This window comes from Haliotis cracherodii, unplaced genomic scaffold, assembly GCF_022045235.1.
Source record: "Haliotis cracherodii isolate W230 unplaced genomic scaffold, xgHalCrac1.p SCAF_10, whole genome shotgun sequence".
In the NCBI taxonomy this organism is placed as follows: Eukaryota; Metazoa; Mollusca; class Gastropoda; order Lepetellida; family Haliotidae; genus Haliotis; species Haliotis cracherodii.
This window is the reverse complement of record NW_027266265.1, coordinates 5,577,247-5,690,603: the sequence shown is the minus strand read 5'-3', so window position 1 is coordinate 5,690,603 and position 113,357 is coordinate 5,577,247. Positions and strand designations below refer to the sequence as shown.

The 113,357-nt window shown below is 42.8% G+C and overlaps 2 protein-coding genes across 2 annotated transcripts; both read right to left on the bottom strand.

Annotated features, from left to right (window-relative positions):
* Window positions 1-8,305: 8,305 nt before the first annotated feature.
* Window positions 8,306-95,529, bottom strand: LOC139445657 (serine-rich adhesin for platelets-like). The gene is made up of 18 exons (XM_071226850.1): window positions 95,465-95,529; window positions 75,228-75,292; window positions 48,214-48,284; window positions 46,807-46,983; window positions 45,391-45,564; window positions 43,799-44,983; window positions 40,994-41,206; window positions 39,895-40,068; window positions 36,492-36,653; window positions 36,100-36,315; window positions 34,924-35,163; window positions 33,856-34,098; window positions 29,161-29,418; window positions 28,409-28,582; window positions 15,122-15,289; window positions 14,832-15,008; window positions 11,039-11,212; window positions 8,306-9,553 (listed from the first exon to the last, which is right to left on the bottom strand). The coding sequence occupies exons 3-18, from the start codon at window positions 48,278-48,280 to the stop codon at window positions 8,811-8,813; spliced, it is 4,545 nt and encodes a 1,514-aa protein (XP_071082951.1). The 5' UTR covers window positions 48,281-48,284; window positions 75,228-75,292; window positions 95,465-95,529; the 3' UTR covers window positions 8,306-8,810.
* Window positions 49,952-52,962, bottom strand: LOC139446190 (uncharacterized). The gene is made up of 3 exons (XM_071227502.1): window positions 52,924-52,962; window positions 51,111-51,746; window positions 49,952-50,971 (listed from the first exon to the last, which is right to left on the bottom strand). The coding sequence occupies exons 1-3, from the start codon at window positions 52,960-52,962 to the stop codon at window positions 49,952-49,954; spliced, it is 1,695 nt and encodes a 564-aa protein (XP_071083603.1).
* Window positions 95,530-113,357: the final 17,828 nt, after the last annotated feature.

Below are 113,357 nucleotides of genomic sequence, written 5' to 3'. Positions count from 1 at the left end.
TACAAAAAGGAAAAATCATTAATCAAGGATGTGTTTTTACATCATGTATAAACCCTAAATATATATATGGACCGTGAAGATCCGGGTTAGAATAGGTCTTCAGCAACCCATGCCCGCCATAACAGGCGACTATGCTTGTCGTAAGAGACGACTAACGGGGTCGGTGGTCAGGCTCGCTGACTTGGTTGATGCATGTCACCGTATCCCAATTGTGTGGACCGATTATTTACCAGCCGCCGTCATATGGCTGGAGAGAGAGGGTCACTGGACGATAATACAATGACCAGCCATGAGTCCTGACCTTTCCCACATAGAGCACGTCTGGGACACGATTGGGATACGTGTACGCCGACATCAAATACCACCCGCTCAGACTCCCACAAATTGCCACTGGGAGTTTTTTAACCAAGCCACGCCGTATAAATGAATGTTTGATCAGTCGTAGGGGCACCTCCCATTGTTGATCAACTCCTCTTTAACTGAGCACCTCCACCGTCTTTCTTGGTTGTTTTCACCCTTACAATACGCCGCCAACATGTTCTGTTGATTGTCAGGTTACACCACGTCCTTCATTTTCCTTAGCCATCCATTTCCATCACTCGATACCGCCTTGTATTTCTGTAAACATCTGTTATTTTCAAATATCCTTTACTTGATTTTGGAGAGGTGTATCTGAACTCAATATCCTAATCAGTATTCACCCGATGAACGGGTTAGAAACGTCGTTGTAAGCAACAAAGACGTTGTTATCTCTGTAAGTTGTGTGTCGTCATAGTTAGCTTCCGAAGTCTCATCTGTATTAGCCATACATACACAGTTGCCATGGAATAATACCTTCCCATACGTCGTGGAAGATGAAAAGCAGGTTTTATTGGAATGTCCTGTATACAGTTCAATAAGCCATGACTTGTTTGCTGTTTGTAACAGTGACATCCGCGGTTTTTAGGCTAACAAAATGACGACCAGTTCCTTACTATTTTGTCCAGCCCATTACTGACGCTTCCAAAGCCTGTCACAGCATTTTAACTTTAAGACCGGGTATTTTATATAAATAATGTATAGACCTATATTTTATATGGACTTATATTGTTTTAGTGTCTCTCATAAATCGCTAGGCGATTGGTTGAAAATTTTGGTTACAAGTGAGAATAAATATATCTGTCTGTCTGCGTGTCTGTCTGTCTGTCCATCAGTAATAGTGTTCAAGCGACGGGGGAAGTGTGATTGAACTTCCTGTAATCTTATTCCACATGCAAGTCAGGAATTGAGGATTTGGGGATTAACATCGCTTTAGAGACCTGTGAAGATCCGGGGTAGAAAGGTCTAACGACTAAGATGCGACTAACGGGATCGGGTGGTCAGGCTCGCTGACTTGGTAGATGCATGTCATCGTATCCCAAATGCTAGGATCGATGCTCATGCCATCAATCACTGCATTGTCTGGTCCAGAGTATTTACAAACCGCCGTCATGTAACTGGAATATTGGAGTGCGGTGTTAAACAACAAACAAACAATCATCGCTTTATGTTTCTATCGAATCAATGTCCATTGAATCATATATCGAAGTGAAGCGCCGTCATGCTGATAACGGCAAATCACGTATTATTGTCTACTTCATTGACACATTCGGCGGGCACGGGTGGCTCAGTCGTCTAAGGCGCCGCGATTCGCTGTGCCGAGTTGCGTCCCTTGGGCACGCCAGAAACCTATGATTGTGGGTTCAAATCCCGGTTCGCCCCAATTATGTTTCTAGGTTTGTCAGCACCATACCCGTACTCGTGGGTTTCACCGTGGGTGCATCACTTCGGGCTTTCCTCCCACATTAAGCTGACACGCCGTGATATAACTGGAATACTGTTAAAAGCGGCGTTAAACCCAACTCACTCACTCACTCATTGACACATTCAGTGTCAACCTAGAGTGATGCATTACATCTCTATACCCCCACCCCATCCTATGCTGGTTGTAAGAGGGGACCAAATGGGCCAGGAGGTAAGGCTCGCTGACTTGATTGATGATGTCGACGTACCCCCACGGCGCGGATCGGGGCCATTAATCACTGGATTGTCATGTCCATGTTTGAGTATTTACAGGCCGCCATCATGTTGGTACGTTGGTCAGCGAGCCTCACCACCCGATCCCGTTTTACGACTCCTACGACAAGCATAGTCGCCTTTTACGGCAAGCATGGGTTGCTGGAGACCTATTCTACCTTCGATATAGCTGTAATATTGCTGAGTGCGGTGTTAAACAACAAACATACATAAGCGGTTATGGCATCAGTGTAAAATAGTGACAGAATGGTACCCAAACAATATATTTATTAGTCGATAAAAATATGACAAACATGAACATTCTTTTGTCAGTGGAGCTTTGACAAGGTTTTACTGTAACACGCCAAGAATATGTTAATAGTTGGACATCACCCTGATTGACAAAACAAAGACTTCATTCCGTCAAAACATGCACGTATGAGTGAGTGAGTGAGTTATGTTTTACACTGCTTACACAATTATTTCGGTTATACAATGGCGTCTCACCTTCATGTGAGAGGAGTCCCGTGACGATCCGGGGTAGAAAAGTTCTCAGCCATGCTTGCCGTAAAAGGCGACTATGCTTGTCGTAAAAGGCGACTATGCTTGTCGGAAGAGGCGACAATGCTTGTCGTAAAAGGCGACTATGCTTGTCGTAAAAGGCGACTATGCTTGTCGCAAGAGGTGACTATGCTTGTCGTAAAAGGCGACTATGCTTGTCGTAAAAGGCGACTATGCTTGTCGCAAGAGATGACTATGCTTGAAGTAAGAGATGACTATGCTTGTCGTAAAAGGCGACTATGCTTGTCGTAAAAGGCGACTATGTTTGTCGTAAAAGGCGACTATGCTTGTCGTAAAAAGCGACTATGCTTGTCGCAAGAGGCGACTATGCTTGTCGCAAGAGGCGACTATGCTTGTCGCAAGAGGTGACTATGCTTGTCGTAAAAGGCGACTGTGCTTGTCGCAAGAGGCGACTATGCTTGTCGCAAGAGGTGACTATGCTTGTCTTTAAAGGCGACTATGCTTGTCGTAAAAGAAAAGGCGACTATGCTTGTCGTAAGAGGTGACTAACGGTATCGGGTGGTCAGGATCGCTGACTTGGTTGATGCATGTCATCGATCCCATTTGCATGAATCGATGATCATGATATTGATCACTGGATTGTCTGGTCCCGACTATTTAAAGACCGCCGTCATATTGCTGAGTGCGGCGTTAAACAAGAAACCAAATCAAACCACTCTGTCAGTGTTATACCCATGCTCGTGAGTGTCACCGCCTCCTTGGTATAGTGGATAGAGCGTCAGCTCGGAGAGTAGAAGTTTGGTGGTTCGATCACGTCATACCAAAAGACGTTTAAAATGGAACCTGTTGTTACGCTGACGGCACTCGGCATTAAAGACTAGTCAGTTTACTATGTCGGGGTGGGGTATCCACCTCAAACTGAGGCATGGTATCCCAGTCGACCAGCATTTTAAAAGTGCCATATGTTCGCTATACAAGAGCAGTAATCTTAAGCGAAATGCGTTAAACTCTATTTCACCGTCTCGCTAAAGTAATAAACCTCGAACACTTATAACTGAAACACTGATCATATGCATTGAACCGGCGCTAAACCTGATACATTCACTCCGTGTATCGTACACAATGAAAGACGGACATTCGTCATCTGCAGCATAATAATTATAGTCAACGCACTCGTTAATGGATAGGCCCATTGTCCCCATCTCGAGACAATCGATAACACCAACCTCTAACTTGTATAAAGGTCTTTGCAAGTTGTTTTGTTGTGGGTTAGATACGATTCAATGATGCTCAGAACCATCATCATTTTTTAATCAGTCTTCCCTGGATGGCTGAGCACATCTCAATGTGAACTGTGTTCAACAGAACAGCTTCTTAAGTAACAACCTATGTGTACAAATTTAACTTGTCCATCAACATTTATTAGTTAGTCTTGACAATTACAATTTGAAGAAAAAAATACCGTTGTTTAAATATACTTTTCAAAAGAAGTTAAAGAAAAGCCGATACCCCCACGGGGCTGTCATGGATGGTGGGTATTGCAACACACAAATTGTATTATTTGTTTGTTTGTTGTTTGACGCCGCACTCCAGCTATATGTTGTCCGTAAATAATCGAATCTGAACCAGACAATCCAGTGACTGACATTATGAGCATCGATCCAAACAGTTTGGATACGATGGCATGCATCAACCAAGTCAGCGAGCCTGACCACCCTTTGTCGTTAGTCGCCTCTCACAACTAGGGTTGCTGAAGCTGAAGACCAATTCTAACCTCGTGTGTGAGTGAGTGAGTGAGTTGGGTTTAACGCCGCTTTTTAACAGTATTCCAGTTATATCACGGCGTGTCAGCTTAAAGTGGGAGGAAAGCCCGAAGTGATGCAGGTCTTAGACGTTTACCATTTCGGTAAAACCCACGAACACGGGTATGGTGCTGACAAACCGAGAAACATAATCGGGGCGAACCGGGATTCGAACCCATAGGTTTCTGGCGTGCCCAAGGGACGCAACTCTGCACAGCGAATCGCGGCGCCTTAGACGACTGGGCCACCCGTGCCCCAATTTTAACCTCGATCTTGACGGGTCGGCTACATGTTAAGACGGTGCGTCTCTGGGGCTTGCATTTTTCTGTAGGGTGAAGGAATTGAGGGGGGGGGGGGGGGGGGAGAGGGGGGGGTGGGGGGGCGGCTGGGACTGCAGGCGGGGATATCGTGACTGGATGACATTTAACTAGAAGGTACATTATGTGAGGGAGCAGCAATTTACATCAACCTGTCGCATACATCGACTCATCCGATTTCGACTTACGCGAGGCCACGTTATATATTGTAGCAGTAACACGAGGGGCATATGTGGTTATCTTCCCCCGTTAGGTTTGATACAACGAGCCGGACTCATTAAACCTAACGCGGGACGCGTACCAAAAAAAATACCCCGACTGAAACTGATACACAGCATTTGTCTTGCGAAATGTTTCACTCTGTCATTGTAAAAGAATTCAAATAATCTGAAAATTGATAGAAAACAGATGATCGAATGAGCTGGGGGTTAACTGGTCACGTGACTTTCATAGAGTCGTAAACAACATGCAGTATTTTGCTTCGTGGCGGGGTACAATGTTGTTACCCGATTAGAAATCCACATGCAGTCTGTTTTCTTCGTGGTGGTGTATATGGAATATATTCTCCCGTTCAGAAATGTATTTTATCACGATAACGCAAACCAATCATATCGCAACATGGAGGTAAGATAAAATAATATATCAAAGCTTCCCTAAATGAAGTTAAATCTTTTTAATTGATATACACGATGCATGACGAATAAACGAGGCGTCAGTATATATAATATGTACATATCACCCATAAGGCTACGTTTATAAGCAAAATATCCAAGAAAATACATTGATTAATTTATTAAAAACATATACATAAATATAATATAATTCGGTATAATTCGACTGTAGTTGATTCAGCTGATTCAAACAAAAACACCATGGCTAGATGGCTAGACGGACGGAGACGCCGTAGATATGTAGACAATGGAATAATATACAGTGTAACTTGGTTATATACAACCCAAGGATGCTATGGATAAAGCAGTTCAGCTTTCCGGATCAACAAAGGGAGAGTGTTTTACGTAATGGGAGGACTTTACGCCCGCTTCACGGAATGACACGATCCCACCGTATTAAATCAAGGACACTAGGAGACACCTAACGGTATCATATCTGTACAATTTGGCACAATATTTATACTATCTAACACTCCTACACTGTTCGTCAATATTTATGATATGGACACACAGTAAAATCATCTTGAAGCAGTATTCAATGTTTGGTAGGGTGCACAGTGGACTAGGAGATTTGTTAGTTGACAAAGTATTATTTTTAAATTTAAATTAATAAACATAAGAGTCAATTAGCATTCGATATTTTAACGGACAATTAGCCTGATGAGTGAGTGAGTTTATGTATTAAAGCCGCTTTGAAAAGTATAATATTTATATCACGGCTTGACTGCGTGAAGTCCCAAAGTACTGCAAGTGTGGACGTTAACCACTTCGCTGAGCACAGGTAACAATGCAGCTTTAATTACAATTAATTCACGAAACAATCAGCCACTTGCCCTTCAATAAAAACACATAACATATAATTTAATCTGTTTGTAATGTCAAGCTTTATATCAAATCGAATGTTGTTTCTAAAACATCAGTGAATGAATTTTTAATTAAAGTTTTACATTTTTTATCTAGGCGTAAATTAGGAGATAATCATACCACCTTTTCATTGTAGAGCTAGGTTACCTGTAGGTCTTACCGCGTTACATTGAATTTGGATCCGAAAGCACAGCGTGAGGTTTCAAAATAGGAGATAAACATACTGTGTTTTCAATGGAGAGCTAGGTTACCTGTAGGTGTTACCGCGATACATTGAATTTGTAACCGAAAGCACAGCGTGAGGTTTCAAAATAGGAGATAAACATACTGTGTTTTCAATGGAGAGCTAGGTTACCTGTAGGTCTTACCGCGCTACATTGAATTTGTAACCGAAAGCGCAGCGTGAGGTTTCACTATAGGAGATAAACATACTGTGTTTTCAATGGAGAGTTAGGTTATCTGTGGATTTAACCTTGCTAATTTGAATTTGCAAACGAACGCGCAGCGTGAGGTTTCATATGTTAAATTTAGCTTGGTGGGTACATATAAACATACAAATATACAATGATTGTAAAAGAAGTACTATTATAACATCATTAGCTTCCGCAGTGTTGCCACTGTCAAATCTGCTGTTTTCCAAATGGGATATATATGTTGGCTTGCTATTTCTCACAGTACGTGTTTTAGTACACTTAGATACTCAACCAATCATCAACTGTTCTTTAATTTGAGAAGTTGTCTTCAGATAATGATGAAACCTTAACAACTTTAAGACTATTGAACTATTTTACCAGATCCTATAAAGTTTCCATTAACCTTCGTGTAGCAGAACGTGGAGTCAACCCACAGATGACATGAATACATTGTCAGTGACGGGGTTAACCTCTTTGATCACGTGGCCAAGCAGTCCGACCTCTGATCAGAAGATCCGTGGTTCGAATCCCATCACGGGACTCGGAATATTTAAGTCGCAATATATGCATTCAGTATGCTCATTAAACAAATTTAATCGCGTATGCATGTGAAGTGAAATCACACGATACCTACGACTTGTTAATCCGGACGTTTTATCATACTGGGAACGTTGCCGTCCGGATTTCTGGGGGGTCACTCTACACATACCAATAGTGTACCTGTTTTAACAGACCTGGGCCCACTTGCACAAAGCGATCTTAGCGCTAAGATGATCGTAACTCCCAAACTTTAACATAGGCTAACAATAGTCGTAGCGCTAAGATCGCTTTGTGCAAATGGGCCCTGGAAGGCAGAAAACCCAACAAACCTTCTAAAACACAATGAATAAAACATCATCTACTCTGCCCAAGAAGTACAGATTATTATAATCATTATCAGACATTATCACAGATTTCTTTGTAGGAAAATACATGTATTATGTACAACATCCGTAGCTCGGATTCGTGCCGATGAAAATATATCTGAATAAATGACCTTTCTCGCAACGGCAGTGTTGACAACATCTAGACATGTGATCAACGTGGACATTTCACGTCAAACAACCTTGGAATGTGATGATATGGCATCATATAATTATATGTGCGACTAAATCAATCTAGGTAACAATTTGTGGAAACAAACGTGCCGACTCATGAAGTCTTCGTTCTGTGATTTTAAACATGTCAATATAACTTTCAGATGATAATAACTTTAATAATACATGTAAATAAATCCATAATAATAAATTTAAAAATGTGAATTATAAACCTCAAAACGCAATTAGTAAAACAATTCTTGAACGGTTTATACACTAAAGTCCGATATCATATATTTCAGTTGCACGGCCATCTTGGAAGAGTGCGCAAGCGCTTCGAACTATTGCAGACCCTTGGATTAATTTGTTACAAAATACGATTTGAGGCTTATAACGCGCCCTAACCAGCTTCAGTGGCAGCGATTACTGATGTCATTTGATTGTAACGTCAAAGTAACCGATGACATGGCAATGGTCTGCAAAGCGATATCTTCTAGCAGATATTGTTTGATCTCATTCAAGCCATATCTCCTGTGGAAGCCAGTTTGGATGATAAAATGAGGTAACTACTATACTTCAATAGTCACTAGAAATCTATCCGTTGGTACTCGTATAAGATTTATTATGTTACATCTATCACGTCAACCTTTCGTTGCTATAGGTAAAGCACTGAACATTTATCAGGCATATGGACCCTGTGGAGATGCTAACAAGTGGTTGCTTCTGGTTTCTGTCTGTCGTATAACAGAAGCTCTCTGATTATGTAAATGGTCTTCACTGATGGCCCTGCGCCAGGATGATGGACAGCGTGATGTGGCACGTGCATGACGGCCGGGTTGTTCCAGTTCGCAGGGTGTGCCGCAGGATCAGAGACATCACTCTACCCAACTCGTCACCACTCTACCCAACTCGTCACCACTCTACCCAACTCGTCACCATTCTACCCAACTCGTCACTCACTCGGACAGTCAGATCAAAGACCACACGGGTGTGACAGAGATCTATGGTGACATTAGACTGACGGATTCAAAGACACACAGAGGTGGAATGGTCTTGCAACAATTTGTGAGAAGAAGAAACCAACAAAAGAACGGCATAAGGCGTGATATGCCTAAAACCGTGCTGCGAACTTTCCCCTTTTGACCCTGCGTACAATTCGGACCACGCCCCTCACCAAGCTTATCATGTCGTTAAAGAATAGCACGCCAAACAAAATGACCAACAGGATCCAAGCAGAGTGACCAATCGCCTGAGAGGACGGTCTGACGTCCGACGCACTTACTAACTTCCGCCTCTCTTTTGAAAGTGTGTTCTTGTCCAATAAAAGCTGTGCTCTGATGCTTTTTTTAATTTCCTCTAATTGCAAGGAATCCAGGTTGTTGGCACCACAGAAACACAATGGTAGGCAGGTGGACGTTATCACTCGTGATGCGGAGGAAGGACTGATGCTGCTAGATGACGAGCCTGATGATAAGGGGTACAGAGGGGTGGATGCTTCCGAGGTTGAAAGTTGAGACGAAATTGAAGATGAGTATGTTGCTGGTGAGGATGATGACGATGAAAGTAAATATGGAGAGGATGAGGACGGTGATGCTGCTACTTCAGATGCTGAGGAGGAGGGGAGGGGTGATAATGGAGAATATGAAGAAGAAGAAGATGTAGAAGAAGAGTAAGATGAAGTCAGCAATGACAGTGAAGATGAAGATGTTGGTGATGGTACGACTGCTGTATTTGGTGACAGTACAGATGACGAAGGAGATGAATATACAGAGGGGGAAGGGGATAAAGATGGTGACGATGTTCCTGCATCAGAAGTTGCAGTCAGAAGAGGGACTGATGGCGTATCGCTCATTTCTGAAAGAAAACCAGAGGCCATGTATTATTACAATACCTTCCTGATATTGAAACATCTTAGTTGCATCTTTATTCATAAGTCATTTAACGCAACAGCCAGCAATATTACAGCTCTGTCAAATGGGTTTGTAAATAATCGAGTCTGGACATTACAACCAGTGATTCTTTTATAAATAAAAGCGACAAGAAACATTTCCATAATCATACGAAATATCCACAATAAGTAGAGTTCATTCCACTATCTCGATCCTATGTCATAAGCCCGTGTTAATGAATCACTATCAGACAGTGATGATACCAGGTGTTCAAGAACAGGTGTGCGTATCCTGCCAAACAGGTGGCACCCGTCACAAACAAATGCAAAGGCAAGTCAATTGTTCAAATGCAGAAACACGGGAACATATGGTTCACGAAAATAAAGTGAATTCCATCGGACATATTTTTGGTCGATGATGAGTCAAATTTGGAAATGTCCTCCACGCGTCTACCATGAAAGCCGAGGCCCTGCATGCTGTATAGCGGATCAAACAACTCCTGAACAAGAGTCGTATGATACACTTGAAATGAGCGATTGTGCCAGAAAGTGTGAAATGTAGACACCAAAGGCTGGAGCTTCTGGAATGATACTATTGCTCGACATCATCCTTACTGACCTCGCTTTCACCAGTTCAATGGCATACAAACTCAATTACTTAAGTAACTTAAACACATGGATCCCCTCTAAAGTATTAAATAGTGTCGTGAAATACTAACTGGAAACAAAAGAAATTGGTCCAGAAAGAAATCACGGTCGCACTGTTAATCGGAAAGTATTTCTCTTGTTGTGTCCGAGGGTATGTGTACCGACTTGCCCTTTGTGCGGCCAATCTTAACATTATAATATTTACCGACAGGTGTCAGTATTGTTTTGAACAAATACGTAAAGTTTCAGCTTCATTGGTTTACATCTTCCCGAGGTAAGAGAGTTAACTGACTTTAAAAGTCAAGTTTCCAGTGGACTTTTGTAGTCAGTTAGCTCCATTGCCTCGGGAAGATGTTGGTTTAATGCTTCTGAGAAGATGATGCAATGACGCAATGCAGGCCATAGCATACATGTTTGTTCACTTGTCTGTCAATCATGTGAGCTAAAAATCAAGATAACATAAACAAAACTACCGAAAATGTATTCCACCGCCTTGACATGCCATTTGATAGTTTTTCTTTGCATTTTGAGCTTTCATTTTTTTGTGATTCTCAGTTGATTTTACTGCTTTTCAACATACGTTTTTTCTGTGTTTTATGTTTGTTTTTCAGAGGCTTTGGGCAATATTAATGGCTTTTCTTTTATTAAATGTACCCCTTTCCAGTTTCCGTTTCGAAGGGGTGTTTAATAGTTCGACTTGAAAACATGGTATTCGTAATATTCTAACCATGTCAAGAACGCTTCCATGGGCCACCGTGCATCGCACAGTTGTGTAATGTCTGCATGTTAGATAAAATTCTTACCAACACAGTTCAGAGTGGTACTTGTCCAGTGGCCGCTGTCCTGGCAAATAACGTTCCGTGAGCCGCTTGCAGTGGCGTAGCCATCAATACATGCGTACACGGCAGTGCTTCCGCTCACCGTCGAGGTATACGTCACATTCATGTTGGTCTGTGTAGCCGGGCTGCCGCAGTCAACTGTAATAATAACAATAATAATATCAATAACACCATAAGAACAACAACAATAATAATAATAACAATAATAATAACAACAATAGCAATAATAATAACAACAACAACAATAATAATAACAATAATAATAACAATAACAATTAAAGCTGCAAGCAGCAATGGCGGGCTCCAAGTAACACTGTGCCCAAACGTCCATGTTCGAATCCTCAAAGGGTTTCCTTGAACCAACTCCGTCAAATGTAGGCACCACTTGCAGGGTATCGTCGCAAGGAAATTGGCGTGTGTCAGGGTGTCCAGGTCTGTTCTAAAACCATTCCCGACCTCGAACATGTTCGAATCCATAAAGGGTTTGCTTGTACCAGCTCTGTCAAAAGATGTCAACGGAAATCGCCGCTACGAAATTGGCGTGTTCCAGGGGTGTCCAAAGTATTGATCAAATATTACCACCAAGCGGTGTTACTTTTAGCATACAACCAATAACAATAAATGAGATGCATATGGCACACTAACTTCATGTAAACTTGCAATAGTTTCTGTGGAGAACCTTACAAGATATGATCTTCAAAGCAAAATTTCGTTGAAAAATATGATCAAAATCAAAATTCAATACGACCGTAACTAAAAAAGATATCCACAATCGGCTATTAACGTTTGATGCGTTATGTATGGAGACAATTATCAGAAAGTTTGAAAGCATTTCATGCAGTGGACTCAAAGTTGTTTGCATTTGAAGACAGGTACCCTAAAAACACTGTGAAAACCTTGAATCCAATATGGCTGCCAAACCATGTGACCAATGACCAAAGTCAAAGAACAAAAAATGTCAAGCCGCTCAAGCAGCAGATACATGCTAGGTTTCAAAGTAATCGGATAAGCGGTTGTGGAGCAATAGGGCGAAATACATCTTCAAAATATTCTGTTCTTTTAGTTATCTGCCCTTGGTCTTTGGGCCTACGGCCTTCGGATTTTGGCGGGCACCAGCACCCACCGGTCCACATACACACACAAAATGTGAACATAATCGAGCCAGTAGTTATTTTTCTAGCTCTGGTACAAAAATCGGCGGAATAATAATAATATTAAATCAAACGCTAACACTGGGACTCTTCAGCCTTTCGGGTTGGTGACTCTTCAACAGGCCGTAACTTCTATGTCAGCTGGGCTCCAGTCAAATGGATTATCGTTCTGCGTTCCTCGGGCCCCGGGTTCCTGTCGCATTGTTGAGATAAAGTGCTAAAACCTGTTTCCCACCTCGTTCATATATTCGAATCCTCAAAGGGTTTACCTGTACCAACGCCGTCAAATGTAAAAAACCTCTTGTGAGACATCACCACTACTAAGTTGACATGTGCCTGGGTGTCCCGGGATGTTTAAACCAATTTCCAACTTCGACCCTGTTCGAATCCTTAAATGGTTTGTTTGTACCAACGCCATCAAATGTAAGGAACCGCTTGCGAGACATCACCCCATGTGTCCCAGTGTGTTCTTAACCCATGTTTGACTACTACCATGTTCGAATCCGCATATGGTTTGCTTGTACCAACTCCGTCAAAAGATAGTCACCGTTTTCAGGACATTACCGCTACCAAATTGGCGTGTGCCACAGTTTCCCAGAGTGTACTTAACCCATTTCCGACCTCCATATTCTAATCCGCAAATGGTTTGCTTTTAACAACGCTGTCAAAAATAAGGTACCATAGCAATTGGCAATTGAAAAATGGAGAACCAAGTCAGCGAGTCTGACCACCTGATCCGATTAGTCGCCTCCTGTGACAAGCATAGTTGCCTCTTGAGACAAGCATCGGTGTAAAAAGGCCAATTCTAATCCTGATCGTCAAGGGTAGTACACATAATAATGAAGAAGACTGTGGAGAACGTTTGGGTATCTGCAAAGCCAGTGAATGGGGGTTTATGGTAGATTTATGAGGCGCTTCCTTTAGTATTTGTACTCAAGTCTCACATTTTACTAAAATCAAATAATACCACCAAGCGGTGGTGCTTTCAGTATGCAACCCAGAAAAAAATTAGGTACATATAGTATCAAAACTTTATGCAAACTTTCCATAGTTTCTGTTAAGAACCTTATAAGATATGATCTTTAAAGTAAAATTTGGGTGAAAAAAATGATCAAAATCAAAATCCAATATGGCCGCAACTAAAAAGGATATCCAAAATCGGCTATTAACGTTTGATGTGTTCTGTATGGCGACCATTCTCAGAAAATTTGAAAGCATTTCATGCAGTGGACTCAAAGTTGTTTGCATTTGAAAACAGGTACCCAAAAGACACTGTAAAAACCTTGAATCCAATATGGCTGCCAAACCACGTGACCAATGACCAAAGTCAAAGAACAAAAAATGTCAAGCAGCTCAAGCAGCAGATACATGCTAGGTTTCAAAGTAATCGGATAAGCCATTGCGGAGCATTAGGGCGAAATACATCTTCAAAAAATTCTGTTCTTTTAGTTATCTGCTCTTGGCCTTTGGGCCTACGGCCTTGGGTTTTTGGCGGGCACTAGTACCCAACGGTCCACATACACACACAAAATTAGAACATAATCGACCCCATGGTTATTTTGCCAGGTGTGGTACAAAAATCGGCGGAATAATAAATAATAATAAATAATAATAATAATAATAAATCGAACGATTACAATAGGGCTCTACAGCCTTTCGGCTTGGAGCCCTAATAATAATGTCGGTGTTGATTTTGTTGATGGTTATGTACTGCTGGACGGTACTGAAATGAGTGTCAACCATGTGAGAAGCCATATCAAATCGACCCAGACTCAGTTTTTCAAGGAGAGGCTATCTAAACGACCACTGCATCGAGTTTATGTGCAGTGTGTTGAGAAGATCAGCAACCCTACCGAGTCCTTCGCGTGGATGAGGTCGGTTGGCCTGAAATGTGAAACAGAAGGTTTTCTGTTTGCTGCTCAGGGCCATTCACTTCCCACTCTAAACCGTCAATGTGTGACTTTGCATCAAAATGTAAATATGAAATGTTGATTATGTAATGAACTTAATGAGACTGTCCAACACATTGTCAGTGGATGCCCAGCTTTATCACAAACACAGTATCTTAAGCGACATGATGGAGTAGCTCGACCATTTTATTACCGTCTTCGCCATGCTTTTGGTTTTGACACAGGCCCATCCATGGTACGATCCGGAATATGTAGAGGGCGTTATGGAAAATGATAAATACTAAATTCTTTGGAATTACTACTGCATCGAGTTAATGTTGAAAACACCAGCAACCCTGATCAAGTGGCTATCGTCTTTGACCTGCACCAGACGTTAACCACTCTCCACCTTGCCTTAACCTCCTACATGACTACAAAACGTCAACGCCAGTGAATAATCAGTCTCGTATATCTGCCGAAACAGATTCCATAGGGCTGAAAAAGCACCAGTGATTAACGCTTTATGAACGGACCACTGAAAATCAGTAATGACATCAGTTTTTGGCGATTAGTGTAAGCATGCTCTGCTCCACTGGCAGAAACCGCGACTCAAAAACGTCAGTTAGACATTACTGAACTATTACAACGTGGCGTGTAAGTAAACACACTCACCCATTCATTGGAAGCATTTACTGGTGTGGTAAACGATGTACTTACTTTTACAAATAAGGGTGGGTTTGGTCCATGTGGCTGTGGCGTGTCGACATTCTGCGTCCCCAGAGCCCGCTGTCGCTACATATCTGTCAATGCAGTCGTACACTGCGGTGCTGCCGCTCAGTGTTGACGTATACGAGACGTTCATGTTGGTCTCGTTTTGGGGGAGGCCACAGTCAACTGAAAGATTAATAAGTATAAACTGAAACAATGTTGTTACAAATGCGGCCAAATGCAAACGAAAAATCCGACATATATATAGATGAATATCTCCACACGTGACAAATACGTACCCAAACAATCGGCAAGCCATACGGGAGATCCCCAGTTGCCCGAGGATGTACAGGTCACGTTTGTGGTCTCGTTTGTCACGAGACAGTGGTGGTAGGCTGTGCTGTCCAGGAACGTTTGGTTGTACTCTAGACTGGCACCAATTACTTTGTCAGGAGGCCCGCAGTCAACTGAAGGAAAAAACCTCCCTATTAAGCTTGTACTGCACAGACTGGATTTCAAATCTTAAAATATTTTGTGAAGTTTTGTAAAATCAGAAAATGGCCAACAAAAGTTCCAAAATAAAAGCTGTCGTCTTGATACGTATAAACTCTGTTTTAGATTGGCTATTTCTGATGAGATGTCATTTGGTTAATCGCAGAGAGTCAATATATTTTGATTTTTTTTCAAACGTTGTTTACAAAATTGCGAAACACATAGATGTACATCAGTAGATACACCATTCATATCATGAGTACCCGAATCCTATGCCCGACACGGACAGATGACACGAACAACCAGACCTAACTACACGCACAGCACCCCGATGTGTACCGATGACATCACACACCAATATTCCGACATGAACCGACGACACCACACACAGACACCCGACATGAACCGACAACACCACACATAGACACCCGACATGAACCGACGACACCACTAACAGACACCCGACATGAACCGACGACACCACGCACAGACACCCGACATGAACCGATGACACCCTGCACAGACACCTGACATGAACCGACGACACCACACACAGACATTCCGACATGAACCGACGACACCACACACAGACACCCGACATGAACCGATGACACCCTGAACAGACACCTGACATGAACCGACGACACCACACACAGACATTCCGACATGAACCGACGACATCACACACATACACCCGACATGAAACGACATCACGCGCAGACATTCCGAAATGAACCGACGACACCATACACCGACACCCGACATGAACTGACGACACCACACACAGACACCCGACATGAACCGACGACACCACACACAGACACCCGACATGAACCAACGACACCACACACAGACACCCGACATGAACCGACGACACCACGCACAGACACCTGACATGAACCGACGACACCCTGCACAGACACCTGACATGAACCGACGACACCACACACAGACATTCCGACATGATCCGACGACATCACACACATACACCCGACATGAAACGACATCACGCGCAGACATTCCGAAATGAACCGACGACACCACACACCGACACCCGACATGAACCGACGACACCAAACACAGACACCCGACATGAACCGACAACATCACACACAAACACCCGACATGAACCGACGACACCACACACAGACACCCGACATGAACCGACGACACCACACATAGACACCCGACATGAACCGATGACACCCTGCACAGACACCCGACATGAACCGACGACACCACACACAAACACCCGACATGAACCGATGACACCCTGCACAGACACCCGACATGAACCGACGACACCACACACAGACATTCCGACATGAACCGACGACATCACACACATACACCCGACATGAAACGACATCACGCGCAGACATTCCGACATGAACCGACGACACCGCACACCGACACCCGACATGAACCGACAACATCACACACAGACACCCGACATGAACCGACGACACCACACATAGACACCCGACATGAACCGACATCACGCACAGACACCCGACATGAACCGACGACACCACACATAGACACCCGACATGAACCGACGACACCACACACAGACACCCGACATGAACCGACGACACCACACACAGACACCCGACATGAACCGACGACATCACACACAGACACCCGACATGAACCGACGACATCATACACAGACACCCGACATGAACCGATGACACCACACACAAACACCCGACATGAACCGACGACACCACACACAGACACCCGACATGAACCGACGACATCACACACATACACCCGACATGAAACGACATCACGCGCAGACATTCCGAAATGAACCGACGACACCATACACCGACACCCGACATGAACTGACGACACCACACACAGACACCCGACATGAACCGACGACACCACGCACAGACACCCGACATGAACCAACGACACCACACACAGACACCCGACATGAACCGACGACACCACGCACAGACACCTGACATGAACCGACGACACCCTGCACAGACACCTGACATGAACCGACGACACCACACACAGACATTCCGACATGATCCGACGACATCACACACATACACCCGACATGAAACGACATCACGCGCAGACATTCCGAAATGAACCGACGACACCACACACCGACACCCGACATGAACCGACGACACCAAACACAGACACCCGACATGAACCGACAACATCACACACAAACACCCGACATGAACCGACGACACCACACACAGACACCCGACATGAACCGACGACACCACACATAGACACCCGACATGAACCGATGACACCCTGCACAGACACCCGACATGAACCGACGACACCACACACAAACACCCGACATGAACCGATGACACCCTGCACAGACACCCGACATGAACCGACGACACCACACACAGACATTCCGACATGAACCGACGACATCACACACATACACCCGACATGAAACGACATCACGCGCAGACATTCCGACATGAACCGACGACACCGCACACCGACACCCGACATGAACCGACAACATCACACACAGACACCCGACATGAACCGACGACACCACACATAGACACCCGACATGAACCGACATCACGCACAGACACCCGACATGAACCGACGACACCACACATAGACACCCGACATGAACCGACGACACCACACACAGACACCCGACATGAACCGACGACACCACACACAGACACCCGACATGAACCGACGACATCACACACAGACACCCGACATGAACCGACGACATCATACACAGACACCCGACATGAACCGATGACACCACACACAAACACCCGACATGAACCGACGACACCACACACAGACACCCGACATGAACCGACGACACCACACACAGACACCCGACATGAACCGACGACACCACACACAAACACCCGACATGAACCGACAACACCACACACAGACACCCGACATGAACCGACGACACAACACATAGACACCCGACATGAACCGACGGCACCACACATAGACACCCGACATGAACCGACGACACCACACATAGACACCCGACATGAACCGATGACACCCTGCACAGACACCCGACATGAACCGACGACACCACATATAGACACCCAACATGAACCGATCACACCCTGCACAGACACCCAACATGAACCGACGACACCACACACAAACACCCGACATGAACCGATGACACCACACACAGACACCTGACATGAACCGACGTCACCACACACAGACATTCCGACATGAACCGACGACATCACACACAGACACCCGACATGAAACGACATCACGCGCAGACATTCCGACATGAACCGACGACACCACACGCCGACACCCGACATGAACCGACGACACCACACATAGACACCCGACATGAACCGACGACACCACGCACTGACACCCGACATGAACCGACGACACCACACAAAGACACCCCGATATTTACCGATGACATCACACACAGACACCCGACATGAAACGACATCACGCACAGACACCCGACATGAACCGACGACATCACACAAAGACACCCCGATATTTACCGATGACATCACACACAGACACCCGACAGGAACCGACGACATCACGCACAGACACCCGACATGAAACGACATCACGCACAGACACCCGACATGAACCGACGACATCACACAAAGACACCCCGATATTTACCGATGACATCACGCACAAACAGCCGACATGAAACGACATCACGCACAGACACCCGACATGAACCGACGACATCACACAAAGACACCCCGATATTTACCGATGACATCACACACAGACACCCGACAGGAACCGACGACATCACGCACAGACACCCGACATGAAACGACATCACGCGCAGACATTCCGACATGAACTGACGACACCACACACATACACCCGACATGAACCGACGACACCACACACATACACCCGACATGAACCGACAACATCACACACAGACACCCAACATGAACCGACGACACCACACATAGACACCCGACATGAACCGACGGCACCACACATAGACACCCGACATGAACCGACGACACCACACATAGACACCCGACATGAACCGATGACACCCTGCACAGACACCTGACATGAACCGACGACACCACACACAGACACCCAACATGAACCGACGACACCACACACAGACACCCGACATGAACCGATGACACCCTGCACAGACACCTGACATGAACCGACGACACCACACACAGACATTCCGACATGAACCGACGACATCACACACATACACCCGACATGAAACGACATCACGCGCAGACATTCCGACATGAACCGACGACACCACACACCGACACCCGACATGAACCGACGACACCACACATAGACACCCGACATGAACCGACGACACCACACACCGACACCCGACATGAACCGACGACACCACACACCGACACCCGACATGAACCGACGACACCACACACAGACACCCGACATGAACCGACGACACCACACACCGACACCCGACATGAACCGACGACACCACACACCGACACCCGACATGAACCGACGACACCACACATAGACACCCGACATGAACCGACGACACCACACATAGACACCCGACATGAACCGACGACACCACACATAGACACCCGACATGAACCGACGACACCACACACCGACACCCGACATGAACCGACGACACCACACATAGACACCCGACATGAACCGACATCACGCACAGACACCCGACATGAACCGACGACATCACACACAGACACCCGACATGAACCGACATCACGCACAGACACCCGACATGAACCGACGACACCACACATAGACACCCGACATGAACCGACGACACCACACACAGACACCCGACATGAACCGACGACACCACACACAGACACCCGACATGAACCGACGACATCACACACAGACACCCGACATGAACCGACGACATCATACACAGACACCCGACATGAACCGATGACACCACACACAAACACCCGACATGAACCGACGACACCACACACAGACACCCGACATGAACCGACGACACCACACACAGACACCCGACATGAACCGACGACACCACACACAAACACCCGACATGAACCGACAACACCACACACAGACACCCGACATGAACCGACGACACCACACATAGACACCCGACATGAACCGACGGCACCACACATAGACACCCGACATGAACCGACGACACCACACATAGACACCCGACATGAACCGATGACACCCTGCACAGACACCCGACATGAACCGACGACACCACATATAGACACCCAACATGAACCGATCACACCCTGCACAGACACCCAACATGAACCGACGACACCACACACAAACACCCGACATGAACCGATGACACCACACACAGACACCTGACATGAACCGACGTCACCACACACAGACATTCCGACATGAACCGACGACATCACACACAGACACCCGACATGAAACGACATCACGCGCAGACATTCCGACATGAACCGACGACACCACACGCCGACACCCGACATGAACCGACGACACCACACATAGACACCCGACATGAACCGACGACACCACGCACTGACACCCGACATGAACCGACGACACCACACAAAGACACCCCGATATTTACCGATGACATCACACACAGACACCCGACATGAAACGACATCACGCACAGACACCCGACATGAACCGACGACATCACACAAAGACACCCCGATATTTACCGATGACATCACACACAGACACCCGACAGGAACCGACGACATCACGCACAGACACCCGACATGAAACGACATCACGCACAGACACCCGACATGAACCGACGACATCACACAAAGACACCCCGATATTTACCGATGACATCACGCACAAACAGCCGACATGAAACGACATCACGCACAGACACCCGACATGAACCGACGACATCACACAAAGACACCCCGATATTTACCGATGACATCACACACAGACACCCGACAGGAACCGACGACATCACGCACAGACACCCGACATGAAACGACATCACGCGCAGACATTCCGACATGAACTGACGACACCACACACATACACCCGACATGAACCGACGACACCACACACATACACCCGACATGAACCGACAACATCACACACAGACACCCAACATGAACCGACGACACCACACATAGACACCCGACATGAACCGACGGCACCACACATAGACACCCGACATGAACCGACGACACCACACATAGACACCCGACATGAACCGATGACACCCTGCACAGACACCTGACATGAACCGACGACACCACACACAGACACCCAACATGAACCGACGACACCACACACAGACACCCGACATGAACCGATGACACCCTGCACAGACACCTGACATGAACCGACGACACCACACACAGACATTCCGACATGAACCGACGACATCACACACATACACCCGACATGAAACGACATCACGCGCAGACATTCCGACATGAACCGACGACACCACACACCGACACCCGACATGAACCGACGACACCACACATAGACACCCGACATGAACCGACGACACCACACACCGACACCCGACATGAACCGACGACACCACACACCGACACCCGACATGAACCGACGACACCACACACAGACACCCGACATGAACCGACGACACCACACACCGACACCCGACATGAACCGACGACACCACACACCGACACCCGACATGAACCGACGACACCACACATAGACACCCGACATGAACCGACGACACCACACATAGACACCCGACATGAACCGACGACACCACACATAGACACCCGACATGAACCGACGACACCACACACCGACACCCGACATGAACCGACGACACCACACATAGACACCCGACATGAACCGACATCACGCACAGACACCCGACATGAACCGACGACATCACACACAGACACCCGACATGAACCGACGACATCACACACAGACACCCCGATATTTACCGATGACATCACACACAGACACCCGACAGGAACCGACGACATCACGCACAGACACCCGACATGAACCGACGACATCACACACAGACCTCCGACATGAACCGACGACACCACACACAGACACCCGACATGAACCGACGACACCCCACATAGACCACCGACATGAACCGATGACACCCTGCACAGACACCCGACATGAACCGACGACACCACACACAGACACCCGACATGAACCGACGACACCACACACAGACACCCGACATGAACCGACGACACCACACACAAACACCCGACATGAACCGACAACACCACACACAGACACCCGACATGAACCGACGACACCACACATAGACACCCGACATGAACCGACGGCACCACACATAGACACCCGACATGAACCGACGACACCACACATAGACACCCGACATGAACCGATGACACCCTGCACAGACACCCGACATGAACCGACGACACCACATATAGACACCCAACATGAACCGATCACACCCTGCACAGACACCCAACATGAACCGACGACACCACACACAAACACCCGACATGAACCGATGACACCACACACAGACACCTGACATGAACCGACGTCACCACACACAGACATTCCGACATGAACCGACGACATCACACACAGACACCCGACATGAAACGACATCACGCGCAGACATTCCGACATGAACCGACGACACCACACGCCGACACCCGACATGAACCGACGACACCACACATAGACACCCGACATGAACCGACGACACCACGCACTGACACCCGACATGAACCGACGACACCACACAAAGACACCCCGATATTTACCGATGACATCACACACAGACACCCGACATGAAACGACATCACGCACAGACACCCGACATGAACCGACGACATCACACAAAGACACCCCGATATTTACCGATGACATCACACACAGACACCCGACAGGAACCGACGACATCACGCACAGACACCCGACATGAAACGACATCACGCACAGACACCCGACATGAACCGACGACATCACACAAAGACACCCCGATATTTACCGATGACATCACGCACAAACAGCCGACATGAAACGACATCACGCACAGACACCCGACATGAACCGACGACATCACACAAAGACACCCCGATATTTACCGATGACATCACACACAGACACCCGACAGGAACCGACGACATCACGCACAGACACCCGACATGAAACGACATCACGCGCAGACATTCCGACATGAACTGACGACACCACACACATACACCCGACATGAACCGACGACACCACACACATACACCCGACATGAACCGACAACATCACACACAGACACCCAACATGAACCGACGACACCACACATAGACACCCGACATGAACCGACGGCACCACACATAGACACCCGACATGAACCGACGACACCACACATAGACACCCGACATGAACCGATGACACCCTGCACAGACACCTGACATGAACCGACGACACCACACACAGACACCCAACATGAACCGACGACACCACACACAGACACCCGACATGAACCGATGACACCCTGCACAGACACCTGACATGAACCGACGACACCACACACAGACATTCCGACATGAACCGACGACATCACACACATACACCCGACATGAAACGACATCACGCGCAGACATTCCGACATGAACCGACGACACCACACACCGACACCCGACATGAACCGACGACACCACACATAGACACCCGACATGAACCGACGACACCACACACCGACACCCGACATGAACCGACGACACCACACACCGACACCCGACATGAACCGACGACACCACACACAGACACCCGACATGAACCGACGACACCACACACCGACACCCGACATGAACCGACGACACCACACACCGACACCCGACATGAACCGACGACACCACACATAGACACCCGACATGAACCGACGACACCACACATAGACACCCGACATGAACCGACGACACCACACATAGACACCCGACATGAACCGACGACACCACACACCGACACCCGACATGAACCGACGACACCACACATAGACACCCGACATGAACCGACATCACGCACAGACACCCGACATGAACCGACGACATCACACACAGACACCCGACATGAACCGACGACATCACACACAGACACCCCGATATTTACCGATGACATCACACACAGACACCCGACAGGAACCGACGACATCACGCACAGACACCCGACATGAACCGACGACATCACACACAGACCTCCGACATGAACCGACGACACCACACACAGACACCCGACATGAACCGACGACACCCCACATAGACCACCGACATGAACCGATGACACCCTGCACAGACACCCGACATGAACCGACGACACCACACACAGACACCCGACATGAACCGATGACACCCTGCACAGACACCTGACATGAACCGACGACACCACACACAGACATTCCGACATGAACCGACGACATCACACACATACACCCGACATGAAACGACATCACGCGCAGACATTCCGACATGAACCGACGACACCACACACCGACACCCGACATGAACCGACGACACCACACATAGACACCCGACATGAACCGACGACACCACACATAGACACCCGACATGAACCGACGACACCACACACCGACACCCGACATGAACCGACGACACCACACATAGACACCCGACATGAACCGACATCACGCACAGACACCCGACATGAACCGACGACATCACACACAGACACCCGACATGAACCGACGACATCACACACAGACACCCCGATATTTACCGATGACATCACACACAGACACCCGACAGGAACCGACGACATCACGCACAGACACCCGACATGAACCGACGACATCACACACAGACCTCCGACATGAACCGACGACACCACACACAGACACCCGACATGAACCGACGACACCCCACATAGACCACCGACATGAACCGATGACACCCTGCACAGACACCCGACATGAACCGACGACACCACACACAGACACCCGACATGAACCGATGACACCCTGCACAGACACCTGACATGAACCGACGACACCACACACAGACATTCCGACATGAACCGACGACATCACACACATACACCCGACATGAAACGACATCACGCGCAGACATTCCGACATGAACCGACGACACCACACACCGACACCCGACATGAACCGACGACACCACACATAGACACCCGACATGAACCGACAACATCACACACAGACACCCGACATGAACCGACGACACCACACATAGACACCCGACATGAACCGACGACACCACACACAGACACTCGACATGAACCGACGACACCACACACCGACACCCGACATGAACCGACGACACCACACACCGACACCCGACATGAACCGACGACACCACACATAGACACCCGACATGAACCGACATCACGCACAGACACCCGACATGAACCGACGACATCACACACAGACACCCCGATATTTACCGATGACATCACACACAGACACCCGACAGGAACCGACGACATCACGCACAGACACCCGACATGAACCGACGACATCACACACAGACCTCCGACATGAACCGACGACACCACACACAGACACCCGACATGAACCGACGACACCACACATAGACACCCAACATGAACCGACGACACCACACACAGACACCCGACATGAACCGACAACATCACATACAGACACCCGACATGAACCGACGACACCACACATAGACACCCGACATGAACCGACGACACCACACACAGACACCCCGATATTTACCGATGACATCACACACAGACACCCGACAGGAACCGACGACATCACGCACAGACACCCGACATGAACCGACGACATCACACACAGACCTCCGACATGAACCGACGACACCACACACAGACACCCGACATGAACCGACGACACCACACATAGACACCCGACATGAACCGACATCACGCACAGACACCCGACATGAACCGACGACATCACACACAGACACCCCGATATTTACCGATGACATCACACACAGACACCCGACAGGAACCGACGACATCACGCACAGACACCCGACATGAACCGACGACATCACACACAGACCTCCGACATGAACCGACGACACCACACACATACACCCGACATGAACCGACGACACCACACATAGACACCCGACATGAACCGACGACACCACACACAGACACCCGACATGAACCGACAGCATCACATACAGACACCCGACATGAACCGACGACACCACACATAGACACCCGACATGAACCGACGACACCACACACCGACACCCGACATGAACCGACAACATCACATACAGACACCCGACATGAACCGACGACACCACACACAGACACCCGACATGAACCGACGACACCACTAACAGACACCCGACATGAACCGACGACACCACACACAGACACCCGACATGAACCGACGACACCACACACCGACACCCGACATGAACCGACGACACCACACATAGACACCCGACATGAACCGACATCACGCACAGACACCCGACATGAACCGACGACATCACACACAGACACCCCGATATTTACCGATGACATCACACACAGACACCCGACAGGAACCGACGACATCACGCACAGACACCCGACATGAACCGACGACATCACACACAGACCTCCGACATGAACCGACGACACCACACACAGACACCCGACATGAACCGACGACACCACACATAGACACCCAACATGAACCGACGACACCACACACAGACACCCGACATGAACCGACAACATCACATACAGACACCCGACATGAACCGACGACACCACACATAGACACCCGACATGAACCGACGACACCACACACAGACACCCCGATATTTACCGATGACATCACACACAGACACCCGACAGGAACCGACGACATCACGCACAGACACCCGACATGAACCGACGACATCACACACAGACCTCCGACATGAACCGACGACACCACACACAGACACCCGACATGAACCGACGACACCACACATAGACACCCGACATGAACCGACATCACGCACAGACACCCGACATGAACCGACGACATCACACACAGACACCCCGATATTTACCGATGACATCACACACAGACACCCGACAGGAACCGACGACATCACGCACAGACACCCGACATGAACCGACGACATCACACACAGACCTCCGACATGAACCGACGACACCACACACATACACCCGACATGAACCGACGACACCACACATAGACACCCGACATGAACCGACGACACCACACACAGACACCCGACATGAACCGACAACATCACATACAGACACCCGACATGAACCGACGACACCACACATAGACACCCGACATGAACCGACGACACCACACACCGACACCCGACATGAACCGACAACATCACATACAGACACCCGACATGAACCGACGACACCACACACAGACACCCGACATGAACCGACGACACCACTAACAGACACCCGACATGAACCGACGACACCACACACAGACACCCGACATGAACCGACGACACCACACACAGACACCCGACATGAACCGACGACATTACGCGCAGACACCCGACATGAACCGACGACACCACACACAGACACCCGACATGAACCGACGACACCACACACACACACCCGACATGAACTGACGACAACACACACACACACACCCGACAGAACCGACGACACCACACACAGACACCCGACATGAACCGACGACATTACGCGCAGACACCCGACATGAACCGACGACACCACGCACAGACCTCCGACATGAACCGACGACACCACACACACACACCCGACATGAACCGACGACACCATACAGACACCCGACAGAACCGACGACACTACACACAGACACCCGACAGAACCGACGACACTACACACAGACACCCGACAGAACTGACGACATCTTGCACGAACCCCACACCTGTTGACTACAGCACTACAGCGGCCCCCACTCCGTCACCATACCCGACCTTGTTTCAATGACAAGTCCAGTCTTTACCTTCAGACGCCATTTCGAGCCCAGACTTGACTAATAGCAACCATGCTATAGGTACGCCGTGGCAGCCTACTACTCGATAGCGACCTAATGTAAATACTCTATGGCGACCCTGCCGGCCCGGGACAAGGAATCTACTTACCGATACAAAAGAGGGTGGCGTTATCCCAATGCCCCGTCCCCAGGCAGGAGAAGTTGCCGGTGCCGCTGTCTCGGACGTATCCCGAGGCGCAGGAGTAGGTGGCAACGGCGGGGAAGTAGGTTGAAACATAGCTGACTACCATTCCTGGAGGCTTGGAAGGATGGCCGCAGTTAACTGCCATTCAAATGATACAGTGTCAGCTCGTGCGTAATGCTGCTATGCCTGTGCTTCATTGTTTAATTTTTTTCATTTAGAAATATTTACCTAAAAAGTCTAACCTCATTCATTGACCTCATTTTGGTATGTACTTTGTTTTCTTTTTCTCAAAGAGGAATATTTGCATAAAAAGTCTAACCTCAGTCATTGCCGTGCGCCATGAGTCATTACGTCATTTTTGGTGATTCATTAACGCGCGCCATGAGTCATGACGTCATTTTTGGAAGTTCATTTACGCGCGCAATGAGTCATGACGTCATTTGTGGTAATTCATTAACGCGCGCCATGAGTCATATATGTATATGTACATTCCTATGCTCTAAGCTGCAATATTGTGTAGGCTAAAGCGTTCTAAACAGCTGAAAAATATATTAAACCATAATTCTACCATTAGTTTATATTAAGTATATATTAAAGTATATATGCTACAATCCTCTCAGCGCAGTTGCTCCTTCTGTGAGTTGATCTGCTACACTTTAGAATGACATAAACTAAATACGTTGTGACACTGTAGGAACACATATCTGACTGCTTACCGCACTCTAATATTGAGTAGACCCATCTTGTACCGTTATCAGTCGCTACGGAGCACATCATCGTCATATTTGAAGTGTAGGTTTTGCCACACGATTCTATAACGTGACTCTCAAGGTCACTGCCCTTCGGTAACCGTTGTGCAGAGTTTTGCTTCTTTATCCAATGGAAACATTCCGTGAAGTTAGATTTGTTCAAATCCAGAAGGACTCCGTGGTGGTCGAGGAGGTGGTATTCTGTCACGTACTCACTCGCCTTCGCTGGAATACAATGAGTGAGTGAGTATGGTTTTACGCCGCTTTTAGCAATAGTCCAGCAATATCACGGCGGGGGACACAAGAAATGGGCTTCACACATTGTACCCATGTCGGGAATCGAACCCGGGTCTTCGGCGTGGTGAGCGAACGCTTTAACCACTAGGCTACCCGACCGCCCCGCTGGAGTGAGTGAGTGAGTGAGGATTTACGCCGCTTTTAGCAATATTCCAGCAATATCACGGCGGGGGACACCACAAATGGGCTTCACACATTGTACCCATGTCGGCAATCGAACCCGGGTCTTTGGCGTGACGAGCGAACGCTTTAACCACTAGGCTACCCGACCGCCCCCCGCCCCGCTGGAATACAACATTCAGATAGTACCACCTTACCAGCATTCCTAAACATTCAAGGTGTATCACCAAATACACCCACCGAGGAAAGGACAGGGGTGTGTATACTGCCTGTACGCTACGAGTTAGCGAATTAACACTTATTTTCCTGTTTCATATGTCGTTTACGTATAGTCAGGCTGAACTGTAACCGACCCGGACAATATTCACACTTCAGTAGACTACGGTTATATCGAACTCAAAGGGACCACTAATTATAGTTCGCAATAATCGTTGTTCGTTATAAACATATATACAGCATATGTACAACACATGTCTGGGACTAAAAAATAAGTTCGTTATATCAGTCAGTTCGTTATAAGCGTGTTCGTTATAAACGTAGTTTCCTGTACGTCCTTACAATATACGTAGTTTAACATGATTATTTCAGTGATGACAGAACTGTACTATCGGCGGCTAGCCGAGTTTTTAGCAGTGTTCCAGTTATATGTCAGCATTCGTGAAAAACTCGGGTTATTTCGGGACAAGTGCCCCTCTCGTGGCCATTTTTGCGACAGTTCGTTGCATAATGATTCCCGTATGTTCCCCATTTATCGTATATATTCCAGATGTTATTAAAAACACATGGAAACTTTCAGTATTATACAGTATGATTGAACACTTTTAACTGTATCTTGGGTATAGTTTTAGATGCAATACGTATATAAAATAAAAAAATATTTGTAAAGGATTCTTTGACTGAAGTTCTTGAAGTTATACGCGCATTCCGATTGGTTTGTCGTATTTTCGTCACCACTCGCCCCTTTCCGTAACCTGCAAGAAGACTCGTCCCCCAGTCGGTGAATTTTATGCGCGAAAATACAACAAACCAATCGGTTTGCGCGTATGATTTCAAGTTCTTCATCAAAGAATCACTCAGGAATAACGTTTGATGTTACATATGTCCTGCATCTAAAAATATACCCAAGACACAGTTAAGTGTTTTCAATCATACTGTATAATTCCGCATGTCCAGATGTGCTTTAAATTACAACTGAAATATATGTAATACATGGGAAAATGTATGTGAATCATGACGCAACGAGTTGACAATTGTTTTAGGTGTGCCCGTTTGCGCTAAGACGGAACCCGGTCGCAAAAATGGCCACGAGAGCGGCACGAGTCGCTATTCGGCTTGTTCTGGAAAAACACGAGTTGGTCACGAATGTTCTTGCAGGTTACGGAAAGGGACGAGTGATGACGAATGGGGTGTCAGCTTGATGTGGGAGGAAGACCATCGCCTCTGATGTTTACCACATGGTGGCGAAAACATGACCACGGATATAGTACTCACAAGATTGTGTATACACTTGCTGGTAAACAACCTTCGAAGGGTTATGGAGCTATTCGGACATAATCATCGATTATACAGTTAGGGAAAAGGGCCAGCACCGTCTTTCAATGTACAGTAAACTACGTTAATAACGAACTCAAAGGGACCAATAATTTTAGTTCGTTATAACCGTAGTTCGTTATAAGCATATATACAGCATAACTACAGCGAATAGTCGGGACCAAAAAAGTAAGTTCGTTTTTCCGTCAGTTCGTTATAAGCGTGTTCGTTATAACCGTAGTTTACTGTATTTCCATATAAAATAGGCAGTGTTTAAACATCGAATCCTGTATTATATTTTTGAAGGAACTCATTCGGAAAATAATATCTAACAGTTCCATGGCGATATGTGTTTAACTACCCTTTCAGTTGTACTCTCGGCTTCTTAATATCACAATATAAATCTGTACCCCGGTCCATCAAGAAACTGTACCTAGGTTTATCACCATACCCGTGCTCGTGGCTTTCACCGAGGTGGTAAACGTCTGAAACCTGCATCACTTCGGGCTTTACTCCACATGAAGTTGACACGCCGTGATATAACTGGAATACTGCTAAAAGCGGCGTTAAACCCAACTCACTCAAGCACCTAACAAGAAACGTCCCACGTATTAGCACTAATTGGTGCTGATTCATAAACACATGCTCAGACTTGAGTACAATGGACTCTACTTTTCGTTAGCATTATGGAAATTATGTTTTCGTTTCTATTTACCATTTTTCTATAAGGTATCGGTCCATCATAGAAATGTATTAAAATGAGTCCAAAGTTATATGTACATATTTCCAAACGTTACAGCGTGCAAGGGTGACCAAGTCGTCTAAGCCGCCGCAGATTGTTATACCGAGTTGCCTCCCTTGGGCACGCCAAAACAACCCGATTGAGTTTCTAGATTTATCAGCATCATACCCGGGTTTCACAACAGAGGGTAACGCCTGAGACCTGAACCACTTCGGTCCTTCCTCCCATATTAAGCTGACAAGTTGTGATATATCTGGAACACTGTTCAAAGCGGGGTATAACCAACTCACTCAGTCCAAACGTTACACAGAAACGCAGGATACATAAACGTGAAGCTAAAGTGGTGCTTGGTTTTTCTCAGGTGTATATATTGACTGGTTGACAGTGCTGGAATATTTACTTGATCATTGAAGGCCAATATTAAATATTGACGAGCTTTAATATAATCAGAAAAGACTTTGTAGTTCCACTGCTTTTTTTGGTACCACTGGCTGTTTTTGTTGGCAAAGACAAGCATGTTTACTTTGTTCTCAGTTCCCGTACACAAGCAGTGTTTGATTTGATTACAGTGTACAGGGCATTCACTTTTCTATAACAGTTACTAAGTAGCGGCGGGCAATACACAAATAACGGTAGTATACATTGTTTAGTTGTATTATTCGATAACATGGACGTTCGTTTACTCAAAGAAAGCGACGCTCTGATAAGCACCTGGCACTCCAGTCTCCTAGAAGTGAGAGCAACGCAGAAGGAAACAGGTACCTCTCTTAAGTGGCAAGGAGTTTAAACTCAGTTTTCCTTATAAAAAGTTGCATATTATATCATACATATTTAACAGAATGTAATCTGCTTTTAAAGAATTTATACGGATTAGATGTTGATATATAACTAAAGCTAAACGCAATATGAATAATAAAAGCGTGTACTGAATGGGTTTTTCGTGATGGCCTCAGATAAATATTCCAACAATCTGAGACAGATATACTGTATTTCATTAAAATGACAATCATAGCGTGACAGCTAAGTGGGAGAGGAAGGTACGAAGTGACCCATAACGTCAATTATTTTCAGGGGCGGTCGGGTAGCCTAGTGGTTTAAGCGTTCGCTCGTCACGCGGAAGACCCGGGTTCGATTCCCGATATGGGTTCAGTGTGTGAAGGCCATTTCTGGTGTCCTCCGCCGTGTTATTGATGGACTATCTACCGCCGTGATATTGCTGGACTATTGCTAAAAGCGGCGTAAATCTATACTCACTCAATCAATTATTTTCACATGTGTGGTTCGGACAACACAAGGGACATAATCTGGGCGAAAGTAGCATTCGAACCCATTTCCAGTGGATCCAAGCACGCCTCGAAATGAATTATCACATATACTTGGTATACTTGAACTGAAAAAAACCCAATATGGACAAAAAACAAATATCCACATTATAGGATATCAACAATAGGAAACTCCGCCAAACAAAATTGCGCAATGACGTACAGAGACAAAATGTAACAGTGGTTAATATTGGTTTGTTAATCATATTTTGAGATTTTTAAAGGCACATATCCAAAAACTACCTTAGATATCGTTATTGTGGGCCCACTTGCACGAAACAATCTTAGCGCTTAGATGATCGTAACTAACATACTTTAATACAGGCTTACGCTTGTCGTAGCGCTAAGATCGCTTTGTGCATGTGGGCCCTGATGCTTGTGGTTCCATGATTGATCTCTTTGGAATTGTTGACTGTTTTAATATAAAATAATGTTAAGTATGGTTCTGAAAAACCTAGAAACATAATTGGGGCGAACCGGGATTCGAACCCACAATCATAGGTTTCTGGCGTGCCCAAGGGACGCAACTCTGCACAGCAAATCCCGGCGCCTTAGACGACTGGGCCACCCGTGCCCCCAGCATGGTTTATAACAATGTAAGCTACAGAAACGTATGTCTAGCAGGATGACTGCAATTTGAAATTCCCTCACGACAGCCAGGGATGTTGCAGTAGCCATAAGTCTGGGTGTTGGTGTTGGTGTAGCACCATGGTCGCGTCATCGACGATATGGGGTTGCGGCAGCTGTCCTGAGCAGCCTGCCCTCCGGGGTACATCGCCGTCCTCTTGAAGGGGACGCTATCTTTGTTCCAGCCAATACAAGGACTACCATCTTCCGTCGTGTCGACACTTCCGGAGTACGTTGATCCATCCGCATAACGTCGGCAGATCGTGTCTGTGTGTTTGGATGAATAGATGACTTTTTAGTACGTGCATTCATTCGCCCCAAAACAAGAAAATAAACCTCAGTAAAAGTTATGTGTGTAGTGAAATGTGACTACACCTTTTAAAGTTTAAATGACCACAACGTCAAGTCTTAGCGACCACAATCATCATAACATTACGAAATGTTAGATACGTAATATGTTGTCGATCAATCTTTATCACCGTTCAACACATTTTCAAGACATCTAACATGTCCAGGAAACATTTTTCTAAAACCTGAAAACATATTATTCACTTTTTATTGGACAAATTATTAAAGTGATATATTCCAAAAATGCTATCAACTCTCACTCGAGTGGTGGCTAAAAGACATCAGGATAACAATTTGGGTTGGACACACATCGATCAACAAAGCGTTCGCAGTGCTACGACAGTTGCAAGCCAATAGTAAGCTACAGCGTGACTATAGGTCGCAGTGCTACGCCCGTCGCAAGCCAGTGATAAGTTACAGCGTGACTATAGGTCGCAGTGCTACGCCAGTCGCATGCCAATGGTAAGTTACAGCGTGACTATAGGTTGCAGTGCTACGCCTGTCGCAAGCCAATGATAAGCTATGTACAGCGTGACTATAGGCCGCAGTGCTACGCCAGTCGCAAGCCAATGATAAGTTACAGCGTGACTATAGGTTGCAGTGCTACGCCAGTCGCAAGCCAATGATAAGTTACAGCGTGACTATAGGTCGCAGTGCTACGCCAGTCGCAAGCCACACATTTACATGGAATATGAAGAGGTCAACTGTTTCAACGAATACATATGTCTAAAATTGCCTACATACCACAATGAACGACTGGACATTCCTCCCAGTTTTTCGACAGGTCAATATAGCACCATGGACTGTTCTGACCGTTCGGGTTGCGGCAGTTGTTGGCCGCTTCCTCCCACGTCATATCCGGGAAGTCTTCCAGTTGAAGCGAGGCGGCCGTGACCCAGGGCAGACATGGGCGACCGTTGACGGTCATGTTGACACTTCCCTTGAACTCCTGACCCTTGGAGGACTGTCGGCATTCCACGCCCTCTGGTGGAGAAAGAAAACAGGTGATTTATTGGTTTGTTTCGAATGTTTGTTAGTTTGTTGTTTAACGCCGCACTCAGTAGTATTCCAGCCATATGACGGCGGTCTGTATATAATCGAGTCTGAACCAGACAATCCAGTGATTGACATCATGAGCATCGATGCACGCAATAGGGATACGATGGCATGCATCACCTAAGTAAGAGAGCCTGACCACCCGATCCCGTTAGTTGCCTCTTACGACAAGCATTGTCGCCCTTTACGTCATGCATGGGTTGCTGAAGACCTATTCTACCCCGGATTGCTATTTTTAGTAGATTAAGGACTACTTGACTGTTACTTTTGGTGAATGCCTCGGAACCATTACCTGATACATATGAAGATGATATTACCAGCGGGATAATTAACGCGCCTCACGACATTGTCAACGATATTTGAGTCATCAGGACGGCTTGTGATAGAGTAAAGTTAGATACACAAGCAGTCGGCCGTGGTGGAGACAGTCACGTGATCGCAGTACGACTCTACCAAGTCCAGCTAATAGTCTTGGGAATCGGTATTTGTTGAATGAAAACAGAGGTATGCTGAGGAACCGATTTTGGTTCAAAGAAAAATCCCACTTTATAAGTTATAGCTAACGTTAGGATAATTTTCTTTAAAGCGATCGTAAATGTTGACCGATTATTAGGCATTGGTTTACTTTAGCAATGTGTGCGTATGTGTGTGCGTGTGCGTGTGCGTGTGCGTGTGCGTGTGTGTTGTTTACTGCCGTTCCACCGCCCTAATAACTCGGTGTATCTCCATTACCCAAGGAAAGGAAACCCCCTTCCGAAAGCCCCCCAAAATGAAAATAGTTTACATAAGTGCACGCACGCACGCACGCACGCGCACACGGGCACACGCGCACACGCATACAGTGATGTGGGGGATTGGACTTACCGCCCGTGTGGAGTCTCCCGAATACTTTCACCTCACACAAGCCTCCAGTGAGTCCAGTGATGGCCAGATCTAGATGGTCACCAACAGGAGCAGTGCTGCAGCCTATAGCCACAGTTATCTCCCCTGTCTGGTGGACGTAGTCGGGCGGGCTTGACACGGTGCAGGTTTTGTTCAAGCCGTCCCTGCTGATGACAATAGTCAGAGACGCAGCGGAGGCTGTAAGTACAATAGGCTTAAGTCTACAATCAAATAAATATAACACTAAAATAAATGCCCTTGATACATAAATGCGCCCATGTAGAGACAGAACTATTTTTGTATCTAATTACTAACGGCAATGCAAGTTTCACGTTGATTGGTCTTCTAAACTTCCAATTTTTTTCTCCATCTACCTGGGGTTGTGATGGTCACCATTTTAATCTCGTATTTCCCACCAAGTTCAAACGAGAGATCGAGCGTAGTCCCATTTACGGGGGAACATGTTCCGATGTCGTTGTCAGTCCACTCCGACGCAGCGGCTATTGTTGTTACAGTCGGATCAATCTTCTCCTTGTCTGAAACATTCAATTATTGTAAACTCTTGAATAAACGCCCGTCGTTTATTTATTCAGAAGGGCCCGAGGTCAAGGCAGGCATATATTTTTTCAAAGGGGGATTTTTTTCATCAATCCGTGTGTTTGTTTCCCACGTTCTATACGGACATCTAAAATACGACCCGGTGTTTATCCAAGGCAGGCGTTTATTCAAGACGGGCGTTTATACAAAGATTTGCGGCATATGTTTGATTTTTGTTAGAGACAGAATATGTTTTCTATCACGACTTACTTTCATACACTATGTTTTTCTCTGTGTAAGAAGGAGCCGTTCTGGTTTGTTCGGGACATCCAGTATATCCATCTTCTCGAAGCAAGGGAGTTAACTGACTTTAAAAGTCCAGTTTCCAACCTTATCGAACAGGGTTACATTTTTGGTTGGACAAACGAGTATATGCATTGTCCATTCGAAATCGCGAAACGTACTCGACATCCGATTCGTAAACATATTGGATTTCAACCTGCAGATTTAGGGTAAATGCAGGATTTGCAAAGCACGTGCACCGTCAACTGTGTGTCAACAGATATTTTGCCATAATCTGTTGTTAATCAAGATGCTCAAGTGATTTGATGCATTTCACGGGGTAAGACCCGTATAATTACAATATAAATATTGATTATCGATCATATCGTCTTGACTGGGCGCCGCTCTTTTGTCTGAAGCAAAATGGAGGAGAAGGGAGAAACGGAATCTGACTGGTCAATGGGAGAGACAAAGAAGGGACGTAACTCGTGATAGCCACTGGTAGCGCTGCGATCGAGCCCAGAAATTGCCGTGTATCGTGTTGACATTTGATAGACTATTCCCTATTTTGAGTTGTTTTGCAATTCATCCTTTGGAGCCAAACGCGCTGTAGCCAGTGATTATTTGTTTCAATAATGAGTGAGTGAGTATGGTTTTACTCCGCTTTTAGCAATAGTCCAGCAGGGGGACACCAGAAATGGGCTTCACACATTGAACCCATGTCGGGAATCTAACCCGGGTCTTCGGCGTGACGAGCGAACGCTTTAACCACTAGGCTACCAGACCGCCCCGTTTCAATAATGTATCCCAGTTGATAGATTTTGTACCTGATGAATAAAGACCTCGTAAGCGTCGTGCATTCTGAAAACATTTAATACGTCATTTGGGAAAACCTCTGAGATTATTGTGAATAATTTACACGGATGATGTTTATTTTATGACGATGTCAATGGTTCCACTTGGGTGACCTGCATCACATCAGTGTGTTGTCCATCATCTTGTTTATCACGATTACTATCGTAAAAGCGACATACAAAGAGAAATATTTAGATTATATAGATTAATGCCGTACTCAACAATATCCAGTAATTGTAAGTCGCCCCTTGCGATAGATAAGCCGTTCTCGCTGGGAGCCAATTCTAACAAGGAATCCACGGGGGTCCGAGGGGCGGTCGGGTAGCCTACTGGTTTAAGCGTTAGCTCGTCACGCCGACGACCCGGGTTCGATTCCCGACGTGGGTACAATGTGTGAAGCCCATTTCTTGTGTCCCCCGCCGTGATATTGCTGGAATATTGCTTAAAGGGGCGTAAAACCAAACTCGCTCACTCACTCACTCACTCACTCACTCGGGTCCCATCACTGACACCGCTGACTTTGAGGCTGGTGGAGTAGATCAGTGATGCTTTGCTAAGGCTGTTAATCACTTGTGTTAGTGACAGTTAATGGTTCCCCCCGGGTCAGATCCGGATTGTAAACATAGGCAGGGTTAAATGCGGGACAAGCCGGAATCGGCAGTTATGTAAGCTGAGGTTGACTGTAGCACGGCGGTGCATCACAAAATTCACAGTATTTGTGGCTAAAGGGGACAAGAGATTTTGTGAGTATATACACAATATGTGTCATTAAATTGTCTTACTGCTGTTAGAGATAGGTTTGTATGGTTACGACTTCTTCATTCTAAAGCTATTGTTTATTTGATATAACTGTAGAGCACGTGCGTTAGTGTCACCTATTTTCGTGACATACTGGTAAAATAAGTTAGTACTTTGCTAACATGAATATTTAATGTAATCAGTAAATATGTCATTGAATAGGCAGTTTGAGATATTGGGAAAACTATCTTAAGGTTGCTTTATTTTATATTCAGCTTGAGCGGTTTCAACGTTTCAAAGTACAACGAATATGATGATGTGTTCAAGTGTAACACCAAGGACAAGAGAATAAACGAGTGCAAGATGAACCCCCATTTGTCAACTTTACAACCATTCGTGACCAACTCGTGTTATTCCGGGACAAGCCGAATGGCGACTCGTGCCCCTCTCATGGCCATTTTTGCGACCGGGTTCCGTCTTAGCGCAAACGGGCATACCTAAAACAATTGTCAACTCGTCGCGTTATGGTTCACATACATTTCCCCATATATTATATATATTTCAGATGCAGTTTAAAGCACATCTGGACATGCGGACTTATACAGTATGGTTGAAAACATTTAACTGGGCCTTGGGTATATATTTAGATATATATATATATATATATATTTATATATGCTTACGAATGCTTTACAACAATAACTTGTTTATATTGCCCAGCCTTTATACCATTCGTCACCACTCGCCTCTTTCCGTAACCTGCAAGAAGACTCGTCCCCCTATCGATGAATGTTATGTGCGAAAATACGACAAAACAATCAGAATGCGCGTATGATTTCAAGTTCTTCGTCAAAGAATCCCTCAGAATTTATTTTTGATTTTACATATGTCTTGCATCTAAACATATACTAAAGACACAGTTAAATGTGTTCAGTCATACTGTATAATTTCGCACGTCCCAATATTGCATCTGAAATATATATAATACATGGGGAAATAATATGTGAACCATTACGCAACGAGTTGACAATTGTTTTAGGTATGCCCGTTTGCGTTAAGACGGAACCCGGTCACAAAAATGGCCATGAGAGGGGCACGAGTCGCTATTCGGCTTGTCCCGGAATAACACGAGTTGGACACGAATGCCTTTATCCAAGCCACCATGAATAATACTAACTAAAGACCATCCCTTCTAAGTTTGGTGAGTGAGTGAGTTAACATCGCTTTAAACGGTAGTGTCAGTCCAAAGTAACGCAGATCGATGACGTGTTCCACAGTGTTAATCCTGGCATCAGGATCGGGAACATGTGGGTTCGAACTGAAAACGAAGTGATGTATGGCTGAAAGATCAATTGGCTATTTTACCTGAGCAGTAGAGTCCATATGACTCCCAGTAACCTGTCACCTTGCACTGGACCTGCTGTTGCCCGCCTCTATAGTGGTAGCCGTGGTCGCAGTAGTAGATGGCGGTACTGTAGAGAGACGCTGTCGTGAACACCACACGCCTCCCCGGGAACGGCCTGGGAACGCCACAGTCCACTGGTAGGGACAGAGATCAGAAGCTATATAGTAGTCTGTAGAGCGGTGGTTCATTTGTGTATGATAGGGAATCGACCCCGGACAAAACTCCGCAACATGGTGCGACCTAAGCATTCAGCTAACACAGACCTTCAGGTCATAATCTGCATTGTTCTTGCGGTGTAGTTTTGTGTGAATACATGTTAAGTTCACAAAATAGTAATAATTAAATATTGTATCAGTAATAATCGTATCCCATGGGGATTCCGAGCCCAATGATCGTCGATAAATGGGAATCAGAGGGACAAAATGACAAAATTGAAGATAATACTTGGATGATGAGGTGAAATCTGACGGTTTATATTCACCAAATGGCAGCCATTACACTTGTTCCTTGGCCATCTTACAAACAGCAACGGGACATTTCATTGATGAATATTTTCTATTACCATGACAGTCATGCAGTGTGTTTGTTGTTTAACGCCTCACTCATCATGAGCATCGATCCACGCAATTCGGATCGATGTCATGCATCAACCAAGTCAGTGAGCCTGACCACCCGATCCCATTAGTCGTCTCTTACGACAAGCATAGCCTCCTTTTACGGCAATCATGGGTTGCTGAAGACCTATTCTACCCCGGTTCTTCACGGGTCGACAGTCATGACATAATGAAAGGGCACATATTCCAATATCGTTGCGCGTCTTTTCAGTTGCATTCATATGACCCAACCTGCACTTTTTCATGTGTTTTATCAACGATTTGCTTCACTTGTGTTTGGTTTAACCTGCTAATAAACTTATGATAATAATATTGGTGACTCTGAATTCACATGGAAAGCAAAGAGAGTTCTTCAAACGGATGACGTCAGACGCACCGACGTTGAAGCTCCACGTTTTTTTTATTACACACGTCGTAAAATATCTGTTTGTTGTGCATTTCTTACCTGATGGTATTCGGCCATACACTTGAACATCGCATATTTTGATTGTTCCTACGTCAGGGGTCGAACCCCGTATGATCAAACTTTTTCCAATAGGAAACAATCTCTCTGCTGTGCAATCGACAAGTGTACGATTCTCCCAAGGGAGTCTCGAAGCTGTATCGCAAGTCTGCATTGGGCTATGTACCTCCAAGCGGAAGTTATACAGATCTTCCTCTGAAAAAGACAAATCACTGGTACAGTCTCCATTATGATAGTGAGTAAGTGAGTGAGTGGGTGACTGTATCGTTGGGCACACCCTGCATATCCTCTTTTTAAATCTATTCCTCCGCGTCGTCCTTTTCCGATTAAACGCTTGTGAGAACCATGTCTGAACTGGACTTATGCAACACAACGTTTATGCAAACTCATGTCTGTGAGGTGGGGTTCAGTACAGACATGAGATTTATATTGGAAATAAAAGCGGCGGTTCCTTGAAATGGGACTGTCCGTTATTGGAAGTATATTTCTTTTAATGTTTGCGGTATTATTGACATTAAATATTTGGATTTGATGAGCACTTATCATTTAGTAATTGTTCTGTTCATATTTTGATGTGTCGGAGTTCGATATACTTGTTTCCTTCTTCAACTTTCAATGTTATTTATTCGCTGAAACGAAATATGAAAACGTTGACACTTTAAAAGAACTTTCGAAGAGTAGTGGCGAAAATGTCACTATGTCCGCTAAGGGTCGCACTATTGTGTTGTGTTGATGTTTTAGCCAATGAAGGTGGAGGGAAAGGAAGGGTAATGAAAAGTGTTCCAATTCGATCGTCAAAAGTACCCCGGTTTGAATGTTGAAGACCCGGAGATATCATCATGTAAGACTCTATTGAATTCCCAAAATAAAATATTTACCAGAAAACATGTGATAAATAGTCAACTTCCTATACTTGAGTCAATGGCATTTCGAATCTCGTGTAGTGCTCTTAGGTGCTGCTTTTCGCTGTACGGTGTGACGAGCGAATGCTTTAACTACTGGACTATCATAAAATGAGGACAAGTTGTATCGGAAATTGTCAAACCACGTAGTAAACGTCGTGAAATGAAATCGAATTCATACTCTGATATTTCGAAAAAAACGTTCGATCATGATAATCTTTCTTTGCTTAAACGTCTGTTGTTGGCATAAATTAAAATGGTCAAAGTGCTATAATTCAGCAATTTTAAAACAAAATTGATTAATTTAGCATAATTCTATTCTTTAATTATGTATTGTATGTATAAGATTAAATTAGTTTTGGTACAAAACATATGTTCACTTATGACTTTAGGTTTTGCATAGTACTCATATCCCTCCAGGCAAACTGGTTAGAGCTATATCGCTCCCATGTCAGCACATGGAACATATATGTGTGCATAACTGTCTACATATTCCACAGAAACAGTTCAAACAATGGCGCCTTTTATTATATACTTCACCGTGAAAGATTGAGTTTTCTGAAGTTGGGAAAAGTGATATTTGCATTGCAGTGAACACAACACTTGCTATTTCACTGCAGTGAACATTACAATTTGACGGAACTATTTTCATTCATGAGTTACTTCCCCGTTAATTGTCTCCCTTTGTCGTAAGTGACTAGCCCGTTCACAATTGTTGACGTTCTTTTTACGTTAGTTCCACATTGACGAGTCAAAATACTGACAGATGGTCATTTTTGGAGTTAATATCACTTCTAGGCGTTTATTCTTCTCTGGAAAATGTTTCGTTATAAACTGTAAATCTTTCATTTAATTCGTCAATCGAGACTGTTCGTTTCGAAAACGCCATTTTTGTTACTTGACCAGAGTGAATTCTTTCGCTTCGCTCACCGGTCTTCTAGTATTCAAGACTATTTTTGTTAAAGTTGAATTTATATATAATCATACAAAAATCTATGATAAGGAATTATTGCGACCGACACATGAAATATCCTGTACATATTGTATGGTGTTAACCGGCCATTTGGAATGGAAACTAAACTGGCACTTGATGACAAATAGCTGTGTTCCATGTTTAAGGGGGGACACGCACAAGTCCTTACTATGACTTGCGCTCTATCAATAAACGGAATCACGTCAAAACACTGTACTCATGGACGCCCTTTCTTGCCAGGGTTCCCCAAGTATACAGTTTCCCGATACCAAGTGAAGTTTCTACTTATCATGATAAGAACAGGCTGCAAAACTTTTCACGAAGTCGTGAAAAGCAACAAAGGACGTCACGATTTTAATATGACGTCTTTTACGTTAAATAATCGATTGGGCGTTTATTTACAAGGCGATAAACATGATTGTGTTTTCATGTAACAAATACATAACACTTTCTTAGTAAAGAACATATTCTCGTACATTTTGGGGGTTGAGTCCCGTCCGGGATTCGAACCCACACTGCCAGAGTAAGGCATCTGATCGCCAGCACACAAAGTCAGCGATCTAGCCAACTCAGCCACCGATGCTTCCACAAAAAATGAAAGTCCGACAAATCGTTGTCTAGATAACGTACTTTGTGTACCCCTCTGACACGTGTAAATAGGTACGGCTCCCGTGACCGAAAGCTATAAATAACAAATGTTAGATTTGGGATTACACTTTCTTACTAAGGGACTTAACTCAAAAAAGTATGAGAATTTGTATTTTACTGAGAAAGTGTTATCCCAAATATAACATTTGATACATTTGACCACTTTCTAAATCGCATTGTGTATTCATGTGTTTCCATATTTACTCTTGTATCCCCTCGTTGGAATTGCGGCTTTGTGGAGGATGTTGTATATGACAAACGTACCTGAGGGTCGTATGATGGCGACTTGGAGAATCTCATACGGGCCGCCATCGAGACTGACAACAAGTCGATTCTGTCTCTGGCACGTTTCGGAGCTGATGGACACGCCGAGCGTTGACGCTGACGAGACGTTGACGTTGGTGTGTATTCCGGTACTACTGTCTACTGTGAGTAGGTTCGAGGGCGTCGAATTGATATCTGTCGTCAATGACGTCATGGGTATTGCGATATCCGTCATTGAAGGTTGCAGCGACAGGTGTTCGGTGGAAGGGGTGCTTGTGCTCTCTGGGAAAGAACTTGAGTCACGTGATGTGAGATGGACAGAGTTAGAGTCACTAGATGAAAGATAAACATCGCTGACTTCACCAGAAGTGGAATATACAGAGTTAACGTCACTTGAATCGGGATTAAGAGAACTGAGGTCACTTGAAGTTTGGACACTCGAAGGGAAGAAGTCAGAATTGTAATTGTTGTCATTAGACGCGGAATAAACAGAACTGGGGTCACTTGACAAGGAATAAACAGAACTGAAGTCAGTAGACGGGGGAGAAAAAGAAGTGGGATCACTGGACGAGGAATAAACAGAATTGGAATCACTTGAGGAGGAAAGATCAGAACTGGGATCACTTGACGAGGAATAAACAGAATTGGAATCACTTGAGGAGGAAACATCAGGACTGGGATCACTTGACGAGGAATAAACAGAGCTGGTACCACTCCACAGTGAATAAACAGGACTGACCTCATTAGACAAAGAATAAACAGAACTGAAGTCAATGAACGAAGAATAAACAGAACTGACGTCACTAAGGGTGTCATAAACAGACCTGACATGACTAGAGCTGCCATCATTCACTTCTGTGGAAGCAGTGTGAGGAGAATCCGTGTGAAATGTCCCTACAGAGAGGAGGGTGCTGTGCTGAGAAACAACGACCGTGGATGCCAAAGCGCCCGCTGTGGACGCCATGGCAACGTCATTGCTGCCCGTCAGCTCCACGGACGACGGTGCGGTATATGCGATAGTCGCTGCGTCACTGGTCGTCATGATGACGTTGTTGGTTGTGACGCTTATGTGGTTGGTGGCGTCATCGGAGGATGCTGTATCACTGCCAGCTGTCGAGTCGGAGCTGATGCTATTTCCCGTCGATGGAAGGAGATATTGTATACTGTCTACTATTGTTTCCTTCTCTGAAATTAAAATCGCAATCAACGTCATCATCAAATAGATCTACAGGTCGAAAATCGTATCTGATATGATTGGCAACTGTAAGAAAGTAAACTTGCTTCAGCGTGGCATTGCCGTCAACAATTGAAAGTGTCACATTTTGAACTCGACAAAATAATGTTTGTTTTAATTTGCCTTTGATTTTGGATCCTTAATCAATTATGTTAAGTTCAACACACTGGGGGTAACGTTAGTTAACTTTTTGTTGACTGGCACACCCTTCTCACTTCAAATTGTTTTGAGCTTGTCGATGTGAAATATTATATAAGAGAGAGTTGAATGATTGCTAGGATTTAGAGATCATATATGATCATGTTTGTATAAACTTAGAGACTTTTAAATACTTGGAATGAAAAAAAACCCACAATACCTGCGCAGTAGACGGGGCTCTCCCACCTCCCTATAGCGGGGTCGCAGTATAGCCGGTTTATAGGTGCGGTTTGATTGGTTGTCCCCATGCACGTGTAGCTGACATACACGCCCGACAACGAGTTCGCGCTGTTTGCTTTTGAATGCGTGTAGTTCAATGGTGGCCCGCAGTTCACTGAAATAAACACCGGTGTGGTGACTGATTTTGCCTCTGTTAAACGTTGTGTGCATAAGTTTGAAACAGTACTTCATAGCACTTAAAAGACGGTCAGGGATGTAAGAATGAATATTCACACCTGCACTTGTTACAAGTGAAATTTTCTAAAATCACTAAATAGCTACGCATTTAATGATGGTGAATTCTCAGCCTAAAAGATTCACCCAAAACATATGTCTTATGAGCATTGACAAAATGTCTTAAGGGAACAAACGTTGCTTATTCTGGCAAGGATCTGAGATTTTTGTTAGCGAGATCATATACTGTATTCAATTCTATATAACGAGGAGCCAAATAACCTGTTGTTCACAACACATGTGTTCAGATCTTCTAGTATATGCGGCGAACAAATATGTTTCTTAAGATTTGAGGCAAAATAAACTTTTTCCAGTCTTTCCTGGTTCAAATTATGTTTAGATAATATCATGACATGGCATGAAAAGAATACCAGCTTGAGATTAACCGGACTTGACATGACAGAATTCGCATGAGCAGCGTCAGAATTTTCTCACCACCTCATTTTGAAAGGTCTTCTATTGGTGTTTAAGGCTGCGTGTAGAGCTGGGCATGCTTACTCGTCGCTGATTTACATTTAACCATTCATTCAACATTGATCTCCAATTTGCCTTTTACGACAAATGTAATTGTTTCGGCATATAATCATGATCAAACACTGGCATTGAAATTTATTATTCGCAAGACACCGAGATTTTGATATCACACAATTATCATTTGTGTCCAACTCGTGTTATTCCGGGACAAGCCGAATAGCGACTCGTGCCCCTATCATGGCCATTTTTGTGACCGGGTTCCGTCTTAGCGTAAACGGGCATACCTAAAACAATTGTCAACTCGTTGCGTAATGGTTTACATATTATTTCCCCATGTATTATATATATATCAGATGCAATTTAAAGCACATTGGGACGTGCGAAATTATACAGTATGACTGAACACATTTAACTGTGTCTTTGGTATATTTTTAGATGCAAGACATATGTAAAATCAAAAATTATTTCTGAGGGATTCTTTGACGAAGAACTTGAAATCATACGCCCGTTCTGATTGGTTTGTCGTATTTTCGCACATAACATTCATCGATAGGGGGACGAGTCTTCTTGCAGGTTACGGAAAGGGGCGAGTGTTGACGAATGACACAATTACATTCCCCTGTTGAGGCGAATTCTGCTGCATCCTTACACAGGCAAGTGGGCGCATTCCCCGAGTAGGCTCCCCCTTGGCACTGTCGGTGTAAGTCTCCTCCAGTGAGATCGTAGCCTGCTAGACATGTGTAGTTCGCCCACGTCGTGTCAGCTCCGCCCTCCCACTTCCGGTACGCATTGGCAACGGGAAAAGGTTCAGTGCAATCGCTGCCAGCTTTTGATGTAAGGAAGAAAATTAATGTTATGTATATTGTTTATTGTATATTTCCTCGTAAATATGATCACCAAAATCCTTTTCAGGGACACGTAACGAAGAATAGATTATATAATTAGTAATTGTATTCAAATATATAAGTTCACCAGTGTCTGAATGAAGCCAGGATTAATCACGTAGTGGACCTTTAAAAATAAAAATTTAACCAGAATATGATCGGTGACTACTTGTAAACTCGCAGCGGTGTTTTTAAACAAGCCAATAGCATGAATGCATTTGCGTTTACATCCAAGAGATATGCCCCTGGGTAATTCCATAAATCTCTGTAGATGTAAATAGCGAGACAAAACGAACATTTAGGCTAGGCTTTATTCACAAACCGAATTAATTAGATTGTTTTCAGAATAAGCGATGTTTTGACAGTCTCATTAGACGTAACAATGCCATGATTTTTACACATATTCTAAAGCATTAACGTCGCACACTATTTTATGATAGATAAGAGAATTCCTTTTCCCTTTGTGGGGTGGTGAAATGAGGTTTACCGTCGCGATCAAGATTATTGCACTTATATAGCGACGTACATGCGCGTATGTGAGGCTGCCTTGAAAACAAAGACAAATGCCGGTTTTATAGTGCTAGCACACGGAGATACCATGCGACAGTTTCACATGAATAGACACTCAAGCACAGTTTATTCCGAGCCGAGAGTTCCTTGGCATATCTCTCAATGCATGGTAACAAGAAGAAGTAGTAGAAGAAGAAGTAGAAGAAGTAGAAGAAGAAGTAGAAGAGGAAGTAGAAGAAGTAGAAGAAGAAGTAGAAGAAGAAGAAGAAGTAGAAGAGGAAGTAGAAGAAGAAGTAGTAGAAGAAGAAGAAGTAGAAGAAGAAGTAGAAGTAGAAGAAGAAGAAGAAGTAGAAGAAGAAGTAGAAGTAGAAGAAGAAGTAGAAGAAGAAGTAGAAGAAGAAGTAGAAGAAGAAGTAGAAGAGGAAGTAGAAGAAGTAGAAGAGGAAGAAGTAGAAAAGGAAGAAGTAGACGAGGAAGAAGTAGAAGAAGAAGATGTAGAAGAAGAAGAAAAAGAAGAAGTAGAGGATGTAGAAGAAAAAGAAAAAGAAGAAGTAGAAGAAGAAAAACAAGAAAAAGAAGAAGATGAAGAAGAAGAAGAGAAAGAACCTTTTTTTATTAAAGTGTCACAAATGCAAGTAGGACAAGACTTTGATGAAACTTACAAACAGCTGTTGGTTTCCACGTGAGCAGCCAGCACAGCAGGAGAGAGCGGGGAAGGTCAACAGCCATCTGCCTGGAACATTACAGCCGTCGCGTTAGAGTGAGTGAGTGAAGTTTGTTTAACACTGCAGTCAGAATATTACACTTGGACTAATGACGGAAACCATGATCAGAGCCCTCGAGGCTTGATGGCATCACACGATCCAATTTAGTCTCCGTTATCGGCAGTACGGTGATTGGGACCGATTATAACGGGGTGTATATCCTAAGACAACACGCAGTGGTCGGGCGGTGGGTAAGATCAGGTTTAACATGTGACCTTCGCCTGGGTTTGCTTCATGGTAAATGTGCGTAGCTCAGTTGAGGACATAAGAACGGTCCTGGTAAAATTACTTGCATTTTGCGTAAAAAAACAGCGTAAATTCATGCACATCTGACATGAAGTCTCAACTTAATTAGAGGTGTAAGAGCGGGTGGTGGTGGTGGTGGGACTCTGATTCCATCTTACAATGATAACACCATGTTCAAACTTCTGAAACATACAATTAGAGCATCCTTTATGTCACTGATGCGTAACATTTGGAAATGTCCTCCACGTGTCTATTAACAACGGGCGATGCACGTGCATTGCAAGCAGACGTGACGTTGCATATGATTATTTGCATGTTCCTTATGCAAGGAGTCGGTTTAAAAAATTTACGTGTACAAAGAATGGCAATTAGAATACTAGACAGATACGGTTTGTGGCCATAGGGTAATTTGCCTTTGTTCATTTAGACAAAGGTTGTCCTAAATTGGTCGCTATGACACTATCATCAAACCATTTGAAATCTTTACTGAGACCTTGTATGTAACCCAAATAAAAATTACTTTGAGCAAGAGTCGCATGACGCTCTTTATAGTCTGAGGCGAACACAAAGAACGTGATCTAGACTACCAGTTGTCGGACTTTCATTTTGTGGAAGCCTCGGTGGCTGAGGAGGTAAGATCGCTGATTCTGTTTGCAAGCGATTAGGTGCCTCTCTCTGGTAGTGTGGGTTCGAATCCCGGATGGAACTTATCATAAAAAAACACTGAACTTTAATAAGGAAGTGTTATCCCAAATACAACATTTGTTATAAAGGTAGACATGTTTGGTAACAAAAAAAACATAACAAATTTCAGTCGATACTTTTTGTCAATGTTTCGAAAAAAGTTAATTGAGCCAGCTCATAAGGCTGGGTTATTGGATCACTAACTGTATATTTTATATGATAAAGATTGCAATGAGTTCAACCATTCCTTGTATTGATAGCTTTCTTTACCATTCACTTTACCGCGGCTCTGTCTGGGAGCTGTTGTCACTGAAATAATATTCAGTGCATGGAAGAAGAAGAACTACTGGCATATTCCTAGAGTATCGATGTGCTTGTGTTTGATCGATTTAACTAGTAGTCTGATGTTATAGATGAATAACCACACTGCTAGACATCATACTTCACACTTCATCCCCGGGATATGGACAATGGAAACCTATAGCTCAATGCTTTACCCAAGAGAAGCACACCTGCACTGTCCACTTGGGCTGGTCAAGTAGCTCCTACGCAACCTACTAGTTGTATACGAATCATGCTTGATCAGCATTACCTGAAAACACGGTTCACTGGACATGAATAATGAACTGAAACATCTACTATTGAGCTGTTACATCTACTAATGACCTGATACATCTACTAATGAGATGATGACATTATTTGTGTCTCAAGAAAAGCGTATTTTCTTCACTTCGAGTGGGTCCTCAAAACAGTTGAGGGACGGAGAATGAAGAACGGACGTCGCAGGATCCCTGAGGGTGAGGGTGAGTAGAATGTACGGTACAAGATCCCTGAGGGTGAGGGTGGGAAGAACAGACGATGCAAGATCCCTGAGGGGGTGGGTGGGAAAAACGGATGTCGAAAGATCCCTGAGGATGAGGGTGTGTAGAACGGACGGTACAAGCTCCCTGAGGGTGTGGGTGGGAAGAACGGACGATACAAGCTCCCAGAGTGTGAGGGTGGGACGAACGGACGATGCAAGCTCCCTGAGGGTGGGGGTGGGACGAACGGACGATGCAAGCTCCCTGAGGGTGAGGGTGGGAAGAACAGACGTCGCAAGCTCCCTGAGGGTGAGGGTGGGAAAAATGGACGGTGCAAGCTCCCTGAGGGTGAGGGTGGGAAGAACGGACGTCGCAAGATCCCTGAGGGTGAAGGTGGGAAGAACAGACGTGTCAGCATCCCTGAGGGTGAGGGTTAGTAGAACGGACGGTACAAGCTCCCTGAAGTTTAGGGTGGGAAGAACGGACGTCGCAGGATCCCTGATGGTGAGGGTTAGTAGAACGGACGGTACAAGCTCCCTGAGGGTGAGGGTGGGAAGAACGGACGGTACAAGCTCCCAGAGTGTGAGTGTGAGTAGAACGGACGTTGCAAGATCTTTGAGGGTGAGGGTGGGAACAACAGACGGTGTAAGATCCCCGCGGGTCTCGATGGGTAGAACAGACGGTGCAAGATCCCTGCGGGTGAGTGTGAGTAGAACGGACGTCGCAAGATCCCTTAAGGTGAGGGTAAGTAGAACAGAAGGTGCAATCCCCCTGAGGGTGAGGGTGAGTAGAACGGACGGTGCAAGCTCCCTGAGGGTGAGGGTGGGAAGAACGGACGGTACAAGCTCCCTGAGGATGAGGGTTAGTAGAACGGACGGTGCAAGCTCCTTGAGGGTGAGGTCGGGTAGAGCGGACGGTAAAGCTCCCTGAGGGTGAGGGTGAGTAGAACAAACGTCGCAAGCTCCCTGAGGGTGAGGGTGGGAAGAACGGACGGTACAAGCTCCCTGAGGATGAGGGTTAGTAGAACGGACGGTAAAGCTCCCTGAGGGTGAGGGTGAGTAGAACGGACGGTGCAAGCTCCCTGAGGGTGAGGGTGAGTAGAACGGACGGTGCAAGCTCCCTGAGGGTGAGGGTGGGAAGAACGGACGGTACAAGCTCCCTGAGGATGAGGGTTAGTAGAACGGACGGTGCAAGCTCCCTGAGGGTGAGGGTGGGTAGAACGGACGATGCAAGCTCCCTGTGTGTGAGGATGGGAAGAACGGACGGTGCAAGCTCCCTGAGGGTGAGGGTGAGTAGAACGGACGGTGCAAGCTCCCTGAGGGTGAGGGTGAGTAGAACGGACGGTGCAAGCTCCCTGAGGGTGAGGGTGAGTAGAACGGGCGGTGCAAGATCCTTGAGGGTGAGGGTGGGTAGAACAGACGGTGCAAACTCCCTGAGGGTGAGGGTGCGTAGAACGGACGGTACAAGCTCCCTGAGGGTGAGGGTGAGTAGAACGGACGATGCAAGCTCCCTGAGGGTGAGGGTGAGTAGAACGGACGGAGCAAGCTCCCTCAGGGTGAGGGTGGTTAGAACGTACGATGCAAGATCCCTTAAGGTGAGGGTGGGTAGATCTGATGGTGCGAGATCCCTGAGGATGAGGGTGAGTAGAACGGACGGGGCAAGGTCGCTGACGTCAGGTGGGATTGGCGGTATGCAGTGTGACTGAACACAGCAAGTAGTCAGCCACCTCTACATCGGCTGTTGTACGAGAAAAGGCCGGATACAAAAATTATATATGTAATTTTTCAAATTATAAAATACCTACTCAAACAGACATTGTGTATCATGTATTTGAATTATGTCAAATATTTTAACTCTCCATATGTAAAACATACACCTGAAGCAATAACAGCCATGAACATAACACGCGTGCTGCAGAGTGTGATTGCGTTCGCAAAGTCGATTTCGGCTAGTCTAGTAAGCTACAAAGATATATAATTATTTATATCTCACAGATACTACAGTTATTACTGTTGGGGGGGCGGGGGGGGGGGCGGGGGGGGCACGGGGGGTGGCCCAGTCGTCTAAGGTGCCGCGATTCGCTGTGCAGAGTTGCGTCCCTTGGGCACGCCAGAAACCTATGATTGTGGGTTCGAATCTCAGTTCGCCCCGATTATGTTTCTAGGTTTGTCAGCACCATACCCGTGCTCATGGGTTTCACCGAAGTGATAAACGTCTGAGACCTGCATCACTTCGGGCTTTCCTCCCACATCAAGCTGACACGCCGCGATATAACTTGAATACGGTTAAAAGCGGCTTTAAACCCAACTCACTCACTATTACTGTTGTGGTTTGTTGTACTGCAGACGAAACGATTTAGTTCATTCAACAAAGAATGACAATTTTAGCACTCTTCCTTGTTACGAAAATCCATCAGAATATGCCAGTATTTGTCTTGTATCAGCGGGCGGTCGTATGCATACTTATTTTTGTTAAGAACATATTGACCTTCTATGCAAGACTTTTGTACTGCCGATCTTGTTTTGAACCATTATGGTTTCTTTTATTGAATTTGTTTGAAATATTAATGCACATATGGGGTTTTTTCTAAACCATTTTAATATCTAATCAATGCTGCACTGGGAATTTGGTGAGTAATTGAGTAATTGATCGAGTAATTGAATTGGTTTACCTTCGCTCAGAACAGTATTCCAGTTATATCACGGCGTGTCAGCTAAAATTGGGAGGAAAGCCCGAAGTGATGCAGGTCGCGGACGTTTACCTCTTTGGCGAAACCCACGGTGCTAACATACCAAGGGTCACAACGTGGGACTCGAAACATTCATAGGATCCTGGTACTCATAAGAAATGCAACTCTACACAATGATTGTTGCCTCACCGACTGACCATGCATCAAGATGGAAGCAATTGCCTGCATTCTGCCGGAACAGCCAATCCTTAGATTAGAGACGATCAGTCATTGTAGCTAACACAGCACTTGGCATGGCTGTCACAGCCTCACAATGCACTCAGTAATCCAGGCCCATATCAAACTGTAGACAAGTAATTAAGCCCTAGGACCTCCCACCAACGCTGTATATTTTATTGGACCATTAATAATTTACCGTAGGAATTGAATATTTGTTTATACTAGGTACCAAGGGTATTTTTCTGGTTATAGTGTCACATGAAAACAATTTGACAAGAAAAAACAGCAAAGTGTTTCACAGTCGTGCATGACAGCGCCTAATTACCGCATACAAATATCCAGATGTAGGAAGCCATATATGTCGTGAGATACATCCAGACGTGACTGTCGTGTGAGTTCACCCGGTCCATATTGATCTCATGTAACCGGAGGTCACTTATAAATGCTTTCATTTTCAACAGCGTTTATTTTCACATGAAAAATACCACAACGCACGATGCTTAACAATAGCGCCTGGATGTGGTGTGGGAATCGTTTGGGTCCTTGTAAAACAGAGGTTTTTAGAAAAATACCAATAACGTTTGTAAGAACGTTCTTGATATTTTCAGATATGGATGATATTGAGATACCGATGACCTTAAATAATAACACTTATTTTCTAAAATGTTCACTAAATGAAGCCAGACTAAATGTATAAAACTCTTGGCTTGGCTTTCCTATTAATTACATTATTTACGGTAAAATACTGTTTACAGTGATATAATCGTTATATAGTGATGTGGAACAATTGAACAATGCAAGCATCATATGAATAATTGTCGTATAAAAACATGTTTCTTATGGTAGAAACAATACATTTAATGTGCTCGGGATCATTGTTAAATAACAATTTAACGAATAGGTCTTTAGGCTCTGTAGAATAGTAACAATATAAAATAACGGTACATCTCACAATGTAGGTCTTCATAAAAATTACACTTTGAAAGGAAATGGACTTCTGTTTCCATTTTGTTACAAAAATAACAGGTTATGTGCACAAAAGGGATGGGGATGGGGGTGGGGATGGGGGGTTGGGCTGTTTGTGCCGACCTGTCTCTCCACATGAAGGGAGAGGCTTCCACAACGTATTCTGAGAGATATTTTCTGAGATTCCTGGATATAATGGTTTGCAAGTAAAGTTCCTGGACAAGATCTTTTTTCAAAAGACGTTAGTTGCGTAGCTAATTTCCATGCTGAAGATTCGACATTTCGTTACAGAGTTCTTCAAACCAAGTATATTAATCGTTTCTTCTTTAACAACGCTGCAAGCAATCTGTTTGAATCGTTCTGCGATCTTCAACTCTTACGGATTTCAAGATCACTGATTCGCATAGTTAGTAGAACGTTTCGTTTCTCGCATTTCGTTGGTCCAAGTAGATACTGCGTCAAACATTATGTTCATAGTTACAGCAACAAAATGTCAACCTATGTGGTATATGTCTCAGCCGTGATGCAACATGATCTTGAAGTCGAGTTCACTGCGTTCATCGTTGTGGGCGCCATTACTCTGGCCACTTAGCAAGCCGCTTCTACAAGGCTTTCTTTTGACAGCTTATGGACGGTTTGTTCTGAAATGTATTCGTTTTTCCTCTTAAGTGAATCTGATTGATACATTAATTTGTCGGTCCCTTAGTCGTAATCATCTTTGTGTCCTAAAGTGATTATGATATATTTAGTGTAGGTGTATTGCCTACATCGCACACCGTAGATATACACAGCAAAACAGTTAATATCATCAAAGTATGATTCTTATTAACTATCAAAAACAATATTGACAGCAGTCGTTGTCATATTGCCACAATTATTCTTATAAAGCACAAAATATAGTTCCAGCAGTAAATAACCAAACTGTTGTCATTCTAGACGCGTCTTCCACACTCCACACTCACAGCTATGTATTGTTACATTGTCAGCATACATAACCTCTTGCCGATAGGGGGCGGTCGGGTAGCCCAGTGGTTAAAGCGTTAGCTCGTCACGCCGACGACCCGGGTTCGATTCCCGACGTGGGTACAATGTGTGAAGCCCATTTCTGGTGTCCCCCGCCGTGATATTGCTGGAATATTGCTAAAAGCGGCGTAAAACCATACTCACTCACTCACTCATCTAAGTGTTAATGACTCCAAGAGTCGATTAAGTTAAAAATTCTTTATCAATAAAAAAAAGAAAACTGCACGAAGTTTTTGCGATATCACAAAATGTATAGATGTTTGGTCGAAGACCTTCCAACTCCGAGACAGTGGCGTATTTATGCCGTCAAGTCCAAATGTACGTGGGTGGTATAGGGCGCTGTAATCAGCTGTGCAGAGTTGCCTTCCTTAGGCACGCCAGGATATCAGATTCGCCCTAGTGATCCCTGGTTTTTATGCACTAAACCCTTGCTTTGTGACCCGGGCGTCCTTTTATGTGGAAGCCTCAGTGGCTGAATGGAGTAGGTCGTTGACTTTTTGTGACTGAAAGTGTTGGTTCGAATCCCGAATTGAACTCCATCCAAACCGTACTAGAATGTGTACTTTACTAAGAAAGCGTACCCAAAATATAACACAAATATATTACCCTTGTGAATTTACCAAAGCGAAAAACGTCTCTCGTCAGCGGCACTTGCAGGATCTCGTCCGCACTGAGGGACCGCATGTGACTGGAACGCCGTGATATAACTGGAATACTGTTAAAAGCGGCGATAAACTCAACTCAACTCACTCACTCATGCATGTTACTCGAATCCCCATCTAAATTCATTTCATCCTACTCAATCACCAAGGTAAATGACCTTCATGGTGAGGTCGTCTAAATGTGACGTTATTAGTTGGTCGTGTTACAGAACACTGACACGCCTTACATTGTAGACAACGTTGTCTGTAGGGAGTCGTCATTGCAGTTATCAAAAACTGAGTCAAATATCAAAAGTTCGGCAGGTGCTGGCGCTGGGTTGTATAGAAATTAGAACAATACAGGTATAGAACAATACTGGTATAGAACAATACTGGTATAGAACAATACTGGTAAGAATGAAGCATTCAACGTCAGGGATCGTCAACAGTATCTGATAATTAATTAAGGCTCCATTTTAAATCTATTTGCGTCGCCATTTATTTGACGAGGGCATTAAACTTTCATTAATGAAAGTGGAGATACGAGCCCACTACAGGAACATCTCACCGTGACGGGCAAAAGTCGTAAAGAACAAACACGGACGCCTTATTTAGTCAGCTTTCTGTTAGCTGATACTTATTCAGATGACATCTACACACGGGGGACATGGTGAAATGTGCACCGATGCGGACTGTACGCGAGTCACATTTACAGAAAGAACACGTGATGTGACTTCACGGCGAACCACCAAGCACAACGCCTCTAACACCACCGGAGAGCGGAAGGTCGGTGGTTCAATCCCCGGCAACGTCATACCAAAAGGCGCTTAAAGATGGTACTTGTTATTACCCTGCCTGGCATTTAGGGGTCGGACCGGAGTCAGTATAGTGAGTTTGGTATCCATGTTGAACTGCGGCATGGTATCTCAATGGGCTAGTACTATACAGCGGCATTCGTCCGGACTATTACAAACAGTCACACACTAACACACACGTGCATGCAAGGTGCTTTAGAAGTGCAATAATCTTGGACGAGATGTTAAAGCTCATTTCGAGCCCCTCCATGACAGTCAAGTTGAAAAATAGATTCACAACATGATCAGTCACTTGACATTATAGACAGGAAGTTTACAAACAGCTGCCGATCTATCATTGGTGTATACGATTGTTCGGATGCAAAATTATCAGCAGATCAGTTTGATTTAAATGTGCATATGGGAAAAAGTTTTGAAGTATGTTTTTATTACTTATTGATTATCTTCCCTCGTGTAGCTTAATTTGTAACATAGTTTCAGCGACAAGTGGCGAACACCTTGAGTGAGTGAGTATGGTTTTACGCCGCTTTTAGCAGTATTCCAGCAATATCGCGGCGGGGGACACCTGAAATGGGCTTCACACAATGTACCCATGTCGGGAATCGAACCCGGGTCTTCGGCGTGACGAGCGAACGCTTTAACCGCTAGGCTACCCGACCGACCCCTAGGCTACCCGACCGACCCCTAGGCTACCCGACCGCCCCCGAACACCTTGATGTCTTCAGTGCTCTTTGAAGCGCCTACCTTGATGACGACATTCAGCGCATGGTCCCGTATTGTTTAGGTGCTCGAAAAGAGGGGATAGGATAATGAAGTCGAAAAGATGTGGACGATACTTCTTTTCGAGAATGAGTACGATAGCTATAATAAACAGGCAGTTTGTTGGTTGGTTGGTTTGTTGTTTGACGCCGCACTCAGCAATATTCCAGCTATATGACGGCGGTCTGTAAATAATCGAGCCTGGACCAGACAATCCAGTGATTGACATCATGAGGCATCGATGCACGCAATTGGGATACGATGACATGCAATGAACCAAGTCAGCGAGTCTAACCACCCGATCCCCTGAGTCGCCTCTTACGACAAACATAGTCGCTTTTTACTGTGAGCATGGGTTGCTGAAAACCTATTCTACCCCGGATCTTGACAGGTTTCATGTGTGGTGATAATTAGTTACGTACTGAAGGTGCACTTTCCAGGAATGGACCAATAAAAACGCTTCATCCAAACAGAGAAACCTCAATATGATTATCTTCAAACCTTTGGAATATCAGATCGTTGATATAATCAAAGGTTTACAAAAGCATTATCAGCTGTTGGTATAAATGTTTACATGAATATATGAAACACAAATTCGTTAAAAGCGATGTCATTCATAGCGTTATCCGAATATATTTAACAAATGTTACTTACACGAGCGTATAGCTACAGTCCATCAAGCCATATCTTCACCACTGCAAGCGGGACTGTTCGCGCATGCCAGCTATGCTTTTTATTCATCTGCTTTGTTCTCGAAGCCAGGCGGAAATTAATTCAGCGATTGAGATGAAATAATCTCGCCTCATACATCCATCACATCTTCATTGACAACTAATGGCGGCCATGCCTTGACCAGTCAGTCGTCTCCCAACTCTCCAGTTTGCGATATAATGGCTTGATTGACTCTCTGGTATCACATCTGATAAATGAACATTCGTCTTTTGTAAGGACCGCCGTTAATCCACTAAATAATGAAACAGACTCAATATTGGCGGCTTAATATCTGCTGATTGAATGAATAGACTCAGAGGCTGGCTTCACGAAGTGACGCTAAGTAATTCTGCTAATATTGTGTTCAATTAAAACCAAGTGAATCGAAAGTATTTTTATCTTTATTTTCAATGCAAGTGTATTCTAATGTGTGACGTTAATACAAGTATGTTTTGATGTGTGACGTTAATACAAGTGTGTTGTGTTGTGTGACGTTAGTACAAGTATGTTTTCATGTGTGACGTTAATACAAGTATCTTGTGATGTGTGACGTTAATACAAGTATGTTTTGATATGTGACGTTAATACAAGTGTGTTGTGTTGTGTGATGTTGATACAAGTGTCTTGTGATGTGTGACGTTAATACAAGTGTGTTGTGCTGTGTGACGTTAATACAAGTGTGTTGTGCTGTGTGATGTTGATACAAATATCTTGTGATGTGTTGCGTTATTGCAAGTGTCTTCTGATGTGTGACGTTCATGCAAGTGTCTTCTGGTGCGTGACGTTAATACAAGTGTCTTCTTATGTCTGACGTTAATACAAGTGTCTCCTAAAGTGTGATGTTGACACAAGTATCTTGTGATGTGTGACGTTAATACAAATATCTTGTGATGTGTGACGTGAATGCAAGTGTCTTCTAATGTTTGACGTTAATACAAGTGTCTTCTGATGTTTGACGTTAATACAAGTGTCTTCTAAAGTCTTGCGTTATTGCAAGTGTGTTATGACGTGTGACGTTCATACAAGCGTGTACAATGACACGTGTGATGATGTGTGAAGGTACAACAACACATGAAGTGATGTTTGACGGTAACGGAAGACACGTAGTGATGTGTTACAAACACTCTAGGTAAATTCAGAAATCAGATGGTCAGCATTACACAGAAAACACCAGGATACACCATTTAAACAAACTGTCAGTTCCATGACTTCGGTGGATGGTATACAGAAAAACCTACACACAGATGCCGTGTGAGGATGCAGAATTAGATTTATGATGGAGACTGGTGTTTCTCCGGCGCTGACGTTATATTCATATCAAATAATGCCTCAGTAGAAGAGTAAACAAAGCTTCTGGATGAATCAGAAAAAAAGCTAAATAATAAGCTCTTTGTGATGTTCTTTTTTATCTTAAGGACGTGTTCGATGTATAAAGATCAATTGTATTGATGTATTGACCCAAGGATCTACTTACTGCCACCACGCTGGAACTTGCTTCATATTATGTTTTGAAAAACTGCCTCAACTTAAATATTAAACACCAGATGAGGATGTTGCAATACATACACCGTCACGTAAACTGAGGGGCAAAAGAAAGTATACCGACTTTGTCTTTTTATGTTATTGAAAAATTTAAGAACAGTTATTAAATTTGATTATATCTATTTAACCTTCACTCCTGTAAAAGGGTAATTTTGTGTAACACAAACTGGTTAAATGGAGACTGGGGGTAAGAAATTAATTTGCAACCACATGACTCCTACCATGTTTAAAATGTAAGTTTGTGCCGACAAAAAGGCAAATTTATTGTTTTTCAAAGATTAGATGTTAAACATACACATCAGCGGTTGTGTATCATGTCTGTTTTGTTTGCAATGTTTTCAAGGTTTAAATCAAAAGACTATTTGAAAAAATAAACCAGGTAGAAGTATCCTTAGTGGTGACTGGGAACTACTACAGTTCTCTATTTGTTTCTTGGTTTGAGAAGGTTACACTAGGATGAGTAATAGTTGGAGCTTTTAAAAGGAAGTTTATCATTGTCTCAGATATGTAAAATGATCTGCATACATACGAAATACATAACAATATAGGAACATATTTTAAAAGCATTTCTAACTGTAAATTATTACACCAAACATGTCTATGTCTATGTACAATCATCAGAGGGAGCCACGCTCTGTCTGGTTAGACCGGTTTACCTGGCCTAGACCGCTTGCGCTCCTCGCCTGCAGCCCGTCATGGGGCGAAGGGTAGGGTACTAGTCTAGCTCTATCTCACCTATTCCCCCATACAACATTTCGCTGCGGTGAAACGTTCACCCATTTCCCTGAAGCGGTTCTGTCTGCCGAGAGGGTCGGAGACAGGCCTAAAGCATATCGCAATGCGGGAAATGTTGACCCATTTACACTACTGCCTAGACGTTCATTCCCCTTACACGCAAGGGCACCGCGTTACGCAACGAGTGTGCACCCCGTTGGTCACTCGTGTGGAACCCGTCCGCCATGCGTGTGATACCCGTGTGCAACGCGTTGAACACTCGTGTGCACCCCGTTCGTCACTCGTGTGCAACGCGTGTCACACTCATTAGAGGGGCAACAAACTTTTGACCAAAGAAGGACCCGTGTTAAGCTGAACTTGGTGGGGGTAACAAGGAGAGACATTTTTTATATCCTGACGAAAAATGCTAATACACATGTTATTTTTTGTACTTGCTGATGTCTCATTTTTTAGATGTGTGATTTTGTAGGAAAATATGAGTACTGGTGTGGCTTCTACATGATGTTTTGCGATGGTGTCATGAGAATACACGATCCTAGTAAATGTTATTGCCATTCAAATGGGTTTTTTTCTGATTTGACATTAAATGTCTGTAGTACGACTTTCAGTGATTATGTTTATGAGGTTTAGCGGGGCATTGTTTTTATTGGACCCTAATTACTTTAAGATGGTTGGGTCTCTTTGTCTCAGCTCCATAGGCGTGACGCGGGAAAAGAGCAGCATTTAATTAATAAGAGTAGGAAGATACATTTTAGGGAGAGGGTTCTACTAATTATCGTACCACAGGATGAGACCTGTTGACGTGAGCACGGGGTTGTGTATAAGATGGACGTTGCATAACGGCCGGCAGGAGATATAAACATTGAGCTAAAGCACTTTTGTTTTCACGGGCTTGTTGAATAGTTTCTCAGCGCTACTGTCAATATATCTTCTACTTGATCCTTGATAAATCATTTTGGCATTAACAATATATTATTTTCAACGAACATTAATAGTTCACTAGTCATTTGTTTTTGAGTATTTGTCAATTGTGTTTAGATAACAAGCAAAAATGGTAATATATGGTGACATGTAAATATGAAACGTCTCACGTAAAACGTAGTAAGTACAATGGTAAATATAAATATTCAAATCGCATAAAAATACAATTATAACAAGATACATATGTAATTCTAAAACCTGTGTTACACATTCAGAGCCAGGCGGGAAACTGATTAAATAAAGGGAAGAAGCTTGCCCTTACACATATGTAGATACATCGACTGAATATGACTATATACGTAAATGTTAACATACTGTACCTATCTACACGAATTGTAAAAAGTGGGCATAAGGTCACGGAGACGAAGGCTATAGATATGATACCTTATTCGATTTTTTAGATGATAAAGTACAGTATTTCATAAATTCTGTTATTTATATCTAGAAAAATCGATTTGCGGTATCAATAAACATATCATGGTATAATAAAATCATATTTGTGATATGAATTCATTCTTTGGTACCCATAAATGAATTATTGATATAAAATATGGAATAAATATTTAAAAAGGCGCCCTCTTTGTGGAATTATATTGAGTAACGCGATTGCATCACGGTTATAGTGCTAGTCTTTTTTCTGCACCATCGTTTCTTTCATCTTTTCAAAAACTGTTAACTAAATGGCAACTTATAATCAACTAAGGAAATTATACTGACCCGACCTGCGTTTATTCATCTCTCTGTCATTATTATCGTTAAAGGGGCACTGATCTAAAGCAATTCCCCGAGACTGGTTGTTGCCTTTGTTAGTGTTTTTCCCCGTGAGTACCCGGATGATACGCAACGCAACTGAGCGTAACAAGAGACTGGGCTACCGTCTGCAAGGACAGCAAAATAAACTTGGGACAATATTTGTTTTACCAATTTTTGTGATACCATCGATACATCCGGGAACATGAACACTGTATGTTCCTCCAGATGGTCGTAAGTACTGTGACACATGATGTGATACCATCGATACATTCGGGAACAGGAACACTGTATGTTAATCCAGATGGTCGTAAGTACTGTGACACATGATGTGATACCATCGATACATCCGGGAACAGGAGCACTGTATGTTCCTCCAGATGGTCGTAAGTACTGTGACACATGATGTGATACCATCGATACATCCGGGAACAGGAACACTGTATGTTCCTCCAGATGGTCGTAAGTACTACCCCGAGCACCAGCGCAGCAAACCCAGGTAACCATACTGCGCATTTAGCTGTGCAGAGTTGCGTCCCTTGGTACGCCAGGAACCTATGATTGTAGGTTCGAATCATGTTTCTAGTTTTGTCGGCGCCATACCAGTGTTCGTGGTATGGTCTGAGACCTGCGACTGAGAATTGTTTCACTTCGGGAATTCCTCACTTCTCAAGCTGACACGCCGTGCGAGGTAGCACTGGGATACTGTAAGATGGGCGTTAAACCCTCTGACTCACATTATATGTTGTGAACAACGTGATTTGTATAATCAGTTTGAGTGAAAGCGTAAATAATGGACACTTTAAAGGGAGCTAAAGCTTTAACCACTAGGCCCAATACAACTCGACATGCTATCATTGTACATCTACCAGACATGCTATCATTGTACATCTACCAGACATGCCATCATTGTACATCTACCAGACGTGCTATCATTGTACATCTACGAAACATGTTGTCATTGTACATCTACCAGACATGCTATCATTGTACATCTACCAGACATGCTATCATTTTACATCTACAAGACGTGCTATCATTGTACATCTACGAAACATGTTGTCATTGTACATCTACCAGACATGTTATCATTGTCCATCTACCAGACATGCTATCATTTTACATCTACAAGACATGCTATCATTGAACATCTACCAGACATACTATCATTGTACATCTACCAGACATGATACCATTGTACATCTACGAAACATGCTGTCATTGTACATCTACCAGACATGATATCATTGTACATCTACGAAACATGCTGTCATTGTACATCTACGAGACATGATATCATTGTACATCTACCAGACATGTTATCATTGTACATCTACGAAACATACTGTCATTGTACATCTACCAGACATGATATCATTGTACATCTACCAGACATGATATCATTGTACATCTACGAAACATGCTGTCATTGTACATCTACCAGACATGCTATCATTGTACATCTACCAGACATGCTATCACTGTACATCTACCAGACATGCTATCATTATACATGCTACCAGACATGCTATCTTTGTAAATATACTATTCATTTGAAAAAGGATAAACTACGATTGATTATGTATGAATGTGGTAACGTATTGCATATGTCACCACTCACATTCTGTAAACTGTTATTTGATGCACACAGTGGCCTCGGGCCTTTGTACGACAGACAACGCACTATGACGCAAGCTCACGGAAACATATACTACACGTCAGTACAAATGGATCTGACCTAACTCGGACGGAGTGACTGCCTCCGTGGTCTAGTGGTAGAGCGTCCGCCCGGAGAGGGGAAGGTCCGAGGTTCGATCCCCGGCCGCGTCATACCAAAAGACGTTAAAAGATGGTACTTGTTGTTACCCAGTCTGGCGCTCGGCATTAAGGGGCTAAAACAAGGACTGGTCGGCTCGGAGTCAGTATACTGTGTCTGAGTGGGGTATTCATGTTAAACTGCGGCATGGTATCTCAGTGAGCTAACACTATACATAGGCATCAGACACACACACACACACACACACACACACACACACACACGTGCATGCACATCGCTATACAAGTGCAATAATCTTGGACGCGACGTTATTTAAAGGGGCACTGATCTAAAGCAATTCCCCGAGACAGGAACACTGTATGTTCCTCCAGATGGTCGTAAGTACTGTGACACATGATGTGATACCATCGATACATTCGGGAACAGGAACACTGTATGTTCCTCCAGATGGTCGTAAGTACTGTGACACATGATGTGATACCATCGATACATCCGGGAACAGGAACACTGTATGTTCCTCCAGATGGTCGTAAGTACTGTGACACATGATGTGATACCATCGATACATCCGGGAACAGGAACACTGTATGTTCCTCCAGATGGTCGTAAGTACTACCCCGAGCACCAGCGCAGCAAACCCAGGTAACCATACTGCGCATTTAGCTGTGCAGAGTTGCGTCCCTTGGTACGCCAGGAACCTATGATTCTGGGTTCGAATCATGTTTCTAGTTTTGTCGGCGCCATACCAGTGTTCGTGGTATGGTCTGAGACCTGCGACTGAGAATTGTTTCACTTCGGGAATTCCTCACTTCTCAAGCTGACACGCCGTGCGAGGTAGCACTGGGATACTGTAAGATGGGCGTTAAACCCTCTGACTCACATTATATGTTGTGAACAACGTGATTTGTATAATCAGTTTGAGTGAAAGCGTAAATAATGGACACTTTAAAGGGAGCTAAAGCTTTAACCACTAGGCCCAATACAACTCGACATGCTATCATTGTACATCTACCAGACATGCTATCATTGTACATCTACCAGACATGCCATCATTGTACATCTACCAGACGTGCTATCATTGTACATCTACGAAACATGCTGTCATTGTACAACTACCAGACATGCTATCATTGTACATCTACCAGACATGTTATCATTGTCCATCTACCAGACATGCTATCATTGTACATCTACAAGACATGCTATCATTGAACATCTACCAGACATACTATCATTGTACATCTACCAGACATGATACCATTGTACATCTACGAAACATGCTGTCATTGTACATCTACCAGACATGATATCATTGTACATCTACGAAACATGCTGTCATTGTACATCTACCAGACATGTTATCATTGTACATCTACGAAACATGCTGTCATTGTACATCTACGAGACATGATATCATTGTACATCTACCAGACATGTTATCATTGTACATCTACGAAACATACTGTCATTGTACATCTACCAGACATGATATCATTGTACATCTACCAGACATGATATCATTGTACATCTACGAAACATGCTGTCATTGTACATCTACCAGACATGCTATCATTGTACATCTACCAGACATGATATCATTGTACATCTACCAGACATGCTATCATTATACATGCTACCAGACATGCTATCTTTGTAAATATACTATTCATTTGAAAAAGGATAAACTACGATTGATTATGTATGAATGTGGTAACGTATTGCATATGTCACCACTCACATTCTGTAAACTGTTATTTGATGCACACAGTGGCCTCGGGCCTTTGTACGACAGACAACGCACTATGACGCAAGCTCACGGAAACATATACTACACGTCAGTACAAATGGATCTGACCTAACTCGGACGGAGTGACTGCCTCCGTGGTCTAGTGGTAGAGCGTCCGCCCGGAGAGGGGAAGGTCCGAGGTTCGATCCCCGGCCGCGTCATACCAAAAGACGTTAAAAGATGGTACTTGTTGTTACCCAGTCTGGCGCTCGGCATTAAGGGGCTAAAACAAGGACTGGTCGGCTCGGAGTCAGTATACTGTGTCTGAGTGGGGTATTCATGTTAAACTGCGGCATGGTATCTCAGTGAGCTAACACTATACATAGGCATCAGACACACACACACACACACACACACACACACACACACACGTGCATGCACATCGCTATACAAGTGCAATAATCTTGGACGCGACGTTATTTAAAGGGGCACTGATCTAAAGCAATTCCCCGAGACTGGTTGTTGCCTTTGTTAGTGTTTTTCCCCGTGAGTACCCGGATGATACGCAATGCAACTGAGCGTGACAAGAGACTGGGCTACCGTCTGCAAGGACAGCAAAATAAACTTGGGACAATATTTGTTTTACCAATTTTTTAACACTGATTGGTTAACTGTGATCTATAAAGATTTCGACAAAGGGCGCATGTTAATAAATTTCTTCAGCCTAAACAAACAAACAAAAAGAACGGCGGAGCTCATCTATTGTCGTCATTTGGAAATACCCCTGATTGTTATAGTTTAAAAAAAAACACCCCTGCAGTGAAAGCATTTTCGGATTGGGTCGATAATACGATTACTACTCCCTTGTTGTCATACACGTTTTCTGGTATAACCTACACTTGTGTATTTGTCGTGATTCACTTGATGCTCAATTAATGAATTTATTACAGGTATAATTAGTGGTAGCACCGCTCAGAATACCTGACAAAGGTTCCCATTTGGCATTTATTGTGTCTGGGGTAATTATTCAATCTAAATCCAGGTTTGAATTGAGGTTTGATTTACTTTTTTTGTAAATCAGCTGATCGTTCGTAGTCATCAAAGGATTAACAGAAAATACATTGATTGGTTAATCACTGTTATCTTGCACGGTGGATATCTCAAAAGTGAGTGTTTACATGTCTAGGTTTACTAAAACAAAGGGAATACACTCATATCCTTGCGTGAAGTGCCGATGTAAAAACAACATACTTTGTTCAAAGGGTTAACCGATAATACGTTGATTAATTGCTCATTGTTATCTAACTCAATGGATTCTTTTAGGTACCGTGGACGTTATGAAAATAGTTGTCACGTGGGCTTTCTCAGCCGACGTTTGAGACTTGACACCTATGTGAAACACCTGAAACAATCTAAGTGATCAGTTGAGAAACGAACACGGGTTATAATATCCCGAAACGATATATATTTTAAAATATTTGATTGTTACAGAGACAAGCTACATCGAATACGTTTCTTTGTACAGCTGCAGACGTTTGGGATATTGTTCCTTTGTGTGGATATTTACGGATACATTCCTCGAACAAGGAAGCTGTCTAAAATTATACACATAATTTTGGTAGGTTGTAATAATGATATTCGCATTTTGTTTTCCTTCATTTGCAGTAGCATTGGACCGATTCTTGTTCCTCTACGTCTTGGTTGGGAAATTCTTCGATGCGCGATATACGTTGTTATCATAAGTATTTTCCTCTGTATATTACAGTCAATTTGTAAAATGTGATTCTCTCGGGCAATTTATAAAATGTGTAAATATTTCAGTCATTTTGACTGAAAAATCTGTCCATTTCTTTAACAGATTGACCAAAATTGATTACGACGATCAAGAGGGCCTAAAAACATCACAAGAGACTATTATGTAGGATTAGAAGCCAAACAATATAGAAATGTACTTTTCATTGTAACATTTTCAGTCTCTAGGTGATGATATTAAACATAAATATGTTTCAAATTCGTTGTCATAATAATACAGATGGACATATTTTTCAGTCAATTTGTAATATAACAAAATATTCAGGCGTTTAATATTTTTTTTAAGTGACAATTTTGCACATTTTGACTGTAAAAATATAAACAGGATAAAATAAGCAATGCTCAGGAGAAATATTTACTTTGTGTTGCAAGTCAAAATAGTGTAAACGAAAATCGCACAATTACCCAGCAAGTGACTTATCAAAACTTCGTCACCATTACCGATGCTACCCACAAAGATACCTACATTTCCTTATCATTTCCAAAACTGTATTTCATTTTGTTGATCAATGTGACCATACGCCCCTATACTATCAATAATAGTGGCAAATGCGCTTACGAATTGCGCAGCACAGGTTGCGAACTAGTCTAGGTTTCTGCTTTATCATCCGGTTACTCACGGGAAAAAACGATAACAAACGCAACAACCAGTCCCGGGGAATTGCTTTAGATCAGTGTCAATGTGTCTAGTTTTAAGTGTATATACTTATGCTATACATCGTACTGATTAAGGAATGACACTTCATCGTAACGTCTAATATATACACGTAGCACAACGGTTCTTTGATTCTGTAGCACACAAAAAAACATCACCCCGAATTACTGTGTAACGGTTAACCCGTTGTTTTGTTCCATTCAGACAAATAAATCAGGTGTGACAGTTACCGGTTATAAAGAGTTGATACATAATGACTTCCTACCTATTCAGTATGATTACGTATGATTACATGGCTGTGTGTGTGGACAAAATACAAGACTGTTAAGTCGACGTAAAAGCTATACTTGCTAATATAATATGCTAATATATGAATGTTATTGTAACACGGTAGCGTGTGGAGATAGATTTAAATACGTTGGACACAGTAACATGTTTCAACACCTTTGGAAACGGTAAAATTAGATACATTTAAACGTTAGTAGTATATAATCACTTGAATTAAAAGGTCTACAAAAAGATATACTTCTTATAATAGAAGGTCCGCAAGGGTATTCAGAAAAGAACCGTAACTTTTACGACAAAAATAGTTCTCTTGACATTCAATAATGGACATTTCCCCACACCCAACTTTTTGTTGTTGTTTTTGGGGAAAAGTTAACGATAGGATGTTTGGTGGGGGGCATGACGGATCTTTTCAGAGGGTGTTACTCTGACATTACCCACTATTTATTGGAGGTTACTGGAAATGAATATAGACTTTCATGTTGTCTGACTGTAGCTAGAAATTGTTATCTTAACAATCACTGGGTGCTACCTTGTGGACAGTTTCACATTAGGGGTTGTGATTTTAACAATTGCCCAAATGATCCTGCTGATTATTGGAGGTAAACTTTTATTATTAGAGGAAACTGATAGTAAATACTCAATACCATGTATACAGGATAAAGTCAGGAATTTTAGCCCTTTTCTTCCCCTGTGTGTAATTCTGATGGAAAGAAGCCGCTCATGCATTCTATGTAAAAGAAGATCAGATTTGGTTAGAATCTGTGTTTATCTGTAACAACTTCCAACTGGTGACATTTCAGTGAACTTGGCAAGTGGTAGTGAATTTTGATATTCATATTATTATAACCTGTCAAATTGTACATAAATTTGTGTTCATATCATAAATATTCAAAGGGACTGTCCCCTACACCAGCCCATATTTTAATTAATAAATATTATTTATTCTATGGATTATATAAAGATTTTATCTAAGTATATATTTGACATTTTGCGTGCATGAAAGATGGGATTAAGGGAGAAAGGAAATATTTTCCTAAAGGTTTCCAATAACTAATGGAGGAAATTGGAAATGGCTGAACCTGTAGAAAGCATCAAATCCGTAACAGATGTGACAGATCTCACAGGGTGACATTCATCAGGCCTATTACCTTGTGATTGTGAAGATCCTTGTTGCTATTCCGTGTCAGTACAAGTATAAATGTTAATGGTGTACCAATGGACCCTACAAAGGCTATGGCGTACCAATACAAGTATAAATATTAATTGTGTACCAATGGACCCTATAAAGCCTATAGTGTACCAATATACACGTATAAATGTTAATGATGTACCAATGGACCCTATAAAGGGTATGGTGTACCAATATACAAGTATAAATGTTAATGATGTACCAATGGACCCTATAAAGGCTATGGTGTACCAATATACAAGTATAACTGTTAATGGTGTACCAATGGACCCTAAAAAGGTTATGTTGTACCAATATACAAGTATAAATGTTAATGGTGTACCAATGGACCCCATGGAGGCTATGGTGTACCAATATACACGTATAAATGTTAATGGTGTACCAATGGACCCCATGAAGGCAATGGTGTACCAATATACAAGTATAAATGTTAATGGTGTACCAATGGACCCCATGAAGGCTATTGTGTACCAATATACATGTATAAATGTTAATGGTGTACCAATGGACCTTATAAAGCCTATAGTGTACCAATATACAAGTATAAATGTTAATGATGTACCAATGGACCCTATAAAGTCTATGGAGTATCAATATACAAGTATAAATGTTAATGGTGTACCAATGGACCTTATAAAGGCTATGGTGTACCAATATACAAGTATAACTGTTAATGGTGTACCAATGGGCCCTAAAAAGGTTATATTATACCAATATACAAGTATAAATGTTAATGGTGGACCAATGGACCCCATGAAGATTATGGTGTACCAATATACAAGTATAAATGTTAATGGTGTACCAATGGACCCCATGAAGGCTATGGTGTACCAATATACATGTATAAATGTTAATGGTGTACCAATGGACCCAATGAAGGCCTTGATGTTACAATGAACACGTGTAAAGATGTGTGTGATGTAGCCATGGAGATGTACTAAGATGTGTGTGTGTGTGTGTGTGTGTGTGTGTGTGTCTGTGTCTCTGTGTGTGTGTGTGTGTGCATGCGCCTGCGTGCGTGCGTGCGTGCGTGCGTGGGCGTGCGTGCGTGTGTGTGTGTGTGTGTGTGTGACACTTATAGACAGAGTGTTGTAGACTATTTAAGAACAAACAAATTTGATTGGTGAAGACTGTTGTCGGTTTCACAGATGTGAGTGGCTGTAATGAAAATTGTTTTGCGAGTGCTTTGAATGAAAATTGAAAAATAATGTAGTTGAGATACCTCGTCTGTTCGACCGTAATGCCGTGAGGCCATTACTTTGCCTAATTGATGCCTTGTTGTTCCTTACTTTGCCTAATTGATGCCTTGTTGTTCCTTACTTTGCCTAATTGATGCCTTGTTGTTCCTTAGTACGGTATGATCACAAGACCTGACATGTCTAGGACAATTAACTAATGACCATACGGAGGAAATCATCTTGATATAAATTCTGGACAGTTTGTGTGCTCCACTTCTTGCTGCGCCGGGAAAAGTACACAAATAATCAATATTGGACATACACATTCATGGTTCTTTCTTTAAACCTCAAGAGAACCAGCAGAAAACTGGCTGACGTGTGTTTTGAAACCCGCTAGAGTGAGTGAGTGAGTGAGTTTGGTTTAACGCCGCTTTTAACAGTATTCCAGTTATATCACGGCGTGTCAGCTTAATGTGGGAGGAAAGCCCGAAGTGATGCAGGTCTCAGACGTTTACCACTTCGGTGAAACCCACGAGCACGGGTATGGTGCTGACAAACCTAGAAACATAATCGGGGCGAACCGGGATTCGAACCCACAATCATAGGTTTCTGGCGTGCCCAAGGGACGCAACTCTGCACAGCGAATCGCGGCGCCTTAGACGACTGGGCCACCCATGCCCCCGAAACCCGCTAGAAATGCATGAAATATGATCAGTATGATCAATGTATGATATATTTACACATGTACTGTTGTCTGGTATTCAAGATTATCTGCAAGATTCATTTGTTTACCGGAACATGGATTGTTGTCTCAAACAGGGGACGTATGATGTAAAAAATGTCCTAGTAATAGTAATTTGTTTTCACAACAATGACTTCCTGAAACATGTGTTATTGTTTTCAAGGAACAAGGGGTATTAAGTTGAAACATTCATAGTGGTAAACATACTACTGTTGACATCAATATATCTGCAGTGGTAAAGTTATTAATATGCTGTCGTAATTAATCTTTTCAAAGCAATAGCTACCATGAAGCATACTAATGCTAATGGGGGGCACGGATGGCCCAGTCGTCTAAGGCGCCGCGATTCGCTGTGCAGAGTTGTGGCCCTTAGGCACGCCAGAAACCTATGATTGTGGGTTCGAATCCCGGTTCGCCCCAATTATGTTTCTAGGTTTGTCAGCACCATACCCGTGCTCGTGGGTTTCACCGAAGTGGTAAACGTATGAGACCTGCATCACTTCGAGCTTTCCCCCCACATTAAGCTGACACGCCGTTATATAACTGGAATACTGTTAAAAGCGGCGTTAAATCCAACTCACTCACTCACTAATGCTAATGCTAATATGTTTGCTCCTGTAAGTTATTCACACTGTCCAAAAGTGCTAATATCTCGCCACACTGACACTGGGTAAACTTTTCCCGCAAAGCGAGATGCTGTAGGCCTGTCCCCATCACTCCCGGCAGACAGTCGTTACTACACCTACACTACTGCCTAGAAGTTCATTCCCCTAACACGCGCTGAGAACGCGGGTAACACGCATGGGACACGGGTGGACAATGGGTTGCACATGGGCTGAGCACCCGTTGAACACGCGTGTGCAACGCGTGTGCAGCGCGTGTGGAACCCGTTGAGCACGCGTGGGTCACTCGTTGCACACGTGTGTGCCATGCATGTAACACGGGACCAGGTTTCAGTTGAATTTGACAAATGTTTCAAATGAATAGTGACATAAAACAAAACAGTGAGATGTGAATCTTGAGGAGCCATTGACCTGTGTTCACCAGACCATAAACAAAAGGTCGACCCGTCTTTATTAGTGTTCGGTTGCTGGACTTTTATGGCATGGCCCATTCCACGAGGGTCCAGTCTAGCCATTAGGACTAGCCGACAGGAGAACAGTAGTGAATTTAGATGCGAGTTTATTGCTTGGGGAACACCGAGTTGACACGATTGTCGCGGTTTGTACATGTTCGCCATTTATGAAGTCATTGTTTGTGGATTGCGGACAAATTCGTTTTAAGTTTTGCCAACATGAATCATTCCAGGTGACTGCAAATATTACGCTTTTCGTACGCGAAAATTTATGCTTTAGATAGCACAATTATGATAGAGATGTCACCACTGCTAATGTCGTATTTTTTCTCGTAGGGATATGTCCCATTTCCCCATTCCTCACTTTCTGTTTTGTATTTGGTAAGAATTAATAAGATAAAGTATTGTGTGGGATTCTAATATGTATCACTAATTCTAGGAGAAGATTGGTAATGAATATGAACAGCCATGTTGTCTGACTTTGATGGAATTTGAGATCTTCACAATCACCGGTTCTGACCATGTACACATAATCTCGTCAGGGTTTGAGATGTTAACATTTGCCCAATGACCATTATGAGTATTGCAAGGGATACCAAAGGTAACAGTTTATTATTAGAGGAAATTGGTTGTGGGTAATCCTTTCACTTTGATGGAAGGAAGCCACTTAACCAGGTGGTGACAATGGATTATGCGCAAGGCTCGGAATCGCGAAAAGATCACTATTGATGGTGGCTGGACATGCAGCTTACATCATTTCCAGTGTATGCAGGGACCTCGTCTGCAGTTGTTTGGCGGTCCCAGTATTTATATACCATCTCACTGATTACTTGTTAACTGGTCACTGCAAGCGCTTTAATTATTTAAATTTCAGTGAACTGAGTTTATTCACATGCTAGCTTTCATAAATTCAAGCTTAGTTAGAATCCTTGTTTATCTGTGAACTGGTCTTCCAACTGGTGACATTTTAGTGATGGATGAAATTTAATACTTTTGGACTACATGTAACATGGCTGCTTTTACATTGCTTATACAGGTGTTTGACTGCCTCAGTAGTTCTTGATCAATTACATTTCGTACTGTGTAAACAAATCAGTCACGTTTGCAACAATAGATTAATAAGTTGATAAATTTGGACTGCAATATAAACAACCTATAAACAACTTAAGACATAGAGACAGGGAGTTGATATATAATCAAATGTATGGTCCTGTTGAGACGCTTGACGTTGGAGCAAATGACAGCAAATAAGTTGAACATTCCCAAGTAATATTATACAATATGTCATTTCCCATAACCATGCGAGAGACATTTCCCAGCTATATATTGTAAGGTCAATCGCTTTTGGCATGTTTAAGAATAAACTCACTTTAAAGCACTTGGCAAGTCAAAACTGGCCGCCCTGATTATGTTTTTAGGTTTGACAACAATTATGCTCGTGAATTTCAGAGCCTTTATAGGGTCCATTGGTACACCATTAGCATTTATACTTGTATATTGGTATACCATAGCCTTTATAGGATCCATTGGTACATCATTTACATTTATACGTGTATATTGGTATACCATAGCCTTTATAGGATCCATTGGTACACCATTAACATTTATACTTGTATATTGGTATACCATAGCCATTATAGGGTCCATTGGTACATCATTAACATTTATACTTGTATATTGGTATACCATAGCCATTATAGGATCCATTGGTACACCATTAACATTTATACGTGTATATTGGTATACCATAGCCCCTATAGGGTCCATTGTTATACCCCAATAGTAGGAAGAAGTCGACGTCCACACCGCGGAACATGCTTGCTGCCCATATGAAGCTGACACGACATGTACTGAGGTCAGCATGACTTTATCATACCTCCATGTCAGAATGATCCACGTGATCTTGAGAAAATACTTTTTCTTACCTCCTTGTCAGAACGATGAGATCTGATTGTAACACGTGATCTCGATAACATACTTTAAACCAACTACCCAGGTATAAGGTGGGCGTCATAACGGGGTCAAACCAATTACCCTGGCAGAGGTCTGATGGTACCTAGCCTCATAAGTTGTTCTCTGAACTTTTGTAGGCATATTTATACAACCATTGTTTGGACGAAAGGACGGGGTTGTATTAAAATCCAATTTGGAAAGGCCCATTTTAAACTTTGAAATACTAAAAGGAAAATTTTGAGATGCGATGTTGAGATGTCTGACAAATAGCCTGTCTCCTTACTTACACTTGCGAACCCTGAAGATCCGGGGGAGAATAGGTCTTCAGCAACCCATGCTTGCTGTAGGCGACTATGCTTGTCGTAAGAGGCGACTAACGGGATCGGGTGGTCAGGCTCGCTTACTTGGTTGATGTATGTCATCGTGTCCCAATTGCGTGGATCGATGTTCATGATATCAATCACTGGATTGTCTGGTCCAGACTCGATTATTTACACAGATCGCCGTTATCTAGCTTGAATATTGCTGAGTGTGGCGTTAAACAACAAACAAACAAAAACAAACAAAAACTTACACTTTGCAGTTTTGGATGTCTGGCGTGACCAAATTATATACGCATATGCATACGATCATGAGAAAAGTACAAGTAAGTCCCTGGCCCATTAACCAGCCTGGGTCAACACTTGGACATGTTCAAATGTTAGAAACACGCATCATGAACCTCAAAATTCAGTCTGTGTGGCACAGTGTAGCATTATGTATTTAGTGCTGTATAAGTCAACATAAGCAATAGTTGAAATGAACATTGTAAAATAAATACTTCAAATGCATTCTTTCAAGAATATGTCGACATTAAAACAATGCAAATACACTGACCTGTCCAACATCAGGATGACCTTTCAAAAAAGGTCGTGTCCATGTACAGCAAACCTGTTTCTACTATTAACATGACGTACCTGTTCTGAGATTGCTGAATTTCTCACAACTGGTTGGGGCCACTCTTGGTATGTGTATCCATCTTCTGGAACAGTAACATTTACATACAGTTTTTCTTAACTATCGGTGGGCACGGGTGGCCCAGTTGTCTAAGGCCTTGCAATTTGTAGTGCAGAGTTGCGTCCCTTGAGCACACCGACACTTATGATATAGTGGCTCGAATCCCGGTTCGCCCCGATTATGTTTCTAGGTTTGTCAGAATCCGTGTTCGTAGGTTTCACCAGAGTGGTTAACGTCTGAGACATACATCACTTCTTGCTTTCCTCCCACACCAAACTTATACGCCGTGATACAACTGGAATAGTATTCAAACCGGCGTTAAACCCAGCTCACTCACTCACTCACACTTAATTATCGAGATTCCGACTACACGTTTCGATGACATCAAACGTAATATGCCATTGTTATTCCGAAATCCAGATGTCATTGTTAATTGAACAAACCTCCAAACGTATCGCGAAACTGCATGGTAAGGGATCAAACATTTGATATTCAAGGGATAGAGGTGTGGTTTACGTTTAAGGCAGAATATGGCTTCAGTCAGCGCTTTAATAAAACAATAGTGAGAAAAAATAATTTCCAGAATCAAGAGAAGTCTTTGCTAACAGACCATTATACGATTCCGGCTATATCGGGGGCATGTGTTTATGAATCACTATCAAATAGTGATGACACCAGGTGTTCGCGACAATGTGAGCGTATCCAGTGAGTGGCATCCGTCACAGACATCTTAACTAAATGTCCTATCCGCAAATTTCACATAGATGTTATCTATGAGGAAGTCCAGCATTTCACATATTGTTTTCTTTGTAAACGTCATGCTTTCCTGAACCTGCGAGAACACAGATCTAGCTACATCTTTGGTCACATCTATTAGTGAAGATTTCCCTTACATTGGTATAAAATTGTGTATGAAGTTGTGCATAAAGTTGTGCATAAAGTTGTGCATAAAGTTGGGTATAAAGTTGGGTATATTATGTTGTGTATAAAGTTGAAAATTAAATCGAACGTTTTGACCTAAACTGAGAGCCAAAAGAAAGTATAGCGAGTTTGATATTTATGTACATGTACTTGAAAGAACTGTTGTTACATTTGATCGTGTCCATCTATCCATCACTCATTCCTGGAACAGTTTGTAAAAACTGATTAGTGACTGAAATTTTGTGTAAAAATAAATTTGTTTATGAAGGCTGGAGTAAGAAATGAATTTGCAGCCACACTACCCCTACCATGTCACACTACCCCTACCATGTCACACAACCCCTACCATGTTTCAAATGATATACTTTGTGTCGAAAAAAGAAAGTTTATAGAATTTTAAAGATAAGATGCCTAGGATAACCATCAGCAGTTGTGTATTATGCAGATATATTTTAAAATCGAATTTTGTTTTAAAGAATAATACCATGTCGCAGTATGTTTGAGTGCAGACTGAGCCCCAGTTCAGTTCATTTTTTTGGATAAAATAATCGCTAACTTAAGATGTGTTCAACTGAAAATCGAACATGTGACAAAATCTGAGAGGTTTATCATTTTTTGCTCCTTAGCTGCATTGAGCCTGGCTTTTGGGTTATTGATAGTCCACATGGTAGTAATGCCGGTTGTTTAAAATACTTTCTATGAATATGAAGACATACGTAATTTGGTTGCGTGACTGGAGACGCTAAACAAGTTTGTTGGAATCTGCAACATATTATTTTTCAGAATACGTCTATGTCCAGTGAACGATTATAGCTGTGGTTGTAAAACCTTATGTCAAATAATGTTTTTAACATTTAATGGAAGCAAACACGTGTCAGACTGTTATTTACATGTAAATACAAGTACACAGCTGTTTCACTCGCAACCCATGCAGTAGTCCTGGTATATCAGTCAGTCAGTGTTTACTGTTTCAAGGTGAACTGACCAATTATCCGGACAATCATGATACAAATGTGTTAAACATGCTAATATACATCTTTTCACTACGGATTTTTAAGACTATATAAAAATTGAATAATCTGTCAATATGTTTGTAAAATTGACCCTTTCCATACTCATGTGACGTTTCTTCCGAAAGAAGAGTCGATTGTACGATTCCGACTAAATCATAAGCATATGTTTATGAATCACTATCTAATAGTGATGATACCAGGTGTTCGGGAAAAGGTGAGCGTATCCTGACCCATCGGTGCAGTTACAAATAATAACAATAAGTTACGAATAGCTTTAGAGGCGGCATGGTTAGAAAACATTTTATGCTAACAATGTAACATAACAATATGAATATTTCATACATGTTTGAATCGTTGTCTGTCGCGTAGTCCGATTTTCGATCACGAAAGTTGATACTGCTTAATTTCATTTATCCAACATACTCGTTAATCCGACATATTCATATGAAACCAAACATGTTGAATTCACGGGATTTGGCTGTTATATATCCTTTGATGGACAATGTAACATATGTGTTCACATATTCTCTTTTTATGACGTAACAAATGTTATACTAGTATTTGGGAAAGTACAGGTTCTCGTACTTTGTTTGGTTGAGTCCCGTCCGGGATTCGAACCCACACTGCCTGAGTGAGACACCTAATCGCCAGCACACAAAGTCAGCGATCTCACCCACTCAGCCATCGATGCTTCCTCAAAAATGAAAGTCCGACAACTGGTAGTCTAGATCACATACTTTGTGTACCCCTCTGAAAAATGTACACTCTTCCAAAAAAGAAACGCACATGTAGATTTTTAGTAAATTTGTTGTACCTAATAAGTCGATATATTTCATTTAATATCATAGATACAAACATGAAATTTTGGAGCTCGATAGTCACATGTTGTCGTTGTACAAAGCATTGACAACAGTTCATTGTCATGTCACATAAGGCCACAAGGTTGCGCTGAACTAAGTATCTCGTGTGACCGCCCTGGGCAGCAATCACGGCTCTGCATCTCCTCGGTACTGACTGGATAAGTGTATGAATTCTGTCCTGCGGAATTCTGCGCTGTTCTGCTTGTAATGCGTTGGCCAGTTGTGGGAGTGTCTGCGGAGTGTTCTAACGTTGACGTACACGTCGATCGAGTTCACCCCAGAGGTGTTCGATTGGGTTGAGATCTGGAGATCTCGATGGCCAGGGCAAGTCGTAGATGTTGACATTATGAAGGTAGTCTACCGTGACGAGAGCTGTGTGCGGCGGAGCTTTGTCCTGTTGAAACAGCTCTCAATGAATGGAAGAAGGTGAAGTTGAAGAATTTGTTTCATGTAGCGATTTGCTGTCAAATTTCCCTTAACAACAACCAAATCAGATCTTGTGGTGTAGGATATGCCCCCCCACACTATGACACTACCGTCAACGAAATTGTCGAATTGACGTACACAATGTGGAACAAAACGCTCATTTCAACAGCGATAAATACGTTGTCTTCCATCTCGCCAGTAAAGAAGAAATCGTGATTCATCGCTTAACCACACTCGTTCTCAAATTCCAAGGATGTAAGGTATGGCACCAACGTAAGCGTCGCTGTCGACGGATCTGTTACACAACAGGGACGATAACTGGTCTTCTGGGTCGGATTCTAACAGTCTGGTCCGATATCCTCCTCAAACCAGGGATGCGTCCTGCAGTCTCCGTAGCTGTGGCATTGAGATGACGTAGGTAGAACAGCCGAATGTAGCGATCCTGTGCAGGGGTGGTAACTCTTAGTCGGCCGGTTCACGGACGGTCTGCAGTGGAATTGAACTGTGTGTATCGGTCCCAAAGGCGGCAAATGGTGCTGTGGTGGACGTTGAAATGGCGTGCAACAGAAGACTGCGATTCTCCTCTTTGGATACGTCCTATGGCGCTGTTCCGATCGACAGCGCTGAGTCTCGGCATTTTCACATTTGAACGATGTTGATAAATGAATGACAAATTATTGGCTTTTGCTTGCCTTTTTACAGCCACTACCACCAGTTCCATAACTTGCACGTGCATTTTGCTTCACAGTTTTGCTCCATGACATTTTTGAACAAATGTGGTTTGACGCACCGTTTGTCGAATATCAGACCACCAACATTTTCCAATCACATATATCCAATTGATATACCGGATTTTTTGTGTAGTCAGGTTCAGTGAACTACACACTACCTGTGCGTTTCTTTTTCTGAAGAGTGTAAATTGGCACGGTTCCCATGGCCGAAAGCTATGAACACACAATGCCATTTAGAAAGGGGTCAAACGTAACAAATGTTATATTTGGGATAACACTTTCTTTGTAAAGTACAGATTCTTTTCTTTTTTGGTTGAGTCCCGTCCGGGATTCGACCCCACACTGCCAGAGTGTTATCCCACATATAACATTTCTGACATTTGACCACTTTCTAAATGGCATAGTGTGTTCATACACTTTTTATGACCTTACGTAGTGAATATTTTTCTCAGTACTTCAGTTTACCTCTGTATCTTCCATATCACACACACTTTTTCCAACAGTTTGTATCTACAGATAGTAGAACGAGCTTCTAAACAAGTTTACTGCATAAACTCACAATGCTATTTAGGAAGTGGTCAAATGTAATGACTGTTATATTTGAGATAACACATTCTTAGTAAAGTATAGATTCTCGTATTTTTTTGGTTTGAGTCCCGTCCGGGATTTGGACGAGAGTCTATACCTTACTAAGAAAGTGTTAACCCAAATATACCATCTGTTAGTATAACATTAGTAAAGTATAGATTCTCGTACTTTTTTGGGTTGAATCCCGTCCAAGATTTGAACGAGAATCTATACTTTACTAAGAAAGTATACCAAATATACCATTTGTTGTAAGCATCATTCATGGTTTAAACTACAGCTGTAACATAAATCTTGGCTGAACATACCTAGCGCCTGAAATAAATGGTCTGATGCTGTGACTGCTAAACACTAATGCGCGTCTTTTCTCGGATACACGAAACGGCACTGAAATGGCTAATTTAGATTTAGATCCGGTTGTCATGGGCACAGGACATGCCTGTGAAGATATCGCCTTGTCCAAGGCTGCTATACCTGTAATCAACTTAATCAGTCAGAGCTACCTCTATTGTCCCCACCCCGGGGTATCCGTCCTTGTTGAAATGGCCGTCAAGAAACAATAACAAATAATCATATTAAGTGTAAACACTCCATGAATTAGTCAGGTAATATCCAGCCGCATTTTACTGATAACGACACACCCTATGTCATTACCGCTTAAGGAGTGGAATATCCAGGATAAAGGTAATTATAAATATTTAATTAAAAAAACCAGGAGATATCAGAAAATATGATCTATCTCATTATTCAAAAAGTTACAATTGGACCTTTTTTGCAGTAACCCCGTACAAAACCTCTCTCTGACAACGGCGTGTTGTTCTCAAGACAGGCAACAATGGCAGAACTGAAATGAACCCAACCAACCTATCATTGAATATACAATTTCTATGCATAATTCATGCAGGTATTGACGTGCGCTACCGTCATAAAGACACCTAGGGTTTTCACTTCTTTCAATCTTCTGGTATTTGGACATTTTTAATGAAATAGCTGAATGCTTTGAAATCAGGGATTAAAAAATAATGACTCGTTCAAAGCCGTTCCTCCTCATGTAATTTGATTAATAACAGTCACGTTTCATTAAATATCAAAGATGAATAAAATATTTAGAAGTGGAGAATTGTTTTGTCCACCCGACGCTGTGTATACTCAAAAACAAAGATGACTGTCATCGAGGTATTGTATATCATAGCACATGTTGAAGGTTGTATATCATAGCACTTGTTGAAGGTTGTATATCATAGCACATGTTGAAGGTTGTATATCATAGCACATGTTGAAGGTTGTATATCATAGCACTTGTTGAAGGTTGTATATCATAGCACATGTTAAAGGTTGCATATCATAGCACATGTTGAAGGTTGTATATCATAGAACATGCTGAAGGTTGTATATCATAGCACATGTTGAATGTTGTATGTAATAGGGTATGTTGAGTGTTGTATGTCTTAGCATCTGTTGAATTTTGTATATCATAGCATCTGTTGAATGTTGTATATCATAGCATATGTTGAATGTTGTATATCATAGCACATGTTGAATGTTGTATGTAATAGGGTATGTTGAGTGTTGTATGGCTTAGCATCTGTAGAATATTGTATATCATAGCACATGTTGAATGTTGTATATCATAGCATATGTTGAATGTTTTATATCATAGCACATGTTGAATGTTGTATGTAATAGGGTATGTTGAGTGTTGTATGTAATAGGGTATGTTGAATGTTGTATATCATAGCACATGTTGAATGTTGTATGTAATAGGGTATGTTGAGTGTTGTATGTAATAGGGTATGTTGAATGTTGTATGTAATAGGGTATGTTGAGTGTTGTATGTAATAGGGTATGTTGAGTGTTGTATGTAATAGGGTATGTTGAATGTTGTATGTAATAGGGTATGTTGAATGTGTATGTAATAGGGTATGTTGAGTGTTGTATGTAATAGGGTATGTTGAGTGTTGTATGTAATAGGGTATGTTGAGCGTTGTATGTAATAGGGTATGTTGAGTGTTGTATGTAATAGGGTATGTTGAGTGATGTATGTCTTAGCATCTGTTGAAGGTTGTATATCATAACATATGTTGAATGTTGTATGTGTTAGCACTTGTTGAATTTTGTCTATCATAGCATATGTGGAATGTTGTATATCACAGCACATGTGGAGTTTCCTAAATTAAAACGTGACGCGTTCATTGTATTTCTTGTGAAGTAAGTGATGGGTTTTTTTCTTGCTGATGCCGTGTTTCAATGGGCTGGGGATAGACCAAATATGGACTGCAAAAGACTTTGATTATATATTGAAATTCAAACATGCTTATGATGTAGTCGGAATCGTGAAATGGCCTTTGGTTTGCTGTTCTTTACATAACATGTAATGTCCGGGTATATCTTGGTGGAAGGGTAGAGAATACATGGTGCTGTATAAAAAGGACATAACGCCACCGTTATCTGTCTCAGATGAAGATTGTTGTATCCATAGATAAAACACAGATAAGTCTGTGCAACGTTATTACCCACAACATCATTATTATGATAATATTACTTCACGACATAAATGTACCCAGTGAGGGAATAAAGGGATGGAGGTGGTGATTGAAGGATGGAGGTGGGGGAGTCTGTCTTCCTCATCACCTAGACCTAACTGTTAAGCCATACCCTATGATAAAAGAAAGAACTTTTCAACGAGAGATAAAATAGAAACGTCTGTCAAACACTCGAATGACGTAATATAGCACGTTTTGTCCATCGACTTTGTCCTGTTTGTCTCTGCCTTAGGCGCTATTAATATTTCAACCGCCGATCTGAATCCGGGGGATTCCCATGCAGTAATGATTCGAGCAGGTTAAACATACGAGATGTACTTAAAGACTTCTCGAGCATGCTGTTTACTTTTCACATCCGTTTTACATTATGTATACGGCAGTACGATAATAAGAACTATTGGACATCGGCGGCACTGGAGTCTTTGGGATCAAAAGATGTATGTATGTAAATATTAGGAAGATTTATAACACTGTTGTGTCTACTCCCAGTGACGTAAGTGCTTAATACTGCATTCGCATCACCATTGCTATCTGCAGCTGTAAGATGGCGTACACGCTACACACATCCCTACTGCCATCCCTACGCACCCCTACCCACATCCCTACCCATCCCTACCCTGTCCCTTCTGTAATCCCTACCTCGAATCCCTACCGCTATCCCTATCCCGTCTTATCTGTCATCTCTACCGACATCCCTACCGACATCCCTACCACCATCCCTACCGCCATCCCAACCGCCATCTCTACACATCCCTTCCCAAATCCCTACCGCCATCACTACCCATCCATACCTACATCCCTACCATCCCTACCCATCGCTACCGCAATCCCTACCCACCCCTACCCATCGCTACCCATCGCTACCACCATCCCTACCCATCCATACCGCAATCCCTATCCACCCCTACCCATTGCTACCCATATCTACCCATCCCTTCACAAATCCCTACCGCCATCCATACCCATCAATACCCACATCCCTACCATCCCTACCCATCGCTACCGCAATACCTATCCACCCCTACCATCCCTACCCATCGCTACCACAATCCCTACCCATCCCTACCGCCATTCCTACCCATCGCTACCACCATCCCTACCCACCCGTACCAACATCCCCACCACCACCCCTACCCTGTCCCTTCTGTCACCCCTACCCCTACCCATCGCTACCCCACCCTACCCCAAATACCCACAACCCTATCACCGTCTCTACCGCCACCTTCCCCAGCCTACCGCCAACCCTACCCAACTACTCTCATCCCTACCCTACCTTAGCACATCCCTACCCATCCCTACCGCCACCTTCCCCAGCCTACCGCCAACCCTACCCAACTACTATCACCCCTACCCTACCTAAGTACATCCCTACCCATCCCTACCGCCACCTTCCCCAGCCTACCGCCAACCCTACCCAACTACTCTCATCCCTACCCTACCTAAGTACATCCCTACCCATCCCTACCGGCACCTTCCCAAGCCTACCGCCATCCCTACCCAACTACTATCACCCCTACCCTACCTAAGCACATCCCTACCCATCCCTACCGGCACCCTCCCAAGCCTACCGCCATCCCTACCCAACTTACACACGTACACTAACATCCTACAGTCGAGGGTTAGCTACTATACATACACTGTCGGGCAAAAGAAAGTATACACTTAAAACGTTTAGGTCCAAAATACTGCTATGATACCCTTTTCAATTACATCACCATCAAATAACCATTTCTTGTTTGTTTATTTGTTTAGTTTTAGATACCATCAAACTTTCTTTTGTCCGGCACTTTACATACATCAGTTTCGAAGCGTCGCAATTTCAAAGACACTTATAAAACACTATGGTGAAGCTAATCAAAAACAAATAATTAAAGTAATTATCTTTACATGTGCTAAATTGCAGCTTGCACCATTGATAAATTATGATGCTGTTCGTGAACACAAAGTTCAATTAGTATCATTCACAGCACACACAAAAATACGTTTATAACGACAACAAAAGCTCGGATACTCGTTATGTAAACTTTATGAAGGCATCAAACGTTAGTGTGTGGCATCACGGTTTGGTCGATACTTCAACGCATTGTTGCTGGTAAGAACGACAGGTAATTTCAGATTTAATAGCGGGTGAAGCATCACTGTATGCATCCATAGACCAGTTTCCATTTCAATACCCCCGCCTCTTGTGCATTATCAAATGTAGTGGCAGCGTTTCATCTTTACATTTAATCGCTTGAGCTTGCTGTTTCGATCACGTTGGTGAAAGGGTTTCACACTTTAGTCAACACAACCAAAGCCTGCTATCATTAAGGAGTTTTTAACCCAGTAAACGGTGGGTTTCGTATCAAACGAACAGTATGTAATACAATGTACGAGTGTGTGAGCTAACAGTGGCTGGAGAGGGGTCGTACAATATTTCAGTTCTATCACAGCATGCTTGCGTGTGGGTAGGTAGGCTGTGAAGAGCAGATCGACCCTACGCTCATATCTGGGACAGGTGGTCGAGTCCTTTAAGGCGCCGCGATTCGCTGTGCAGAGTTGCGTCCCTTGGGCACGCCAGAAACCTATGATTGTGGGTAAAACGTGAACGCCAGAGAAAACAACAACGTTGATTTCCCGCCGAGACAGATTCCATTGGGCGTGAAAGCCAAAATAGTGGTAAACAAAGATATGAATGGATCACTGAAAATCAGTGATTCGAACCCACACTCACCTACTCGCCAGTTATTTACCACTTTGGAAGCATTTTACTGCATTTGCAATGCGTCAGTTCATTTTACTGTACTAATACCACTTCTGAGTTTCTGAGAACATTGGCAAAAAACCCTTTAATGTTTATTTCAATATGGCTCTCTGTCCTGGACGCCTCCGTGGTCCAGTCAATGGAGCGTCTGAACCGACAGTGTAAGGTCGGGGTTCGATCCCCGGCGTTGAAGATGGTACTTGTTTGTTACTCTGCCTGACGCTCGGCATTAAGGGGTTAAATAAAGACTAGTCTAATCGGATTCTCAGTCAGTGTATTGTGTGTGAGTGGGGTTTCCATTTTCAACTGCGGCATGGTATCTCAGTGGTGCAGCTCCACCAGCTCCACCAGCTCCACCAGCAAGAAAGCGTGTGTATAAGGAGATTGACAATTGACTTTCCAGACTGAAGGATCAGCTATCCCAGGGTGTCAAGACACCACCCCAGTTCTTGGATGCTGTTGGCAAACTTCTGACGATGGATTAAGGTTGTGTCAGTGTGACAACCTCGATGTGAACTGTGATATTATCTTTAACTGAACTCTAAGTGGCGAATATGTTAAAAGAATGGATTTAAGGGATGGATGAATTAAAGTGTTGAATGAAATAAAGTAAAAGAGGGTATCAAGCATCTTGAGTAATTTCTTTTGTCTATAATAAGACAAGTCCATTTTCATGATAGGGGTTAATTACCTGATTAACATGTGCAACCAGGTGTTACATTGTTGTTTAAGGTGTCTTACAACTAGGTTGTCTTACTAATGGGAGGAGAACCTGGCACTATAAAACCGGTATTAGTCCGGACTAGTACAAACACACACACACAAACACACACACACGCACACGCACACGCACACGCACGCACACACTCACACACACTTCGCTATATCAGTGCAATATTCTTGAACGTGACGTCAAAACGCATTTCACCTAACCGCATCTCGCGTTCTCGTCTACCATACAATTGTCCCCATTTGCCATCATTTCAAAAAGCATTTATCTCCCCCAGGCAAACTTCGTTAGTGTTTTCCCCAAACCAACACACCTACGTGTAGTCCCAGCGGTAATCAATCTTACCACCATGAACTCGGCATACAACTAAAATACCGTAGTGAGAGCCAGAAGCTTGACAGGGGGGTATTATACTCCGAACAAAGCACTGCGCGCCGGACAAAGATACCCACACCGGTATTCCGGGCACCTGATGACGTGTACACGGTGATGTTGGCCTGTCCGTTTATAGGAACCTGGTGTATGGCTCCCTAGGGGTAACCATGGACACACAATTACCATGGTCATGAATTTTACTTACATCGTAATTGCCACCACGATTGCAACTTAATCTAGTGCCAATGAGCCCTTCGTAGTTTTCATCCGACTGCAACGTGTATGTTAACGTTTCTTTGGTTGAAAACGAAACGAATGTTAAAATGTTAAAACGTCAAAATCGAAACGCTTTTGTACTACGCCAATGCTTTGGCAAAAATATACCAGTGAAACATAGTTAGGTTACATGGACATTTCATAGCTAATTTGTTATTAAATACTTTTACGTCTAATAAATAATCATAGTAAATAAAATATAAATACTGTCTTGATAAAACAAGGTTAGCTCACTTCTTTCTCTTGCAAAGATGATGCTCTTAATGTAAAGTATACAATGCACAATGGAAAGAACGTGCATTTCTTTAAAACCTTCCGTGGTTAAATTGCAAATTGTATTTTTAAGCTTCCATTTATTATTGGCTAGCTGGTGACATGGTTGGTTCATATAGATGTTGTCCATACATTGTTTTCTTATTGACATCCCTGTGTGTTCACAGAACATCTACATACAAATAGAATCAGATTAACAAAACAAAATGTACAATTGATGAAGTGTGTTTTTCGCTGTTTGCTGCCTGGGAATTGACTTGAATAATATATGTTCCTGCAGTACGTACCAGCTGTCTTCTTTTTCAAACGGGTTTACTCATTGTTCCATTGTTTAAGGAACTGTTTGTGCCTCATATTGTTTTCGTCCAGACTGAGAGGCTATTGGGTTTAATTTATTTGCTTTATTGTTGAATCCCGCATTCGACAATGTGCCTTTATATGAAAACGACCTGGATGTAATCGAGTCACCGCTTATGACACGCATGGGTTTCGGGGGACGATTTGTAAACCAACAATCGCCATTGTTGTTCGGTTATATGACATCGTGTCAGATGATTTCTTAAAATAACATTCAGACCGTTTATACTAGAGAGATCGTCACATGAAATATACAAAAACGGCTTGAGGATCTCAGATACAGTGATGAAGGTACTTTTACACTGAAAATACGATACCCCAGATACTAGATAGATCGTCGCAAGTTACAACTTGGAGACCGCAGATACTAAAGAGAGTTATATACACCGATAACTGGGAGACCTCAGATACTAAAGAGAGTAATATACTCCGATAACTGGGAGAGGCCTCAGATACTAAAGAGAGTAATATACATCGATAACTGGGAGAGGCCTCAGATACTAAAGAGAGTATTTTACACCGATAACCGATAAATACTATTGCGCTTATGATGAACTTCAGTTCAGTTTAGTTATGAGGAACGTCAGTCCAATAGCAGAAATATCTACCCGGTTCTAGTAAATATAAAACGTCCAAGCCAAAGAATAACCGGTCTCTATTATTAACATTGAGCGTAAAAGACACAAAAATCATGTATAAGTCATGTATATCTCAGGTGAAGAGTGAATCTGGGGATGCTATAAAAGGAGAAGTGCTGTGTTGTGTGGAGTGGAGCTCTTCTGTTTTTCTTCTAAGTTTGATGACAGTGATGGCTTTGTCTCGGCGTACATTGGTTAAGAGGCGTGGCTGCTTGGGAGGCATTTGACCATCTTCCCCCGGGGATGCCAGAAGTCAGGCAGGGAGTTCCATGGAGTATACGAGGACTGGTCAGCATGTTCTAAGCCTGACTAACTTTCAACTATGGGCCATAACAAAGTGAACAATCAATGTAGTCCATTGTTTGAGTAGTTCATTGCAAGTCTTTAGTGTATTTGGTCTGTTGATGACATTTGTATATTATTGACTGCCAGTTGAACGTGATAGGGGTCCCAATAGGCACAGAAATGGAAAATAACGAGTACCGAGAAGACACTAAGTTTTTGACCTCAGAGAAAAGTACTCCCCAAGAAATTTAAATCTGATTGAGGAGGATTTTGTCAAATTAAAAAAACAACATTAGTAACGGGTGATGAAACATGGGTCTGCCACTATGATCCCTAGTCAAAACGTCAATCTATGGAATTGCACCATTCCTCTTCTCCGGCACCAAAGAAATTCAAGTCTTCAAGATCAGTGAAGAAAGTTATGGCCACTGTATTCTGGGATGGAAATGGTGTGATCCTTGTTGATAACTTTGAAAGTCCAAACACGATTACCTTTGCCTGCTATGCTGATTTACTTCATCGAATGAAAGATTCTATCAAAGGAAAGCGACGAGGAATACTGATGGTTATAATTCTACTACGTCATGACAATGCCTCTTTTCACACCTCTCGACTTGCAAAGGCTGCTGTGCAACAATGTATGTTTGAAGAGCTTCCTCACCCTCCATACTCGCCAGACTTGGCACCAAGTGATTCCCACATGTTTCCTAGCAGCGGTGTGACGACAACGATGACGTCAAAGCTGCCGTGAATGGTTTTTGCAGGGTAGCTTCAGAAAACGTCTTCCTTACTGGATATGAAAAGCGACACGATCAATATGAGAATTGCATTCAAAAGCAAGGAGATTATGTTGAAAATTAAAATTAAAAACACTTTTACAATTGTTGGTTTTGTTTGTTAGGCTTAGAACCCCTTGACCAGCACTCGTTCAACATTGTGGGATTTGATAGGATTCTTGCGAACTTTGATAATGTCTCTGGCATAGGGGTATCTTTAGTATTTGTTTGCCAGCTTCTTATTGAGGGTAGGGCCTATTCCGTATTAAAACAGTCCATTCATAATGCGTCAGATTCAATTCACGAAGTGAATGCTAATGGTGCTACATTATTATTGTCTTGGTCACTGAATCAGTGGTCACTCGAATTGCACGGTCAGCCCCCTGTTGGGGAGGATACAACTAAAGTTGCCTCAAGGCATCAACCACCTGATCCGACCGGGTACCCATCACTGCTGGGCGAGCAGAGGCATACTTGATATTTCGAAAAGGCCTACATCACATGCAACCTGTGTTTCAGTGCGGAGCAAGACAGAAGCAATGGAAGCTGTCAAGAGACTAGAGTGTCAACCATCCGCCTACTCTCGTGGACAGAGGTGCTAACCTTCCACTGCTGTGTGACGTGTTGGTTGTACACACGGAAAAGTCTCTCTAGGAGTTCATGTAGTTATTTCTAATGGATTCTGTTTAAAGCAGGCAGTTTGGACCTGCTGAATCTGCGTATGGGTGGATTAATCTTCAAGCATTTTGTCAGTGGACCGCCTCCGTGGTCTAGTGGTAGAGTGTCCGCCCGGAGAGGGGAAGGTCTGGGGTTTGATCCCCAGACGCGTCATACCAAAAGACGTAAAAACATGGTACTTGTTGTTACCCTGTCTGGCGCTCGGCATTAAGGGGCTAAAACAAGGACTGGTCGGCTCGCAGTCAGTATACTGTGTCTGAGGGGGGTATTCATGTTAAACTGGTATCTCAGTGGACAAGCACTATAAATCGGCATTAGTCCGGACTAGTACAAGCAGCCACACACACATGTGATGCAAGTCGCTATATATAGATATATAAGTGTAATAATCTAGAACGCGACGTTAAACCCCATTTGACATCACCTCGACAAGAAGGTTGATAGGAGTGATCATGATGGTTAAACGCCCCAATCAATATCCCAGGTAAGTGACGGCGGTCTGTGAATAATCCAATCTGGACCAGGCAATGCAGTGATAGATCCACGCCGTCTGGGGATGAAGACACGCCATCAACCAAGTCACCGAGCCTGGCCACCCGATCCACTGAGTCTCCTCTCACGACCAGCTTGAGTTGATCGGGGTTTATGATGGCTGAAACTCTTCTTCTATCAGCTGGGCAGTTGTAATTCTGTCTTCTTCATGGTTCCATACTTTCCCATGCCTATATTTCTCGGGATTCCATATTAATCAACCCGTGAAGATCCGAGATAGAATAGGTCTTCAGCAACCCATGCTTGCCCTAAAAGGCGACTATGCTTGTCGTAAGAGGCGACTAAGCGGATCTGGGGATCAGGCTCGCTGACTTGGTTGATGCATGACATGGATCCCAATTGCGTGGATCGATGCTCATGATATTAAATTATTAATCACTTGATTGTCTGGTCCAGACTCGATTATTTACAGACCGACGTCATATAGCTTGAATATTACAGAGTGCGACGTTAAAAAAACAACCAACCATATTCACCATAGCCATTACCTAGGAGCTCGCGGTTTATCGTACATAGACTTGCTTCCAATGACACACGTTGTGTTAAAAGAATCTGCGGGAAGAGTCAAAGACCGGTGGTTCGATCCCCCGGCCGCGTCATTCCAAAATACGTTAGAGATAGTACTTCCTGTTACCCTGTCTCGCGGTCGGCATTCAGGGGATCAAACATAGATGGCCGTTAAATGGCCTATTCTTGAAAATGTGTATAAAAATAAGGTACAAAATGTTAAACTGCGACACGGTATTTCACCGGCGTTTATCGGGACTAGTACACGAGCACACGTGGAACAGAACATTATGTCCGGACTTGTCCACGCTGATACGCACGCACACATACACCCGCCCCCGCCCCCGCCCCCGCCCCCGCCCCCGCCCACCCCGCCCAACCCCCTGTTCGGATACCCCCCAAATGCATTTATATATATCAAATACATGTTCTCCAAATAAATCATGTTCTTCAAACTTAGCATGCAGGGTCTCCGCTCCACAAAGCGATCTTAGCACAAAGCCCACCGGGACTGTTATACGTTAACATATAGCGGTCGAAGTACCCAGGAGACGAGTATGTAGATTGCCATGAGTAATGAATTGCAGATGTATATTAAGATTAATCAATAGACCAAGACAGCAGATGTTTTAACGTTAACAGTAAACAATAATCAATACCGTGAAGACAATTAGTTAAATGTTTTGAAGGTGTAGTAAGTGAATAGAAGTACTTCGAGTCCGTCCCCGAGCGGGTGACTACCGACACGCCTTGCCACTATAACCTCAATAGAGAATACTAAGATCACGATTGGAGAATACTAAGATCACGATTGGAGAATACTAAGATCACCATTGGAGAATACTAAGATCACCATTGGAGAATACTAAGACCACCATTAGGGAATACTAAGATCACCATTAGAGAATACTAAGATCACCATTAGAGAATACTAAGATCACCATTAGAGAATACTAAGATAACCATTGGAGAATACTAAGATCACCATTAGGGAATACTAAGATCACCATAAGAGAATACTAAGATCACCATTGGAGAATACTAAGATCACCATTGGAGAATACTAAGATCACGATTCTAGAATACTAAGATCACGATTCGAGAATACTAAGATCACCATTAGGGAATACTAATATCACCATTAGAGAATACTGAGATCCCCTTTGGAGAATACTAAGATCACCATTGGAGAATACTATGATCACCATTGGAGAATACTAAGATCATCATTGTAGAATACTAAGATCACCATTGGAGAATACTAAGATCACCATTAGAGAATACTAAGATCACCATTAGACAATATTAAGATCACCAGTGGAGAATACTAAGTTCACGATTGAAGAATACTAAGATCACCATTGGAGATATTGTTAGTTTTGGGTAATGTAATCAGAGTACAGATGTGGTGATGATAGCTATTGTTTCTATTAAATTAGCATAAATGTACACTTGAGATAATGTCATTCAATGTGAAACAACCTCCGAGGTAGGCCGAACATTCGTCAAACAATTGTTTGTGGATATCAGAGTCAATAAGATTTAACCAACAGTCTTTAACGTCAATAACATTGAGCCAACATTTTCCAGCGTCAATAATTGAAACCAGTAATGAGATATAAGCCGATGTATATGACGCTACATGTGTTTAGTCGTATCAGATCACATACAAATAAGTCTGCCACCTAACACATGCTGTATGGTTTGTCCTTCCTGTAGTGTTTCACTGTACGATAAACAACCCCCACGAGTCGTTTATTTCTTATATGGTATATAAACATTATGTACAACCTCTTTAAGGATGATGATAACATGTACAAGCTTAAAAAACTATTTACCCGTATTTTAATAATGATGACTCCCTGAATAGAATCCGACCTCGGCAATGTCGGACAAAGCCCATTTTATACCCAGGTTGGTATTTCTCGCATATTCTCACAATTCTCACGTTGATCACCTGTACCTTTTCTCAAAGTACCGATTTCATATCTCCCCCGCTTTTTGATGCGATTGGTCGGCCATTGCATTCGTCTGCGATGCCCGGATATATCTATGGGGAATTCGCCAGACACTCCCCTCTAAAAAATAACGTCGTTTAATATGCGATGTCATCAAGTTGCAAGCGCATGTTCGAATCTCCAGAAATGACGTCAATGTCTTATCGTGAAATAAACCACGCTTCGTTCTTCATTGTCCGTTGCGTTTTATCACGTAGCTATTTTATATTTACCAATATATGTGACCCTCCGGGAGAAAAGGGACCTTGTGGGTGCTAGGATATACAGTAAACTACGGTTATAACGAACACGCTTATAACGAACTGACGGATATAACGAACTTATTTTTTGGTCCCGACTATTTGTTGTAGTTATGTTGTATATATGCTTATAACGAACTACGGTTATAACGAACTAAAATTAGTAGTCCCTTTGAGTTCGTTATAACCGTAGTTTACTGTAATTGTGATGTGACGTCATGAAGGCGTTTGTCGTCAGCTTATTTCAGTGAAGATCGCCATTTCTCATTTTTCTCTAGTTAGTTCGCAATGTAACAAAAACTTTATTTCAAAACCTTTCAGCATACATGTCTTCTTTCAGTTAGCTACTATATCTATAAACTGCAATTACAGTAAACTACGGTTATAACGAACACGCTTATAACGAACTGACGGATATAACGAACTTATTTTTTGGTCCCAACTATTTGCTGTAGTTATGTTGTATATATGCTTATAACGAACTACGGTTATAACGAACTAAAATTAGTAGTCCCTTTGAGTTCGTTATAACCGTAGTTTACGGTATTACATAAACAGTTATGAGACTGAAAATGAGTCCATGTGTTTGATGCCATGTATCTGTAAATTGTATTTTGAGTTCCGAAGATACTGTAGTATATAATGAAATATAATGAAAACTCAAAATGTGATTTTCAGCCTTAAGGTCCCTGATATCATATTCGACATATATGTGTACATAAGAATGAAAGTAATTGACACCTTTCAACACTTCATCTATGTTTATTGACACAACTAAGCAACAAGAAAGTAAGCACTGATGTATGACACGTGCCAATATTGACACATTAATGGTAGCACACGTCAGAAACCAGTCGATGTATCGGAGTGTGTTAGTGCGAATACCTTTTAATACTGATGCCTATAAACACTTATGTTAAGGATTCCAATAAAAGACATTGTCGCTATTAATCAGCAAGAAAAAGTGACACAATTAACACAAGAGTGTCTTTAAGATATTTTCATCCATTGTTACAGCGCTGTGCTTGCACAAACGTAGAAAGCGAAATCGACCTGACTACATTTTGAAATACACGCGTGTTAAAACTGTTATAATACATGAACCCGTTACGCTATGTAATTAGTAAGATAAAAAATGAAAAATAATAGTTGACAAATTACTGTAACCCGTCCGCAGCGTCAGTGGGTGTATAAGAGTTCCGATCGTCTTAGTGCTATGCTCGGGTTGAAATGTGGTTTAACGTCGTGTTAGAGAATATATTGTATATATATATAAGGCGCCGCGATTCGTTGTGCAGAGTTGCGTCCCTTGGGCACACCAGAAACCTATGGTTTTGGGTTCGAATCCCGGTTCTCCCCGATTATGTTTCCAGGTTTGTCAGCACCACACCTGTGCTCGTGGGTTTCACCGGAGTGGTAAACGTCTGACACGCCGCGATATAACTGTTATACTGTTAAAAGCGGCGGTAAACCCAACTCACTCACTCACTAACAACAGTGAGTGAGTGAGTTGGGTTTAACGCCGCCCTTAACAGTATATCAGTGAGTGAGTTGGGTTAAACGCCGCTTTTAACAGCATTCCAGTTATATCCCGGCGTGTCAGCTTAATGTGGGAGGAAAGCCCGAAGTGATGCAGGTCTCAGACGTTTACCACTTCGGTGAAACCCACTTTCAAATCCGTATTTTCTTATTTGACATTTCTATGGAGTTTGGTGTTGGTGTTGTTTACAAACTATGCGTCATTAATCATCGCCAGTAAACGTCATGTGAGACCTTAATACAATGTACATCTCTCGCCAGAACTTAGTTTGGTGATCACATACAGTGTTACTTTATGTCTCTATGAGCCGAACCTAGTACTGGTAGTAATAAACAGCCGTATTGTTTGTAATTGCTATCGAGAATTGTCTAGGTTGATATTGCTTTCAAATGCTAGTCACTTATTGTAGTTAACATGCGAGAATATAATTAAGTTATACAATGCCATGCTTGAACTTAATACAACCGTACAACACCCTGCAAGAACTTAATACAACTATACAAGGCCATGCTGGAACTTAATACAGTTATACAACGCCGTGTTCGTTTGCTTTGCTGTAAAACTTGCGTTATGGAGTCGTACTTAGCATCGCTATCAAACGCACTCTTTTCCTATGTTCCCTTGCCTACCCACACAAATCATTACGACCAAGCAAAATGCCAATGATGTTTCTATTGTTAATGACAAAATTAAAACGTCGAGAAAAAACATTCATTAAATGTATTAAACGTATCTAGACATAATGGATTGATGGGTTGACAGCTGTAATACTTAAGTTCAGAAAGTTGAAATGAATTACTAAGACTATTTTCAAATCATACAAATTTATATTAAAATATATTCCGAGCCATGTCTAGTGACAAAAAGTCCATAATTTACCAGGTGTCATTTTTAATAAGAATATATCGCAAACATGTAATGGAAATAACAATAAAATTTGTCAGATTAAGAGGTTTGTGTTGGTCTCGTCACGGGTTCAAGATAAGATAAACCTCATATCTCAGTCCGTAGCTGTGTATATCTGTTAATCAGTAGCCATTTATATCTATTTATCCGTGGCCATCCAAATTAGGAAATAAACTTCAATCCTCAAGCACACTTGTGGATCTGTAATAGTATATTGCAACTTACCTCGCTATCACAGCTGCCCTGAAAGTTGTCTCGCCATACAAGTATAGAGGCGATGTTCTCGCGACACTACAACCACTACTGACGCTGTTGACAGAGAAGCCGACGGGGAAGGGAGAGGCGTGATCGATATATCGAACTCTGGCTTTACACAGGTACGTCAGAATAGTCGTGTTTAAGCAATGAGGGCTGGAGCAGTTTGGGGCGCACAGAGGACGATTGTCGGTGTACAGTAAACTACGGTTATAACGAACTCAAAGGGACTACTAATTTTAGTTCGTTATAACCGTAGTTCGTTATAAGCATATACAGTAAACTACGGTTATAACGAACTCAAAGGGACTACTAATTTTAGTTCGTTATAACCGTAGTTCGTTATAAGCATATACAGTAAACTACGGTTATAACGAACTCAAAGGGACTACAAATTTTAGTTCGTTATAACCGTAGTTCGTTATAAGCATATATACAACATAACTACAGCAAATAGTCGGGACCAAAAAATAAGTTCGTTATATCCGTCAGTTCGTTATACACGTTATATGGCACGTGTCATACATCAGTGCTTACTTTCTTGTTGCTTAGTTGTGTCAATAAACATAGATGAAGTGTTGAAAGGTGTCAATTACTTTCATTCTTATGTACACATATATGTCGAATGTGATATCAGGGACCTTAAGGCTGAAAATCACATTTTGAGTTTTCATTATATTTTAAAACTACAGTACCTTCGGAACTCAAAAATACAATTTACAGATACATGGCATCAAACATATGGACTCATTTTCAGTCTCATAACTGTTTATGTAATACCGTAAACTACGGTTATAACGAACTCAAAGGGACTACTAATTTTAGTTCGTTATAACCGTAGTTCGTTATAAGCATATACAGTAAACTACGGTTATAACGAACTCAAAGGGACTACTAATTTTAGTTCGTTATAACCGTAGTTCGTTATAAGCATATATACAACATAACTACAGCAAATAGTCGGGACCAAAAAATAAGTTCGTTATATCCGTCAGTTCGTTATAAGCGTGTTCGTTATAACCGTAGTTTACTGTATACAACATAACTACAGAAAATAGTTGGGACCCCCAAAAAAGTTCGTTATATCCGTCAGTTCGTTATAAGCGTGTTCGTTATAACCGTAGTTTACTGTACCTATTCTGGGTGATGGTTGGTTGGAGGGTAAGGTTGAGGAGTGGACAAGCGAGACATACTGGTAGAGTTGGCGATTGGCGGGTGAACTTATTTAGGGTTGATGGTGAGATGCACGGGGTGTGGGTAAATAACGAAGTGGATGGTGAGATGGATGGGTGAGGTGAGATGTACGAGGTGAATGGTGAGATGCATGGGGTGAGGGTAAATTACGAAGTGGATGGTGAGATGGATGGGGTGAGGTGAGATGTACGAGGTGAATGGTGAGATGCATGGGGTGAGGGTAAATTACGAAGTGGATGGTGAGATGGATGGGGTGAGGTGAGATGTACGAGGTGAATGGTGAGATGCACGGGGTGAGGGTAACTTACGAAGTGGATGGTGAGATGGATGGGTGAGGTGAGATTTACGAGGTGAATGGTGAGATGCACGGGGTGAGGGTAAATTACGAAGTGGATGGTGAGATGGATGGGTGAGGTGAGATGTACGAGGTGAATGGTGAAATGGATGGGATAGCATCACGCATCATGTTGTCAAGCAACGTTCCATGTTTATTAAATTCCTCTGAATGACTACCGTCAAATTTCTGGAATGACCAGGCCGTTGATGGTGAAACCTTGACTGGAGAGCTTTGATGTAAGCAAAATGTGCCTTTCGATGAAAGTTGAATTATACGTACATGCTCTAATCCTCCCGAGGCAAGGGAGTTAACTGACTGTTTCCACCCTTGCCGAACTAGGCTGGAAATACGGAGTGACATTTGGGTTGGACTAACAAGTCTATCCATAGAAATAGCGTAACGAACTAAACATCTGGTCGTCAGCAATATGGATTTCAATCGCAGATTTTGGCACCCTTGCGTCGACAGGTACTTTGCAAATCTTGATTATCGCTTGACTGGGCGCTGCCATTTTGTTCGAAGCAAGTGATGTCAGAGATGAAATCTGATTGGTCAATAGAATGGGACACAGAAGGCACATCAGTAGTAATAGCCACTGGTGGCACTACGATTGAGCCTGGAAATTCCAGCCTAGTTCGGCAAGGATGAACACTGGACTTATGGTCATTTTACGCCCTTGCCTCGGGAAGATGATATGCTCTGTAATACTTCACGATGGGATGTATTAAAATCGACCAATGGATGAAGAGGTACGTCTTGTTGAGGAGACATGTTGGTACATCTTGTTGAGGAGACATGTTGGTGCATCTTGTTGAGGAGACATGTTGGTACATCTTGTTGAGGAGACATGTTGGTACATCTTGTTGAGGAGACATGTTGGTACATCTTGTTGAGGAGACATGTTGGTTCATCTTATTGAGGAGACATGTTGGTACTTCTTGTTGAGGAGACATATTGACATCTTGTTGAGGAGACATGTTGGTGCATCTTGTTGAGGAGACATGCTGGTACATCTTATTGAGGAGACATGTTGGTTGATCTTGTTGAGGAGACATGTTGGTGCATCTTGTTGAGGAGACATGTTGGTACTGCTTGTTGAGGAGACATGCTGGTACATCTTGTTGAGGGGACATGTTGGTTCATCTTATTGAGGAGACATGTTGGTACTTCTTGTTGAGGAGACATGTGGGTATATCTTGTTGAGGAGACATGTTGGTTCATCTTATTGAGGAGACATGTTGGTACTTCTTGTTGAGGAGACATATTGACATCTTGTTGAGGAGACATATTGACATCTTGTTGAGGAGACATGATGGTACACCTTGTTGGGGAGACATGTTGGTTCATCTTATTGAGGAGACATGTTGGTACATCTTGTTGAGGAGAAATGTTGGTTGATCTTATTGAGGAGACATGTTGGTACATCTTGTTGAGGAGACATATTGGTGCATCTTGTTGAGGAGACATGTTTGTTCATCTTATTGAGGAGACATGCTGGTACATCTTATTGAGGAGACATGTTGGTTGATCTTGTTGAGGAGACATGTTGGTGCATCTTGTTGAGGAGACTTGTTGGTGCATCTTGTTGAGGAGACATGTTGGTTCATCTTATTGAGGAGACATATTGGTACTTCTTGTTGAGGAGACATATTGACATCTTGTTGAGGAGACATATTGACATCTTGTTGAGGAGACATGTTGGTTCATCTTCTTGAGGAGATATGTTGGTGCATCTTGTTTGGGAGATATGTTGGTTCATCTTATTGAGGAGACATGCTGGTACATCTTATTGAGGAGACATGTTGGTTCATCTTGTTGAGGAGACATGTTGGTTCATCTTATTGAGGAGATATGTTGGTGCATCTTGTTTGGGAGACATGTTGGTTCATCTTATTGAGGAGACATGCTGGTACATCTTGTTGAGGAGACATGTTGGTTGATCTTGTTGAGGAGACATGTTGGTTCATCTTATTGAGGAGACATGCTGGTTCATCTTATTGAGGAGACATGCTGGTACATCTTGTTGAGGAGATATGTTAGTTGATCTTGTTGAGGAGACATGTTGGTTCATGTTATTGAGGAGATATGTTGGTGCATCTTGTTTGGGAGACATGTTGGTTCATCTTATTGAGGAGACATGCTGGTACATCTTATTGAGGAAACATGTTGGTTGATCTTGTTGAGGAGACATGCTGGTACTTCTTGTTGAGGAGACATGTTGGTTGATCTTGTTGAGGAGACATGTTGGTTCATCTTATTGAGGAGACATGCTGGTACATCTTATTGAGGAAACATGTTGGTTGATCTTGTTGAGGAGACATGCTGGTACATCTTGTTGAGGAGACATGTTGGTTGATCTTGTTGAGGAGACATGTTGGTTCATCTTATTGAGGAGACATGCTGGTACATCTTATTGAGGAAACATGTTGGTTGATCTTGTTGAGGAGACATGTTGGTACTTCTTGTTGAGGAGACATGTTGACATCTTGTTGAGGAGACATGCTGGTACATCTTGTTGAGGAGATATGTTGGTTGATCTTGTTGAGGAGACATGTTGGTTCATCTTGTTGATGAGACATATTGACATCTTGTTGAGGAGACATGCTGGTACATCTTGTTGAGGAGACATATTGACATCTTGTTGAGGAGACATCTTATTGAGGAGATATGTTGGTTCATCTTGTTGAGGAGACCTGTTGGTGCATCTTATTGAGGAGACATGTTGGTACATCTTGTTGAGGAGACATGTTGGTACATCTTGTTGAGGAGACATGTTGGTACATCTTGTTGAGGAGACATGATGGTACACCTTAAGACTCACATTGCCTACATACTGATCTGGATTTATCTTGGCCCCGTTCCTCAAAGCGATCTTAGCACTAAGGTGATCAATGTCCCATACTTTAGCATAGTCTTACGATCATCGTAGCGCTTAAATCGGTTTGAGGAACGGGGCCCTGGACACAATCTCACCATAGGCAAATATTAGGTAGGGAAATTTTATTGTTTGATAGCATTACTTAGTAGACACAATTTATGGATATCAACTGTCACTGCTTGACAACGGTATAAGGATATTGACAGAAACGTTACCTTCACAGTTGTAAAATAAGTTTTTATCGATATATTATGTCTACCTTGTCAGGGTTATTGTAGTCTCGCAAATTAAGGAACTCATCAACTTCACTCTCAAATAGAGTGTTAAACCTAACTTATTCATGTGAAGTACAGTTATCAAGGACCATAAGCCATTTAGGAATGACACTTCAAAGCGATTGTATGATACTGAATAAAATGTTGGCCCTGTGATCAACTGCCTTTAAGTTGAAAAATCGTCTATCAGGGAATATTGTAGAATATGTATAAATCATTATCTTGCCAGTATTGAATTACTGCAGTCATATTTGAGATAATTATACAAAACAACTATCTGTCATCCCACAACATTTAGATGTGTTGCTAACAATACGCGTGGAGTCCATGGAACAACGTCAATATTTTAAAAGAAATGATAAATTGCGTTTTATTGACAACCTTCATTACAATGTTTAACAATCTCCAAGCTACCTGATTCTTTGTGTAATCTAAAACCGCTAACAACCTTTGACACAAGTCTTTACGGGACAGTACCAATTTACAAAAAAAAACAATTATCGAACGACAGATTATGTAAGATCTTTTCTTCAGGATACAATTAAAGTCGCAATACATTGTCGAGCGAGTATACATCTATCACTACACAAAGGGAAGTTCAACCTTGACAAGGCGAAAAATGAAAGCACTATTAATTATATTTAAACTATGGGCAAATCATTCATTGACGTCTTAGGCTGAGCTGCAGTGACAGTAATGGTGGCAAATTTGACATGTTTAAAATGTCTGTAAGTGATTGCTTACAAATTTGTAATGTGCAGTTGTTTTGTTGCTGGAACGGTATTATTGCAAGCTTGTTCTGCTTGTTAAAATGTTTAAACCATTGTTTTATGACCACATTCATTGAAGCATCTATTAACAAACGCAACTTTCTTGTTACCACATTACTCTATCGGCGAACAGTGTTCCAAACTGAGTTTGGTGTTCTGATTCTATATACGATGGCTCAATACCAAAACCATCTCTTAATATTAAAACCATCAATAGTGTTTTGCAGATAATCGGGGAGTAAATGGATGAATTGTTTCCAGCTAACTTCAGTGTTAAATCCAGCTAGAATGTGAGGTAACTCTCTTTCTTTTCTGCAGCCGTATTCCTTACAGTACAGTACCTCCTGAACAATCTCCTCACTCCAATAAGCTTAACAGTGTCGATGACCTTATGTTGATTGCCGATCTCGTGGCATTAATGTTGGATTAAGCGACGAAATGCATTACCGATATCATCGGTATGCCAGCAACCGAGGGCATAGGTCTTACTGATAAGTCGTCAAATGCATTAGCAACAGCAGGTGCATTCTCAGCGACATCAGCTATTCAACGGTAGATGCTGTCTGCATGTTTCATTGCTAATGGTTCTCTGCAGCATAAACTATTCAACGGTAGTTGCAGTGTACGTGTTTCCTTGCTAATGGTTCTCAGCAACAAACTATTCAACGGTAGATGCAGTCTACATGTTTCCTTGTTAATTGTTCTCAGCAACAACCTATTCAACAATAGATGCAGTGTACGTGTTTTCTTGCTAATGGTTCTAAGCAACAAACTATTCAACGGTAGATGCTGTCAACATGTTTCTTTGCTAATGGTTCTCAGCAACTGACTATCAACGATTGATGCAGTCTACTTGTTTCCTTGTTAATGGTTCTCTGCAACATCAACTATCAACGATTGATGCTGTCTGCATGTTTCATTGCTAATGGTTCTCTGCAGCATAAACTATTCAACGGTAGTTGCAGTGTACGTGTTTCCTTGCTAATGGTTCTCAGCAACAAACTATTCAACGGTAGATGCAGTGTACGTGTTTTCTTGCTAATGGTTCTAAGCAACAAACTATTCAACGGTAGATGCTGTCAACATGTTTCTTTGCTAATGGTTCTCAGCAACTGACTATCAACGATTGATGCAGTCTACTTGTTTCCTTGTTAATGGTTCTCTGCAACATCAACTATTCAACGGTAGTTGCAGTGTACGTGTTTCCTTGCTAATGGATCTCAGCAACAAACTATTCAACGGTAGATGCAGTCTATATGTTTCCTTGTTAATTGTTCTAAGCAACAACCTATTCAACGATAGATGCAGTGTACGTGTTTCCTTGCTAATGGTTCTAAGCAACAAACTATTCAACGGTAGATGCTGTCAACATGTTTCTTTGCTAATGGTTCTCAGCAATATCAACTATCAACGAATGATGCAGTTTACTTGTTTACTTGTTAATGGTTCTCTGCAACATCAACTATCAACGATTGATGCTGTCTACATGTTTTCTTGCTAATGGTTCTTTGCCGAATAAACTATTCAATGGTAGTTGCAGTGTACGTGTTTCCTTGCTAATGGTTCTCAGCAACAAACTAGTCAACGGTAGATGCAGTCTACATGTTTCCTTGTTAATTGTTCTAAGCAACAACCTATTCAACGATAGATGCAGTGTACGTGTTTTCTTGATAATGGTTCTAAGCAACAAACTATTCAACGGTAGATGCTGTCAACATGTTTCTTTGCTAATGGTTCTCAGCAACATCAACTATCAACGATTGATGCAGTCTACTTGTTTCCTTGTTAATGGTTCTAATCAACAAACTATTCAACGATAGATGCAGTCTACATGTTTCCTCGTTAATTGTTCTCAGCAACAAACTATTCAACGGTATATGCAGTCTACATGTTTCCTTGCTAATGGTTCTCTGCAGCATAAACTATTCAAACGGTAGTTGTAGTGTACGTGTTTCTTTGCTAATGGTTCTAAGAAACAAACTATTCAACTGTAGATGGCGTCTACATGTTTCCTTGTTAATTGTTCTCAGCAACAAACTATTCATCGATAGATGCAGTGTACATGTTTTGTTTGCTAATGGTTCTCATCAACAAACTATTCAACGATAGATGATGGTGTTCTGCAACATCAACTATCAACGGTAGATGCTGTCTGCATGTTTATTTGCTGATGGTTATCTGCAACAAACTATTAAACGATAAATGCTGTCCTTTTGTTTTCTTGTTAATGGTTCTCCACAACAAACTATTCAACGATAGATGCTGTGTACATGTTTCCTTGATAATGGTTCTCAGCAACATCGACTGTTAACGATGTATGTTTTCTACATGTTTCCTTTTAATGGTATTGTTTCTCATTGCTTGACTAATAATACCAACTGAAGATAAAAAAAATCGTGATCCTAAACCTTCTTTAAACCTAGATGGCATTGTAGAGCTCATATCTGTCAAGGAAACAATATCCCTGACCGGAAAATATTTACACAGAAAATGTTTGCTCAGCCTCTGGATAACATATTTGTAAAACACCCAAGATGAAAGCAATGGTACTCCTTAAAATATTTGATGACTAACTAAACTGTCAACTCTAGAGAATATCCAATCTCGACTGTCCTCCGAAACGGATTACATTGGGTGTAAAAGGCGAATGAGCGGGAAACATTATATCAATGGATCACTAAAATCATTGATGACACCAGGTGTTCCGAAAAAATATGTTGTCAATGCAAGAGAATAACCAGTTTATATTACAACTGTTTGAAACAATTGATTATGAAATTTTGGAAATAATTGTTTTTAAAAAATCAAAAATGGAATCAGCGGTATATTTAAGTAATGTCGGAAATAGAAACAAATTACTTTTTGGCCTTTAACATGTTCGCAACAAGCTACAACAGTTTGCACATAGGGCAATTGAAGAAGAAACAAACTTTGACAATTATTTGAAATATCTTTTAATGAATGAGCATTAATCTAAATGCAGTTTCGTGCGAAGAAAGCAAAAATGATATATTATCATTCCAAAACTTTCGTCATAAATTTTATTCAATATCGAATAGGCCGCCTCCGTGGTCTTGTGGTAGAGCGTCCGCCCGGAGAGCGGAAGGTTCGGGGTTCGATCCCCGGCCGCGTCATACCAAAAGACGTTAAAAGATGGTACTTGTTGTTACCCTGTCTGGAGCTCAGCATTAAGGGGCTAAAACAAGGACTGGTCGGCTCGGAGTCAGTATACTGTGTCTGAGTGGGGTATTCATGTTAAACTGCGCCGTGGTATCTCAAGGAGCAAGCACTATAAATCGGCATCAGTCGAGACTAGTACAAGCAGCCACACAAACACACACACGTACATGCACGTCGCTATATAAGTGCAATAATCTTGGACGCGACGTTAAACCCAATTTCACCTCACCTCACCTCAATATCGAAAACCCAATGTCGCCACGTTATTTAACACACATATCAGGAGTTATGTAACAAAAGCGATACACAAAGTGTAACCTTTCACGTCACAAAACGTTTCGTGTCCAGATGCTTAGTCAATAAAAGCGACAAACCTTTTCCCATATTCATAAGAAATCTCAGCTGAAAGTAGATTTGCTTGTCCGATTCCGACTTTATCATAAGCATGTGTTGATGAATCACTATTAAATAGTGATGACACCAGGTGTTGATGAATCACTATCAAATGGTGATGACACCAGGTGTTGATGAATCACTATCAAATAGTGATGACACCAGGTGTTGATGAATCACTATCAAATGGTGATGACACCAGGTGTTGATGAATCACTATCAAATGGTGATGACACCAGGTGTTGATGAATCACTATCAAATGGTGATGACACCAGGTGTTGATGAATCACTATCAAATAGTGATGACACCAGGTGTTGATGAATCACTATCAAATGGTGATGACACCAGGTGTTCGTGAAAGGTGAGCGTAACCTGCCCAGTGGTGGCACCTGTCACAAACACATGCGAAGGTAAGGCAATTGTTCACTTGATAAAAGCACGGGATTCAATTCATAGGACAAAGAAGTTGTTATTTTCATACAGGTCACTGATCATTTGTCTTTTTTAAATAATCTGTATTTATCTTTATTCCCAACCTCACTTCAGTTTAGTAATTATTCCACATAGAATTGTGTGATGCAAATCGATAACTTCAATTGCTTTTTCATTTGGTTACAACAATGATAGTATTCTTGCTGCAAATTCTGCATTTCCAACAATAAATGGTTAATCAGTTCTGGTTCATAAACCCCATGATCACCCGTGTAAACAGTGTGTGTGACTGTAATCAATTGTTGGGACAATATGATCAATGAAATAATGTGATAATAGCAAATGTGGGAATCGAAACATACAGACGTCGGTATTCAATGCATCCTTGGGGCAAATCAGGACACAGAAAAACAGCTTTTGAAGTTTCCACTCGTTTATTCCCTTGCTCTCTTTCTCCTTCAGTCAAACACTATGTCACTTACTACGCCGATTAAGATACGTTTAAAGTTTAATAGACTAGATTTAAAGAGTTTAGTTATGTAGGGGGCACCGCTTTTCCATCTCGGCATTAACCCAGAAATCCTCTTTCTGTAAATGCCATTAGTAAAGCATAGTATCCATGGTTCCGCTTGATAATACAATCATAATAAAACATTAGGCCGAGAAAAGAAAGCCTTTTGTTTCTAGTTTCCGCAATCGACAATCGCCACCTTCTTGTGTCGGCTATTGTATCACGGATTTTGTCACACAAGGTTGTCGAATGAAAGCAATTCAGTGTCACAAACTCGATTTCTACCATGCCTTTGTCTGTGGCCATTGTAGTACACTAACAGCAAAACACTTGAGACCATGTATCGACTTTTCAAACCTGAAAAAGAGAATTATTTTAGGGCCAGATGTTATAAGCATTAAATTTACAAGTGTTCAAATACGATTTAAGAGGGGTGTTGTATGTTTATACTACATATGCTCACGTCAGTATCCACTGTAACACACATACACGCATTCACTGTAACATATGTATTCACTGTAACATATGTACGCACTGTTACGCACGTATGCAAATTAAAATATTTGCAGTTACTGTAACACAGCATGCAAGGCAATACACGTATCTACTGGAAGATAGTATTTGATACAGAACATCCGCATTCAATGTATCATACATATTCATGTTATACACATATTCACATAGTAACATAGTATCCACTGTAACATAGATGTTTAAAATATATGAATATATACTGTAACATTCGTAGCTACTGTAACTTGGTATATGTATTGTAACATTCGTATCAACTGTAACACACACACACACACACACACACACACACACACACACACACACACATATATATATATATATATATAGCGTAACATTCCTATCAGCTGTAATATATGTATGTATATATAGCGTAACGTTCAGTTCGTATCAGCTGTAGCATTCGTATGAACTGTAACAAGTATTTGTAGTGTAAGATTCGTATCAGGTGAGGTGAAATGGGGTTTAACGTGGCTTGCAAAATTGTAGCACTTATATAGCGACGTGCATGCACGTGTTTGTGTGTGTATATGGACACTTTTCGCCTACAGATGCAAAACCAGATATTTACTAGATTCATAATGTATGCATCAATATCTTTTTGAAAAAGAACACACCTAGCAACATTTTTTTGGGCAATTCTTTTTTTTCTAAAATCGTTCAGCAATCAGGGTTGTTTACCTGACAGTGACACCAGTCATAATGGCCATCTCCGGAACAGCGTGGCGAACTAATTATTCCCCCTGAGTGTATATATGTTCTGCTCGGCTTAACATTTACATATCACGGCCATTGTGGGAGTGTCATCCCAGGGATATTCTGACAGCACGTGCACTAAAGTAAAAGGTCAGAGACGCCACCAGCGGACACTGTAGTTCCAATGAAGTTGTTCTTTGGCTGGATTAAATAGAATAAATAAAGTACACAAAACAAACAGGGTGTTTGACAACTGTCTCATTCAATCACTCAATTCTGCCACTGACATGATACCGTTTTCTATTGGAGTGATGATAGAACTGTAGCAAGAAAACTAATCCATATTCTTTCACGGTAACAAGTTAGTCTTGCGTCCGCGGGTATTTCAGGGCAGGCCTTGTTCCTACATTTTTAATCATGTATGACACTGATTGATTATAAACGGCATTATTACAGATTGTTAGGTCAGGTGTAATGATTGTCACCTGGCAACTGTGATTTACAATCGTATTGACATTGTGTTGAATGATAGTCGTATGGACATTATGGTGAATGATAGTCGTATGGATATTTTGTTGAATGATAGTCGGGTGGATATTGTGTTGAATGATAGTCGTATGGAAATTGTGTTGATTGATAGTCGTATGGATATTTGGATATTGTGTTGAATGATAGTCGTATGAATATTGTGTTGAATGATAGTCGTCTGGATATTGTGTTGAATGGCAGTCGTATGGAACTTGTGTTGAATGATAGTCGCATGGACATCGTGTTGACTGATAGTCGTGTGGGTATTGTGTTGAATGATAGTTCAAAGGACACTCAGTTGCATGATAGTCGTTTGGATACTGTGTTGAATGATAGTCGTATGGGCATTGTGTTGAATGATAGTCGTATTGACATGTTCTAATTGAGGTGCTGCATTAGACCTGATTCGGAATGAAGGCTTTAATACCGCGCAGGGCGTGAAAACATTATCACTTAGGACCTGAAGGCGTTAATACCTATTATCTAAAGACGTTACCACGTAGGATCTGAAATGTTACCACGGAGGACGTGAAGGCATTTCCTGAAGGCGTTACTGTGCAGGATTTGCGGGTGCCACCACTTTGGATCTAAGGGCGTTACCTCGTAGGATCTGAAGGCGTTACCACGTAGGATCTGAAGTCGTAAAGGCGTTACCAAGGAGGACGTGGAATGGTACCACGTAGGATCTGAAGACATTACCACGTCAGACCTGACGCGAGGGCGTTGCCACGTAGGAAGTAAAGGCCTTGCCGCGTAGGACGTGAAGTCGTTGCCACAGAGGACGTGAAGGCGTTGCAACGTAGGGTGTAAAGTCGTTGCCACGTAAGACGTGAAGACGTTGCCACGCGGAATGTAAAGGAGTTAACACCGATGGCGTAAAGGTTTGACCACGGATGACGTGAAGATGTTGCCACGTAGGATCTGAAAGTGTTACCATGTAGGACACGAAGGCGTCACCACTTAGGACCTGAAAGTGTTACCATGTAGGACGTAAAGGCGTTACCACGTTGGACCTGAAGGAGTTACCAAGTAGGACGTGAAGCAACTACCATCTAGGACCTAAATTACCCAATTACCACAGAAGACGTAACTAGGTACCTCTGTAGTGAGTGAGTGAGTATGGTTTTACGCTGCTTTCAGCAATATTCCTGCAATATCACGACGGGGGACGCCAGAAACGGGCTTCACACATTGAACCAATGTCGGGAATCGAACCCGGGTCTTCGGCGTGACAAGCGAACGCTTTAACCACTAGGCTACCCGACCGCCCCTCCTCTCTAGTATCTTAACAAGTTTATGGTAATCGTTGAGTGGGTAATATCTAATATTGATCTATAAACAAGTCTTGCATATATAAGTATGCATTTTTTAAGAAAACAAAAGCGGTCCCACACCTTCATTTATCATTATTGCTTACCAACAAGAATAGACTCCTTTGTCCAGATGCGAGTCGATAACGGTTTTTATTCCAGCGAAGACATACTCGCTCATCAGTTGCAAGTAGAGTGTATTTGTTCAGTGCAATACCTCTATAAGTAACACTCATATGTGTAATGCTATGGTGGTTTGCAGTAGTCGATATATGTTGATTGATTATTAATGATAATTGGCTTGTTCAACCTAATCAAGTGAACTGACACGTGTCTTAATGCATTTGCACCGTAATTCGCCATATTCAACATAGCATTCGATATTAAGTATTGGCAAAATAGTTCATACAAAATCACAATCATTAGATTAAAGTCAGGTACATGACGGAGCCTCTGCTCGAGTCTGTTTTCAGTTGCTGGTCAGACAAATATCTACAACATTGTGAGAGACTTAAAGAGACGCTTTTGACAGACAAACCCTCGATACTTTATCGTAGGCATTCGTCACCACTCGCCCACTTTCCGTAACCTGCAAGGAGACTCGTTCACCAGTCGATGAATATTATCATTCGTCACCACTCGCCCTTTTCCGTAACCTGCAAGAAGACTCGTCCCCCTATCGATGAATGTTATGTGCGAAAACACGACAAACCAATCAGAATGCGCGTATGATTTCGAGTTCTTCGTCAAAGAATCCCACAGAAATATTTTTTGATTTTACATATGTCTTGCATCTAAAAATATACCAAAGACACAGTTAAATGTGTTCAGTCATACTGTATAATTCCGCATGTCCGGATGTGCTTTCAATTGCTTCTGAAATATATATAATACATGGGGAAATAATATGTGAACCATTACGCCACGAGTTGACAATTGTTTTAGGTATGCCCATTTGCGCTAAGACGGAACCCGGTCACAAAAATGGCCATGAGAGGGGCACGAGTCGCTATTCGGCTTGTCCCGGAATAACACGATTCAGTGAGTGAGTGAGTGAGTGAGTGAGTGAGTATGGTTTTACGCCGCTTTTAGCAATATTCCAGCAATATCACGGCGGGGGACACCAGAAACGGGCTTCACACATTGTACCCATGTCGGGAATCGAACCCGGGTCTTCGGCGTGACGAGCGAACGCTTTAACCACTAGGCTACCCGACCGCCCCTACCACGATTCAGACACGAATGGAATGTTATATGCGAAAGTACGACAAATCAATCAGAATGCGCGTATGACTTCAAGTACTTCGGTCAAAGAATCCCTTAGGAATAATGTTTGATTTTCCACATGTCTTGCATCTAAAAATATATCCAAGATACATTTAACTGTGTTCAACCACACTGTATAATAATGTAAGTCACATCTGGAATATATATGCCATATGGAGGAAATATACGTGAATCATTACGCAACGAGTTGACAATTCTTTTAGCTATCCTCGTTTGCGCTTAGACGGAACTCAGTCGCAAAAATGGCCGGAATATTCGGCTTGTCCCGGAATAACACGAGTTGGTCACGAATGCATGGAGGGTAGCGAGGGTAAATGAAAGTTCCTGGCCTCGCAGATGTTGCTCTGTTAGTTTTCAACAGAAGTTTGAAGGGTGTCACTTTGACCCTTCATGTCGAACAATAGTCCATTTTCCACCAAGTTAAGCCTTTGTGAAAATCGAGCATGCTCTTTCTTCGAAGATTTTCAAAGGTTTTTTTTAGCAAGATTATAACATTAAAGGCATGGGTTAAAATCGTATTCAGTAAAAGTATTCAGTACCTGTTACGGTAGACATGTGGGTGAAATTTTCAAATTTGACGCATCGTAGATTATTATGACGTCTGTTGCAATTCCCCATTTTGGCTTGTACAATCATATTATGTTCACGTGTTTATTTCAGGTGAGCAACTGACTTGTCTTTGCGTGTGTTTGTGACGGGTGCACTGGTGGGGCAGAAAACGCTCACCAATTTGAGAACACCTGATGTCAACAATTTTTTATAGTGATTCATAAACATATGCGTGTAATATAAACTGCCAGGTGAGGTGAGGTGAAATGGGGTTTAACGTCGCGTCCAAGATTATTGAACTTATATAGAGACGTGCATGCACGTGTGTGTGTGTGTGTGACTGCTTGTACTGGTCCGGATTGATGCCGATTTATAGTGCTAGCCCACTAAGACACCATGCCGCAGTTTTAACATGAATACCCCACTCAGACACAGTATACTGACACTCCGATCCGACCAGTCCTTGTTTTAGCCCCTTAATGCCGAGAGCCAGACAGGGTAACAACAAGTACCATCTTTTAACGTCTTTTGGTATGACGCGCCCGGGGATCGAACCCCGGGCGGACGCTCTACCACTAGACCACGGAGGCGGTCCTAAACTGCCAGGCATGAGATAGTATACACATGAGAATTGGAATTGACCAAAGAATTGCAAACGTTATCAAATGTTACTCGGGTGAAACCTGTCGTAGAAACACTACAAACCTAAGTCCAAAATACAACTGTGATACCTGTATTCAATACATCATCAACGAATAACCATTCTTGTTTGTTTTATTTTGTGTACTTTATTTTGCCCGTCAGTTTGGTCGGAATGTTACAATGGACTGAGATAATGGGTCAAAATCCTTTCCATAACCGGGCGGTCCGGTAGCCTAGTGGTTAAGTGTTCGCTCGTCACGCCGAAGACCCGGGTTCGATTCACGACATTGGTACAATGAGTGAAGCCTATTTCTGGTGTCCCCCGCCGTGATATTGCTGGAATACTGCTTAAAGCGGAGTAAAACCATACTCACTCACTACAGAGGTACCTAGTTACGTCTTCCGTGGTAATTAGGTAATTTAGGTCTTAGATGATAATGTCTTCACGTCCTACATGGTAACTCAACAAACACGGAAATCTCTGCTAGATCTTGATATGAAAGAGGCGGTTTCACTATTCTCCTTCATTCCCAGCTTAGGTGGGTAAATCGTCGGAAGGGAATGCTCTGTTTAACCAATATTGAACAATATCAGATCATTCTTGCCTAAATGTCATATCCCCGGCCCAAATTTCACACGGATGTTATCTGAGAAGGATTGCTTTGGTTTGTTGATTTGCGCCGCACTCAGCAATATTCCAGCTATATGACGGCGATCTGTAAATAACGGGGCCCAGTCGTCTAAGGCGCCGCGATTCGCTGTGAAGAGTTGCGTCCCTTGGGAAACCTATGATTGTGGGTTCGAATCCCAGTTCGCCCCGATTATGTATCTATGTTTGTCAGCACCATACCCGTGCTCGTGGGTTTCACCGAAGTGGTAAACGTCTGAGACCTGCATCACTTCGGGCTTTCCTCCTAATTTAAGCTGACACGCCGCGATATAACTTGAATACTGTTAAAAGCGGCGTAAAACCCAACTCACTCTCACTCAGGTGACATTGGCTTTTGGTTTTGACAAATTGGCCTGTACCAAAACAGAGGGGCAAAAGAAAGTAAACCGAGTTTGTTTTTCATGTAATTGAAAACTGAAAGTACTGTTGTTAAATTTGATTATGTCTATTTAACCAACATTCATATCTGCAACTGTTTGTGAAAAGTAACCTGTGGCTGGGTAATTTTGTGTAAAAATAAATGGATTTTATGAAGACTGGGGCAAATTTGTAACCACATAACACTTGCCACGTTTGAAACGTAAATTTATGTTGAAAAAGCAAATGTAGTCCAAACTCGTACAATCAGCCAAACACACACACGTACATTGACGTCGCAATAATTACACTTCACCTCAACAAAATAAAATGTTCGTTTAAAGCAAACGATGTCGGTTCAGTATGAAGAAACGAATCGAAACTGTTTTCTGTCTGAATGTGACGAGGTAAACAACAATGTTTCCACACATACAACTATGTATGGTCACGTGGTCAATATGTCACACTTACACCCTCCCTAAGTACCAAGACTCCACGTCCGACATTTATTGAGATTGCTATACTCAATTCACGAAGAAGCTTTTAGCAAAACTGAAGTATACTTCACATTCCATTTCATTCATACTTATGTGAGTATCCCATTGTTAGACACGCCTGTAACACAAACGTCTATTTCAAAGAAATATTCCAGCACGTTCCCTCAACTAAAGGATTGAGAGCTGATAACAAAGGCTTCAGTTCTCGCTTGTCCGTACAAAACGTTCTCCAGTCGTTAGGTGACTACATTAGGAGTTCATTTGCTACCTTGTTGACAGCACAAAACTTGACGACCAGTGGTGCCTGGTGCCCGACAGTGGTTATTGTGTAGGGCTTCAACCAATCTAATTAAAATCAGATCTTAGTTCTCGTTACCGCTAAACAAAGATCTGCGGACATCCCATTACGGGTCACGTCAGACCGACCTTGCGCGAACTTTGACCGATGAAGGAATGACCAATCAGAAGGCAGCTTACAGCACAAATTTCAAATTGGCGACTACGCTTCGAAACATGTTTTGACTAATTCTCGATTACAGATGTGAAACCTGAACAAAAAAGCATTCTGGAATGGCCAATGTATGGTCCTGATTGTAAGGATTCAGTCATTAAACCCGTAACTATCGTTCGGACTACCCCGTGTTAAAGTTTTAGAGATTGCATGATTAGAAATCACATTTCGACTGTCACTTTCATAATCTGGTAAGCGACGCACTGATTGGTCGGATGAAAGGTCGTTCTGACGTGACCCCTAATGGGATGTCCTCAGATCTTTGTTTAGCGGTAGCGAGAACTAAGGTCTGATTTTAATGAGATTGGGCTTC

Coding starts and splice junctions, on each gene's coding strand:
- LOC139445657 (XM_071226850.1), bottom strand. CDS start 48,280: ATGGCTGTTGACCTTCCCCGCTCTCTCCTGCTGTGCTGGCTGCTCACG. Junction 45,565..46,806: donor GAATGCGCCCACTTGCCTGT/GTAAGGATGCAG, acceptor TGTTTATTTCAG/TGAACTGCGGGCCACCATTG. Junction 29,419..33,855: donor CTGCAACATCCCTGGCTGTC/GTGAGGGAATTT, acceptor ATTGTATTCCAG/CGAAGGCGAGTGAGTACGTG.
- LOC139446190 (XM_071227502.1), bottom strand. CDS start 52,962: ATGCAGGCAATTGCTTCCATCTTGATGCATGGTCAGTCG. Junction 51,747..52,923: donor TCTTGATGCATGGTCAGTCG/GTGAGGCAACAA, acceptor TGCTGTGTTCAG/TCACACTGCATACCGCCAAT. Junction 50,972..51,110: donor TCAGGGAGCTTGCACCGTCC/GTTCTACTCACC, acceptor CCTCACCCTCAG/GGAGCTTTACCGTCCGCTCT.